The sequence below is a fragment of the Salmo salar genome, chromosome ssa25 (assembly GCF_905237065.1).
Source record: "Salmo salar chromosome ssa25, Ssal_v3.1, whole genome shotgun sequence".
In the NCBI taxonomy this organism is placed as follows: Eukaryota; Metazoa; Chordata; class Actinopteri; order Salmoniformes; family Salmonidae; genus Salmo; species Salmo salar.
This window is the reverse complement of record NC_059466.1, coordinates 8847369-8991547: the sequence shown is the minus strand read 5'-3', so window position 1 is coordinate 8991547 and position 144179 is coordinate 8847369. Positions and strand designations below refer to the sequence as shown.

The 144179-nt window shown below is 43.1% G+C and overlaps 3 protein-coding genes, 1 long non-coding RNA gene and 1 other non-coding gene across 9 annotated transcripts; all 5 read right to left on the bottom strand.

The window, feature by feature from the left end:
• Positions 1–34559: 34559 nt before the first annotated feature.
• LOC106586088 (uncharacterized) lies at positions 34560–38913 on the bottom strand. The gene is made up of 5 exons (XR_001324124.2): positions 36994–38913; positions 36815–36900; positions 36547–36722; positions 36302–36370; positions 34560–36146 (listed from the first exon to the last, which is right to left on the bottom strand). It is a non-coding gene; the product is annotated as an uncharacterized lncRNA (long non-coding RNA).
• Positions 38914–48016: 9103 nt separating this feature from the next.
• Positions 48017–67727, bottom strand: LOC106586119 (lactase-phlorizin hydrolase). 3 transcript variants are annotated; one of them, XM_014172995.2, is made up of 17 exons: positions 67097–67727; positions 63957–64027; positions 63722–63805; positions 63270–63363; positions 62417–62501; positions 59614–60283; positions 58854–59505; positions 57171–58724; positions 56657–56925; positions 56275–56565; positions 55913–56111; positions 55445–55647; positions 55049–55155; positions 54733–54864; positions 54267–54490; positions 53867–54103; positions 48017–48673 (listed from the first exon to the last, which is right to left on the bottom strand). In XM_014172995.2, the coding sequence occupies exons 1-17, from the start codon at positions 67698–67700 to the stop codon at positions 48462–48464; spliced, it is 5688 nt and encodes a 1895-aa protein (XP_014028470.2). In that variant the 5' UTR covers positions 67701–67727; the 3' UTR covers positions 48017–48461. The 3 variants fall into 3 exon arrangements, with proteins under 3 accessions (XP_014028470.2, XP_045563481.1, XP_045563482.1); XM_045707525.1 differs by having other exon boundaries at positions 63270–63360; XM_045707526.1 differs by lacking the exons at positions 63270–63363; positions 63722–63805; positions 63957–64027; positions 67097–67727 and adding an exon at positions 62627–63243.
• A 526-nt stretch (positions 67728–68253) lies between these two features.
• LOC106586118 (gap junction gamma-1 protein) lies at positions 68254–88607 on the bottom strand. Of its 2 annotated transcripts, XM_014172993.2 has the most exons (4): positions 88386–88595; positions 87613–87765; positions 70147–71320; positions 68254–69979 (listed from the first exon to the last, which is right to left on the bottom strand). In XM_014172993.2, the coding sequence occupies exons 3-4, from the start codon at positions 71282–71284 to the stop codon at positions 69966–69968; spliced, it is 1152 nt and encodes a 383-aa protein (XP_014028468.2). In that variant the 5' UTR covers positions 71285–71320; positions 87613–87765; positions 88386–88595; the 3' UTR covers positions 68254–69965. The 2 variants fall into 2 exon arrangements, with proteins under 2 accessions (XP_014028468.2, XP_014028467.2); XM_014172992.2 differs by lacking the exon at positions 87613–87765 and having other exon boundaries at positions 88386–88607.
• Positions 88608–100422: 11815 nt separating this feature from the next.
• Positions 100423–124894, bottom strand: LOC100380648 (ATP-dependent RNA helicase DDX18). 2 transcript variants are annotated; one of them, XM_014172991.2, is made up of 14 exons: positions 124812–124894; positions 110137–110322; positions 109710–109973; positions 106433–106568; positions 104431–104531; positions 104112–104311; positions 103805–103919; positions 103544–103683; positions 102991–103152; positions 102243–102395; positions 101990–102103; positions 101768–101824; positions 101369–101546; positions 100423–101147 (listed from the first exon to the last, which is right to left on the bottom strand). In XM_014172991.2, exons 2-14 carry the CDS (start codon positions 110168–110170, stop codon positions 101002–101004), a joined length of 1800 nt encoding a protein of 599 aa, XP_014028466.1. In that variant the 5' UTR covers positions 110171–110322; positions 124812–124894; the 3' UTR covers positions 100423–101001. The 2 variants fall into 2 exon arrangements, with proteins under 2 accessions (XP_014028466.1, XP_014028465.2); XM_014172990.2 differs by lacking the exon at positions 124812–124894 and adding an exon at positions 113657–113840.
• On the bottom strand, positions 103249–103383 carry LOC123730664 (small nucleolar RNA SNORA9). Its single transcript, XR_006762099.1, has one exon. It is a non-coding gene; the product is annotated as a small nucleolar RNA SNORA9 (small nucleolar RNA).
• Positions 124895–144179: the final 19285 nt, after the last annotated feature.

Genomic DNA, 144179 nt, shown 5'->3' with positions numbered 1-144179 from the left:
TACTCTGATGTCCGTCTTTTTTCTGCCATTTTTCTACCTGGCTGGCTGGCTGGCTACACACACACGGTGTGTAGGTTATTTACAGTAGGAGATGGGCTTCTATCATCTTATCTTCTATCATTCTATATGGGCTTTGATCTAAAAGGTAGCTAGCAAATGTGAAACGGATTTCAGTGACAAGAGTTGACAGCTGTATGAGTTCACCATTTACACAACATATGCTGCAACCTTTTGTAATTTTAATCGTTTGTTTCATATTGGCTGGCTTCCAACAATAGCTGAATTTGCAAAGCTAGCGAGCACCAATTCCGTTTCAGTGGTGTTTGCTATAATCTTTGCTACCCGTGTTAATTAAAGGTGAAATAAAATAAATAAATAAAAGTTCCCTTGCGACAATTTAGCTTTTGCAACGAGACCATTAAATATATTTAAGACAATGGTAGAAGAGAGTGTAGTTCTGTTCAGTTTATCGCTAACCTTATCACAGGGACTTTGAAGCACTAACTTACATGCATGCTGATCTAGGAATACATTGACGATAGAAAAGATTCCATCTTTGACGACGCCACATAAATGGAATAGATACTAGCTAGCTTAATAGTTAATATTTGCGCGCTAGCTCTGCATATTCAGCTAGTGTGTGTGTGAACCCTGGCGCGATTGACTGGATGAACCTCCCGTCAGTTACGTGCATTGAGTGCCTTTCAGACAGTAGACACGAACCCTCTGTTACCTGGCCAGCTAGGGAACTGGCAGTGGATCAAACCATTGTGAGGCAAAGGACGGGGGGGGTCGCAATCTTTTGAAACTTAAAAACGCGCTATTAAGTGTCTATAATCAGCACAATTGCTTTCATTGCGTATTATTAATATTATTTAAATTACATAGTTATGTTTACAGTGATATATTGGGGGGGACAAATCATATTTTTCCCAGGATGGGGGGGTCGTGTCCCCCCCGTCCCCCCTGGGATTTCCGCCCCTGATGTAGTTATATTTAAGTGATATTTAATTGTGTTTGGTTGTCAATGCAACAAAATTTCAACATTTGAAGGAACTGTATCTTCTGCTTGGATAGTTCCATCTGTGCCACTGAATTCCAGTTTATCAAGAAATCAATAATGTACACTTATACAGTGGGGAAAAAAGTATCTGATCCCCTGTCGATTTTGTACGTTTGCCCACTTACAAAGAAATGATCAGTCTATCATTTTAATGGTAGGTTTATTAGAACAGTGAGAGACAGAAAAACAACAAAAAAATCCAGAAAAACGCATGTCAAAAATGTTATAAAATGATTTGCATTTTAATGGGGGAAATAAGTACACTGCTGAAAAAAATAAAGGGAACACTAAAATAACACATCCTAGATCTGAATGAATGAAATAATCTTATTAAATACTTTTTTCTTTACATAGTTGAATGTGCTGACAACAAAATCACACAAAAATAATCAATGGAAATCCAATTTATCAACCCATGGAGGTCTGGATTTGGAGTCACACTCAAAATGAAAGTGGAAAACCACACTACATGCTGATCCAACTTTGATGTAATGTCCTTAAAACAAGTCAAAATGAGGCTCAGTAGTGTGTGTGGCCTCCACGTGCCTGTATGACCTCCCTACAACGCCTGGGCATGCTCCTGATGAGGTGGCGGATGGTCTCCTGAGGGATCTCCTCCCAGACCTGGACTAAAGCATCCGCCAACTCCTGGACAGTCTGTGGTGCAACGTGGCATTGGTGGATGGAGCGAGACATGATGTCCCAGATGTGCTCAATTGGATTCAGGTCTGGGGAACGGGCGGGCCAGTCCATAGCATCAATGCCTTCCTCTTGCATGAACTGCTGACACACTCCAGCCACATGAGGTCTAGCATTGTCTTGCATTAGGGGGAACCCAGGGCCAACCGCACCAGCATATGGTCTCACAAGGGGTCTGAGGATCTCATCTCGGTACCTAATGGCAGTCAGGCTACCTCTGGCGAGCACATGGAGGGCTGTGCGGCCCCCCAAAGAAATGCCTCCCCACACCATGACTGACCCACCGCCAAACCGGTCATGCTGGAGGATGTTGCAGGCAGCAGAACGTTCTCCACGGCGTCTCCAGACTCTGTCACGTGTGCTCAGTGTGAACCTGCATTCATCTGTGAAGAGCACAGGGCGCCAGTGGTGAATTTGCCAATCTTGGTGTTCTCTGGCAAATGCCAAACGTCCTGCACGGTGTTGGGCTGTAAGCAAAACTCCCACCTGTGGACGTCGGGCCCTCATACCACCGTCATAGAGTCTGTTTCTGACCGTTTGAGCAGACACATGCACATTTGTGGCCTGCTGGAGGGCATTTTGCAGGGCTCTGGCAGTGCTCCTCCTGCTCCTCCTTGTACAAAGGCGGAGGTAGCGGTTCTGCTGCTGGGTTGTTGCCCTCCTACGGCCTCCTCCACGTCTCCTGATGTACTGGCCTGTCTCCTGGTAGCGCCTCCATGCTCTGGACACTACGCTGACAGACACAGCAAACCTTCTTGCCACAGCTCGCATTGATGTGCCATCCTGGATGAGCTGCACTACCTGAGCCACTTGTGTGGGTTGTAGACTCCGTCTCATGCTACCACTAGAGTGAAAGCACCGCCAGCATTCAAAAGTGACCAAAACATCAGCCAGGAAGCATAGGAACTGAGAAGTGGACTGTGGTCACCACCTGCAGAACCACTCCTTTATTGGGGGTGTCTTGCTAATTGCATATAATTTCCACCTGTTGTCTATTCCATTTGCACAACAGCATGTGAATTTTATTGTCAATCAGTGTTGCTTCCTAAGTGGACAGTTTGATTTCACAGAAGTGTGATTGACTTGGAGTTACATTGTGTTGTTTAAGTGTTCCCTTTATTTTTTGAGCAGTGTATTTGACCCCTCTGCAAAACATGACTTAGTACTTGGTGGCAAAACCCTTGTTGGCAATCACAGAGGTCAGACGTTTCTTGTAGTTGGCCACCAAGTTTGCACACATCTCAGGAGGGATTTTGTCCCACTCCTCTTTGCAGATCTTCTCCAAGTCATTAAAGTTTCGAGGCTGACATTTGGCAACTCGAACCTTCAGCTCCCTCCACAGATTTTCTATGGGATTAAGGTCTGGAGACTGGCTAGGCCACTCCAGGACCTTAATGTGCTTCTTCTTGAGCCACTCCTTTGTTGCCTTGACCGTGTGTTTTGGGTCATTGTCATGCTGGAATACCCATCCATGACCCATTTTCAATGCCCTGGCTGAGGGAAGGAGGTTCTCACCCAAGATTAGACTTTGATTGGCCCCGACCATCATCCCTTTGATGCGGTGAAGTTGTCCTGTCCCCTTAGCAGAAAAACAGCCCCAAAGCATAATGTTTCCACCTCCATATTTGACGGTGAAGATGCTGTTCTTGGGGTCATAGGCAGCATTCCTCCTCCTCCAAACACGGCGAGTTGAGTTGATGCCAAAGAGCTCCATTTTTGTCTCATCTGACTACAACTCTTTCACCAGTTGTCCTCTGAATCATTCAGATGTTCATTGGCAAACTTCAGACAGGCATGTATATGTATTCTTTAGCAGGGGGACCTTGCGGGCACTGCAGGATTTCAGTCCTTCACGGCGTAGTGTGTTATCAATTGTTTTCTTGGTGACTATGGTCCCAGCTGCCTTGAGATCATTGACAAGATCCCCCCGTGTAGTTCTGGGCTGATTCCTCACCGTTCTCATGATCATTGCAACCCCACGAGGTGAGATCTTGCATGGAGCCCCAGGCCGAGGGATATTGACAGTTCTTTTGTGTTTCTTCTATTTGCGAATAATCACACCAAATGTTGTCACCTTCTCACCAAGCTGCTTGGCGATGGTCTTGTAGCCCATTCCAGCCTTGTGTAGGTCTACAATCTTGTCCCTGACATCCTTGGAGAGCTCTTTGGTCTTGGCCATGGTGAACAGTTTGGAATCTGATTGATTGATTGCTTCTGTGGACAGGTGTCTTTTTTACAGGTAACAAGCTGCGGTTAGGAGCACTCCCTTTAAGAGTGTGCTCCTAATCTCAGCTCGTTACCTGTATAAAAGACACCTGGGAGCCAGAAATCTTTCTGATTGAGAGGAGGTCAAATACTTATTTCCCTCATTAAAATGCAAATCAATTTATTACATTTTTGACATGCGTTTTTCTGGATATTTTTGTTGTTATTCTGTCTCTCACTGTTCAAATAAACCTACCATTAAAATTATAGGCTGATCCTTTCTTTATCAGTGGGCAAACGTACAAAATCGGCAGGGGATCAAATACTTTTTTCCCCCACTGTATGTTGGATTCACATCTCATTCTCAACCAAAAATCTAGGTTAATCCTTAAGAGTCTATTGACACACCTATGCATCAATGTAAGTAGCATAATAAAAAAATCTATATCTGTCAGTTTAAGATAGAGATATCAGGTTTTCTGCATGAGTTGCATCTTATTCCACTGCATCCGCCTATTTCGGCCTTCAGCATCAGCGGTCTTCTCACGAAAACTTCTGAAGCGTCCTAATGGTTTGGCCTACAAACTATTACCTACAAGTGTCACGGGACTCGTCTGAAGGTAACCTATACAAACAAATAGAAGTATTGGGGTAGTTCTGTGCCAACAAAAATAAGGGGTTAAATATGTGTCCAAATATTTCCTGGGCTTTCTTATACCTCTTAGATATAGGACAGACATTTCTCCATTTATGAATGTGGTATTCAATGCTTTTCTATGGACTATAGTAGTAAAGGCCAAATTCAATATTTTATCAAATATTTGTTCTATCTTTTTTGGGATCCCTAAAGGGGTCCTAAAATTCTAAATTAAATAGCTAAATGATCCATGGTATGACAATCTTAAAATATTTCCATATGTTAGCTCACGTCTCCAACTCAACCAAAAATTAAAGTTAAAGAATGGGATTAAGCCATTGGCGCTGATGGAAGTATCTAAGCAGTAGATATCTCCTTTAAATTATGATATTTGGTTGCGTTGTCAACAAAACACAATTCTATATTATTTTTGTCATACGGTAAATAGCCAAAAGTGAAGGTAACTCATCCATGGTCACATTTTGAGGTTACTGTAACAATACATGTCTTCTTATGCAATCATAGAAACTGAAGTCCACCATCATCAACTGGAAATTGCTGTAATAATCTGCGCAGAATCTCGAACGGCATGTATCACATGCGCCATGTACTTTTAATGTAATCTCAACCGCATTCCGGGTCATTCGGTACTGGTATTAGATGATGCACAGTGATAACACATCAATCTGTTGTATAAATAAACCAAATATCTGATGTTTTCCCATTTGAACATTACTGTGCTTTTAAATGGTTGAAAGCGCAGTGATAGACATTTTGGTGACAACTAAACAAAAAATCTGACATTTGTTTTTCCATGGGAATTTGGTTGAACTTTTAGATGTTTGAAAGCATAGTGATAAGCCATTCAAAATTCAACTAACTTTGGCTGTCTTTCTGAAAAGGTAGATATACACTATATATACAAAAGTATGTGGACACCCCTTCAAATAAGTGGATTTGGCTATTTCAGCAACACCCGTTGCTGACAGGTGTATAAAATTGCCATGCAATCTCCATAGACAAACATTGGCAGTAGAATGGCCCGTACTGAAGAGCTCAGTGACTTTCAACGTGGCACCGTCATAGGATGCCAACTTTCCAACAAGTCCGTTCATCAAATTTCTGCCCTGCTAGAGCTGCCCCGGTCAACTGTAAGTGCTGTTATTGTGAAGTGGAAATGCCTAGGAGCAACAGCGGCTGGTAGGCCACAAAAGGTAGACCATAGTGGTAGGACACCCAAGCTCACAGAACGGGACTGCCGAGTGCTGAAGCTCATAGCGCTTAAAAATCATCTGTCCTCGGTTGCAACGCACTACCGAGTTCCAAACTGCTTTTGGAAGCAACTTCAGCACAAGAACTGTTCGTCGGGAACTTCATGAAATGGGTTTCCATGGACTGAGCAGCCACACACAAGCCTAAGATCACCATATGCAAAGCCAAGCGTTGGCTGGAGTGGTGTAAAGCTCACCGCCATTGGACTCTAGAGCAGTGGAAACGCATTCTCTGGAGTGATGAATCACGCTTCACCATCTGGCAGTCCGAAGGACAACTCTGGGTTTGGCGGATGCCAGGAGAACGCTACCTGCCGGAATGCATAGTGCCAAGTGTAAAGTTTGGGGGAGGAGGAATAATGGTCTGGGGCTGTTTTTCATGGTTTGGGATAGGTCCCTTAGTTCCAGTGAATGGGAATCTTAACACTACAGCATACAATGACATTCTAGACACTTCTGTGTTTCCAACTATATAGCAGAAGTTTGTGGAAGGCCTTTTCCTGTTTCATCATGACAATGCCCCCCGTGCACAAAGCAAGCTCCATACAGAAATGGTTTGTCGAGATCCGTGTGGAAGAACTTGACTGGCCTGTACAGAGCCCTGAACAGAGCCAGAGAGAACTGCATGCTAATTGCTAGCTGAAAGCAATGCATCTATCAGATAAGGATCACAGAATGTGCAAGATATGGGGTTTGATGGATGACTCAGCAATGATATTGTTTATAATGACACATAAGTGTCATGAATATATCCGTCAAACATAAAGGGCCAACTGCAACACTGCTAGCTATCCACTAGGCACAAAGTGGTTAAATCAACGTTGTTTCAATGTAATTTGTTAACTTATTATGACAAGGAATCTATGTGGAAAATACATTGGATTTGCAAGAAGTCATCAATGTAAACTTTTTTGGAGGTTGAAATTTCAACCACAGGTATATGTCATCATGGTAACCAATTTTCAACATTGACAAAATATGTTGAATTTGTACCTTTCTAACAACGGCATATCTTTAACGCGATATCCACTGTAAGAAATAAACTATAGGCTAGTCAGCACCTCCTACTGGAGAGTTGATCTATCTACACCTATCTGTTTGGTCTCCCATCCAGGGTTTTAACCAAGCCCAATCCTGCTTACAGTAGCTTTGATTTTTGTCACTGACTATTACCAATGTGCTATCGTGAGAATGATTGTTGAGAAATCGCCACTTAATAGATTCATTGTTGCTATCAAAGTCATTCCAAAGGGTTGGTTTAACTGAGCAAATGAAATATAACCATACTTTATCAATCATAGGTCATCAATGATGCTATTTGGGCCTACAAAGAATTAGGGAAGTCATCAACAGCAATTGTTTATATTTAGCCCAGGATTCAACTAACAATAGACAATACATATAGCCCTAGGGTTTCAAACTTTGGTAAGTTAACAATAAATATGTTGGATTCACATCTCCATCCTAACTAAAAATCTAATAATTGGACTAAATCAAATCAAATTGTATTCAAAGTGCGTTTAAAGTTGGATTTCGTTTAGTCCCATTCTTTAACTTAGATTTTTGGTTGAAATGGAGACGTGAATACAACATATCAATTATACATTTGTAGACAAACTGGAATTAAAGCCAGACTCAGTGGCACAGATGGAACTATCCAAGTTAACAAATTATATGTTGGATTCACGTCTCCATCTCAACCAAAAATAAAAGTTAAAGAACAGGATTAAGCCAAAAATCTATGGAACTATCCAAGTTAACAAATTATATGTTGGATTCACGTCTCCATCTCAACCAAAAATAAAAGTTAAAGAACAGGATTAAGCCAAAAATCTATGGAACTATCCAAACATTAGATATCTCCTTTAAGTGTTGATATTTGGTTGCGTTGTTAACCAAACAAAATTCATTTAATAATACAGTAAATATCCTAAAGTTAAGGTTATCTTACAAACTAATGTAAAAGTATGTATTCAACCTTAAAATGAGTTACTCATACATGGACACACAAAGGGAGGAAGAAAACATGTGAGAGGAGATGCCTGTTCACTAGTCTAGCAAGCAAGTAGCGAGAAAGCTAACAGGGCTGCAGTCATCAGAACAAATTAAATAACTCACACCTTTCTGAAAATACTGTAGCTCTCTGCTCAAAGTGAGATGACAATTAAATTCAACTGAGGGTAACGGAGCCTGTGTATGGATGAAGGAATTACAAGTTGTGTTTCGAACAGTGGTAGAGTTTTGAGAAATTGCGTTCGAAATGTAAGGCAAGATCTGATTACACATGATAACACAATTCATATTCTGTTTGCCTACACTTGTCAAGTCCAGTTTTGTGTAATGTGGCTAATGGCCACAAACAGATCACAGTTGGCACTTAAATATTAGGTATAAACAGGGTCTTAGATAAAGCATCAGCCTTGTCCATTGAACACCTCAGCTCACTGTTTCCTTTACGCTCCCCAATCAGTGCCCCTACTGAGTCTTGTAAAAATGTACACACAGCATCACGCTACCCAACCTGGATTCCCACATCCAACGTTGCTATGGATACCAGACACAACAATGCTCCAACTAACATTTACAAGCTGAATTCGTTCGAGATGTTTAGAAGAAAACATTTTAATCTCACTATTCATGCTACATTTGTTTCACACTTTTCAGTGGCGATTTTAGCATGTAAATATTGGTGGGGCAAACCGTGTTTAAAAAAAATTATGTATGCATGCCAGCAAAGCCACTACACAACACAACACTAAACAATACATCAATTGCACTTTAACGGTGACAAACTGTTCCAACACACTGTTAGGGCCTACATAAAGCTGTTCCAAGAGCAGAACTTTCTTTTCAGTACCATGGAGTGAATCCTTACCACTGCTACACCTGGCTATCAGTAGAGCCTTGTCTGGCAGGGAAATAGTTCATTCAACCTTTTTTTTAAAACACAGCTGATATGGCTGAATTGCTTGAACAAATGTGGTTTCTACTGACAATTGAGATGTACAAACTATGGCATAAGGGAACGATGAGTGGATAAGAGGCAATCCGTAATTTTGATTAAGACATTCATGAGCAAGCTAGGACGGACGTAGTCAACATTTTTTAAATGTACAGTGACATAATTCAGAACATGGGCCGTTCTTACAGTATTCTCCCTGTACACCAAGTCAGAACCGTAGGATAAATAAAGGGGGCATATAAGCAGATAATGAAACCTCCTACAATATTCAATGATTACATTTCTCTGAAACAGGCTATAGGCTACATGTGCACCACCAAGTCAGAACAGTAGTTATGATTATTAGGGTGAGGCACATGGGCTACTAACAGCTTACTACACAACATACACATAGTATTACTTTCTTAGCTACAGTATACATATCTCCCTGCCATATTACATAATTTATACAGCAGCATACAATACATTTTTGGAATCACCTTGTTGTGCTGTGCTCACTTGAACAGGAAGGTGGCACGGCGGTTCTTCTTGCGAGCATATTTTGTTGTCAAACTTTGTCATCAAAGTCTGTCATTCTCTGGACTTATGGTGCTTTCAAGACAACTGGGAACTCTAAGAAAAAAACAAGGTTGAGTCAAGACGTCAGTGATCTTCAGGTCGGAGCTCTAGAAAGAGCCCAGAGTTCCCGACTTGGAGTTGGATAACTGTTCAAAATGTATTTTCCCAGTCGGAGCTCACTGAAGTCTGAATTTCCCAGTTTCAAGTTGTTTTGAACACGGCAGAAGTCATGCTGGATTGAGTGCATGGCCAATGTATTCAAACTTTTCTGGCCCATGGTGTTGAATGTTTATCATTTTAAGCTTGGAAAAGAGTCCCTTAAACCCAGACTTGGACCACACACCCACTCCACTGAATAGCAGGCTAGTGATTGCTTTACAACGCTTGCAGTTAGCCACTGATTCCTTCCAAACCACTCATTGTTGACTTTGCAATTTCCAACATGTTGTGTAATGTTCATGTCCAACGGCCAATTAGCACCAATACGTTTTATCTATAATTTCTCTTCATATGACAAAGATTGAAAAACATGTCCATGAATTATAATCCACATAATAATTCACATTTCCTGTTGCTGCAGGATTATTTTCCTGCTGTATCAAACCGGCTCAAATTAAGATCCTACATCTGTAGCCTAAAGGCTCTGTGTTTTGATCGCCCTGCCCCAGCTGGAAACATTCTTCCAGTATCATGTTGCCATTAATGAAGTGAAAATATTCCTGCTCAGTTTGAGGCTCTCATTCCATGTCCCACTCCACACCATTCCTTTACAATAATGTTTTCCTGCTCTAGCATTTCAAGAGGGAAGACGTTGGCCTCTTTCCTGGAAAGGGAGTGTGTGAGACATTCAACCCGGCACAGGGAGCAAAAATTCTCTGCCCTGCACACTTGTCTTAGAGATTGTATAAAATATCTAGCACAACTATAAACTTTTTTTTTCTTACAGCCTACAATGCAATAAGAAAAACAGTGTGCTTTGTGAACTTGTGAAGCAGCTTCAAAGAGAAGTGCCAACTAGAGAGCTATGCTGGTATGTGGCATTTTGCAATCACCATCAGTCTATCTCTGTGGCAGAGAGGAGCCACTTACACCCACTGAGTATTTGATTAAAACCACAAAACAAGCTATTGTTATCTTCCTAGTGGATGCAGGTGTCACCCTTGGGGTAGAAGAATGGTGGCAGGGTTTTTGTTTACAATTGCCCTGTGTGGCTGCCCTACTGATTGTACATTGTGTCATTGAAGAGCATGTATGTATTCAGCAAAATATACTGACCAATCGAAACGCAAAAAAAAGGTCAGTGGCGTGAATCTGTTATATGAGCAACGGGGATATCAAGATTTCCTGAGATCAAAACAATTAGGTAAATGTTCAATGTGACTTTACAGGAAGAAATGCACCTGGGATTCTCCCCTATACACACCACTTCCTTACTATGGACTTCCATGTCACATCAGGTAAGAGTACACCCTATGTTTTCCAAAGCCAACCTGATAAGAGGTGAATTGCATCTCCCTTGAGCTGCGGTGTGTGGAGTATCTGAGCCTTTCCAATCCACAGCACAGGATAACTGATGTAACACTGCCACTTACTGGATGACTGATGACAATGACCATAGATGTGAAAAATGCTACAAAGCTTAGCCATTACATCTCATGATACAAACCCACTGGGCACAGACATCAGTTCAACGTCTAGTTTTGATTTACATTTGTTGAAATTAGACAAAAATCACCATGTCATTGGATTAGGTTTAAAAGTTTGGTGAAAAAAATCCAAAATTCCCTTACGTTGATGATTTTTTTCGAATCCAATAATATTTCTACGTTGATTCAACATCATTACATCAACGTTTTGTTGAAATTATGTGGAAACAATGTTGATTCAAGCAGTTTTTGCTCAGTGGGCAGTGACAGTGCTGCACTACAGATATTTGGAATTCTTTACCACCATGTCAATTATTTTTCAATTTTTTTTTCAACTTTATTTGTAAGTTTTCAAATTTGAGAACATGGAGCCATTGATATCAATACAACATCCCCAGTCCTTTATCCCCCCACCCATCCCTCACACCCACCCACTCCACTAAGGCATCATACAAAAATAAAAAACAGCACCAGAACAATAACAAATAAATAATAATAATAATACAGCCACTATGTCAATTCTTAATCAAACCTCTTATTAAAGGGATATTCTTCTCAAAATTCAATCTAATATAATTTTATTGTGGTTTAATCACCCAACTAGCTTTTTGGTACATATTTCCTTAACTTATCTATTTGGTAGCCTTATTTTTTGTTGATTTGTTCTAAAAACATGTATAAAACGCAATTCAACATGACAGCATCCTCTTCTGAAGAGAATGGTAGAGTTGCATTATATTTCTAAAAAAGTACATTTCCTCTGCTATATCACTTATGCATTTAGTTGTTTTTGTGTATCACAACAACACAATACAAAACAACTTTTCTGACTCAAAGTATAACTCCACTAGAGATTTTATTGAATTAAAAACAAAAAACTCTTTTAAGTGAGAAGTAGTCATTGGTCTGAAGCCGTAAAAGAAGGGAAATTAACATGAGCACCACGATGCCTACTCCACCCTTGCCCTACCAAGGTTTTCCAGCACACAGCTTTGACCTACTACAGTAGCTAAGCTAGTCTATTGTACTTCAGACAATGTGTATGAAGATCGCTTAGGATTCAAACCTTTTCAAACAGCCTAATTCATACTCTTATAGGAGGTGCTCCCACAATAATGTGATTTTTAGTATTGGATTCTTCACACACCTCACTAATCCCATTCCCATACCTTTCAAGCGTTTTTTATTATATGAAAGCAAGGTTCTTGTATACTTACAAGACCATCATGCTTGATTAAGCACTATATTTTGTCTTGTAGTAATGTGGTGCCTGCTTGCATTTACTTAAACCTTTATTTCAGCAATACATGTAATTGGGCAAAAAATATATTTCGTACATCACATCCTGACCCTAGTAAGATGTCATTTTCTATAGTAGAGTAGGTCAGGGGTGTTTTGGGTTTTCTATGTTTTCTATTTCTATGTTTAAGTTCAAGTTTCTCTATTTCTATGTTGGGGTTGTTTGGGTTGATCTCCAATTGGAGGCAGTTGATCCTCGTTGCCTCTGATTGGAGATCATATTTAAGTAGGGGTTTTTCTTCCTGGTTTTTGTGGGAAGTAATTTTCCGTTTTGTCTGTAGTACCTGACAGAACTGTTTGGTCGTTTTCTGTTTTAAGTGTATTCATTAAAGGAAATATGAGCACTTCACACGCTGCGCCTTGATCCCCTTTATACGACCCACGTTACATCATAACATATTTTTGGGGTCAGAGGTACCAACATAACAATAGGTTATGTTGGACACAGTCACTCATGCAGTTGAAGACGGAAGTTTACATACACCTTAGCCAAATACATTTAAACTCAGTTTTTCACAATTCCTGACATTAAATCCTAGTAATAACACCTTGTATTAGGTCGGTTAGGATCACCACTTTATTTTAAGAATGTGAAATGTCAGAATAATACTAGAGAGAAGGATTTATTTCAGCTTTTATTTCTTCCATCACATTCCCAGTGGGTCAGAAGTTTACATACACTCAATTAGTATTTGGTAGCATTGCCTTTAAATTATTTCACTTGGGTCAAACGTTTCGGGTAGCCTTCCACAAGCTTCCCACAATAAGTTGGGTGAATTTTGGCCCATTCCTCCTGACAGAGCTGGTGTAACAGTCAGGTTTATAGGCCTCCTTGCTCGCACACACTTTTTCAGTTCTGCCCACAATTTTTCTATGGGATTGAGGTCAGGGCTTTGTGACGGCCACTCCAATACCTTGACTTTGTTGTCCTTAAGCCATTTTGCCACAACTTTGGAAGTATGCTTGGAGTCATTGTCCATTTGGAAAACACATTTGCGACCAAGCTTTAACTTCCTGACTAATGTCTTGAGATGTAGCTTCAATATATCCACATAATTTTCCTACCTCATGATACCGTCTATTTTGTGAAGTGCACCAGTCCCTCCTGCAGCAAAGCACCCCCACAACATGATGCTGCCACCCCCGTGCTTCACGGTTGGGATGGTGTTCTTCAACTTGCAAGCTTCCCCCTTTTCCCTCTAAACATAACGATAGTCGTTATGGCCAAACAGTTCTATTTTTGTTTCATCAGACCAGAGGACATTTCTCCAAAAAGTATGATCTTTGTCCCCATGTGCAGTTGAAAACCGTAGTCTGGCATTTTTATGGTGGTTTTGGAGCAGTGGCTTATTCCTTGCTGAGCGGCCGTTCAGGTTATGTCGATATAGGACTCGTTTTACTGTGGATATAGATACTTTTGTACCTGCTTCCTCCAGCATCTTCACTTGGCCCTTTGCTGTTGTTCTGGGATTGATTTGCACATTTCGTACCAAAGTACGTTCATCTCTAGGAGACAGAACGTGTCTCTTTCCTGAGCGGTATGACGGCTGTGTGGTCCCATGGTGTTTATACTATTGTTTGTACAGATGAGCGTGGTACCTTGAGGCTTTTGGAAATTTCCCCCAAGGATGAACCAGACTTGTGGAGGTCTACAAATTCTTTTCTGAGGTCTTGGCAGATTTCTTTTGATTTTCCCATGATGTCAGGCAAAGAGGCACTGGGTTTGAAGGTAGGCCTTGAAATAAATTCACAGGTACACCTCCAATTGACTCAAATGATGTCAATTAGCCTATCAGAAGCTTCTAAAGCCATGTCATCATTTTTGGGAATTTTCCAAGCTGTTTAAAGGCACAGTCAATTTAGTGTATGTAAACTTCTGACCCACTGGAATTGTGATAAAGTGATTTATAAGTGAAATAATTTGTCTGTAAACAATTGTTGGAAAAATTACTTGTGTCATGCACAAAGTAGATGTCCTAACCGACTTGCCAAAACTATAGTTTGTTAACAAGAATTTTGTGGAGTGGTTGAAAAACGAGTTTTAATGACTCCAACCTAAGTGTATGTAAACTTCCGACTTCAACTGTATCTACAGTAACCTAGGTTTGATCTCAGTCACTTCTTATAACTGGCAGCAAGTTACAGCTGTATTGTTGCCCGTTAGAGTTTTGTCAAAATATATGTTAGCAATGTCAGAAATCCTACAAAAAGGTAACACGTCATTGGTTCTTAATGAATGGAATGTGCATGTTAGAGAAAAAAAAATTGACATTTAAATGAAAGCTTTTGCACCTACAGACTTTTTAAAGTCCAATGGTCACTTTAAGGACGATATAGTCTCGTTTTAATCCGACGTCTAGAATTTGAACTAGGTAGGCGCAGAAAATACTCTGAAAACTCAATTGCTAATGAACCTGTTAAAAAATCTGGTATGTTGTTCTTGGTAACGGCCAGATGGCTCATGACTAGAGGTGGGGAGTGTGTTGTGTACCTCCAATCAAGTTGATTTGCAAATTTTCATCGAGATTGGTGTCATATTGGCTTAGATATAATGGTAGGGAGATTTGCATTTAACATTGAGCTGCAACCAATGCTCTCGCACCCAACAATAATAGACCAACACATTTGTTTTCAATCAAGCTGTTTTTTTAATGTAAATAATATATTGGGGGAAAACGGTTATATAGTACGATGTATGTAACCATGAAATATAGATATTGATAGATACAGATGTAATTTAATCACTCTGTTGTCGCAGAGAATGTTACTGCACAGCAAGAAATGCAAACTTGTATTTTAAAGGCTTCTTTTACGCTTCTGGGTTTGTAGAACGGAAGTTCAGCAAAGCAATGTTGTTTATGTTCTGGTCGCTAGCAACAGCGAGTTAGCAAGCTAGCATATAATGGTGGCACAGTCCTCTCGCCGATACTACTGTAATGTAGCTTTTTGTTCCAACAACAAACAAAAACACCCATACCTCAGCTTTCAGGACTTCCCAAAGAATGCGACTTTACATGACAGCTGGGTGAGAGCAATTAAAAGAGATGAAGGCCCTGACTTAACTATTTTACGTGGGAGCCCATTCGTCTGTAGCCTGCATTAAACCCAGCCAACATCTACTTAACACCAAAAGGCTGTGCTCGCATTAAGAGGTGGACCGTTCCCTGTCAGTTTTCCTGGAAGGACAGGGGGAAGAGCCTGCAGTCTCGGGTCTCTCTCTATGATAGAGCAATTGCGCGACTGGGAACTAATGTCCGGGAACAGGATGTGGATGTCTCCACTTTGGACAGTTTTGGTGCCTCTGCATTGACTGCAGCAGACCATGACAATGCCCTTCTCTCCCTGGTGAAAGCTCAGCATTGTAGTTCTGCAAACAGTTCCTATAATTCAGGTATTGCATTCAGCTTTTGAAAGAACAATAGCAAAACGACTAACTCGCTAGCCAGCTTGCATACTCGCTGTTCTCCCACTCTGCTCGCCATAATAAGTCACCCTCCCCTTATTTCCTTGAATCAACATTTCTTAAACCAAATAGCACTACCATAACATACTTAATTGATGACATACACTTAGAAATGTCCCTGTTTAAAAAAAAGCACATTTTCTGTCTATTAAAATAACATCAAATTGATCAAAAATACAGTGTAGACATTGTTAAAGTTGTAAATGACTATTGTAGCTGGAAACTGAATATTTTTCCCCCAAATCAAATCAAACATTTACATTTACATTTAAGTCATTTAGCAGACTGTAACGGCTGTCTGTAAGAGGGAACCAAGGTGCAGCAGAGGATGTGTTCATCATTAGAATTTTAATACAAAAAAACAAGAGAACACTACAAAATGAACAAAAACGACAGCAAACAGTTCTGCTAGGTACAAAACTCTAAACAGAAACAATTACCCACAAAACCCAAAGGAAAAACATGCTCCTTATGTGTGACTCCCAATCAGCAGCAACGAGCTTCAGCTGTGCCTGATTGGGAGCCACACACATGGCCCAAAACAAAGAAATACCAAAACATAGAAAAAGGAACATAGAATGCCCACCCAATGTAACACCCTGGCCTAACCAAAATAAAGAACAAAAAACCCCTCTCTATGGCCAGGGCGTTACACAGACGCTCTTATCCAGAGCGACTTACAAAATGGTGCATTCACCTTATGATATCCAGTGGAACAACCACTTTACAATAGTGCATCTAAATCTTTTAAGGGGGGGGTTAGAAGGATTACTTTATCCTATCCTAGGTATTCCTTAAAGAGGTGGGGTTTCAGGTGTCTCCGGAAGGTGGTGATTGACTCCGCTGTCCTGGCGTCGTGAGGGAGCTTGTTCCACCATTGGGGTGCCAGAGCAGCGAACAGTTTTGACTGGGCTGAGCGGGAACTGTGCTTCCTCAGAGGTAGGGGGGCCAGCAGGCCAGTGGTGGATGAACGCAGTGCCCTTGTTTGGGTGTAGGGCCTGATCAGAGCCTGAAGGTATGGAGGTGCCGTTCCCTTCACAGCTCCGTAGGCAATCACCATGGTCTTGTAGCGGATGCGAGCTTCAACTGGAAGCCAGTGGAGAGAGCAGAGGAGCGGGGTGACGTGAGAGAACTTGGGAAGGTTGAACACCAGACGGGCTGCGGCGTTCTGGATGAGTTGTAGGGGTTTAATGGCACAGGCAGGGAGCCCAGCCAACAGCGAGTTGCAGTAATCCAGACGGGAGATGACAAGTGCCTGGATTAGGACCTGCGCCGCTTCCTGTGTGAGGCAGGGTCGTACTCTGCGAATGTTGTAGAGCATGAACCTACAGGATCGGGTCACCGCCTTGATGTTAGCGGAGAACGACAGGGTGTTGTCCAGGATCACGCCAAGGTTCTTAGCACTCTGGGAGGAGGACACAAGGGAGTTGTCAACCGTGATGGCGAGATCATGGAACGGGCAGTCCTTCCCCGGGAGGAAGAGCAGCTCCGTCTTGCCGAGGTTCAGCTTGAGCTGGTGATCCGTCATCCACACTGATATGTCTGACAGACATGTAGAGATGCGATTCGCTGCCTGGTTATCAGAAGGGGGAAAGGAGAAGATTAATTGTGTGTCGTCTGCATAGCAATGATAGGAGAGACCATGTGAGGATATGACAGAGCCAAGTGACTTGGTGTATAGCGAGAATAGGAGAGGGCCGAGAACAGAGCCCTGGGGGACACCAGTGGTGAGAGCGCATGGTGCGGAGACAGATTCTCGCCACGCCACCTGGTAGGAGCGACCTGTCAGGTAGGACGCAATCCAAGCGTGGGCCGCGCCGGAGATGCCCAACTCGGAGAGGGTGGAGAGGAGGATCTGATGGTTCACAGTATCAAAGGCAGCAGATAGGTCTAGAAGGATGAGAGCAGAGGAGAGAGAGTTAGCTTTAGCAGTGCGGAGAGAGCCTCCGTGACACAGAGAAGAGCAGTCTCAGTTGAATGCCCAGTCTTGAAACCTGACTGATTAGGATCAAGAAGGTCATTCTGAGAGAGATAGCAGGAGAGCTGGCCAAGGACGGCACGTTCAAGAGTTTTGGAGAGAAAAGAAAGAAGGGATACTGGTCTGTAGTTGTTGACATCGGAGGGATCGAGTGTAGGTTTTTTCAGAAGGGGTGCAACTCTCGCTCTCTTGAAGACGGAAGGGACGTAGCCAGCGGTCAAGGATGAGTTGATGAGCGAGGTGAGGAAGGGGAGAAGGTCTCCGGAAATGGTCTGGAGAAGAGAGGAGGGGATAGGGTCAAGTGGGCAGGTTGTTAGGCGGCCGGCCGTCACAAGACGCGAGATTTCATCTGGAGAGAGAGGGGAGAAAGAGGTCAAAGCACAGGGTAGGGCAGTGTGAGCAGGACCAGCGGTGTCGTTTGACTTAGCAAACGAGGATCGGATATCGTCAACCTTCTTTTCAAAATGGTTGACGAAGTCATCCGCAGAGAGGGAGGAGGGGGGGAGGGGGAGGAGGATTCAGGAGGGAGGAGAAGGTAGCAAAGAGCTTCCTAGGGTTAGAGGCAGATGCTTGGAATTTAGAGTGGTAGAAAGTGGCTTTAGCAGCAGAGACAGAAGAGGAGAATGTAGAGAGGAGTGAGTGAGAGGATGCCAGGTCCGCAGGGAGGCGAGTTTTCCTCCATTTCCGCTCGGCTGCCCGGAGCCTTGTTCTGTGAGCTCGTAGTGAGTCGTCGAGCCACGGAGCAGGAGGGGAGGACCGAGCCGGCCTGGAGGATAGGGGACAGAGAAAATCAAAGGATGCAGAAAGGGAGGAGAGGAGGGTTGAGGAGGCAGAATCAGGAGATAGGTTGGAGAAGGTTTGAGCAGAGGGAAGAGATGATAGGATGGAAGAGGAGAGAGTAGCGGAAGAGAGAGAGCGAAGGTTGGGACGGCGCAATACCATCCGAGTAGGGGCAGAGTGAGAAGTGTTGGATGAGAGCAAGAGGGAAAAGGATACAAGGTAGTGGTCGGAGATTTGGAGGGGAGTTGCAATGAGATTAGTGGAAGAACAGCATCTAGTAAAGATGAGGTCAAGCGTATTGCCTGCCTTGTGAGTAGGGGGGGAAGGTGAGAGGGTGAGGTCAAAAGAGGAGAGGAGTGGAAAGAAGGAGGCAGAGAGGAATGAGTCAAAGGTAGACGTGGGGAGGTTAAAGTCACCCAGAACTGTGAGAGGTGAGCCATCCTCAGGAAAGGAACTTATCAAGGCGTCAAGCTCATTGATGAACTCTCCAAGGGAACCTGGAGGGCGATAAATGATAAGGATGTTAAGCTTGAAAGGGCTGGTAACTGTGACAGCATGGAATTCAAATGAGGAGATAGACAGATGGGTCAGGGGAGAAAGAGAGAATGTCCACTTGGGAGAGATGAGGATTCCAGTGCCACCACCCCGCTGGCTCGATGCTCTAGGGGTATGCGAGAAAACGTGGGCAGACGAAGAGAGAGCAGTAGGAGTAGCAGTGTTATCTGTGGTAATCCATGTTTCCGTCAGCGCCAGGAAGTCTAGGGACTGGAGGGTAGCATAGGCTGAGATGAACTCAGCCTTGTTGGCTGCAGACCGGCAGTTCCAGAGGCTGCCGGAGACCTAGAACTCCACGTGGGTCGTGCGCGCTGGGACCACCAGGTTAGAGTGGCAGCGGCCACGCGGTGTGAAGCGTTTGTATGGCCTGTGCAGAGAGGAGAGAACAGGGATAGACAGACACATAGTTGACAAGCTACAGAAGTGTTGTTTCTTGTATTATTGTCTCCTGTGTCTTTAGAGAACTGTTTCACTTTGATATCCTTTTTCTTCTGTCCTGATTTTCTCTTTCTTTTCTTCTGTTAACTAGATATTCTTTGTTGTTCTTCGTTAGCTAGCTAGCTTCAAACCAAAGTTTATTTGTCACGTGTGCTGAATACAACAGGTCTAGAACTTACAGTGAAAGGCTTACTTACAGGCTTTAACCAATAGTGCAAAAAAGGTATTAGGTGAACAATAGACATTTTAGTAGACACTCTTATCCAGAGCGACTTACAGTAGTGAATGCATACATTTCATACATTCATTTTTGTACTGGCCCCCCGTGGGAATCAAACCCACAACTCTGGCGTTGCACACACCATGCTGGCGTTGCAAACACCATGCTCTACCAACTGAGCCACAGGTAAGTAAAGAAATAAAAACAACAGTAAAAAGAGGCTAGCAAAGCTATAAAAGTAGCGAGGCTACATACAGACACCGGTTAGTCAGGCTGATTGAGGTAGTATGTACATGTAGATATGGTTAAAGTTACTATGCATATATGATGAACAGAGAGTAGCAGTAGCGTAAAGAGGGGTTGGCGGGTGGTGGGTGGCGGGACAGAATGCAGATTGCCCGGTTAGCCAATGTGCAGGAGCTGGTTGGTCGGCCCAATTGAGGTAGTATATACATATGTACATGAATGTATAGTTAAAGTGACTGTGCATATATGATAAACAGAGAGTAGCAGCAGCGTAAAAGAGGGGTTGGGGGGGGGCACACAATGCAAATAGTCCGGGTAGCCATTTGATTACCTGTTCAGGAGTCTTATGGCTTGGGGCTAAAAACTGTTGAGAAGTCTTTTTGTCCTAGACTTGGCACTCTGATACCGCTTGCCATGCGGTTGTAGAGAGAACAGTCTAAGACTGGGGTGGCTGGGGTCTTTGACAATTTTTAGGGCCTTCCTCTGACACCGTCTGGTGTAGAGGTCCTGGATGGCAGGCAGCTTAGCCCCAGTGATGTACTGGGCCGTATGCACTACCCTCTGTAGTGCCTTGCAGTCGGAGGCCGAGCAATTGCCGTACCAGGCAGTGATGCAACCAGTCAGGATGTTCTCGATGTTGCAGCTGTATAACCTTTCGAGGATCTTAGGACCCTTGCCAAATCTTTTTCGTTTCCTGAGGGGGAATAGGCCTTGTCATGCCCTCCTCACGACTGTCTTGGTGTGTTTGGACCATTCTAGTTTGTTGTTGATGTGGACACCAAGAAACTTGAAGCTCTTAACCTGCTCCACTACAGCCCCGTCGATGAGAATGGGGGCGTACTCGGTCCTCCTTTCCTGTAGACCACAATCATCTCCTTAGTCTTGGTTACGTTGAGGGATAGGTTGTTATTCTGGCAGCACCCGGCCAGGTCTCTGACCTCCTCCCTATAGGCTGTCTCGTCATTGTCGGTGATCAGGCCTACCACTGTTGTGTCATCTGCAAACTTAATGATGGTGTTGGAGTCGTGCCTGGCCATGAGGTCGTGGGTGAACAGGGAGTCCAGGAGGGGACTGAGCACGCACCCCTGGGGGGCTCCAGTGTTGAGGATCAGCGTGGCAGATGTGTTGCTACCTATCCTCACCACCTGCGGGCGGCCCGTCAGGAAGTCCAGTGATGAACTTTGAGGGTACTATGGTGTTGAACGCTGAGCTGGAGTCAATGAATAGCATTCTCACATAAGTGTTCCTTTTGTCCAGGTGGGAAAGGACAGTGTGGAGTGCAATAGAGATTGCATCATCTGTGGATCTGTTTGGGCGGTATGCAAATTGGAGTGGGTCTAATGTTTCTGGGATAATGGTGTTGATTTGATTCATTACCAGCCTTTCAAAGCACTTCATGGCTATGGACGTGAGTGCTACGGGTCTGTAGTCATGAGTTTGGAGCGAGCAGAGCGAGCAGTCGCACCACGCTTCGCTCCACAGGTAATATTCCACTTCGCTACATTACAACGGCTTGATTTGTTTGATCTGAGCAATTCTTCTTAGCTAGCTACATAGCCGTCTTTGTATCAAAGATAATTGTGTAGTTTAGAGTAACTGAGTAATTATCGAGGCTAGCTATCTTCGTCCTCCTAACGTTGTCAACACTGCTAGCTGCTAGCTAGCTAGTCATCACCGTTAGCTAGCCAACTTCTACCGACTAGCAGAAACTATTACATTACAACGCAACGACTTGATTAGTGTGGTGTTAGTGTTAGTTAGCCAGCTACATAGTTGTCCGTGCTGTCTCTGTATCTAAGATAATTGTGTAGTTTGAGTTTGAGTATTATCGAGGTGTGCTAGCCAGCCGCGACGCGGCGCCAGACTTACTCAACACACCTAGTCATCATTAACCCACTGCCAGCTAGCCATCCGTTACCGACTAGCAGCGCTGTAGTTACTAATACTAAACAACGGAACGATTAGACTAGTGCAGTGTTACCTAGCTAGCTACCTAGTTGTCTTTGTCATAACTTGATAATTGTTAATTGATAATTGTTAGCTAGCCAGGCATCGAGGTTAGCTAGCCAGCTATTTCCGTCCCCCGCGACGCCATTTTTCCTAACCTAGCCAACTATTACCGACAAGCAGCATTGTTGAAACTAAATACACTACAAGGAACGTCTTGATTAGTGTTATGTTAGCTAGCTAGCTACAAAGTTGCTTTGTATCATGACAAGGTGTAGTACTGAAACTACCGAGGTTACCTAGCCAGCTACACGTTCAAAGTCAACAACGCAGCCACTGCTAGCTAGCCTACTCCACCAGCCAGCAGTACTGTATCATCTTAGTCAATAACATTTTTGCAACGTAAGCTTAACTTCCTGAACATTCGAGACGTGTAGTCCACTTGTCACTCCAATCTCATTTGCATTAGCGTAGCCTCTTCTGTAGCTTGTCTACTATGTGTCTGTCTATCCCTGTTCTCTCTCCTCTGCACAGGCCATACAAACGCTCCACACCGCGTGGCCGCTGCCACTCTAACCTGGTGGTCCCAGCGCGCACGACCCACGTGGAGTTCCAGGTCTCCGGCAGCCTCTGGAACTGCCGGTCTGCGGCCAACAAGGCTGAGTTCATCTCAGCCTATGCTACCCTCCAGTCCCTAGACTTCCTGGCGCTGACGGAAACATGGATCACCACAGATAACACTGCTACTCCTACTGCTCTCTCCTCGTCTGACTACGTGTTCTCGCATACCCCTAGAGCATCGAGCCAGCGGGGTGGTGGCACTGGAATCCTCATCTCTCCCAAGTGGACATTCTCTCTTTCTCCCCTGACCCATCTGTCTATCTCCTCATTTGAATTCCATGCTGTCACAGTTACCAGCCCTTTCAAGCTTAACATCCTTATCATTTATCGCCCTCCAGGTTCCCTTGGAGAGTTCATCAATGAGCTTGACGCCTTGATAAGTTCCTTTCCTGAGGATGGCTCACCTCTCACAGTTCTGGGTGACTTTAACCTCCCCACGTCTACCTTCGACTCATTCCTCTCTGCCTCCTTCTTTCCACTCCTCTCCTCTTTCGACCTCACCCTCTCACCTTCCCCCCTACTCACAAGGCAGGCAATACGCTTGACCTCATCTTTACTAGATGCTGTTCTTCCACTAATCTCATTGCAACTCCCCTCCAAGTCTCCGACCACTACCTTGTATCCTTTTCCCTCTCGCTCTCATCCAACACTTCTCACTCTCCCCCTACTCGGATGGTATTGCGCCGTCCCAACCTTCGCTCTCTCTCTCCGCTACTCTCTCCTCTTCCATCCTATCATCTCTTCCCTCTGCTCAAACCTTCTCCAACCTATCTCCTGATTCTGCCTCCTCAACCCTCCTCTCCTCCCTCTCTGCATCCTTTGATCTCCTCTGTCCCCTATCCTCCAGGCCGGCTCGGTCCTCCCCTCCTGCTCCGTGGCTCGACGACTCACTGCGAGCTCACAGAACAGGGCTCCGGGCAGCCGAGCGGAAATGGAGGAAAACTCGCCTCCCTGCGGACCTGGCATCCTTTCACTCCCTCCTCTCTACATTTTCCTCTTCTGTCTCTGCTGCTAAAGCCACTTTCTACCACTCTAAACTCCAAGCATCTGCCTCTAACCCTAGGAAGCTCTTTGCTACCTTCTCCTCCCTCCTGAATCCTCCTCCCCCTCCCCCCCTCCTCCCTCTCTGCGGATGACTTCGTCAACCATTTTGAAAAGAAGGTTGACGACATCCGATCCTCGTTTGCTAAGTCAAACGACACTGCTGGTCCTGCTCACACTGCCCTACCCTGTGCTTTGACCTCTTTCTCCCCTCTCTCTCCAGATGAAATCTCGCGTCTTGTGACGGCCGGCCGCCCAACAACCTGCCCACTTGACCCTATCCCCTCCTCTCTTCTCCAGACCATTTCCGGAGACCTTCTCCCCTACCTCACCTCGCTCATCAACGCATCCTTGACCGCTGGCTACGTCCCTTCCGTCTTCAAGAGAGCGAGAGTTGCACCCCTTCTGAAAAAAACCTACACTCGACCCCTCCGATGTCAACAACTACAGGCCAGTATCCCTTCTTTCCTTTCTCTCCAAAACTCTTGAACGCGCCGTGCTTGGCCAGCTCTCTTGCTATCTCTCTCAGAATGACCTTCTTGATCCTAATCAGTCAGGTTTCAAGACTGGGCATTCAACTGAGACTGCTCTTCTCTGTGTCACGGAGGCTCTCCGCACTGCTAAAGCTAACTCTCTCTCCTCTGCTCTCATCCTTCTAGACCTATCTGCTGCCTTTGATACCGTGAACCATCAGATCCTCCTCTCCACCCTCTCCGAGCTGGGCATCTCTGGCACCGCGCACGCTTGGATTGCGTCCTACCTGACAGGTCGCTCCTACCAGGTGGCGTGGCGAGAATCTGTCTCCGCACCACGTGCTCTCACCACTGGTGTCCCCCAGGGCTCTGTTCTTGGCCCACTCCTATTCTCGCTATACACCAAGTCACTTGGCTCTGTCATATCCTCACATGGTCTCTCATATCATTGCTATGCAGATGACACACAATTAATCTTCTCCTTTCCCCCTTCTGACAACCAGGTGGCGAATCGCATCTCTGCATGTCTGGCAGACATATCAGTGTGGATGACGGATCACCACCTCAAGCTGAACCTCGGCAAGACGGAGCTGCTCTTCCTCCCGGGGAAGGACTGCCCGTTCCATGATCTCGCCATCACGGTTGACAACTCCCTTGTGTCCTCCTCCCAGAGTGCTAAGAGCCTTGGCGTGACCCTGGACAACACCCTGTCGTTCTCCACCAACATCAAGGCGGTGACCCGATCCTGTAGGTTCATGCTCTACAACATTCGCAGAGTACGACCCTGCCTCACACAGGAAGCGGCGCAGGTCCTAATCCAGGCACTTGTCATCTCCCGTCTGGATTACTGCAACTCGCTGTTGGCTGGGCTCCCTGCCTGTGCCATTAAACCCCTACAACTCATCCAGAACGCCGCAGCCCGTCTGGTGTTCAACCTTCCCAAGTTCTCTCACGTCACCCCGCTCCTCCGCTCTCTCCACTGGCTTCCAGTCGAAGCTCGCATCCGCTACAAGACCATGGTGCTTGCCTACGGAGCTGTGAGGGGAACGGCACCTCCGTACCTTCAGGCTCTGATCAGGCCCTACACCCAAACAAGGGCACTCCGTTCATCCACCTCTGGCCTGCTCGCCTCCCTATCTCTGAGGAAGCACAGTTCCCGCTCAGCCCAGTCAAAACTGTTCGCTGCTCTGGCACCCCAATGGTGGAACAAGCTCCCTCACGACGCCAGGACAGCGGAGTCAATCACCACCTTCCGGAGACACCTGAAACCCCACCTCTTCATGGAATACCTGGGATAGGATAAGGTAATCCTTCTAACCCCCCCCCCTTAAAAGATTTAGATGCACTATTGTAAAGTGGTTGTTCCACTGGATATTATAGGTGAATGCACCAATTTGTAAGTCGCTCTGGATAAGAGCGTCTGCTAAATGACTAAAATGTAAATGTAAATGTCATTTAGGCAGATTGCCTTTGTGGTCTTGGGCTCAGGGACTATGGTGGTCTGCTTGAAACATGTTATTACAGACTCAGTCAGGGACATGTTAAAAATGTCAGTGAAGACACCTGCCAGTCAGCACATGCCCGGTCAGCACACACCCGGAGCACACGTCCTGGTAATCCGTCAGGCCCCACAGCCTTGTGTATGTTGACCTGTTTAAAGGTCTTACTCACGTAGGCTACGGAGAGCGTGATCACACAGTCATCCAGAACAGCTGATCCTCTCATGCATGCCTCAGTGTTGCTTGCCTCGAAGCGAGCATAGAAGTGATTTAGCTCGCCTGGTAGGCTCGTGTCACTGGGCAGCTTGCGGCTGTGCTTCCCTTCGTAGTCTGTAATAGTTTGCAAGCCCTGCCACATAAGACGAGCGTATGATTCAATCTTAGCCCTGTATTGACGCTTTGCCTGTTTGATGGTTCATCACAGGGCATAGCAGGATTTCTTGTAAGCTTCCGGGTTAGAGTCCTGCACCTTGAAAGCGGCAGCTCTGCCCTTTAGCTCAGTGCGAATGTTGCCTGTAATCCATGGCTTCTGGTTGGGGTATGTACGTACAGTCACTGTGGGGACGACGTCCTCGATGCACTTATTGATAAAGCCAGTGACTGATGTGGTGTACTCAATGCCATCGGAAGAATCCTGGAACATGTTCCAGTCTGTGATAGCAAAACAGTCCTGTGGTTTAGCATCTGCTTCATCTGACCACTTTTTTATAGACCTAGTCACTGGTGCTTCCTGCTTTTATTTTTGCTTGTAAGCAGGAATCAGGAGGATAGAGTTGTGGGTGGATTTACAAAATGGAGGGCGAGGGAGAGCTTTGTACGCGTGTCTGTGTGTGGAGTACAGGTGATCTAGATTTTTTTTCCGCTCTGGTTGCACTTTAACATGTTGATAGAAATTTGGTAGGTTTTATTTAAGTTTCCCTGCATTAAAGTCTCCGGCACTAGGAGCGCCGCTTCTGGGTGAGTGGTTTCCTGTTTGCTTATTTCCTTATACAGCTGACTGAGTGCGGTCTTAGTGCCAGCATCTGTCTGTGGTGGTAAATAAACAGCCATGAAAAGTATAGCTGAAAACTCTCTAGGCAAGTAGTGTGGACTGCAATTTATCACAATATACTCTACTTCAGGTGAGCAAAATCTAGAGACTTCCTCAGATTTCGTGCACCAGCTGTTGTTTACAAATATGCACAGACTGCCCCCCCTCGTCTTACCGGAGTGTGCTGTTCTATCTTGCCAGTGCAGTGTATATCCCGCTAGCGAAATATCCATGTCGTCATTCAGCCACGATTCCGTGAAACATAGGATATTACAGTTTTTGATGTCCCGTTGGTAGGATATTCGTGATCGTACCTCATCTAATTTATCGTCCAATGATTGCGCGTTGGCGAGTAATATTGACGGTAACAGCAGCTTTTCCAGTCGCCTTCTGCGGGTCCTCACGAGGCATCCCGCTCTGTGTCCCCTCTACCTGCGTTCCTTCCTCTTGCAAATAACGGGGATGTTGGCCCTGTCGGGTGTTTGGAGAATGTCCTGTGCATCTTGCTTGTTGAAGAAAAAATCTTTGTCTAATCCGAGGTGAGTGATCGCTGTCCTGATATCCAGAAGCTCTTTTTTACGTAAGATACAGTTACAGAAACATTATGTACAAAATAAGTTACAAATGAGGAGAAAAAAAAACACATAATAGCACAATTGGTTGGGCTTGCATACAATTGGGTTGGCCTTAATGCCCACCATGAAGCCTTCAGACTGCACAACTAGCTGTCTTATTCCTATTCCGCAACAACTATTGGTTTCTCTGACTGTTAGGAACTGGAGAGGGGAGGCCATAATCAACACAGGAGCAACTTACACCCTGATGCAAGATCCCCTGTGGCAAAACATGGCATTACCTCATGAGGCGCTTCAAACCTGGGAGGAAGGACCATTGTACTTGGCCAATGGAGAACCTACCACTCCCTTGGGCTGGAATGATATGACAATGAAGCTGCATGATGAGATTATTAAAGAAAATACCAAAAACATGTTCCACCAGTGGAGCCAGAGAACCCAGCTATCATTCTGACTACAGCCGTACCCCACCTTCTAGAGAGCAAAAGCAAACCTGATGCTGATTTTCTACATCAAACAAGCAGTGGAACAGGCATGTCTGACAGAGGACGAGAGGTGGCAGCTCTCCCAGATGTTGGAGATGAACAGTGAAGTCTGTACTCTTACACCCGGCTGTACAACCATCTTCAAACACAAAATCTATACCTGGCACGAAGTCCAAATTTAAGCAGCGTCCCTACAGGCTGTCCCCTGCCAAACTGCCAATTCTCAATTTTATTTTACCTTTATTTAACTAGGCAGGTCAGTTAAGAACAAATTCTTATTTTCAATGACGGCCTAGGAACAGTGGGTTAACTGGGGCAGAACGACAGATTTGTACCTTGTTAGCTCAGGGATTCGAACTTGCAACCTTTCGATTACTAGTCCAACGCTCTAACCACTAGGCTACCCTGCCGCCCCAAATCTCAATGAACATGTCAAAAGCATGTTGGAGAATGGAGTTGTGGTACCTTCTTTTTCGATTCTGTGTAGAATTCACAAAGCCAAATTCCATAACAGAAAGTGATGCCTACCCTTTAACGAACAGTAATGATATACTGGAATCTCTGGTAGGAGCATCCATCTTCAGTAATCTGGATCTGAACAGCAGATATTGGCAGGTGGCAATGAATCCCGCCAGTCAGGACAAGACTGCCTTTGTCACCCATGCTGGTTGTACTTCTTCAAAGTCCTGCCTTTTGGTTTGAAGAATTCTCCAGCAACCTTCCAAAGGTTGATGGAGACTGTCCTGGGAGATCTGAGGGGAAGAAATTGTCTTGTGTATATGGATGACATCATAATCTACTCCTCCTCTGTCGCTGATCATCTGCAAGACATACAGTCTGTCTTCAACAGAATAAAGGATGCAGGTTTGACCCTTGAAGTATCATTTCTGTTTGCCAGAACTCAAGTTCCTTGGCCATGTGGCTAATGCTGAAGGTATCCATGCAGAACCAGCCAAAGTTGCAGCGGGAATTCCCAAATCCCTCAAGGCTGTTCAGCGCTTCCTGGGTATGTCTGGATGGTACCATAGGTTTGTGCCTGACTTTTCAAACATCACCGAACCACTCAACCACCTTAAGAAGAAGGGGGTGAAATTCCAATGGACCCCTGCATGCCAAAGTGCATTTGAAGCACTCAATAACAGTCTCATCACTCCTCCAGTGCTTGGACATCCTAACCTAAATGCTTTGACTTGCATTCGTGTACACCAGGCCTGGGGAACTCCAGTGTTCGGGGCCTGATTTGGTGTTAAACTTTTGCCCCAGCCCCAGTTAACACACCTGACTCCAATAATCAACTAATCATGATCAGTTAAAAAGGCAATTCGTTTAAATCAGGTGTGTTTGATAGGGATGGGGACTGGGGACTGGAATTGCCCAGGCCCGGTGTACACGAATGCAAGTCAAACAGGACTTGGAGTAGTCTTGGCTCAACAAACAGGACCTGGAACAGAAGAAGTTCTTGCCTATGCAAGTCGTACCCATAATTCAGCCGAGATGAATTATTCAACAACTGAAAGGGAGTGCCTTGCGGTGGTCTGGGCTTTGGAAAAATGGAGCTACTACTCGGAGGCGAAGGTCTTCACCATTGTCAGACCACGCTGCTCTGCAGTGGGTTCTGGCATCAGGCAAAACCAACAGCCGTCTTATTCGCTGGTCGTTCAGACTGCAGAGGTTTGACTTCACCATTGAGTATAACAAAGGAAAACTGAATGTTGTAACAGATGCCCTTTCTCGGATTACAGAGACTGCCAATGTTTGTCCTCCATTGTGCAGCACTTACACTACCACTAAGTATCTGGATGATTCCTTCCCTCTGGATGATGAGTGTGTGGAGAGCACAGCAGAAGGATGCCACCATCATGGCGATCCACAAGAGAATGTCTGAAGAAGACTCGAAGAGTCGCTTCAATGAGAAGTTCAGCATAATTCAGGATAAAGTGTATTGAAAAACTCCAAGAGGATGTGGAACACGTCTTCATCCCCTCTACATTGAGTAACCAGATGATCCAACTTATCATGCCAACCCCATGAGTGGCCATGTTGGAGTTTTTAACCTGTTGGGGGTAGGGGGCAGTATTGACACGGCCGGATAAAAAACGTACCCGATTTAATCTGGTTACTACTCCTGCCCAGTAACTAGAATATGCATATAATTATTGGCTTTGGATAGAAGACACCCTAAAGTTTCTAAAACTGTTTGAATGGTGTCTGTGAGTATAACAGAACTCATATGGCAGGTAAAAACCTGAGAGGATTCTGAACAGGAAGTGGCCTGTCTGACAAGTTGTTGTTCATCTTGGCTCTTTTTATTGAAGACTGAGGATCTTTGCTGTAACGTGACACTTCCTACGACTCCCATAGGCTCTCAGAGCCCGGGAAAAAGCTGAATGATATCGAGGCAGCCCCAGGCTGAAACACATTATCGCTTTTGGCAAGTGGCCGATCAGAGGACAATGGGCTTAGGCGTGTGCCCGAGTCGACCCCATGGTTTATTTTCTTTCGTCTGTTTACCTAAATGCAGATTCCCGGTCGGAATATTATCGCTTTTTTACGAGAAAAATTGCATAAAAATTGATTTTAAACATGCTTCGAAGTACGGTAATGGAATATTTCGAATTTTTTTGTCACGAAATGCGCCATGCTCGTCACCCTTCTTTACCCTTTCGGATAGTGTCTTGAACGCACGAACAAAACGCCGCTATTTGGATATAACAATGGATTATTTGGGACCAAACCAACATTTGTTATTGAAGTAGAAGTCCTGGGAGTGCATTTTGACGAAGAACACCAAAGGTAATAACATTTTTCTTATAGTAAATCTGACTTTGGTGAGTGCTAAACTTGCTGGGTGTCTAAATAGCTAGCCCATGATGCCTGGGCTATGTACTTAGAATATTGCAAAATGTGCTTTCACCAAAAAGCTATTTTAAAATCGGACATATCGAGTGCATAGAGGAGGTCTGTATCTATAATTCTTAAAATAATTGTTATGCTTTTTGTGAACGTTTATCGTGAGTAATTTAGTAAAATGTTAGCGAATTCCCCGGAAGTTTGCGGGGGTATGCTAGTTCTGAACGTCACATGCTAATGTAAAAAGCTGGTTTTTGATATAAATATGAACTTGATTGAACAAAACATGCATGTATTGTATAACATAATGTCCTAGGGTTGTCATCTGATGAAGATCATCAAAGGTTAGTGTTGCATTTAGCTGTCTTCTAGGTTTTTGTGACATTATATGCTAGCTTGAAAAATGGGTGTCTGATTATTTCTGGCTTGGTACTCTGCTGACATAATCTAATGTTTTGCTTTCGTTGTAAAGCCTTTTTGAAATCGGACAGTGTGGTTAGATAAAGGAGAGTCTTATCTTTAAAATGCTGTGAAATAGTCATATGTTTGAAAAATGGACGTTTTTGTATTTTAGAGGAGTTTGTATTTCGCGCCACGACCATCATTGGATAATGGAGCAGGTGTTCCGCTAGCGGAACGTCTAGATGTAAGCCTCTTGAACCTAGACTTGGCGCTCCGGTACAGCTTGCCGTGCAGTAGCAGAAAGAACAGTCTATGACTAGGGTAGAGTGGAGTCTGGATGGAGTCTGACAATTTTTAGTGCCTTTTTCTGGTATAGAGGTCCTGGATGGCAGGAAGCTTGGCCCCAGTGATGTACTGGGCCGTACGCACTACCCTCTGTAGTGCCTTGCGGTCGGAGGCCGAGAAGGTGCCATACCAGGCAGTGATGCAACCAGTCAGTATTTTCTCGATGGTGCAGCTGTAGAACCTTTTGACGATCTGAGGACCCAGGCCAAATCTTTTCCGTCTCCTGAGGAGGAAAAGGCTTTGTCGTTCCATCTTCATCACTGTCTTGGTGTGTTTGGACCATGATCATTTGTTGGTGATGTGGACACCAAGGAACTTGAAGCTCTCTACTTGCCCCACTACAGCCCCGTCGATGAGAATGGGGGCGTGCTCGGTCCTCCTTTTCCTGTAGTCCACAATCATCTCCTTTGTCTTGATCACGTTGAGGGAAAGTTTGTTACCCTGGCACCACACGGCCAGGTCTTTGACCTCTTCCCTATAGGCTGTCTCATTGTTGTCTGTGATCAGGCCTACCACTGATGTGTTGTCGGCAAACTTAATGATGGTGTTGGAGTTGTTCCTGGCCACGCAGTCATGATTGAACAGTGAATACAGGAGGGGAATGAGCACGCACCTCTGAGGGGCCCCCGTGTTGAGGATCAGCGTGGCAGATGTGTTGTTATCTACCCTTTCCACCTGGGGGTGGCCCGTCAGGAAGTCCAGGATCCAGTTGCAGAGGGAGGTGTTTAGTTCCAGGGACCTTAGCTTAGTGATGAGCTTTGAGGGCACTATGGTGTTGAACTCTGAGCTGTAGTCAATGAATAGCATTCTCACATAGGTGTTCCTTTTGTCCAGGTGGGAAAGGAAATGTGGAGATTGCATCATCTGTGGATCTGTTGAGGTGGTATGCAAATTGGAGTAGGTCTAGGGTTTCTGGGATAATGGTGTTGACGTGAGCCATGACCAGCCTTTCAAAGCACTTCACGGCTACATATGTGAGTGCTATGGGTTGGTAGTCATTTAGGCAGGTTACCTTAGTGTTCTTGGGCACAGGGACTATGGTGGCCTGCTTGAAACATGTTTGTATTACAGACTCAGTCAGGGACAGGTTGAAAATGTCAGTGAAGACACTTGCCAGTGGGTCAGCGCATGCTCAGACTACACATCCTGGTAATCCATCTGGTCCCGCAGCCTTGTGAATGTTGACCTGTCTTGCTCACATCGGCTACGGAGACCGTGATCACAGTCATCTGGAACAGCTGGTGCTCTCATGCATGCTTCTGTGTTTCTTGCCTCAAAGCGAGAATAAAAGGCATTTAGCTCATCTGGTAGGCTTGTGTCACCGGGCAGCTCGCAGCTGGGTTTCCCCATTGTAGTCCGTAATAGTTTAAGCCCTGCCAAACCCGACGAGTGTCAGAGCCGGTGTAGTAGGATTCAATCTTAGTCCTATATTGATGCTTTGCCTGTTTGATGGTTCGTCTGAGTGCACAGCGGGATTTCTTATAAGCTTCCAGATTAGTGTCCCGCTCCTTGAAACGGAAGCTGTAGCCTTTAGCTTTGTGCGGATGTTGCCTGTAATCCATGGCTTCTGGTTGGGAAATGCACGTATGGTCTCTGTGTGGACCACATCGTCGATGCACTTATTGATGAAGCCAGTGACTGAGGTGGTATACTCCTCAATGCCATTGGATGAATCCCGGAGCATATTCCAGTCTGTGCTAGCAAAACAGTGCTGTAGCACAGCATCCGCATCATCTGACAACTTCTGTATTGAGCAAGTCACTGGTACTTCCTGCTTTAGTGTTTACTTGTAAGCAGGAATCAGGAGGATAGGATTATGGTCAGATTTGCAAAATGGAATGGCGAGGGAGAGCTTTGTATGCCTCTCTGTGTGTGGAGTAAAGGTGGTCTACAGTTTTTGAAATAATTTTTTCTCTGGTTGCACGTGACATGCTGGTTGAAATTAGGTAAAAAGGATTTAAGTTTGCCTGCATTAAAGTCCCCGGCCACTAGGAGCGCCGCTTCTGGATGAGCATTTTTCTTGTTTGCTTATGGCCTTATACAGCTGGTTGAGTGAGGTCTTAATGCCAGCATCGGTTTGTGGTGGTAAATAGACAGCTACGAATAATATTAATGTGAATTCTCTTGGTAGATAGTGTGGTCTACAGCATATGAGGTATTCTACCTCAGGCGAGCAATACCTCGAGGCTTCATTAATAATAGATATCGCGCAGCAGCAGTTATTGACAAATAGACACAAACCCCTGCCCCTCGTCTTACTAGATGTAGCTGCTCTGTCCTGCCGAAAAACGGAGAAGCCAGCCAGCTCTTTACAATCCGTGTCGTCGTTCAGCCAAGTCTCGGTGAAACATAAGATATTACATTTTTTATGTCCCGTTGGTAGGATATTCTTAATCGTAGATCGTCCAGTTTGTTTTCTAATAATTGCACGTTGGCCAATAATACTCACTTGCCGATGAATTCTCACAAGCACCCAGACCTCCTTCCCTTGTATTTCTGTATTTTCTTCATGCGAATGACAGGGAGGGCCTGTTCTCCGGGAAGCAGTATATCCTTCGCGTCAGACTAATTAAAGAAAACATCTCCTTCCAGTTCGAGGTGAGTAATCGCTGTTCTGATGTCCAGAAGCAATTTTTAGTCATAAGACACGGTAGCAGCAACATTATGTACAAAATAAGTTCAACGATGCGAAAAAACTAACTAAATAGCGAAGTTGGTTAGTAGCCAGTAAAACGGCAGCCATCCCCTCTGGCACCATTGCATACCACGATGCAACAGAGCCTGCAGATGATGCCCGGGAGTACCGGCATGCTGCCTACGCACAGTTTGATGTGGCAGCATGGTGCCCTTGGTGCAGGAAACCGAGTTGTCATCCCCAGTTGCTGTGTTTGGAGAATCAGGGACACTTTCCCTGATCCCCATTCAGAGTGCACTGGGTTCCACCCTGGGTGCTAGGATTTTAAATGCATGTGGCAGGATGACATGCTAGTGTTATGCCCAAAGAGTGTCCTTTGCCAGACACTTATTGACATTAGTATGGCATCATGTCACTTGCTGTGAACAGAACACAACCTCTCCCTCATTTTGCATTCTCCACACACAAACACCTGCCAGGTGTATCTTCAGGATATCAAAAACCTTACTGGGCACACCATGTCATATCAAAGATTCTAAAGGTTGCTCGTTCACACACAAAAGTGTCATCACTGCACTTTCTCCCAGCACAACAAAGTTTAAATAGGAAAATGTCAGATTTTACTGTGTGCTTGAATAAATAATACTTCCACATTAGTTTATTATTCCGGAATTAAAGTTTCAAAGGTAAAAATGTACACATTTTAGACGTTTGTCTATATTGAAAATTGGTTACCATTGATAATAATAATACGGTTCAAATGTCACCCTCAAAACAACAGTTAATGCCAATTACTTGTGCCAGGTCTATGCAGGTAAATGATACTTACTCCAAGCCTTGCTATTCAATGAGACATGGGATGTCCAGTGCAATAAGAGAGAGGCATGCAATTATTAGGTGACTGTACCGATATTCCAGAGGAGTTTTCAATTGGGATATAATACACAACTACTTCCTGCATGAACATACGTGAGAGAGTTAGAATGTAAACAGCAGAGCAGTCAGCTGCTAGATAGTCGTAGATAAACAGTTGTGGTTGCAGGGAGAACGTTGTATTTTTTAATGTTCTACTGAACAAGCATCATCATTAGTATTGGATCTATATCAACTCGACCCGAAAAGAGAGGCGAGAAAGAGGTAAGTGTTAGGTTTCGTTCAAAATGAAATAACAAAGGAAGAGGTGCGTCCTGGGGATCGCAGACGACTTGCCGATTCCAGCTTTAAGGACTTAAGATACAACGTGAACATGATCAAGCGCAAGATAACGCTTAGCTACCAAGAAAAATGGTCAACTGATAAAAGGCTAAAACAGAAACCTGATTATAACCAGATCAAAAACACCTATGATCCAGAACCTTGTGGCAATTGTCACCTAACAAGAAATAAATTATTGGTGTTCCAGCCCAGACATAATATATACCCCTAGAGGCAGGTAGAGCCCCAAGAACACAGGGATGGGAGGATTAGAGGGTAAAGAGGCCAACAATATCTGTTAATAGATCTATGGCTGACAGGTGGTCCGGGTAAGACGTAGCAGCATAGGTGGATCAATGGATTTAGCTGTTTAAAGACCTCTATAGACTTAATCTGAACTAAAGGCCCACATGATCACCCCATTCAAATGACCTCACGTGTACCCCACCGATCACAATCTAAATCAAAATAGTGTGCAGCAAGGGGTTTGGGGAGGGGGATGGTCTGCTCTGTGTGTTTCAAAAGGCTAGAATCACGTTGTCACTCTTATTTTCTCTTCTAAACCAATGATTCGTTTGCAAGTTGGGACATGTGATGTCCCTTTTTTCAAAAAGCCTTTTAGGAGCTGCTTGGCAAATTGAATGGGTGATCATGTGACGAGGGTGGGCCTTTTTAATGAAGTAAAATACTCTCAAAAGTAAGGCCATGTTTACAGAGCAAAGTAAACCTAAGAAAATGGTCTGGCACTGTAGGCCCTCTGCACAGCCTAAGGATATCAATATCAATCCTAATTTCATCCCATTCCTTCACTATGCCAGTCAGCCATAGAGTTTAAGCTGTCCATGTGTGTGTTCCTGTCATCAGTCTCTGTGTGTGGCCTGGTACATGGAGAAAGTTCAGTTTTGGGGTCGGGACTGGGAGGAAGGCAGGGAGGTCTCCTGTTAGTTGCTTGATAGTGGAGGCTTCATAGGTGTCTTTAGAGAGGTCCAACAGCAGGGGTCTTGGTCCATCAGGGCCTTCACTGTCAATCTTGATGTATTCCAACAGAAGTCAGAAAAAATTGAATTGTTACTATGTGGGGCAAAGAATTCTGTAGGGCAAAAACTAAATGAAACCGCTTCTTTCAAATTCGGTTATTGTAATGTACTTGGTGTAAAACAGTTTGTATGTATGTGGGTTATTACCTGGGTTTCTCACAGGGTTGGAGGAGGTGGTCTCTGGTACTCCTGCATGGTCTCGAGGTTCACCCAACCCTAGGGGGAGGGAAAGAATGAGGAATGTGGAGGTTAAGTGTACCGATAATGTGAACTTATAAAAAGACAACTATTCATTGACTTCATAGGTATCATCTCCTACAGGCTTTGTTATAACTAAATCTGAGGTCTGACGCAATTCAATTGAATATTCCTGCCTTAAGTTTTTTATTTACCTAGGCCTCTTCTCACTTGTGATTGCACAAGTTCCTCAGTTGTTGGGTGGATGAATAGGGGGGGTAGGGTCTTCGGGCCTTAGGGTTCTTCTCCTTGGCATCCCCGCCACCAGATTCCAATCGCTTCCTCAAAATCTTGCATTGAAGGTCCGGAATGTACCTTTAATCTGTGCTGTCTAGGTATGATAACAATTCCAACACTGGATCAACATCTTCACATCATAAAACCAAAAAATATATACTGTAATATCTATCATTACATACTCACTGCATAGATTTTCTTGCCCAGGTTCTTGGCTCCATGCCACATATGGAGATACTGGTGTATTCAGCTGTCTTTATATTTTCCTTTCACTGAATGTGAAAAAAACATGATATATATTTCTAAAGCGATTCAATCTGGCAAAAATAAACATTTTAGATGTGCATGTTCATAACCAAACTTACTCATTAGAGCAGAAATCTGTACATGTGAATCTGAGCAGATTTATTTTGGCGGAATCTCCATAATCAGCTGATCCATGGCCCTTATGAATGCCTCGCTCCACGATGACAGAGTTTCTCTGGGTCTCCCTCTTGTCAATGTTCACTATGGAGATGTCTATGGAATCATTCTCCAATGTAGTGGAGGTGCAATACTGTGCACAGTAGCCTGGCCAGTCCATGCGGCCATCAGCTGAAATTGTAAGAGACATTAAGTAATAAATAAAAAAGCAGGACATCCGTGTTAAATACTTGTGGTGTACTGTAAGCACACAAACAATTAAGTCTTACCTAGAGCTACCACAATGTCTTTCATTTGCAGACGGTCAATGATCACAGCCCATCCAGAACAAATTTATTGAATCCACACAGTACGAGTCTTTAATATTGAAAGGGTGCCACTGGAAACCATGTTCATGAATTAGAAAAGGTAAATATTCCCAGAAAGCAAAGTGTTTGTGGCCAACAAAAAGTCACCTGTCAGTATCCTGCTTCACTGTGGACTGAGACTTCCGGGAATATGACTGGGAATAGTTAGTCTCCCAGTATTCAAAATGTTTCGCAGTAATGAATATACTATATGCTTGGAGTATAACCTACTGTCTTTTTCTAAAGGAGGGATAAGCTTCTGAAATAGCCTGGAGAGGTTGAGCTAGGTGGGAGCACCATGGAGGCAACAGAAGGAGCAAAAGAAAAGTTAATGTAGCCTGTTTTTGCCTTCTGTTGCCTCCATGGTGCTCCATGGCAAACATTTTGAATACTGGAGAGAGAGAGACATGACAGTACCAGAGAGATACACCCCCACATAGCCTGCTCAAAGAAGGCCGGCACAAACAGAGGGACACAAAAACCAACCATAAATGATGCACACACAAGAAAGAGCACTACTCAATAGCCATCATTGAATGGAATAGGAAAAAAGGTATCTATCTATTCTCCTATTGAAATTAAGCATGTGTTCTCACCTATCTGATGACAGTGTGGTGCTCCAATGCTTGATAAAGCAGGCAGAGGTAACACTTTCCTTGGAGTGGATTATGGTGGGGCCTTTTCATAACTAGAAGTTGATTAATTACATTTTATTTTGCGCATGTCCCATTATTATATCTAGCTAGCTTGCTAATGTATGTCACAAAACCTAACAAGTGAGCTTGTTTGTCAACTCTCTACCAAGCTACATAATGTTCGCTAGCTAACATTGTTTCAGTAATGTTCTGTAAGAATGTTAGTCACTTGGAAGTCTCAAAAAGGCGAGGCAACTATACTGCCAAGCACCATTGCAACTGCTAAGGTTACAGCCGAGCACCACTACAGTTCTATCACTCTCAAACAGAGGAATGCACATGAAACGTTAGCTAGCCGCCAATGCATAATACAAGTAGGTTCTAGATGATCATTATGCTCAAAATCACATGCTTATGTCAATATCCTGACTGGTTCTACATTCCATTCACAAACATCACAGATAACACTAGCTGGCGCAACGTCTTGGTAATGTTACCTGTCGAGCAGAAAACAGGCCATCTCTGCATCAGACTTCAGCCCTTTTAGGGCCACCGAGTGACGCTGCTCAAAGAGGGAGCCTGCAGCCTTCCAATTCGATAACAAGAGACTTTTGTTGACCGATGGGGAAACTGAAAATATGAACTCAATTTTGTAAGGGCCCAAAGCATCATTTATTTATAATAATAGTGTAACACTATCATTCCACTATTAATGCAGATATTATGGACATTATAATGCAAAAAAATCTACATAATGCTCCATGAGTAGGACACAGCCCCAGCCAGCCATCAATTTCATTGATTTTACGGAGTTACAGTTCCTGTGAGGAAATCAGTCAATTGAAATAAAATTCATTAGGCCCTAATCTATGGATTTCACATGACTGGGAATGCAGGTATACATCTGTTGGTCACAGATACCTTAAAAAATATGGGCCTCACGGCATTTTTGTGCATTCAAATTGCCATCGATAAAATGCAATTATGTTCGTTGTCCGTAGCTTATGCCTGCACACACCATAACCCCACCGCCACCATGGGGCACTCTTGTTCACAACGCTGACATCAGCAAGCCGCTCGCCCACACGACGCCGTACACGTGGTCTGCGGTTGTGAGGCCGGTTGGACATACTACCAAATTCTCTAAAACGACGTTGGTAGAGAAATGAAGATTCAATTTTCTGGCAACAGCTCTGGTAGGCATTCCTGCAGTCAGCATGCCAATTGCACGCTCCCTCAAAACTTGAGACACAGGTGCACCTGTGGAATGATCATGCTGTTTAATCAGCGTCTTGATATGCCACACATGTCAGATGGATGAATTATCTTGGCAAAGGATAAATGCTCACTAACAGGGGTATAAACAAATTTGTGCAGAAATGTTTTTGTGGGTATGGAACATTTCTTGGATCTCATGAAACATGGGACCAACACCTTGCATGTTGTGTTTATAGTTTTGTTCAGTGTGCTTTGCACCTTGCAAATAAACAGCATGATAAATGTTCATATTATGTACTGTTAACATCCTGAGTATGACACATCAGTCAACTCTATGAATTGTAAAATGTGATCAAAGAAAATAGGCAATACATGTTGGCCCTGTGTCCTCCATACACTCTTTAAATATTCAGCTCTTACCTTTGTAGCAGGACAATGCAGACTGACTGTTGGACCGGATGCTGGAGTGAGTAGTCGTGCTGTACTTCGCTCCGCGGGTAATATTACATTTCATTACATTACAACGGAACGATTTGATTAGTGTAATGTTAGCTAGCTAGCTACATAGTTGTCTTTGCATCAAGGATAAAGGTGTAGCTAAAGGTGTAGGTGTAACTTTGAGAAACTAACAAGGTTAGCTAGCCAGCTGTATTCGTTCGTTCGCACCGTTTTCCAAACGGCGTCAACACCACAGCCACTGCTAGCTAGCCAACTTTACCAACTAGCAGTACTGTAGAAACTAAATACATTACAACGGAACGATTTGATTAGTGTAATGTTAGCTAGTGTTGGGTTATATTTTATTAAACTAGATGTGTTGCATAGCATATGAATACATTAATGTTAAACATAATAGGTTTGTATTGTATTAACATAGAATAGACGTGACTAACTGGAGGGTTGCTGGGCAGCTAGGGTGTAGGCTGAGTAGACTCGTGACACAGACACACACACAATGCCTGGTTGTGAAGCCGCTCAAGGACAGCTGTATGTGAGGAACTGGTAGAGTGGAAAATAACTGTAGCATAATAAAGACTGTCCTTGGGTTTGCTGACTTTTGGGTGAAAAACACGAAGTTAAGCTGGAAGACAACTACGCCTGGCAACAGTGATGCGCCAAGGGGCTGGGACCAGCCTGTGCGCCTGCGATAGGCTGAGCAAGTCTAAACCACGCTCAGCCTCTACTCTGACAGGCCCGCTCTGAGCGGGAACTATCTCTGTCAGAGTATTAAAAAAATCACTTTTGTGTTTGAACAGTTAGTTCTCTGTTTGTCCTGCGAGGTGTTACAGTGAGCCCGTATATACGAAGATTGCATTTACCATTTATTCGCTTGATTAATTATATTGAATAAAAAAAGCTGAGAATATATTCAGTGACTTAGTGTTAAATTCTGTTCTGATACCAGATTCGATTGACGCAACCTAACACTAGCTACATAGTTGTCTAGGTATCAAAGATAAAAGATAAAGGTAAACGCAGCCACTGCTAGCTAGCCAACTCTACCAGCTAGCAATACTGTATCATTTTTAGTCAATAAGATTTTTGCAACGTAAGCTTAACTTTCTGAACTTTCGAGTTGTGTAGTCCACTTGTGTAGTTAATAGCAGGACTGACTTTGTGTTAGCTAGCCAACGTTTAATTACTTCTGCGTTATGAAAGGAACTAGACACGGACACGAATGATCCATTGGTAGTTTGTTGTAATCAAGTATTGGTGCTAAACGTGTGTTATTGGATGCTAGCATGCTAGTTAGCTACGGCGTCATAGGACACGGTGCACTGGTTGGGTTTCACGGAAGAATACTGTACCAAGTTATCTAGCTGAATAAACTAAGTTTGAGCCTATTCCTGGAAACATTGAACCACTGTAGTTTACATCAATTATAATTTCTAAAGTGGAAGTTGGAAAAGTTATATTTGAGTGTTTCAGTGAATGGTTAGTAAGGGAGGCCCTGCTCTCTCGCTTCCCCAGTTGTTTAGTTAATTTTCATTCCAGTCTCCTTTGCATTAGCGTAGCCTCTCCTGTAGCCTGTCAACTATGTGTCTGTCTATCCCTGTTCTCTCCTATCTGCACAGGCCACACAAACGCTTCACACCGCATGGCCACTACCACTCTAACATGGTGGTCCCAGCACGCACGACCCACGTGGAGTTCCAGGTCTCCGGCAGCCTCTGGAACTGCCGGTCTGCAGCCAACAAGGCAGAGTTCATCTCAGCCTATGCTACCCTCCAGTCCCTCAACTTCTTGGTGCTGACGGAAACATGGATTACCACAGAAAACACTGCTACTCCTACTGCTCTCTCCTCGTCTGACCACGTGTTCTCGCATACCCCGAGAGCATCTGGTCAGCGGGGTGGTGGCACTAGAATCCTCATCTCTCCCAAGTGGACATTCTCTCTTTCTCCCCTGACCCATCTGTCCATCTCCTCCTTTGAATTCCATGCTGTCACAGTCACTAGCCCATTCAAGCTTAACATCCTTATCATTTATCGCCCTCCAGGTTCCCTTGGAGAGTTCATCAATGAGCTTGACGCCTTGATAAGTTCCTTTCCTGAGGATGGCTCACCCCTCACAATTCTGGGTGACTTTAACCTCCCTACGTCTACCTTTGACTCATTTCTCTCTGCCTCCTTCTTTCCACTCCTCTTCTCTTTTGACCTCACCCTCTCACAATCCCCCCCTACTCACAAGGCAGGCAATACGCTTGACCTCATCTTTACTAGATACTGTTCTTCTACTAGTCGCAACCTTCGCTCTCTCTCTCCTGCTAATCTGTCCTCTTCCATCCTATCATCTCTTCCCTCTGCTCAATCCTTCTCCAACCAATCTCCTGATTCTGCCTCCTCTCCTCCCTTTCTGCATCCTTTGACTCTCTATGTCCCCTATCCTCCCGGCCGGCTCGGTCCTCCCCTCCTGCTCCGTGGCTTGACGACTCATTGCGAGCTCACAGAACAGGGCTCCGGGCAGCCGAGCGGAAATGGAGGAAAACTAGCCTCCCTGCGGACCTGGCATCTTTTCACTCCCTCCTCTCCACATTTTCTTCCTCTGTTTCTGCTGCTAAAGCCACTTTCTACCACTCTAAATTCCAAGCATCTGCCTCCAACCCTAGGAAGCTCTTTGCCACCTTCTTCTCCCTCCTGAATCCTCCCCCCCTCCTCCCTCTCTGCTGATGACTTCGTCAACCATTTTGAAAAGAAGGTTGACGACATCCGATCCTCGTTAAGTCAAACGACACCGCTGGTCCTGCTCACATTTCCCTACCCTACGCTTTGACCTCATTCTCCCCTCTCTCTCCAGATGAAATCTTGCGACTTGTGACGGCCGGCCACCCAACAACCTGCCCGCTTGACCCTATCCCCTCCTCTCTTCTCCAGACCATTTCCGGAGACCTTCTCCCTTACCTCACCTCGCTTATCAACTCATCCTTGACCGCTGGCTACGTCCCTTCCATCTTCAAGAGAGCTAGAGTTGCACCCCTCAAAAAACCTACACTCGATCCCTCCGATGTCAACAACTACAGACCAGTATCCCTTTCTTTTCTCTCCAAAACTCTTGAGCGTGCCGTCCTTGGCCAGCTCTCTTGCTATCTCTCTCAGAATGACCTTCTTGATCAAAATCAGTCAGGTTTCAAGACTGGTCATTCAACTGAGACTGCTCTTCTCTCCGCACTGCTAAAGCTAACTCTGTCTCCTCTGCTCTCATCCTTCTAGACCTATCTGCTGCCTTTGATACTGTGAACCATCAGATCCTCCTCTCCACCCTCTCCGAGTTGGGCATCTCTGGCGCGGCTCACTCTTGGATTGCGTCCTACCTGACAGGTCGCTCCTACCAGGTGGCGTGGCGAGAATCCGTCTCCGCACCCCGTGCTCTCACCACTGGTGTCCCCCAGGGCTCAGTTCTAGGCCCTCTCCTATTCTCGCTATACACCAAGTCACTTGGCTCTGTCATATCCCCACATGGTCTCTCCTATCATTGCTACGCAGACGACACACAATTAATCTTCTCCTTTCCCCCTTCTGATAACCAGGTGGCGAATCGCATCTCTGCATGTCTGGCAGACATATCAGTGTGGATGACGGATCAACACCTCAAGCTGAACCTCGGCAAGACGGAGCTGCTCTTCCTCCTGGGGAAGGACTGCCCGTTCCATGATCTCGCCATCACGGTTGACAACTCCATTGTGTCCTCCTCCCAGAGTGCTAAGAGCCTTGGCGTGACCCTGGACAACACCCTGTCGTTCTCCGCTAACATCAAGGCGATCCTGTAGGTTCATGCTCTACAACATTCGCAGAGTACGACCCTGCCTCACACAGGAAGCGGCGCAGGTCCTAATCCAGGCACTTGTCATCTCCCGTCTGGATTACTGCAACTCGCTGTTGGCGGGGCTCCCTGCCTGTGCCATTAAACCCCTACAACTCATCCAGAACACCGCAGCCCGTCTGGTGTTCAACCTTCCCAAGTTCTCTCACGTCACCCCGCTCCTCCGCACACTCCACTGGCTTCCAGTTGAAGCTCGCATCTGCTACAAGACCATGGTGCTTGCCTACGGAGCTGTGAGGGGAATGGCACCGCCGTACCTTCAGGCTCTGATCAGTCCCTACAGCCAAAGAAGGGCACTGCGTTCATCCAGCTCTGGCCTGCTCGCCTCCCTACCTCTGCGGAAGCACAGTTCCCGCTCAGCCCAGTCAAAACTGTTCGCTGCTCTGGCACCCCAATGGTGGAACAAGCTCCCTCACGACGCCAGGACAGCAGAGTCAATCACTACCTTCTGGAGACACCTGAAACCCCACCTCTTTAAGGAATACCTGGGATAGGATTAAGTAATCCTTCTAAACCTACCCCCCCCCCCAAAAAAAAAAAAATATATATATATATAGATGTACTATTGTAAAGTGGTTGTTCCACTGGATATCATAAGGTGAATGCACCAATTTGTAAGTCGCTCTGGATAAGAGCGTCTGCTAAATGACATAAATGTAAATGACTGGGCTGGCTGGGGTCACATGTGGGCAAAAGTAGCCTAGGCCGCCGATAGTGGGCGCTAGATCTGCAATATTGTCTAGGATTGATGTGCCCAACCGGTAATACACTCATGTCTCCTGTGGACCGTCTCGTACATAAAGCATCCTTCATTCATGCTGAAAAAGCATGGTGGTGGTGGAAAATTGTGTTTTAATAAGACAGTACACATTTTTCCAGTTGTTTCTCAGATGGCCCGCCATTAAACCTAGTTGAGGGAAGTTGTGCCTTCGCAGCCTAATGGCAAATGCTTTATGTACGAACCACTCCAAGGGGGACACAAGTGTATTACCAGCTGGGCACATCAAGATCTAGCACCCACTATCAGCTGCCTAGGCTAGGGTAAAAGGTGTTCCTAGGGTAGGGACACTTTAAAGTGAGATACCCAGGTACTGGAAGTAGGCCCTGGAGCCCACAGGAAGGGGATGACTGCAGTCAAAGACATCAATCCCTGATTGAATGGCTAAAGGCTTGGTGCTCAGGTCCCTTACTCAGTGAATGGTCAGGGGTCCTGCAAGAAGCATGAAGTCTTGTTGGTCATCTTCCACTTGACATTGGCAGCCATAGCAGGTACAGAGACAGAATCCTCCCTAGGGATCTCATCTTGGTTATAGTGGAAGTCCACACAGTGCTAGCCTTTTATAATGGTGTTTTTTTACTAACTTGAACTCTGACACACACACGGATTGCTACATAATCATTACATGTAGCACATTTTTTTTAAAAGGGTATTGGATTCATTGTTGTTTCTTATTTTTCTTCCTGAACTGCTATGGTGAGAGACTGGTGAGTTTCTTTCTTTCTCTCCTCTACCCCTTTCTTTTGGTGCATGGCCTTTCAGGCTATGATTTCTCTCTTTCTCTCTCTGATCATGCCTTGCTTTGTTATTGTAATTATTGTCTGGTAACTTAAGCTTCATGTATTTTATGTGAAGCCATTCATTTTACAAAGTAATTAAATACATGTATTTACAATTCCATTCTCAGATATTTATTGATTGCCTATTACTGTAACTCAACTTTATAGCGTCAGATACAAATTTGAATAGGCCTTGTGTCTTATTACGAGTCGCATGTGAGGTATTTATAATATCATATATACTGTATATACACACGTCAAATATTACTGCCCACTACATTTGCAGAGGTCAAAATAATAGACTTGCAGCGCTGCTACAGTGAAAACACACATTCTGTATGCATGCGCGCACGTACACAACTGGAACTCTGAACCCAATTAACAGGAGGGATAAACACAGTTTAGGTAGGAAATATCCCAAAACAAGGGTATGCCAAGTACAGGTATCAGTGACAAAATTGATAATGAGCTTAATAGTACCAGTCACTTTGGTAACACTTTGGCAACAAACATTAATAAACTATTAATAATAAGTATTTCATTATTTTTGAACATTTATACAATTAATTTGAACTTTTAGCATTGATAATGTCTTAAGCATTTAAACATTTATACGCATTTATAACAGATTATTCATGAAATGTATTTTTAGTGGTACAGATTATTTTAAAAGACACATTATTCTAGATGCTTTCTTTAATGCGGCCAATTTCAAGACAATACCCTCGGTTTTACAATCATCATTATTTACATCATGTATAACTTATATTTTTACATTACATTTAAAGTCATTTAGCAGACGCTCTTATCCAGAGCGACTTACAAAATGGTGCATTCACCTTATGATATCCAGTGGAACAACCACTTTACAATAGTGCATCTAAATATTTTAAGGGGGGGGGTTAGAAGGATTACTGTATCCTATCCTAGGTATTCCTTAAAGAGGTGGGGTTTCAGGTGTCTCCGGAAGGTGGTGATTGACTCCGCTGTCCTGGCGTCGTGAGGGAGCTTGTTCCACCATTGGGGTGCCAGAGCAGCGAACAGTTTTGACTGGGCTGAGCGGGAACTGTGCTTCCTCAGAGGTAGGGGGGCCAGCAGGCCAGTGGTGGATGAACGCAGTGCCCTTGTTTGGGTGTAGGGCCTGATCAGAGCCTGAAGGTATGGAGGTGCCGTTCCCTTCACAGCTCCGTAGGCAATCACCATGGTCTTGTAGCGGATGCGAGCTTCAACTGGAAGCCAGTGGAGAGAGCGGAGGAGCGGGGTGACGTGAGAGAACTTGGGAAGGTTGAACACCAGACGGGCTGCGGCGTTCTGGATGAGTTGTAGGGGTTTAATGGCACAGGCAGGGAGCCCAGCCAACAGCGAGTTGCAGTAATCCAGACGGGAGATGACAAGTGCCTGGATTAGGACCTGCGCCGCTTCCTGTGTGAGGCAGGGTCGTACTCTGCGAATGTTGTGGAGCATGAACCTACAGGATCGGGTCACCGCCTTGATGTTAGTGGAGAACGACAGGGTGTTGTCCAGGGTCACGCCAAGGTTCTTAGCACTCTGGGAGGAGGACACAAGGGAGTTGTCAACCGTGATGGCGAGATCATGGAACGGGCAGTCCTTCCCCGGGAGGAAGAGCAGCTCCGTCTTGCCGAGGTTCAGCTTGAGCTGGTGATCCGTCATCCACACTGATATGTCTGACAGACATGCAGAGATGCGATTCGCCGCCTGGTTATCAGAAGGGGGAATATTTACCATTATATACCATTTTCAAGTATGGAAATGTTTAATATCCTCCCTAGGGATCTCATCATACAGATTTTGTTGTTCCTACGGATAGTACACAAACAGAGCTTATCACTCTCTTTCCCAGAGATATTGTGGTTATTTAGTACATTTACATACGTATTCATGCCCTTTACTCAGTACTTTGTTGAAGCACAGTACATTGTTACAGCCTCGAGTCTTCTTGGGTATGATGCTACAAGCTTGGCACACCTTTATTTGGGGAGTTTCTCCCATTCCTCTCTGCAGATCCTCTCAAGCTCTGTCAGGTTGGATGGGGAGCATCGCTGCACAGCTATTTTCAGGTGTCTCCAGAGATGTTTGATTGGGTTCAAGTCCGGGCTCTGGCTGGGCCACTCAAGGATATTCAGAGACTTGTCCCAAAGTCACTCCTGCGTTGTCTTGGCTGTATGCTTAGGGTCGTTGTCCTGTTGGAAGGTGAACCTTCGCCCCCAGTCTGAGGTCTTGAGTGCTCTGGAGCAGGTTTTTCATCATTACCTCTATCCTGACTAGTCTCCCAGTCCCTGCTGTTGAAAAACATCCCCATGCCACCACCATGCTTCACAGGGGTGGTTGCAGGTTTCCTCTAGACGCGACGCTTGGCATTCAGGCCAAAGAGTTCAATCTTGGTTTCATCAGATGAGAGAATCTTGTTTCTCATGGTCTGAGAGTCCTTTGGGTGCCTTTTGGCAAACTCCAAGCGGGCTGTCATGTGTCTTTTACTGAGGAGTGGCTTCCGTCTGGCCACTCTACCACCTGGTGGAGGGCTGCAGAGATTGTTGTCCTTCTGGAAGGCCCTCCATCTCCACAGAGGAACTGTGGAGCTCTGTCAGTGACCATTGGGTTCTTGGTCACTTCCCTGACCAAGGCCCTTCTCCCCCGATTGCTCAGTTTGGCTGAGCGGCCAGCTCTAGGAAGAGTCTTGGTGGTTCCAAACTTCTTCTATTTAAGAATGATGGAGACCACTGTGTTCTTGGGAAACCTTCAATCCTGCAGAAATGTTTGGGTACCCTTCCCTAGATCTGTGCCTCGACAACACAATCCTGTCTGACCTTTAAATTATGGTTTAGTTGTTTAGTTGTTTGACTAATAAAGATATTTCGTGGACATCAACATTATTTGCATTGCACCTTTATTGGTGTTGGGAGGGGGACCTGGGACTTTGTAGAATGTTACTGACTAGAATGCCTTCTGATTGCGTTGATGAAATCGAGTATATACTGTGACATTAAAGGAGGAACAACTGTATTGTAAACACCCAATCTAATCTAAAGACCAGAGGATCTGATGCAACAGCGTCCTCTATTGGACGACTGATGATAATGACCATAGACTGGAAATGCTTCAAAAGTTAAGCCTTTATTTCCTAAAATAACAAGTGAAGGCAATGTTTGGTGCAGACACTAATGATTCATCAGATATATAAGCAACAACTAATTTTCATGTACCACAAATAGACAGGCACTTTTCAAGTAGAGTATTGACAGATTATTTTAGAAACAGAGATAATGAGACATTTATGTTGGATGGGGGCAGAGCCTTCGAGCACTATTTATGTGTTCAGAGTGTCTCCATCGTCACAGATTCCACAGAGGATCTGTCTGACTTCCGGTACAGATAGGTTACAGCGATGACTGAGAGGACACCCGTAATGGAGAGAGCAAAGACGCTGTAGAGGGCTACCTCAGCACTGCCAGATGACAGCTCCATACCGAGGAAGCGCACGTTCTCGACTGGTAAGATAGGCGAGGTGGTGGAGGGTGCACTCGTTCCTGGGGTAAGAGAATAAATTCATTGAAATTAATCAGACAACGTGTTCAGATGTATCGGTAAGATTGAAAATCAAGTGCATTTCCCCATTCTGAACTTCCTTGTAAACAAAAAAAGGGTGTCATTACTTTTATGAAAACGCATCACAACACGACAAGGAAACATTTAAGGAGATAGTCCTTTTTTTGCAAAACAAATACATTATTTATTGTCGCATACACAGGATAGGTGCTGTCAAATGTGTTGTTTTACAGGGTCAGCCATAGTAGTACAGCACCCCTGGAGCAAATTTAGGGTTAAGAAAATCAAAATAATATAAAATTCCATATGTCACATGCGCCGAATACAACAGACCTTGTGAAATGCTTACTTAAGGTCTACACCTGTTGTATCCAGGGGTGCTGTACTACTATGGCTGACCCTGTAAAACAACGTGTTTAAGGGCACATTGACAGATTTTTCACCTTATTAGCCTGTGTATTTGAACCAGTGACCTTTTGGTTACTGGCCCAACACTGTTAGGCTACCTGCTGCCCCTGATACAGTGCATACAGTGCCTTGCAAAAGTATTCATCCCCCTTGGCATTTTACCTATTTTGTTGCATTACAACCTGTAATTTAAATTGATTTTTATTTGGATTTCATGTAATGGACATACACAAAATAGTCCAAATTTGTGAAGTGAAAGAAATAACTTACTTTTTATTTTATTTTTTATTTTTATTTAAACCCTGGAAAAGTGGTGCGTGCTTATGTATTCACCCCCTTTGTTATGAAGCCCCATAATAAGATCTGGTGCAACCAATTACCTTCAGAAGTCATATAATTAGTTAAATAAAGTCCACCTGTGTGCAATCTAAGTGTCACATGATCTGTCACATGACCTCAGTAGTGGTCCCGTGTGGCTCAGTTGGTAGAGCATGGTGTTTGCATCGCCAGGGTTGTGGGTTCGTTTCCCACGGGGGACCAGTACAGAAAATTACAACAACAAAAAAAATTATGAAATGTATGCATTCACTACTGTAAGTCGCTCTGGATAAGAGCGTCTGCTAAATGACTAAAATGTAATGTAAATGTATATTTGCACCTGTTCTGAAAGGCACCAAGCAAGCGGCACCATGAAGACCAAGGAGCTCTCCAAACAGGTCAGGGACAAAGTTGTGGAAAAGTACAGATCAGGGTTGGGTTACAAAAAAATATCTGAAACTTTGAACATCCCACGGAACACCATTAAATCCATTATTAAGAAATGGAAAGAATATGGCACCACAACAAACCTGCCAAGAGAGGGCCGCCCACCAAAACTCACGGACCAGGCAAGGAGGGTATCAATCAGAGAGGCAACAAAGAGACCAAAGATAACCCAGAAGGAGCTGCAAAGCTCCACAGCGGAGATTGAAGTATCTGTCCATAGGACTACTTTAAGCCGTACACTCCACAGAGCTGGGCTTTATGGAAGAGTGGCCAGAAAAAAGCAATTGATTAAAGAAAAAAATAAGCAAACACATTTGGTGTTCGCCAAAAGGCATGTGGGAGACTCCCCAAACATATAGAAGAATGTACTCTGGTCAGATGAGACTACAATTGAGCTTTTTGGCCATCAAGGAAAAAGCTACAGTTGAAGTCAAAAGTTTACATACACTGAGGTTGGAGTAATTAAAACTCATTTTTCAACCACTCCACAAATTTCTTGTTTAACAAACTATAGTTTTGGCAAGTCGGTTAGGACATCTACTATGTGCATGACAAGTAATTTTTCCAACAATTGTTTACAGACAGATTATTTCACTTATAATTCACTGTATCACAATTCCAGTGGGTCAGAAGTTTACATACACTAAGTTGACTGTGCCTTTAAACAGCTTGGAAAATTCCAGAAAATTATTTCATGCCTTTAGAAACTTCTGATGGGCTAATTGACATCATTTGAGTCAATTAAGGTCACAGTTATGAAAACTTAGGACACTAAAGAAGCCTTTCTACTGACTCTGAAAAAACACCAAAAGAAAGATGTCCAGGGTCCCTGCTCATCTGCGTGAACGTGCCTTAGGCATGCTGCAAGGAGGCATGAGGACTGCAGATGCGGCCAGGGCCTAAGACAGCGCTACAGGGAGACAGGACGAACAGCTGATCGTCCTCGCAGTGACAGACCATGTGCAACAACACCTGCACAGGATCAGTACATCTGAACATCACACCTGCGGGACTGGTACAGGATAGCAACAACAACTGCCCGAGTTACACCAGGAATGCACAATCCCTCCATCAGTGCTCAGACTGTCCGAAATAGGCTGACAGAGGCTGGATTGAGGGCTTGTAGGCCTGTTGTAAGGCAGATCCTCACTAGACATCAACGGCAACAACTTCATCTATGGGCACAAACCCACCATCGCTGGAACAGACAGGATAGGCAAAAAGTGCACTTCACTGACAAGTCGCGGTTTTGTCTCACCAGGGGTGATGGTCGGATTTGCGTTTATCGATGAAGGAATGAGGGTTACACAGAGACCTGTACTCTGGAGCGGGATCGATTTGGAGGTGGAGGGTCCATCATGGTCTGGGGCAGTGTGTGACAGCATCATCGGTCTGAGCTTGTTGTCATTGCAGGCAATCTCAACGCTGTGCGGTACAGGGAAGACATTCTCCTCCCTCTTGTGGTACCCTTCCTGCAGACTCATCCTGACATGACCCTCCAGCATGACAATGCCACCAGCCATACTGCATGTTCTGTGTGTGAATTCCTGCAAGACAGGAATGTCAGTGTTCTGCCATGGCCAGCGAAGAGGCCGGATCTCAATCCCGTGGAGCATGTCTGGGACCTGTTGGATCGGAGGATGAGGGCTGGGACCATTCCGCCCAGAAATGTCTGGGAACTTGCAGGTGCCTTGGTGGAAGAGTGGGGTAACATCTCACAGCAAGAACTGGCAAATATGGTGCAGTCCATGAGGAGGAGATGCACTGCAGTACTTAATGCAGCTGGTGGCCACACCAGATACCGACCACTACTTTTGATTTGACCCCCCCTTTGTTCAGGGACACATTATTCAATTTATGTTGGTCACATGTCTGTGGAACTTGTTCAGTTTATGTCTCAGTTGTTGAATCTTGTTATGTTCATACAAATATTTACACATGAAAATAAACGCAGTTGACAGTGAGAGGATGTTTCCTTTTTTGCTGAGTTTACAATTACTAATCACTGGGAATAGGGGCCAGGTGTGCATCATGAAAGTTCCGGAGGGATCCTTGACAGTACTACACCAACAGCGCAACGACACCGGCCTCGAGGGTGATCACAGGAATGCAGTGCGGGTCGATCAGGACCCAATGCAGCTGCCGAGGTTACGTCATCGTCGGATGGGCCAGTTTCCGCTGCGGAAGTTGCGGCGGCATCAAACAGACCAGTAGCAGTGGCGTTGGACGGACCGGTTGTGGCGGCGTTGGACGGGCCAGTTGCAGCTGCTGAAGTTGCATTGTCGGACCGACCCATTGTGGCGACGTCGGACGGGCCAGTTGCAGCTGCCGAGGTTGCAGCGGCGGCAGACGGACCAGTCGCAGCGTTGTCGGACGGGCCATTCCCGCTGTCTCCCTTAATGGTTGATTATTCTGTCACGTTGGTATGAATAATTTGGGAGACAGGCGGAGGGGTGCATAATAGGGTTTTTTAATTTACCCAAATTACGGCGTGCCGTGTAAAGACACGGGGATGAAAACCAAACAAACACTATACAAAAACACAGGGTTGAAACCCAAACAAAAGAGAGAGGAGTACCTTGAATAAATAACACACGCGCACAATGATTAACACACAGGACGAGACCTGTAATCATCTGTACAATCCACAATGGCACGAAAGCCAAAACACACAGCACAGGTACTCACACGCACCAACGGACATCGTAACAAAAATCGACCGGACACTGGTAAACCAAGGGAACACTTATACAATTACTAATCACTGGGAATAGGGGCCAGGTGTGCGTAATGAAAGTTCCGGAGGAATCCTTGACAAGATTGCTGTACACCAGCGCAACCCATCCAACTTGAAGGAGCTGGAGCAGTTTTGCCTTGAAGAATGGGCAACAATCCCAGTGGCTAGATGTGCCAAGCCTATAGAGACATACCCCAAGACACTTGCAGCTCTAATTGCTGCAAAAGGTGGCTCTACAAAGTATTGACTTTTGGGGGGTGAATAGTTATGCACGCTCAAGTTTTCAGTTTTTTTGTCTTATTTCTTGTTTGTTTCACAATAAAAAATATTTTGCATCTTCAAAGTGGTAGGTATGTTGTGTAAATCAAATGATACAACCCCCAAAAAAATTTATTTTATTTCCAGGTCGTAAGGCAACAAAATAGGAAAAATGCCAAGGGGTTGAATACTTTCGCAAGCCACTGTTTATCTATTAATCTCGGGACACCTACTTTCTCTATGGGAATAGAGTAGTGAATACTTTAGATTTTCTGACACACAAAAAAATATGCCAGATATAAACATAAAACATATGTCACACCCTGATCTGTTTCACCTGTTCCTGTGATTGTCTCTGCCCCCTCCAGGCATCGCTTATTTTCCCCAGTGTATTTATCCCTGTGTTTCCTGTCTCTCTGTGCCAGTTCGTCTTGTATGTTTAGTCAAGTCAACCAGCGTGTTTTTCCCATACTCCTTTTTGCTATTCTCCTTTTCCTAGTCCTCCTGGTTTTGACCCATGCCTGTTTCTGGACTCTGTACCTGCCTGCCTTGACCACGAGCTTGTCAACCACTCTGTACCTCCTGGACTCTGATTTGGTTTTGACTTTTTGTCTGTCCACGACCATTCTCTTGCCTACCCCTTTGGATTATTAAACATTGTAAGACTCCAACCATCTGACTCCTGTGTCTGCATCTGGGTCTCGCCTTGTGCCTTGATAACATAATGACATCCTTTTGTTTACAATGACAACTGCACTTAAGCAGTGCAAAGTTCAAAATGGGTAAACTCCTCTTTAAAAAACCTTTAAGGAGTTTATAAAAACCCTTCCAATCACTTTCTGTCTTTTTTAAGATTGTGTGATAACTTTTATGGTTCGCAGGTGTGATATTGTGTGTGTGTAAAACATACAGAATTATCAATCACTTTAAACATGTTTTTTCCATCTGAAATGCACTGTGTGCAACAGTGTTGCATCCACTGAGATTGACAATGTTGTCACTCTACCTTCGGGCTCAGGATTCAAACACTCGTGAGGCCCCAGAGTGGGGTCAGGGAATCCATTGCAGGTGATGATGGTGGCATAGCGGGCAACAGAGTTCTTGGCTACTCGTGTAAGTTTGGAGTCAGAACGGTTCACATAGAACAGGCCGAATCTCTCTGAGAAGCCAGTGGCCCACTCTAGATTGTCCATCAGAGACCAGGCTGTGTAGCCTCGAATATCCACCCCATCCAGCAAATATGCTGAAAAGAGAGGAGAAAACCAAATTTGGCTCTATAAAGGTTCACGGAACATTTCATTAGGTTGTGGGAATGGTTTCCAAAACATTAAAGATGGTGTTTCACTTGTAAATTATATTTCATATTGTCAATATAGAAATACTGAATTGTTATTGTGGCCTATTACCTTTGAGGACCTGATTGATGTAATTCTCATAGTAGTGAATCCTGTGGACATCGTTCAGGTCCACTGGCCCTCGCGCCGAGATCCCATTCTCTGTGATGATGATGGGTGGGTTGCCGTACTCCTCCTTGATGAAGTTGAGGATCTTGCGGAATCCAAATGGGGAAACCTTCAGCCAGGCAGAGCCAGAGTCCAGCCAGGTGCGATCAGCAATCGTTCCAGCGCCCCTAATACACACAGTAAAATGACAGACTATTTAATTTAATTAAATATGGGTTTGGAAATGGAACAGGACATCAATTTGAAACAAGGACATACAGAAGAACTATAATACATTCATAAACTATATATAGCACTTACAGGTTGACTTCATATAGTTATATGCACATCTCCAGTTGTTGATCTAACCATGAATAAATATTTTCAGTTATGTCCTGTATAGTGTAGGCTCTTATGGCTGACTTCTCACCTGTCTGCATCGTAGTGCTGTAGGTTCCCATACTCAACAGGGAATGCCAGGACAGTTGTGTAGTGGTTGAACCCAAAGTAATCATATGTACCTTTGACCCTCTGGATCTCTGCAGGGGAAAACTCAGGAAGCCTGTAAAAAAGTTCATAGCCAGTTGACCATATGTGTATCATATAGCCAGTTCAGAGCGTTTTATCTGTGAATCACTAATTATTTATTTTACATTTAGGGTTTGAGTCATATAATTTCCTCAGAATGAATGCAAATTCTTCTATGGCTTTTTAAAATTAGCGCTACTAATAAATATTTATCTTACCGTGATTTAGATAGGCCTGCTGCTAGGCTCCTCTCTCGAATGATTGTCTTCATTGTATCACTGTAGTCTCCATTGAATATAGGGTGGGCAAACCAGCCGATATAGAACTGCAACAGGAGAAAGGAACCAATAGTGTTACTGAATAAGAACATTGGCTTTAAAGCTGGGAAACGACAGAAAAATAATGTAGTCACTCTTCATGTAACTCTTTAGTATGTTTGTTTGGACCATTTTTGAGGCCTTTTGTGTACTGTGCCAAATATGGGAAATGTGGTACATGCTATACAGGAACTCTACATACATGATTATGTTTTACACAGGATACTACACTATAGTTTCACTGATGTAGTGGAGAGAATTTTGATGACTGATGCAATGTGAGGCATTAGACTGCACCTGAACAACGCGTCGTGCAGCTTCTACGTCCTCCTGCTTGTAGGGGTTCCGTGGCTCTGACCAGTCTGAGTTGATGGTGATGGAGATAATGCCACCCTGCTTGGTGCGGTAGTTATCGTTGTACAGGTGCCAGGCTTCGGCATGGGCTTTGATGAGGTTGTGGCCCACTGTGTAGGGCAGTGTGCCAGGTCTGAAGCTGATGCCTGGCCATAGATGGATTATTGTTTTAACTGCATCTTGAAGACACTTAAATAAATACGATCTCTTTCTACAGTTCTTTTAAGGGGTCTAAATTATTTTCTTAGCTTTAGAATCTCTTTTTAAAGCTATTGTATTTAGAAGCTATTTAGCATATCAACGATACGATTGTTTCCTGTTACTACAGACACACACTGAAAACAGTCAACAATTGTTTGGCAAATACAAGCCAAATGCATATTTGTTAAGTCTGAATTAAAGAGATAGTACCTGGGGCGGCAGCTCCATAGCCGTGGCCAATATTGGCTATATTGTAAGGCTCATTGATGGTGATCCAGAACTTCACTTTGTCTCCAAGGTGAGTGAAGATAAAATCAGCATATTCTCTGAATCGGTCAATGATGCTGTCGTTCTCCCAGCCCCCCACATCCTGCAGAGCCTGAGGGAGGTCCCAGTGGTAGAGGGTAATCTGGAGAGAGGAACATTCATGAAGAGAGGAAACGATTATTTAACTCAGGGGTTTAATGTGTCAATTCAGGTTTATCAAAGTGCATGTGTAATTTACTCCCTTTGATATAGTAAATTACATATTATCCCAGTCATGAGCATGTCGTCATGGCCACCAAACTCACATGAGGCTGTATGTTGGCAATGAGAAGTGCGTCAACCAGTCTATGGTAGTAGTTGAGGCCAGCCTCGTTTATGTTTTTGGTGGTGCCATCGGGGAGCACCCTGGACCAGGATATAGAGAAGCGGTAGTGGGTCACCTTCAGCCTCCTCAGCATAGCGACATCCTCCTCCACCTTATTATAACTATCACAGGCAATATCTCCTGTGTCATCATTGAACACTCTAAGAGGAGTGTGGGCAAACTTATCCCAGATACTGAGGCCCTTTCCATCTGCTCTCCAGCCCCCCTCAATCTGGATAAGAGATATAAAATGACAAGGTAAACATATTGTGGTGCTTTTATTGGCACTAAGCTTATCGGAATTGTTTTCAGTGAGCAGTCACCTGGTAAGATGCTGTTGCTGTGCTCCAGATGAAATCTTTACGGAAGTTTCCATAAATGGGTGTACCATCCTCCGATTGAGGGAAACCGTTGTCCCTCATGACTTGATAGTAGTAGTGGGCTGAACGTTTGGGCGTCCTAGGTCGGCTTGGGTGAGTAAAGTCCACATGGTGGAGACCAAAGCCCACTGTGTACCGATTGAGCCACTCAAAAGAGTCCATAAGAGATGAGACACTGTAACCCCTCACCTTCACACCATCCAAGTCATGGGCTAAGGGGACATGAGAGAAGATTTTCTTTTGGAAGATAACTTTTTTTTTACAGTAAATGTTGGAAATTCCTAGCAAAGTAAGTTGCATTTGCTTGCCCCTTGGTATTCTGCTCAGTCTGTACTCATTCATCGATGCAATTAGAAGGCATTATAGTCAGTGACATAGTACAAAGTCCCCCCAACCTCCCACCACCTCTTGAAGGTGAAATGAGAAACTTGTAGGGAAATATATCATTAGAGCTTACCTTTCAAAGCCTCATCAATGTAGGTTTTGTAGTAGAATATTCTGTCAGTGTCATCCACTGTGGTCTTTGGAGCCGTTGGAACTCCATTCTCTGTGACATAAATCTCTGGATCTCCATACTCCTCCTTGATCCAGTTGAGGAGTCTCCGTAAGCCCCATGCTACAGCCCTCTGCCCTTTGATGGCAGTTGTGGGGGAATCACCCTCCTCCTCCTCTCCAATGTCCTGGTCGTTATAAAAGGACTGAGGACTAAGCCTGGCAGTTACTTGACGTATCACCTTAGTGGTATAAGCATTTATACAGAAGACATCAGCAGTACCTCTGATGTAGGCCTTATCATCATTGGTGAACATGGCGAGCCTGGAACCTGGCAGGCCTTGGAGCTCACTCTTGTTGCCCACCTGCCACTTCATGGCGTCAGGGTAATCACCGGTTTTAAAGATTGGGTGAGCGAACCAGCCAAGCTGAAACTGCAGGGCACGGTCTGCAGCCATGACTTCCCGGGGGTTGTTGACATCTTTGGGCTCAGCCCAGTCTGCGTTGAGGGCGATGGAGACCAGACCACCTTGGGATTTGCGGTATTTCTTGTCATAGGTGTGGTACACCGTGGCATGTGCCTTTAGAAGGTTATGAGCGACTCTATATGGTGCATCCCCAGGCTTACTGACATTTGGTGGGATCTGCCCCAGACCGTATCCTGACCATGCAATTGTATAGGGTTGGTTGAAGGTCAACCAAAACTTTACTTGCTTCCCAAAGGTGGAAAAGCAGAAGTCACAGAAGTCGTTAAAGATCTCAACCATCTGGATGTTGTCCCAGCCATCAAGGTCCTGCAGGGCCTGAGGGAGGTCCCAGTGGTAGAGTGTCACCATGGGGGTTATGTTATAAGCTAGTAGGCCATTAATGAGCCTGTTGTAGTAGTTAACACCCTTCTGGTTCAAGGAATTGCGCCGACCATTGGGAAAGATCCTGGACCAGGACAGGGAGAATCGGTAGGTCTTAACCCTTAGGGCCCTTAGCATGTACAGGTCTTCCTCTAGTCGGTGGTAACTGTCACAGGCAATGTCACCATTGGCATCTTCGGTAATACTGCCAGGCTTATGGGTGAAGGTATCCCATACACTTGCACCCTTACCGTCAACATTCCAGCCACCTTCTATCTGATAGGCTGAGGACGTCACTCCCCATTGGAAGCCCTTTGGAAAGGTGCCGTAGTGGTAGAGCTTCCTCTGGAAATTGGACTGACTGGAGAACTTCTCCCAGACAACCTTGGATCTGGAGGGAACCTCGGACGGGGGCAGAGTGGGTTGCCGCATAACGGTTTGAAACTTTGGTTCTTGTTGTGGACTTCTTTCTCTTGTATCAGCAAACCCATTTCTCTTGATAATATCAGAGTAGAAATAGGCTGACTGCTTTGGGGTTCTGGGCCTGTTAGGGTCTTCAAAGTTGACATAGTGCAAACCAAACCTTTGGCTGTAGCCCTTTGGCCCCTCAAACCCATCCATCAGTGACTGCACAGTGAACCGCTGCACATCCACTCCATCCAGATGGATTGCTGTTGAAAGTCAACCAAAGTCATCCTGGTAAACAATCCTTATAAACAATCATTCTTTCAAACAGTCTCAAAACACTCCTTCTGTACAGGACTAGGTGACCCCTGGTCTAACACATTCCAGATACTTACCTTTCAGTGCTTCGTTGATGTAGCCCTTTAAGTACTCTGTACGCTCCGTGTCATTGATAGTGTCCCCGCTGTACCCTGTGGGTATCCCATTTCCAGTTATGTAGACGGGCACCTTAGTGACATTCAGATACTCTGCAGAAACATAGTTGAGCAGCCTACGGAGGCCCCAGGGTGCAGAGTGTATCCAGTCAGACGCCGTAGAAGGCCAGGAGTGGTCCACATGAGCTTTGAAGTCTCCCACCCCCTCTGGTCCAGGCACGCAGCCACCATCACTGGCATTGACCAAGCGAGAGGTGTAGTGGTTGAGCCCCAGGAAATCTGCCGTTCCGCGAATTCGCTTACTCTCTGCTGCAGTGAAGAAAGGGAGTATGGCAGGCACAGAGAGGGAACAATCCCGCCTTTTCTGCTCAATCTGAGACTTTAGCAAGGGTGGATAGTCCCCATCCACAAAAATGGGATGGGCGAACCATCCCAGCATGAACTGCAGGTAGCGGTCTGCAGCCACTACATCTTCAGGCTTGGAAGAGGAGCTTGGAGGCTCAGCCCAGTTGGAGTCCAGGGCAATGCCTACTTTGCCTCCCTGGTCCTTCCGGTACTTGTCGTTGTAAACATGCCAGGCTTCAGCGTGGGACTTGAGCATGTTGTGAGTCACCTTTTTTGGGGGGGGGCACAAAGGATCAAAATCATCAAAGAAATAATAATTACAATTCCCAAAGTCAACAAAGGGCTATAGGGAAAGGAATGATGCTAGTTCTCTCACCTGGTAGGAGGCAACGACATAGTTCTTTATTCCAGGGGGATGCTGACCGGTACCGTACCCAGCATGGCTAATCACCCAGGGGCTACTGAAAGTGTTCCAGGTCCTAACCCTATCTCCAAACCTGAAGAAGCAGAAGTCAGCATAGTCTTTAAAGGCTTCTGCAATGGAATCATTGGTCCAGCCTCCATAGTCCTGGAGTGCCTGGGGAAGATCCCAGTGGTGCAGGGTCACAGCAGGTTCTATACCCGCCTCTATCAGCGCGTTGATCAGGCTGTCATAGTAAAGCGCACCTTTCTCAGAGTGGCTCCCCCAGTGGCCAGAGGGGAAAATGCGGGCCCAGGAGATAGAGAACTGGTAGGTGTTGACAAGTAGACCTCTCAGGAGGTAGACGTCATAGTCCACTTTATGGTAACTGTCACAAGCCAGGTCTGCAGTCTGATTCTGAAAGGCTTGGTGCTCATGGCCAAAGCGGTCCCAAAGGGTCTCACCCTTCCCATGCTCAGACCAGCCACCCTCGACTTTAAAGGACTCACTGGAAGTGGCCCACTGGAAGCCATCAGGAAAAGACTCATTCAGGAAGAAGTCCCGCTCGGAAATGGTCTGAGTTCCAAATTTATCCCACACTCTCTGGTAGTTTACTGACAGTGCATCCCCCGTGTGATCTGAAAGACTAGCCGAGCAAGAGAGGTGAAGGGCAACATTAAATACAGTGCCGTTAAGAAAGTATTCACACCCCTTGACTTTTACCACATTTTGTTGTGCCATTTGATTTGCCATTTTTTTGTCAAAATACGCTTATGTCAAAGTGGTAAATAAAATACTAATATATCTTGATAAGTATTCAACCCCCTGAGTCAATACATGTTAGAATCGCCTTTGGCAGCAATAACAGTTGTGAGTCTTTCTGAGTAAATCTATAAGAGCTGGATTGTACAATATTTGCCCATTTATTCTTTAAAAGATTCTTCAAGCTCTGTCAAGTTGGTTGTTGATCGTTACTAGACAGCTATTTTCAAGTCTTGCCATAGATTTTCAAGCCAATTTAAGTCAAATCCATAACTCGGCCACTCTAACATTCAATGTCATCTTGGTAAGCAACTCCAGTGTATATTTGGCCTTGTGTTTTAGGTAATTGTCCTGCTGAAAGGTGAATTTTTCTCCCAGTGTCTGTTGGAAAAGAGACCGAACCAAGTTTTCCTCTAGGATTTTGCCTGTGCTTAGCTCTATTCTGTTTTTTTATTAAAAAAAACCTCCTTAGTCATTGCCGATGACAAGCATACCCATAACATGACGCAGCCACCACCATGCTTGAAAATTTGCCCCAAATATATAACATTTTGTATCCATGACCAAAAATTACTTTGCCACATTTTCTGCAGTATTACTTTAGTGCCTTATTGAAAACAGGATGCATGTTGTGGAATATTTTCTGTACAGGCTTCCTTCAATTCGCTCTCTCATTTCTGTTAATATTGTGGAGTAACTCCAGTGTTGTTGATCCATTCTCAGTTATCTCTGTCATTCTGCCCCTGAGCAAGTCATTTAACACACTGTTCCCCGTGCGCCAAAGACATGGATGTCGATTAAGGCAGCCCCCCGCACTTCTCTGATTCAGAGGGGTTGGGCTAAATGCGGAAGACACATTTCAGTTGAAGGCATTCAGTTGTACAACTGACTAGGTATCCCCTTTCCCTTTCCTTTTATCAGAGCCATTAAACTCTGTAACTGTTTTAAAATCACCATGGGCTTCATGGTGAAATCCCTGAGCGGGTTCCTTCCTCTTCGGCAACTGAGGTAGGAAGGGAGCCTGTATCTTTGTAGTGAATGGGTGTATTGATACACCATCCAAAGTGTAATTCTACCAATAGGTGCCCTTCTTTGCTAACCATTTGAAAATCTCCCTCGTCCTTGTGGTTGAATCTGTGCTTGAAATTCATTGATCAACTGTACACTGGAGCCTCAGAATGGAATGAGTTGCTTCTGCCTATAAGAACAACGTCCTCTCTGGACAGCTTTAAAAATAAAGTCAAAATATGTTTGATTCTTCTGTGCCCATATAAATAACCCCTATGATGTAACTGGAATGATGAAATAGATGTTCTTCTTCTATGTTTTTGTTTTATTATTTCACTGCCATACTGTGTTGGATCTTGTCTAGCCGTCTTGTCTCAAGAGGACCACAATGGAAATAAGTCCCAGACTTTATAGTGTGTTATCCTCCATGATTTTATTCATGTGCATGTATGACTTTTACATTTTATGTGTGCTTGTTTTTTAAAATGGTCAAATTAATAAACTAAACTAAACTGAGGGACCTTACAGATAATTGTATGTGTGGGGTTCGGAGATGTGGTACTCATTTAAAAATCATTTTAAACAATATTATTGCACAACAGAGTGATTCCATGCAATTTATTATGTGACTTGTTAAGCACATTTTTACTCCTGAACGTAACTTGCCATAATTAAAGGGTTGAATACAACTATCCATGTTTTATTAATTTGTAAGCATTTCCACTTTGACATTATGGGATACTGTGTGTAGATCAGTGACACAAAATCTCAATTTAATACATTTTAAATTCCGGCTGTAACACAACAAAATGTGGAAAAAGTCAAGGGGTTTGAATACTTTCTGAAGGCACTGTAGATACTGTACATACAGAGGTATGAATTCACACTAAAATACAAAAAAGACAAAAGGTTAATTCAGACTTTTTATATTCCATTATGCTAATAGTAGACTATTTTATATATTACTACATTTCCAAATAGTGCATGAAAACAACAAGTGCATTTGTACCTATTCAGAGTGTCCACCAAATCCAGCTCCTCAAACAAGTCAACCATGTCACATCCCAGAATTTGCAGGTCCCCATTTCGCAGAACTGTAATGATTTTAGACCACACACAGGGGGTTGTTCTTCAAATTCCTCAAAAAATGATTTGATATGAACAACGTGTTACATTATATATTATCTATATTTGCAAAATCCATAAAGGGTATACTCACAGTTTTTAAGTGAGTTGGTAATTGAGACAGCTAGGCTGGAGGTGGAGGGTTTGAACACTGTATAGCTTCAAACATTAAACTGAACTATAATTTGATCTCATCTATGGTCAATTCTTCCATGCATAGTAGTTACATTTAGTAGTTACATTTCTCCAGTCATATACCTGAGCTGTTTACCAAAGAAGTGGTGGGATAACCACTTTGTTGTTGTTCCAATACCAGATTGCCCTTTAACTAGCTAGATAAGCACTTTGCAGCGTACTCCGGACCATGATAACAACAAGTCAGAATTTCATAATGCCTTTACAATCAAATTGGACTATGACATTTTATATTGGATAAAATCTTTGTGGAGATAACATCAATAAAATGATGGTCTCTGGCACTGTAACTACTACAAATCACTCTCTTGATCTGAATCCACCATCTGGTTTTTGAGATGTCATCACCAACACGTTTATTTGACAGTGTAGAGACGTCCATAACATGACACTAGACTTGAGTATGGTGAACTGTCTGTAAGCAAATACAATTTTAACCATTGTACTGAGGTTGAATGGTATGATCATACAAGACACCAGTGATTAACCCGATGGTCTACAAAGCATGCGTGTGTACATTTATGCAGCTTCACATGATTTACCTTGCAGGATGTTACCGAGTGGCTGGAATTGACTGAAGGAACAGCCGTTGACATTCATCTTGTAAATCACAATGGGTATCTGCCCATTGGCCTTCTAAAACATGACAAAGGGATCGTCATTCAGGGGCTGGGCTTTTATGAGACAATTATGAGTCGCAGATTAATGGTTGTGTTTTTTCATCAAAATTAGAGAAATCATATTAGGACATTCTGTATTCAGCCTCTTCAACCTTCAAACTGTATATACAAAATCTCCCATTATTCACAGTTCTCCATTTTGGGGTAAAACATTATGAGTTTCACACACACGCTTTACAATAACTTACAAGGATATTGGCAATTAGACATTTCATTTCGTAAGATAAGACAGTAATAAAATACACTTTTGCGTGGAGGCTCTGTTCTTCCTTTCATTAAGACACAGTTTATCAGAACATGGAAGAGTAAACTACCTGTAATCTTCTCAGCTCCTCTGCCAGGTTTGATTTAGAGGTGCAGTTGTATTCAATTTGCACTGACAGGAAATCTAGGGACTCCTGAATGGGAAATATGTTATCACCATCACAGCAATACGGTGGATGCCTTGGGAAAAGTATAAACCCTGTGCAGGTTTCACATTTTGTTGCTTTGGAGTCTGACATTGTGACACATTCAATTGTCCAAATGTTAAAGGTACTGTACCCATACCTTAATGGCAGCCTCGCTTTGGTAAAGGATGGGAACATCACTGGCCCTGACGCCAATCGACACATGGCCCCCTGAGAGGAGAGCACAGAATGGAGGGCTGATGTGTTATAAAAACAGTGACAATGTTAGCAATCCAGGTCCTTGGGAGGACCATCCTCCTCAGTGAAATTTCATAAAAATTCAAATAGTGAAATATTAAATAAGTTATATTTTTTAGATAAAACTATGTTAAATATATTCATATGTCACCAAAAAAAATATTAAAATACACTGTTTTGAAATGAAGGTCTACAGTAATTTCAACCACACTGTCCGGGGTAGCACCATGGTTTAGCCGGAGGACATCTATCTTCCGTCCTCTGGCTACATTGACCTTTCATAGACATACATGGTAATTATGACCACTTCCGGAGGACGTCCTCCAACCAATCAAAACTTTTGCAGTATGAACTGACATGTTGTCCATCCAATCACAGAATTAGGATCAGAGAATTAACCTTGTGAGTTGTATTGGGATTGTGCCACAGAGCATTATGGGGGCTCTATGTGTTGAGAAGCTAGGTGACATTGCTGGATAGAGATTAAACACATTTTGACATCTCTGTGCGTTCAGCGCCTATACCTTGGGTCTACATTTTTCAGGTCAACACCCTCCACTGGGGGTGTGTGTGTGACCATGCAGTGTTTCACTTTTCACCAGATCCTAACCTTTGCTATCTAATGGCATTCACAACACTTGGCCAGAAATAATCTCTTCTGATAAGGAAAACAATATACATGCAACCATGAATGATAGTGCTAGAAAAGTCAAGGATGGGACATAATTGAGGCACAGTCACTGACCTCTTTCACATCCGGTTGACTGATATTTTGTGAAACAATTTTTACATGTCTAAATCTAAAGCCGCTTTGCTATGAAAACTTGTCGGTTCCAAACAATTCAAAGATCTTGTAGCACTAAAGATCTTCATAAGAACCCACATACTGTAGGAGTATTTATCACAGGCGACAGGTGCATTCTTTACCAGAAAGTAGGCTGGCCCTCTTTTATTTATAAAGCTGTTTTTCTTTAAAACTCCCACTACCTAACAGAGTTAATAACCTTTAGATTTATGAGTTACCATACCCTGTCTAAGGGATGGCTAACTCTGGAAATCCATTCGGTCTCCTCAGAGTTAGGTAATTCAGCTTTTAGTTTCTTTGCACCCCATTGTTCCTATCCTCTTCAGCGTCTCATCCCGTCAGCGGGATCAAAATCCAGCGAAAAATCATATCGCCATTAGCATAACAAAATGTAATAATTTGAAGGGGGAAAAAAAATATTATTTTTCGTTTTATAGATACACCTCTCCTGAATCGACCCACGTCGTCCGATTTCAAAAAGGTTTAACAGGAAAAGCAAATCATTAGATTATGTTAGAGGAGTCCATCGTAAAATGCAGCAACATAGCCATTTTCCGACCAAACACATGCATCACAAATAACCAAAAAACAGCTAAATGCTGCACTAACCTTTTACAAACTTCATCAGATGACACACCTAGGACATCATGTTACACAATGCATGCATTCTTTTGTTCAATAAAGTTCATATTTATATATGAAAACAGCATTTTACATCGGTGTCTGACGTTGACTAACTATTTTCCCGTCAAATGCATCCAGGGAAACAGTGCTACATTTTACTGAATTACTATTCGAAAACATTTTTAAAATGTAATATTGTCATTCTAAGATTTATAGATGAATATCTCTTGAAAGCACCTGTCATACCAGATTTAAAAATAACTTTACTGGGTAATCACACTTAGCGATAAAAGGTGATGCGATACTCAGAAAATGAGCAATTAAATACAGCTCGGCGCCATCTTGGAACAATCGCATTTCACATCTAATGTTGTATAATATTGTCAATAATCCCTTACCTTTAGTTGTCTTCATCAGAAAGCACTTCCAGGAATCCCAGGTCAACAACAGATGTATTTTCGGTCGAAAAAGTCCATCCTTTATGTTCAATTAGCTTGCTGATGTTAGTGCGTCCGAAGGGCATATCCAACTAATCTGCCTTGCGCGCCACAGTGGTTTCGAAATAGTACTTTTTTTTCACATTTAGGTTCGTTCAAACATGTCAAACGTTGTATAACATAAATCTTCAGAGCCTGTTTCAACAAGAGAGCCAATAAGATTCGAGGGGGACGATTTCAATGTGTTTCAAAACGTTTCCAAAGGTGGGGGTAGACAGGGCCGCCGGCGTCATAATGGTGATGGCCCTCCCGCTGTGACCAATTTCGAGTTTCGACAGTGGAAGGATCAAAACACTTTGTAAAGACTGGCGACATCTTGTGGAAGCAATAGGAAGTGCTCAATAAACGATATCTCATGGTGTGAATTATAGGCGACGACGTGAAGTTGAGTCCACAATTCAGAACTCCACTTCCTGGTTCAATCGGTCTCGGGGTTTTGACTGCCATATGAGTTCTGTTATACTCACAGACACCATTCAAACAGTTTTAGAAACTTTAGGGTGTTTTCTATCCACAGGTATTAATTATATGCATATCCTAGCTTCTGAGTCTGATTAGTAGGCCGTTGAAAATGGGCACGAATTTTTTCCAAAATGCACCCCCTATCCTATTTATCACAGGTGACAGGTGCATTCTTTACCAGAAAGTAGGCTGGCCCTCTTTTATTTATAAAGCTGTTTTTCTTTAAAACTCCCACTACCTAACAGAGTTAATAACCTTTAGATTTATGAGTTACCATACCCTGTCTAAGGGATGGCTAACTCTGGAAATCCATTCGGTCTCCTCAGAGTTAGGTAATTCAGCTTTTAGTTTCTTTGCACCCCATTGTTCCATAAACCTATAAGAGTTTAGTACAACTGGATGTAGTAGTGTCCCTCGGGCAGTTCAAAATGTTGATTTGGGACCTCTTTGCTGAGGAATGTGATTGTTTTTCTTAACTGTGTTTGTGACTTTGTGTCTTTGTATGTTACTGTATTTTGTAAATTGTGTGCATGCAGGGCTCCCTTGCAGTTGGACTCTTAAAATAAAGGTACATTTATTGTTACATCTGTAAACTGTTCCCCAAAACCCTGTGAATAATGTACATCTTCTACCACATGCTAATTAAGGGTTTACCTTGGCCAGGAAACAGGTGATGGTAGAGGTGGTACACGTTGGCGTGGGCATGGAGAGCATGTTTTAGCTGCAGATTCACCTCATCCCTCAGCTCTTCAAGGTGGCTCAGTGTCACCCAAGAGTGTGCCAGTTCTCCATATGCCAGAAAAACAAATTCAGCATATTGCTGAAATACATCTGGCAGCTCTGCGCTTTCCCAGCCCCCATATCTGGATCTAAGGGCCTCTGGTAAAGCAGAGCGATGCAAGACAACAAGTGGTTTGAGGCCTGCTTCCACTAGCTGTTCCAAGAAGGTCCGGTAGCAAGACAATGCAGGCTGACTGGGCTGGCTGGGGTCACCTGTGGGCAAAAGTTGAGCCCAGGACAGGGGAACTTTGAAGTGAGTTACTCCCCGACTCTGGAGATACTGGAAGTAGGGTCTGGAGCCCAAGGGAAGGGGATGACTGCAGTCAAAGGCATCAATGGGTTTGGTGCTCAAGTCCATCCTCAAGTGGTTGGTGAGAGGGCCTGCTAGAAGCATAAAGTCCTGTGGGTCATCTTCCTGACACAGACAGCCATAGAGGCACATCAGGTATAGAGGGAGAACCTGCACCAGGTTCTTCATCTTGGTAGTGGAAGGTGAACTGCACAGTAAGCCTTTTATAGCAATGCTGTTTACTGTATTGAACTCTTGTATCGTGTATGTAATCATGCAAGATAACGCATGTCAGAGATATATTGCAGTTGTGTTTATAACTTGTACACAGTGGACATGCTGAATAAGTGCTTTATTTCTGGGGCTTTGGCTCAATTGCAGAAGAAATCTGTACTCTTTTTGTTTCCTCCCCTTCATCTGCATTATTTGGACAGTACTTGACAGATATACAATATACTGGAAGCTCAGACAATCTGGATCAAACCCTCATAGGGTGTCATTTGCAAACATCCCCAAAACATTTGCTTAATTCGTGTGACCGACCAATACTGGGTCATGCATGTGACAGACCAATACCTCACGAGGCTTCTTCTTTCTAAGCTGAAACCTTGAAACAGATACCAGGTTCTGGCCATGCTGCCAAATTCCAGATACTGAGTCGTTCTAGCACATGAATAGAACACAGAAATGTGTTAAAGGAAAAGCACAAACAATACAAACTTTCCATCACAGGAGACATGAATTTATTAGAAAAAGTTTATTTAAGAAATTGAGCACAAAAATACTATTCATACAAAAACTATTTAAACAAATTGTTTGAGATGACAGTTGACACTTAATGGCACTGCTGATATAATGTGTGCACCGATGGCATCATAAGATCACATTCAAGGCATTGGGTCGTTTCAACCATAAAAAGATAACAATGATAACATTTACAACTGTCACCGAGACTGCAGCATGGGGGTCATTATTAACGGTTTGAAGTCTGTTGAATGTTACTTGCATCAATGCCTCAATAATGAACACTGAACCGAGCATAGATTTTGAATTGCATAGAGAAGTAACACAGAGCCACAAATCTACATGTCCCAATTTCAGGAGAAAACACTGAACAAAACAATATAGAAAAATAACCCTGAATTGTGGGAGACTTGAATTACTTTCTGAAAATGCTATTCGACAGAGTAAATGATTGGTTTTTATTTTTTATTTCTATTTCTTTTTTCAAAATTATCTTGGGTCTCCGTTTCATGTTCAGTAGGCACAAAACAGGATGGGAGAGGTACTACAGGAACTTATCCTATAAGAAGGGTTGATTACTTTTTCCCTTTCAAATCATTGCCATGTTGTGCCCTACTGAACAAGACCCAGAGTTCAACTGGTGTATGGCATAGATGCGTTACCCACAAATCGTGGATGGTCCTCAATATGTAAAATAACTCCCAATCTGTTGAGTCCCTCAGTTAATGTAGAAATCCAAAAAGACAACAGTAAACTTCATAGTTGTTACAATTTGGCCATCCTGACCTTAAAGGTTTAATCTTGCAATGCCATCCAAACACTTTCCATATTAAAGTAACAAAATGGAAGAAATCAGTATCAAAAGCATGTTTAACATTACCAGACAAGATAACAATTTACATGAATTCAAGCATTACCCAGGTTTTTTTTTAATCCTTTGGACAAAGGTGCCAAAATAGGCTTCCAGTTCCCAGACTTGGCAACAGTAAGATTTATGGGAGGGGGGGGTTCATGATGAAAGTAGGTTAGTTCTCTTTCTGCAAACTACATATTGCTGTGCTACAACTCAAATGTAACTGTTGTTTCTGGTGGTTGACCCAAAATAGTTTTAACCATTTGCTCATTGTAAGCTGTTGCACATGGAAGACAGTTATTCACTCCATAATATCACTTCTAACACCAACTATTACCATACCAGTTAACATCCCCAAACACTGACTCACCGTGGTTCCCTATTCCTCACAAAACACACACACACAAAAATTACACTTTGACATGGTTTTGCGACACACTTGGGTTGCCCATACCTTAGAATGGCTGAAATGTAAACTCCAGTTTTAGGTTGAAGGCAAACTTAAGATTGACCTCTAAACTCCAGCAAAGAGGGAAAAAACTACAAACAAGAGGAAACACTAGTATTCCCCCCACAAAAACAGCACAGCTACCCTGAGACGAATAGGAATGTTCTGAAAACAGTTTGTGGACACTTTGGATCTTCAGATGTGCTCAAGTATAGCTGGGTAGGAAGGCGCTGCTCGTTAAGTTTGGCATGTTTCCCTTGAACATTCACTGGCCTCAACACTGAAAGACAGATGGATTCATCCTCCTCAAGTCACATACACACCTGTCCCCACACAATGCTCCCTGGTACCCCTACTGTCCCAGATGCAAGAATCTATCCTGAGAGGGCCAGGTGGGCCAATGACGAAGTTATGCTCGTAAACCTGAAGGCAAGGGGAAAAATGTTTAACGTCAGTTTGAAGTAGACAATTTTACTCTATACACAACATCCATTCATTGATTCCATCCACTATAAAATTAAAACATAGATATACCATGCAACTTACTACTGAAGACGTACTTCTTGTGACGCATGGCACAGCCTACTCACCTTTCTCACAGGTGCTGCTTTGCTTCTCCTGGGCAAAGTTGAGGCGGTTCTGCTCCACGGCCGTCCCGTTGGACTCGGGGCTGTTGCTCCTCGAAGTGCTGCTGTTGTCCTCATTCTGGTAGGCCAGGTCCAGGTGCTGCTGGGCCAGCTTTAGATGCCTTCTTAGCCTCTCCAGCTCCCGCTGCGACGCCTCATCCCCAAACGACTCACGGCCCGAGTCGCCCAGGTTGTAATCCAGTCGCATACCTTTTGGGTCCTTCTTCAGCACTGTGTTGTAGCCTGGAGGAGCTGTAGGCACCTGGCGGCCACATAGTGAGGGATGCTGGCTAGCCAGTTGGTGGGGGGTTTGGGGGCGAGGACGAGGACGAGGGCGGCAGAAACAGTCCCGTATGCCGCTATAACCCAGGTGGAGGATCTCCAGCAAAGTGAAAAGCAGACAGAGGGCACTCACCGCATACATAATGAGCAGGAAGATGGTTTTCTCAGTGGGACGCGACACGAAGCAGTCCACTGTGTGTGGGCAGGGCGAGCGCATGCACACGTACGAGGGAGACACCTCCAGGCCGTAGAGAATGTACTGGCCGAACAGAAAGGACACCTCGAAAGCAGCACGCGACAGCAGCTGGAACACGTACACCTTCATGAGGCCGTCGCGCTTGATGCGCCGGCGCCCGTCATGCTTCTTGCTAGGCTTCTCCTTCTTCTCCAACTCGATCTCCTCGGAGATCATGGGGTCCTCCTCGCCATTGTCCTCCGCCTCCTCGTAGTTCCGGTTGGTCCCTAGGTTCACCATGGGCATCCTCTTCCCGCAGGGCCTGTACTCATCGTCGTCCATGCGGGCGATTTTGTGCATGGCGAAGCCCAGGTACAGAATAGTGGGGGTGGTGATCATGATCACCTGGAACACCCAGAAGCGGATGTGCGAGAGTGGTGCAAAGGCGTCGTAGCACACATTCTCGCAACCAGGTTGGTGGGTATTGCACACAAACTTGCTCTGTTCATCGTAGTAGATGGACTCGCCTCCCACAGCAGTCAACACAATGCGGAAGACGATAAGCAGTGTGAGCCAGATCTTGCCCACAAAGGTAGAGTGGTTGGAGATCTCGTCCAGGAGACGCGTAAGGAAACTCCAGCTCATGGTGCCTCCGGAATGGGGGGAGAGAGACTTTCAGATCTATATGGGGGAAGAGGGAGGAAAAATTAGCAAAATAGACTATTGTATAGGAGCGCCTGAAAGTGAGGCAGTATCTAGAATCAATATTGAAATATTAGATTTCTCAAGAAATGTCTAACCAGGCTCTATGACATCAGCCTCAACTGCCAGAAGCGTACAGCTCATTGCTGAAGAATGATGAGGGATTCCTCCTCAATACGAGAGTTTGCAACAGTGTGAGAGCCGAAAGATGAAATCAGATTAAGTGCCCACAAATATTACAATATGAAACTGCCTAAATAATATGAAGATAAGACCTTTTGCCTGCAGAGGAGCAGTACATTAACTACACCAACAAACTGAAGTGTGTAGATGTGTTATACACCTGCGTGTACCAATAAAATGAGTCTCCGGTGATGAAGGCCTTTTTCTGTTTGACAGTGTAGGCCTCTTTCTATGTAAGAGGCCAAAAATGTGGTGATCCATTAGCAAGGTATCAGTAATGTCCACCAGATGGCATTAACAGCAATGTGTCTCAAAGGCCACTCAGTGTGGATAACAGAAGTTCCCTCTTGAGAAGGCACATGTTCGGGCAAGGATCTCATGCAATAGGCCTATATCACTAGGCCCAACTGGAATGTCTTATCTCATTAAAACAGCTGTAAGACTAAATCATGTACCAGCTTCCAACTCATCTAGGGCTAAAAACGCAAATTAAAAAGAGAGTAACAGCAGTGTAAAAACAAAGTTCATTGTTCAGCAGTCTTATGGCTTTGGGGTAGAAGCTTTTAAAATAACCTTTTGGACCTGGACTTGGCGCTCACTCCCTTGTTATCAAAGGCAGCGCAGCCCAATTCTGAAAGCTAATGGCGAAAGCTGGTCTTACTGGGGTCAGACACAAAAAACTTTTTGTTTTGACAAAAGACTTTACATATACTGCTAAAAAAAATAAAGGGAACACTTAAACAACACATCCTAGATTTGAATGAAAGAAATAATCTTATTAAATACTTTTTTCTTTACGTAGTTGAATGTGCTGACAACAAAATCACACAAAAATAATCAATGGAAATCCAATTTATCAACCCATGGAGGTCTGGATTTGGAGTCACACTCAAAATTAAAGTGGAAAACCACACTACAGGCTGATCCAACTTTGATGTAATGTCCTTAAAACAAGTCAAAATGAGGCTCAGTAGTGTGTGTGACCTCCACGTGCCTGTATGACCTCCCTACAACGCCTGGGCATGCTCCTGATGAGGTGGCGGATGGTCTCCTGGGGGATCTCCTCCCAGACCTGGACTAAAGCATCCGCCAACTCCTGGACAGTCTGTGGTGCAACGTGGCGTTGGTGGATGGAGTGAGACATGATGTCCCAGATGTGCTCAATTGGATTCAGGTCTGGGGAACGGGTGGGCCAGTCCATAGCATCAATGCCTTCCTCTTGCAGGAACTGCTGACACACTCCAGCCACATGAGGTCTAGCATTGTCTTGCATTAGGAGGAACCCAGGGCCAACCGCACCAGCATATGGTCTCACAAGGGGTCTGAGGATCTCATCTCGGTACCTAATGGCAGTCAGGCTACCTCTGGCGAGCACATGGGGGGCTGTGCGGCACCCCAAAGAAATGCCACCCCACACCATGACTGACCCACCACCAAACCGGTCATGCTGGAGGATGTTGCAGGCAGCAGAAAGTTCTCCAAGGCGTCTCCAGACTCTGTCACGTCGGTCACATGTGCTCAGTGTGAACCTGCTTCATCTGTGAAGAGCACAGGGCGCCAGTGGCGAATTTGCCAATCTTGGTGTTCTCTGGCAAATGCCAAACGTCCTGCACGGTGTTGGGCTGTAAGCACAATCCCCACCTGTGGACGTCAGGCCCTCATACCACCCTCATGGAGTCTGTTTCTGACCGTTTGAGCAGACACATGCACATTTGTGGCCTGCTGGAGGTCATTTTGCAGGGCTCTGGCAGTGCTCCTCCTGCTCCTCCTTGCACATAGGCAGAGGTAGCGGTCCTGCTGCTGGGTTGTTGCCCTCCTACGGCCTCCTCCACGTCTCCTGATGTACTGGCCTGTCTCCTGGTAGCGCCTCCATGCTCTGGACACTACGCTGACAGACACAGCAAACCTTCTTGCCACAGCTCGCATTGATGTGCCATCCTGGATGAGCTGCACTACCTGAGCCACTTTTGTGGGTTGTAGACTCCGTCTCATGCTACCACTAGAGTGAAAGCACCACCAACATTCAAAAGTGACCAAAACATCAGCCAGGAAGCATAAGAACTGAGAAGTGGTCTGTGGTCATCACCTGCCGAACCACTCCTTTATTGGGGGTGTCTTGCTAATTGCCTATAATTTCCACCTGTTGTCTATTCCATTTGCACAACAGCATGTGAAATTTACTGTCAATCAGTGTTGCTTCCTAAGTGGACAGTTTGATTTCACAGAAGTGTGATTGACTTGGAGTTACATTGTGTTGTTTAAGTGTTCCCTTTATTTTTTTGAGCAGTGTACATTAACATGTACTGTGTGTGCATCTATCAGTTACACATACATGTCAGTACATACACACAAGTAGGTCACATGGGGGAGAGGTGTGCCGTGAGGCGTTGCTTTATTTGTTTTTTAAAACCAGGTTTGCTGTTCACTTGCGCTATATAAGATGGGAGTTCCATGCACTCATGGCTCTGTATAATACTGTACGTTTCCTAGAAACGTCTTTACAACCATTGAATCTACACTGAACCAAAATAAAACACAACATGTAAGGTTTTGGTCCCATGTGCTGAAATGAAATGTTTCATACACACAAAAAGCTTATATTGCTCAAATTTTGGGCCCAAATTTGTTTACATCCCTGTAGGTGAGCATTTCTCCTTTGCCAAGATAATCCATCCACAAAGCCCTTTTGTTGGGAAAAACTAATTCTGATTGGCTGGGCTTGGCTCCCCAGTGGGTGGGCCTATACCCTTCAAGGCACCCCTGCCCAGTCATGTGAAATCAATAGATTAGGGCCTAATGAATTTTGACTGATTTCCTTATATGAACTGTAACTCAGTAAAATCTTTGAAATTGTTGCATTTAGATTTTTATTCAGTGTATGTGTTTGAAAAATGTTAAAAAGGTATACTTCACCCAAACAACAAAATTGGTTTCCTTACCCTGTAAGCAGTCTATGAACAAGGTATGACAATAGGCAGGTTTCCATTGACCCAGGTTAATTGTGACAAAAGCAAAATCATTGCGACATGTACAGAGCATGCGGAAAGTATTCAGACCCCTTGACTTTTTCCACATTTTGTTACGAACACCAAGATTGGCAGCCTTATTCTAAAATGGAGACGCAAAATTGAGCTCAGGTGCATCCTGTTTCCATTGATCATCCTTGATGTTTCTACAGTCGAGGCCAAAAGTTCTGAGAATGACACAAATATTAATTTCACAAAGTCTGCTTCCTCAGTTTGTATGATGGCAATTTGCATATACTCCAGAATGTTATGAAGAGTGATCAGATGAATTGCAATTAATTGCAAAGTCCCTTTTTGCCAAGCAAATGACCTGAATCCCCAAAAAACATTTCCACTGCATTTCAGCCCTGCCACAAAAGGACCAGCTGACATGTCAGTGGTTCTCTGGTTAACACAGGTGTGAGCGTTGATGAGGACAAGGCTGGAGATCACTCTGTCATGCTGATTGAAGCTTCCAGTCTGTTATTCGAACTCAAAGGAGGGTGGTGCTTGGAATCATTGTTCTTCCTCTGTCAACCATGGTTACCTGCAAGGAAACACATGTGCCGTCATCATTGCTTTGCACAAAAAGGGCTTCACAGGAAAAGGTTATTGCTGCCAGTAAGATTGATTTAGGTGCAACCATTTATCAGATCAAGAACTTCAAGGAGAGCGGTTAAATTGTTGTGAAGAAGGCTTCAGGGCGCCCAAGAAAGTCTAGCAAGCGCCAGGACCGTCTCCTAAAGTTCATTCAGCTGCGGGATCGGGGCACCACCAGTACAGAGCTTGCTCAGGAATGGCAGCAGGCAGGTGTGAGTGCATCTGCACGCACAGTGAGGCGAAGACTTTGAGGATGGCCTGGTGCCAAGAAGGGCAGCAAAGAAGCCATTTCTCTCCAGGAAAAACATCAGGAACAGACTGATATTCTGCAAAAGGTACAGGGTTGGACTGCTGAGGACTGGGGTAAAGTCGTTTTCTCTGATGAATCCCCTTTACGATTGTTTGGGGCATCCGGAAGAAAGCTTGTCCGGAGAAGACATGGTGAGCGCTACCATCAGTCCTGTGTCACCATGGTCAATCCTCAAGAGGAGGGTGGGCAAATAAAAACCCACAAATTCTGACAAACTATAAGCATTGATTATGCAAGAATGGGCTGCCATCAGTCAGGATGTGGCCCCGAAGTTAATTGACAGCATGTCAGGGCGGATTGCAGAGGTCTTGAAAAAGAAGGGTCAACACTGCAAATATTGACTCTTTGCATCAACTTCATGTAATTGTCAATAAAAGCCTTTGACACTTATGAAATGCTTGTAATTATACTTCAGTATTCCATAGTAACATCTGACAAATATCTAAAGACACTGAAGCAGCAAACTTTGTGAAAATGAATGTGTCATTCAAAACTTTTGGCCACAACTGTACAACTTGACTGGAGTCCATCTGTGGTAAATTAAATTTGGGATGATTTGGAAAGGCACACACCTGTTTATATAAGGTCCCACAGTTGACAGTGCATGTCAGAGCAAACACCAAGCCATGAGGTCAAAAGGAATTGTCTGTAGAGCTCAGGGACAGGATTGTGTCGAGGCACAGATTCGGGGAAGGGTGCCAAAACATTTCTGCAGCATTGAATGTCCCCAAGAACACAGTAGCCTCCATCATTCTTAAAAGGAAAAAGTTTTGAACCACCAAGACTCTTCCTTGAGTTGGCAACCCAGCCAAACTGAGCAATACATTTGCAAGAATTTTTCAAACCAAGTTTTTTGCTTTGTCATTATGGGGCATTACGTGCAGATTGATGTTAGCAAATGTGGAAAAAGGCAAGGGGTCTGAATACTTTCTGACTGCAGTGTTTGTATATAAATACACACACACACAGCTCAAACCTAATATTTCTACATTTTACTTTTTAGATGCATGTGTATTGTTAGATATTACTCCACTGTTGGAGTTAGGAACACAAGCATTTTGCAACAACCGTAATAACATATGCTAAATATGTGTACGCAACCAATAAAATTTGATTTGACTTTCACCACACTGCTCATAAAGACCAATACATGTTTACCTGACACACCATCTACTACTTTTTCCTTCACGTGAATACATCTCAATTTTCCCTTCCAATCTTCAGTGTATTGCACTTGCAGTTTGTGGGCTATTAGCATTAGCTGCAGCGTTAGCATTAGCTGCAGCATTCTCACAGTCTCATTTGCAGATGGGTTAAAGAACCCTAGCAGTGCTCATTGTGTTAATTGACTGGTCATTGTTTATTTTGGCTAGCCATTCCATTCAGTCAAGCTTTTCCCTTTTTAAAATTCCTGTGGATTAAAACGTAACCCAGCAACAAAAATGCCACTGACAGCTACTCCTGCCACACACAGGCAGAGAGAAAGCTCTGCAGACAGGCAGAGAGAAAGCTTATGATTTGGACAGTTTGGAGGATGGATGAGATGTTTCTGATAATCACAGCGAGTCTATTTAAATTTGGAACTTAAAATTGAATGCCATGTCAGTACACCTGCGTTTTCAGAACAACATTTTTTTCTTGCGTTTTAATGTTTCTTTCAGCGTGAAAAAACACAGAATTCTGCGCTAACGCAACATCTGAAATGAAAATAATTACCCAGCAATTAATAAATAAATAACCCACTTCTGGGTCAAAAATCCATGCAAAACAGAAACGCAGCAAAAGAGTAAAAAGTAGGGGTGTACCGGTACATGTAATCAGACTGAACCATTCCGGTCCGCACTGTGAATCCGAATGAATATATGGGGGGGGGGGGGGGATGTACTATATAAAAACACTAGGCATAGGCTATGCGCCAACGCTACGTTGTAGGCCTGCCTCTAAAGTAAATCTGTCAACTCCATTTAAACAACCTATGTGCACATTGTAATACAAATGACATATCTTATTAGTTCATTTCAAAATGTAATTTTGTGAGGCGCAGCAGGGAACTAGTTCTTTACCATGGCGAGTGGTGGGGTCAATAGAATTGGAGGAAAACCCATTGTTTAAATCTCAAATTTTTGAACATTTTGCCTTCCCAGTAGAATACAACAGCGATGGACAGAGAGTTGTGGTTACAACTTTAACAGTATTTATCCACACTCAACGAGAATAGGCTATGCAGCTGCCAACACCTCAAATATGTTAACACATTTACGCCGACGTCACCCCAGTACACCGGCGCAAGACTGAAACGAAAAAAAAAACAGATTCTCCCTTCAAGCTGATTCTGACCGGGCCAAAGAAATTACAAGACTGATAGGTAGGCTGTTTATATTTGTTTACAGTCTTTGATTTATAGCCGCCGTTCTAGGTGGTTAAAAATAGGGGATTCAGCACCTCGTAAAAAAAACTCCTCGAAATTCACTCTTGCATAATTATTTTTAGCACACAGGTAGTACCCGCTCTTTATATGCAAACCAAAGCTTTCAATGAATTGGCCACTGCATCCTGTGATGCGCTTACTTCTTAGTGATAGCCCTTTTTTCAATTTTCACCTAAAATGACATACACAAATCTAACTGCCTGTAGCTCAGGCCGTGAAGCAAGGATGTGCATATTCTTGGTACCATTTGAAAAGAAACATTTTGAAGTTTGTGGAAATGTGAATTGAATGTAGGAGAATATAGCACAATAGATCTGGTAGAACAAAATACGAGGGGGAAAAAACATCCGTTTCTTTTGTATTTTTTTTCTACCACCATCTTTGAAATGCATCAGAAAGGTCCCAAATCTAGCCATCACTGTGGTTGTAATTCCGATGGTGTCCACAAGAGGGCAGCAGTGCATGTGCAAAGTTTCAGACTGATAACTTGAAGTATGAGCAAGCTACATGACAAATAGTGTGAAGTCACCCAGGTGTCCTTCACGATTTGCCAAAATGTATATTTAGATTACATTTTTCTGCAAGAATATCGTCAAATCTGTATACTTGGACTTTGATTTAGCTTTTCCAGTATTAGTAGCCATATTGTAAGTTTTTCCAGTATTAGTAGCCATATTGTAAGTTTTCATAGCTCTCCATATTCTTGCCATTTTTGTCCAAAATGAAAAGGCTTGCTGTCGCAAAAGGTTCGTAGCAAAATTGTGCGACAGATACGGGGTTTCCACATACTCCCGTAAAGCCCAGCTCATTGGCTAACTAGTTAGCTTTGTTTGTTTGATCCCGATTGGTGCTTATTTGACAAAGTAACAGTCAAATCAAGTGAAGACCACCCGTGTCATCGGCGCGCCATAAAGGCGTCGCTCTCTGACCAAAGTGTCCTATAGGATATACTACACCCCTAATGATATAGTGAAGTCTGGTTACGTTCTAGGATCTCTGAGGAATAAATACAAACGTAATTTGACTGGTTGAAACAACGTTTAGGGTTAGATTTTCACAGATTCCTTTCTTTGCAAATTGAACGGGTGGAAATACAAAATTGATCTTGCATGCTATATGGACCGTTTTAGGATAATGAAAAGGATTTTATCTAACAAAGCGACACTTCATGTTATCTCCGGGACCCTTGGGATGATAAATCAGAGCAAGATTTCAGAATGTAAGTACACATTTCACCTTCAGAGGGGAATTTATCAAACCTGTCGCGGTGAAAAAAGTGTGTTGTTTTGAGCTCTCCTCAAACAATAGCATGGCATTTTTCGCAGTAAAGGCTACTGTAAATTGGACAGTGCAGTTATATTAACACGAAAGCTTTGAGCCGATATAAGACACATATGTACCGACATTTGTTTCTCTAAAATCTGCGTTCGACACATGGCGCAACATGATTTACAATTGTCCCGTTGAAGGGACACCTATCCCTAATTTAGGCAAGTCGAAGTTTGGTAGCCGAAGTCTACACCCCTTCGTCGGTGATTGGTCAACAGTACTACTCCTAGTAGGAGTGGGAACTATGGACAGTGTTTTCATTCAACGAGACGACTAGTTCTCATGCAATTCTTTTCTCTTGAGAAATACTGCACCAAACATCTTAGTTAGATGTAAAATGATGCGACTAACACCTTGGCAAAAACGTGAAAATGTATTATAGATTTATTTATTTATCTTAAATTAATTCAGTATACAAAACATTAGGAACACCTGCTCTCCATGACATAGGCTGACCAGGTGAAAGCTCTGATCCCTTATTGACGTTACCTGTTAATTCCAGCTAGAGCAAACCGAACCTAGTATGCAGGCGGCTTTAGAAGATTCCCCTGGAGGTAGATTCCCCCCCAGATAGGATATGAACAGGGCATGGCAAAAATGTGTAGAATAGAAGGATATTAACTTTTAAAATTCTCTCAGCCTCATTGCAAAATGTGTAAAATAGCATGACATTAGCTATAAAAAAACTGCACATTTGTCTTTCTGCCCTATGGCAACGAGTGTAGAATTGCAGGAAATTAGCTTTAAAAACTGCAGACCTCAGACCTTGCGGGGCCCCGCGAAACTGCGGTGCACCACTACCTCCAGTGGCACAAAGTCAATTTCTGCAGCATGAGATGAGCCGAATTAAACGTAAAAGGCTTTGAAAATAAAAAGCTTGCGGTACGCTCAATGCTCTGTTGACATGTCACACTTCGAAAAAGAAAAAAGGAACTTCGCATTAACAGCATATACAAAAACAGTGCTGCCAACTCACGCATAGGGCATGAGACACGCTTTTGATCCTCTTCACACGCCACACCTCGTATTTCTCGCGCATTGAAAAAAGTATTGCTTTTATTTTCTAATGAATCCAGTTTAGAAACCGGGTAGTTTGGATGATGATTGGCTAAAACAGCATTTAGCCGTGTGTATGTGAGACCATATACCATGACCTTTAGCCTTTTCACCTTGATATCATTGTGCCTTTTCACCTCGATAAAATGGCTACATCAACAATAATTTGACATGCCAATGTAGAAAAGAAGTGTTTAGATGAATTTTGAGAGAAACCGAAAAGAACATTGTGAAACAAACAAAGTGGGCACTTACCTGCGTCACTGACTGGTGTGCAGAAAAAGGATACATTGTGAGTTTGAGAATACAACAAAAATCGAGCTGAATGTCATTCTACGGAACCTTTATGGTTCAGTGAGAAATTTGAATGGCGAAGAATATAGGATTAGCAGCAGCGCTGGTTTGAACCGACATAAACGACCCCCCCCTCTCAGTTTGACATGGAGTATACAGAAGGACACCGAATTCCCAATGAGCAAACAATGTGTCTTTCGGCGTAATTAAAAAGTTGAGTAAAGAGGGGTGTGACAAAGCTGCTCACCAGTGAATGGATACATATGGTATATAATAGGGATGCACGATATGGGTAAGCATATTGGAATCGGACGATATTAGCTAAAAATTCCAACGTCGGCATCGGCCCGATGTCTAGTTTAACACCAATGTGCAAAACCGATGTCAAAGCTGACGTGCAGACCTATATAACGTAGGTACATGACGTAATGACGCCACAAAAAATAAAGCGCTACACGTGCAACACAGCATTCCTAACCTAGCTCACAATGTCTGCTGTGTGGATTGAGCAGTCAACAAGTCGAGCAGTCTTTTGAAAGAGTAAGAAAATTTCAGCGAGACAACTCAAACGGCGAAATTCATTAACGCCAAGATAATGGAATTCATTGGCCTTGACAATCAACCGTTCTCTGTCGTGGATGATGTTGGCTTTCACCGACTGGTCGAGTACTGGTACGCACTACCAAGTAGGCGCTATTTTTCAGATGTTGCCCTACCGGAGTTACACAGAATTGTTAAAACAAATCCATGAGCTACTTGCTATGGGCGTCACCGCTATTAGCTTCACGACTGACATTTGGACCAGTGATGTCAGCCCTATGAGCATTATGAGTGTGACAGCACAGTGGGTCGACGAGGATTTTGTACTGAGGAAAGCCGTATTGCATGTTCGAGAATGTGCTGTTTCTCATACCGCTGCTGCCATTTCAATGGCATTTGAGAACGTGTTTGAAAATTGGAAACATGAACAAACATTTAACATGATTTCCTGTGGTTACATTTAAACCACAGGAAAATGTTTTGCATACATTTAATGTAAGCTTGCTATCTAGCCTGTGGTTGTTGCATAGCAACCAGTCTAGCAATGAGACTTTTTTCCCGGACAACTTTTTCTGGCAGAATGTATTCATGAATTTATTTACAAAAGCAACATTTTCAATTTAGATGTGTTGTTTCTTGCCTTACTGTGTTGGCAACTGGTTTTTAAAAGCAATAAGGTACCTCAGGGGTTAATGATATATGACCTAAATACCACGGCTAAGGGCTGTATCTAGGCACTCCGCATTGCGTCGTGCTTAAGTACAAACCTTAGCCGTGGTATATAGGCCATATACCACACCCCCTTATTGCTTAAGTATATTGAGTGAGTTACAATGTAACTTCACCCGGGACATCCATAATCTTTCTGGCACAGCACTGTGAACCGCAGCAGATTGAAGCTTGTGATTGGTTTAATAAGTGACCGGGACCAAGGCGATTGGATGCGTTCGTAAAGAAACGCCCCTTATGATTAGTGTGGACTGCAGCCACGGCAGACTGGACAAGCACGTTCATTCTAAGCGCTGATCAAAGTCTATGAACTCAATTGTCAAAATATCAGCATGGCAACTTGAAAGCTGTTTTGTAAACATAAACGTCTAGAAATAAATTTGCGTTCACACCTGTCCCAGACTGCTTCCTTATGACAGCATGTGATAATAGGCTGTCACATACTACTACTGATTTAATATAGGGTTGGGCGGTATCCAGATGTTCATATCGTCCTTGTCTCATGCCGGGATTTATGGTATTATTGGCTTTGTACACAAGGGGGCGTCCCAAAAAAAAGGGATATTGGGTGTCTACCAGAATGCTACCAAATTTAGCACGAGTAACAGATTTCCATTGAGCCTGCTATCTAAATATGTTAAAGAACTAAAATGATTTAACGAATTGCAAAGACAGACAATCCAGCTACCGAATGTAATTTTTGGTGAGTTACAAGCAAATGTGAACGAGAGACATTGTGCAAATGAACAAAGTTGAGACGCATGCTTGTCTGAAGGAAGAACAGTACCTGCTCTGGAGCAGCATATGTACAAAGCTGTGTCTGTGTGGAGTCTAGAGTTGCTACGGCAACTGGCCTGCCTGCTCTGCACGGAGAAGATGGGGGAGGAGCAGACAGGGCGAGAACTGAGAGGAGAATATGGGGGAGGAGCAGACCAGCCAAGAACTGAGAGGAGAATATGGGGGAGGAGCAGACAGGGCGAGAACTGAGCGGAGAATATGGGGGAGGAGCAGACAGGGCGAGAACTGAGCGGAGAATATGGGGGAGGAGCAGACAGGGCGAGAACTGAGAGGAGAATATGGGGGAGGAGCAGACAGGGCGAGAACTGAGAGGAGAATATGGGGGAGGAGCAGACAGGGCGAGAACTGAGAAGAGAAAAAAAAACGCTAGGAAATCAAAAAGATAGCAGTGGCAGCTGTAAAGATAACTCATCCAAAACATGGCAGAAAGCAAACACAATATGATGCCCCATCACCTTAATTCAGCCACTTACTTAGATAACTAGCAAGTTAAATTTAGGGGTAGCTTTAACGCAGAATTCTTCAATTTTTCACGTAGGACAACATATCTTGCTGTGTTTTGTAAACGGCGATCTAAAATACTTCTATTGTAATTTCAGACTCATTTTGTGCTTCAGTTGCACTTCTCCACTCAGATGAGAATTCACGACGATGCTCTGACTGATGTACTTTTCTCAGGGTAGCCAACATACATTTCTCTGATAAAATGCAAGATTAACTTTAAGAAAAACATTAGGAAATGTAGCTTGCTACATTCTTTCAATGAAGTATGATGGCCATGCATCGTTTTTTTGCAACGACAAAAAAATACATAGCTTTTTAAATTGTATGCTCACTTGTGTGGCTGCCAGCCAAATAGCGTTGCACTTCTGTTGTCATCTGATAAAAAGCCATTTTCTGCCGAATGTGTTGCACTAATGTATTTTCTGTGAACGGAAACTAGAGTTGCACGTCTCCGATCACCATTTAACCAAAAAATAAAACATGACCCCTGTCAATACACCGCTAGACTCACCTGCTCCCGCTTTCTCCCTTTGTGCTATTTACAAACAAACATGCGACCTGCTGAACTGTTCTGGGGAACTACGGTAAACTTCATAATGCAAAATAATGTGACAGGTGAAATTTAGAGCGCGATCTGCAGGTATTTACTTAAAGTAGCTACAAATATGAAATGTATTGAAAAACCATCACGTGGCCATCTCCAAATACTCTGGTATATAAGGTACACCACCCAAGTCTAATTGAATCCACCACTTTCATTAGCCCAGATCCATAAGCTACATTAAATTCACCTTGTTTGGTCATAGAAAATTTAGCACTAGGTTATTTAGGCTGTAACAATGAAATGGCGTGTTTAGCATGAATTTTGGAAGGGTGACCTGATAACTGTATTATCAATATTATTTTGCCCCCAAACAGATTGTAAACCCAAATGTGTAACTGATTCTAGTGTTTTATTTATTTATTTTACCAGGTAAGTTGACTGACAACACATTCTCATTTAGAGCAACAACCTAGGGAATTGTTACAGGGGAGATGTGGGGGATGAATGAGCCGATTGTAAGCTGGGGATGATTAGGTGACAATACATTGATAGAGATAGAGATAGATATCTCTATACACACACACACACATACAGTTGAAGTCAGAAGTTTACATACACCTTAGCCAAATAAATTTAAACTCAGTTTTTCACATTTCAAATCAAAATTCCTGACATTTAATCCTAGTAAGAATTCCCTGTCTTAGGTCAGTTAGGATCACCACTTTATTTTAAGAATGTGAAATGTCAGAATAATAGTAGAGAGAAATATTTATTTCAGGTTTTATTTCTTTCATCACATTCCCAGTGGGTCAGAAGTTTACATACACTCAATTAGTATTTGGTAGCATTGCCTTTAAATTGTTTGACTTGGGTCAAACATTTCAGGTAGCCTTCCACAAGCTTCCCACAATAAGTTGGGTGAATTTTGGCCCATTCCTCCTGACAGAGCTGGTGTAACTGAGTCAGGTTTGTAGGCCTCCTTGCTCGCACACGCTTTTTCAGTTCTGCACACAAACTTTCTATAGGATTGAAGTCAGCGCTTTGTGATGGCCACTCCAATACCTTGACTGTTGTCCTTAAGCCATTTTTGCCACAACTTTGGAAGTATGCTTGGGGTCATTGTCCATTTGGAAGACCCATTTGCGACCAAGCTTTAACTTCCTAACTGATGTCTTGAGATGTTGCTTCAATGTATCCACGTACTTTTCCTGCCTCCTGATGCCATCTATTTTGTGAAGTGCACCAGTCCCTCCTTCAGCAAAGCACCCCCACAACATGATGCTGCCACCCCCATGCTTCATAGTTGGGATGGTGTTCTTCAGCTTGCAAGCATCCCCCTTTTTCCTCCAAACAGAACGATGGTCATTATGGCCAAACAGTTCTATTTTTGTTTCATCAGACCAGAGGACATTAATCCAAAATTACGATCTTTGTCCCCATGTGCAGTTGCAAACCGTAGTCTGGCTTTTTTATGGCGGTTTTGGAGCAGTGGCTTCTTCCTTGCTGAGCGGCCTTTCAGGTTATGTCGATATAGGACTCGTTTTACTGTGGATATAGATACTTTATACCGGTTTTCTCCAGCATCGTCACAAAGTACTTTGCTGTTGTTCTGGGATTGATTTGCACTTTTCGCACCAAAGTACGTTCATCTCTAGAAGACAGAACACGTCTCCTTCCTGAGCGGTACGACAGCTGAGTGGTCCTTTGGTGTTTATACTTGCGTACTATTGTTTTGTACAGATGAACGTGGTACCTTCAGGCATTTGGAATTTGCTCCCAAGGATGAACCAGACTTGGAGGTCTACAATGTTCTGAGGTCTTGGCTGATTTCTTTTGATTTTCCCATGATGTCAAGCAAAGAGGCACGGAGTTTGATGGTAGGCCTTGAAATACATTCACAGGTACACCTCCAATTGACTCAAATTATGTCAATTAGCCTATCAGAAGCTTCTAAAGCCTTGACATCATTTTCTAGAATTTTCAAAGCTGTTTAAAGGCACAGTCAACTTAGTGTATGTAAACTTCTGACCCACTGGAATTGTGATACAGCGAATTATAAGTGAAATAATCTGTCTGTAAATAATTGTTGGAAAAATTACTTTTGTCATGCACAAAGTAGAGGTCCTAACCGACTTGCCAAAACTATAGCTTGTTAACAAGACATTTGTGGAATGGTTGAAAAACGAGTTTTAATGACTCCAACCACACACCCCTTCAAATTAGTGTATTTGGCTATTTCAGACACACCCGTTGCTGACAGCTGTATAATATTGAGCACACAGCCATGCGATCTCCATAGACAAACAGTGGCAGTAGAACACTCTTACTGAAGAGCTCAGTGACTCAATGTTGCACCGTCATAGGATGCCACCTTTCCAACAAGTCAGTTTGTCAAATTTCTGCTCTGCTAGAGCTGCCCTGGTCAACTGTTAGTGCTATTATTGTGAAGTGGAAATGTTTAGGAGCAACAACAGCGCAGCCACAGTTTGTTTCAGCACCCTGCAGATAGAGGGGGGGGTTGATCTTGACAAAACATTTATGTATGGAGCTCGCTTTCTGCATGGGGGCACTGTCATGCTGAAACAGAAAAGTGCCTTCCCCAAACTGTTGCCACAAAGTTGGAAGCACAGAATCGTAGCATTAAGATTTCCCTTCACTGGAACTAATTTGCCTAGCCCGAACCATGAAAAACACCCTCGTACATTATTCTTCCCCCATCCAATTTTACAGTTGATACCATGTATTCGGGCAGGTAGTGTCCATCGAACTGCCATATGGTGAAGCATGATTCATCACTCCAGAAAACAGGTCTCCACTGCTCCAAAGTCCAATGGCGGTGAGCTTTACACCACTCCAGCCGAAGCTTGGCATTGCATATGGTGATCTTAGGCTTGTGTGCGGCTCCTCGGCAATGGAAACCAATTTCATGAAGCTCCCAACAAACAGTTTTTGTGCCGACGTTGCTTCCAGAGACAGTTCGGAACTCAGTAGTGAGTGTTGCAACAGAAGACAGATGATTTTTATGCGCTACAGCACTCGGTGGTCCCGGTCTGTGAGCTTGTGTGGCCGTTGTTGCTCCTAGACTTTCAACTTCACAATAACAGCACTTCAACGGTTCCACGTTGAAAGTCACTGAGTTCTTCAGGAAGGCCATTCTCCTGCCAATGTTTGACTATGGAGGTGGCATGGCTGTGTGCTCGATTTTAGTCACCTGTCAGCCAGGGGTGTGGCTGAAATAGCCAAATCCACTAATTTGAAGGGGTGTCCACATCCTTTTCTACATATTGTGTACCTCTAGGTGGAATTTCCAACGGTCCTATTTTAAAAGGGATATTTCACCCAAATTAATTCCATATTTCCATGTTGGTGTCTTAAAAAAAAATGTGTGGCTCCCGAGTGGCACAGCGGTCAAAGGCACTGCATTTCAGTGCTAGAGACGTCACTACAGACCCTGGTTTGATTCCAGGTTGTATCACAACCGGCCGTGATTGGGAGTCCCATAAGGCGGCGCGCAATTGGCCCAGCGTCGTCCGAGTTAGGCTACCCCGGCCAAACCCTGTCATTGTAAATATGAATTTGTTCTTAACTGACTTGCCTAGTTAAAAAAAAAAATGTTTTAAATGAACAAGGAGAGATTAATATTGGCATTTTCTAACTAATTACATTTTCCACAGTTGCCATTCTCTAAATTTCATGCACACAAAAAATCTCATAGTAACTTCAAACCAAGTTGTTGAGTTGGGTTTATTCAACTTTAAAATAATCTTAAATACACCGGACCTGTGAATTTTAAACATTTCTATTTCACCCTTGCCATGTGCCTAAGACCCCCGCTAGGGGTGACAGCATTGACAATCACGATAGGAAACCTCAGTTATCTTCAAAGGTTGGGAACCCTGCTAAAATATGAAAATATTACATGTCATGTCTCAAAATCGACATCTATCTTACCTCATATCGTTTCATTTGATATGAAAGATGACGAGTTCAATGGTAGGCCTGTGTGTAGCCTTAATTCTCGCACAGTATCCAGACTAGGCGACCAGATTTCTCGACCACCTTTTTCTGGTTACCATTGATTTAGTCTCCCTAATTTTGACCATCCTACAAGGGTAAAAAAAAAAAAAAATGTAACGTATTATGACCATTGGTTTCCTTAGAAGATTATCACAATTAACATGAATCTTTTTTTTTTTTTACACCTTGTTCAAAAGATGCGTTTCTGATTGGAAACCGCCTGGGTTCTTCAAACTCAACTCTGGACCTCGATGCCAGTTCCATTGCATTTTTTTGTATTGTTCCCCTACAATCAGTGATTGATTTAGACAGAACTGAAAATCAGCAGGCTCCGGACCTCGGAAGGTAAGAGTTGAGTACCCCTGCCCTAGGTGATGAAATCCGCGGTCTACTGTGCTGCGTTCAGTTGCTTCCATCACTTTCACACAATGAAGGAACAAACTACTGTCCACTCAAGACAATATCAATTGGTTGGCTAGATACCTCTAGTAGCACTAATCAAACAATATACCGATGTACTAGCTAGCTACTTATCAATGTCAAACGCAGTACATTTGGAGAAAAACGAATTGCTTCCAGCAGCCAGCAAACAAGAGACATTTATACAACTAACCTAGCTAGCGCACAACATTCGTAAAACGAAAAACAGCCTGGACACATTAATACTCCGTTTTGTTGCTTGATAAACGTGTATTAATTAATCTTACCTTGAAGCCAACTGCGTTTCTCAATTCTTTGAATTCAGCCTGTAGTCGAAACCTCAAAAAAAAATGGGAGCACTTTTCCCTCTTTCTCACCACAATATACAAAAGTCTCACTAGTTACACCATGGGATTGGATATAGCATGTGACTTTCTCTCCTCCGTCGCGGCTAAAAAAAAATTAATACGGGACACACAAAGAACATCCCCAAATCCACCTCCCTCCGTGCGCACCCCACCCCCTATTCAGGACCTTCTCGTGAAATCTGAGACAAGGATGGTCGACACTCTTCATTCATCATAACCTTAGTCGTATGTTCGGGTTTTTCATATACACTTTGATACATAGTGCCACAGCAGCCAGCCACCGAAACAGATTTAGACGTGTGAGTAGCCGTTTACTTTGCAACTAAAAGACAACGGTGCAATTTCTCAATAAATAATGTTCCTCTCCAGAGTTCATAGCCTGTGGGTAGCCTGGAAGTAAGGGAATGTAGAATTTGATACATTTATTCTCTCAAACTATGTACAATATTAATAAGAATCTTCTAACTATCATATATCCAAAATGTAGAATTTGTACACATTGTTCATAATGAAATGTAGGCACCTATGATAGAGATTTAAGAAAAAATAATATGCAATTTATTTTTTGTGAGTTTTCCGTTAGATGTGCTGTGACAACTGCCTAGTCATGCTATGATAAATTCCTAATGATTAAAGTCTGCTGAGTTTTGCATGCATGCTGGTGATGTGGTCATTTGAAAAGGGCTACAATCCTCATTGTTGTGGGATGTACAGCAACAAGCCCTCAGCTGTTATTTTGCACATAGCCTTCCTGTTGGAGTGGGCATTCGGGAGTTGTTATTTGAGACTATTCCTCCTTCACACTGTCTTTGGCAAGACAGGGGAGGGAATACTTCCATATAACCTTTAATCCTCCAGTGTCATCAGTTGGCACACTCAGGAAGTAAATCATATGCATTTCAGGGTCTTCTGTGAGGTGGAGATGCTGATTCCTGGGTATTTTCATCCACACAATGACATCATCAACTAGACATAAATTCCTTAGAATTCTTCTAGATTGGGAACATTCTGTATATTTCCCTCTTAAATTATTTCAGCAATTTAACAGGGGAGCCTACCATTTGGTCGCCAACCAGTCAGTCAATTATCATGGTCTTTGTTCTTCCTCTATTCACAGAATGCAAGCCAACAAGGCACAGTATTGCACAACATCGCTCTGTAGGCAATTGCAGATGTATTGTGTTCAACAAATTGCTTGCCGAAAGGACTTCATGATTGTGGAGGTCAGTTTTGATGTCTGGCCAAGGCGGTTTGGCGCTCAAAGCCCATCATAATGGTCTTCATTGTTTCATGTGTGCTGCAAACAGGTCAGAGATGGAATGTGTCCCCCTTAGGGAGATTTCACAAGTGTGCTTTCATTCATGGTCCCCTCGTTAACTATAGTACAAGCCCCCTTTTCACCACAGAGGCAGAAACTGGACAGCAGGAACAAAGAACTTTGAGGTTTTCAAGTTGCTTGCCGATAATGTGTAGACCCTGGATTGCAGCTTGCTCTGAGTTTACTCTCGTGCATTTCTCCAGATTGGAGTGTCCGACTGCAAATGTTAAATTACTTAAGTATAGCACTAGGTAAAAGTGCTTTGACCAACAGTTGCTTGTTCCATGTGTGCCACTGTGCCTAACCTGTGTAGGCTAGTCGTTGAATCATCCCCTCGTGATGTGTGTCTTCCTCAATGCCACATACACCCTGCTTTTGTGAAAGACTATAACTGGCTTGTGCCTGAGCACTTGTGCAATTTCTGCCATGAGTTTCCCCATTAGGGAGCTGTAGATAGCTATTTTGTCTATGTAATCGGCTGAGAATGAAGGAATTGGGGAGTGTGTGGCAGAGAATAAGCAATGAGTCCCAGGGATAACATAACACTTTGGAGCTGCTAAAATAATATTACAGAGAACAAGCTTCATTTTGGAGAAAATCCCCATGAGAATTAAGCTACATTGCAAACCGATTTTCACTGGAAGAATTCTGTTTCCAGGTGTTTCTCACCAATTCCACCCCTGATTACTTAAACATTTGAACTACTCACTGTCACTGAATTGACTAGATATATACTTTAAGTATTCTGCTTGAGGGAGATAAAACTCACACCTACTTGTGTTCCAACAGCATTAATACAAAATCCATCCCCACCATTTTCTCAAGAAAAGGTGCCTAAACCAGTTTTAGTCACTGGGCAACACATCTGTGGAATTGGAATTGCACTACACTCCCCTCAGCACAGCAACTCTATAGCCTTTCTCTGTCCAAGCCCTTAGTCATGCTGTGGTGCTTTGAGGCAGTTGAATTATTAGAGCCCGGCACAACTCCCCTGCTGGTTGTAATGCTCCCCTCACATTCTTGAGCTGATCTCCATACCAGCACACTAGCTGACGTTATACCATACAATTTGCAAGACGTTGGATCAATTGTTGTGCAATATCAATGGTTAGCGGGACTCCTTACACTTACAGATTCAGCAATAATGGACATACACTTGACGCTACTGTGTCCGGACTAGATTTGGAAGCTGCTGAGGGGAAAATGGCTCATAATAATTGCTGGAACGGAGCGGATGGAATGGCATCTAACCATGTTTTTGATGTATTTGATACGATTTCACTTATTCCGCTCCAGCTATTACCACAAGCCCATCCTCTCCAAATATGATGCCACCAACCACCTGTGTTTGGCATGCATGGTTCAGGTTTCCCGGTCCAAAACAAACATGTTTTAGGTTGAGTTCCGGTTGAATAATTAAATTAATATAATCAATTACAACTTTTTGTGTTTGCCATGTATAACTAATTCTTTGGAAGAATGAGTTACATGTCAGAGTGGCACAAGACAGACTGTTCACGTTGCAAGATCAAGGCATGATTCAGCAAAAGCTTTGTGGTGCCCTTCACCATCACTACACAGAATATACCCCTGACTTGTGCTTGCAACTGCTGTCCATGTGTTTTTGATCATGTCTGTTTGCTGTGTTGTTCTATAATATGGTCTTTGATGTTGTGATGATGGTTGATGTTTATGGGCTGTGAAAATCATTTGCCTATTTGAGGACAATAAAATGTCTGTGGTGACGTTTCAGGGTTCCAGCACATCTATTAGCGTTGCTTTCAATAAACATGTTTTCCATCCACATGGCCAAGCCATGTGTTTAATACTGTTCATAACAATTCTGCTCCAGCTATTACGGCGAGCCCCCCAGTTAATGTGCCAGGGAGGGATTATTTATTTTATTTAACCTTTATTTAACTAGGCAAGTCAGTTAAGAACAAATTCTTATTTACAATGACGGCCTACCGCAGCCAAACCCGGACGATGCTGGACCAATTATGCGCCGCCCTGTGGGACTCCCAAATCACGGCCAGATGTGATTCAGCCTGGATTTGAACCAGGGACTGTAGTGTCGCCTCTTGCAGTGAAATGGAGTGCCTTAGACCGCTGCGCCACTCGGGAGCCCAGATATCAGTTGCAACTTTTGGTTTTTGGCAGTTCTATCACTGAACATCCTACAGTAATTAACTTCAGCATTCAACTTTCCCAGCATTATTACTCTTTCATTCACAGTTCTATGAGGAAGTGAAGCCAGGTGCTTGTGTTTGTGGGTCATTGTAGCCTACTGTAGTACCTTGGAGTTCAGTTTCAAAGAGCTGCATTTGGTTTATAACTGATTGAAGCAAATGGACTCTTAAAGACACACTCCAGCTATTTTTTAAAAAACGTTTCCTGTTGAAAAACAATTTACCACGTATAAATACAGTAATGTACACATACTTAAGGCTAAACATATATGTTTTGAACAACAACAAAAAATGTGGGACACAAGTGCAAACTTCATGAAGTAGGCCTTACAAGGAGTTGGTCTGATGGTTCCCTCTGTTATCAGCCTCCCGACCTAACGACCTATTGAGATGTGCTTTTGTTAAGTAAATCAGGTGATAAATGAGCTAAAAAAGAGACTGGAGTAGGACCTTAAAACAGTTGCACACTGCCATTAAGACCTAAGGTCATCCTATGAGTGGCAAATTAACATATGTAAAACACAATGGTTGAATTTTCTGTTAGGAGGAACAGTTGCTTAAGGCAATGTCATAGAAATGCAAACTGCCACCCTGCACTGAAGTTGTTATTTTGGGGAGGCTATTTTACATTTTGCATGTTTCGTTTAGTCCAATCTTCTTTTTGACATATGTATTTTCTCTCTGGTTGTTGTATGGTTATGAATGGAACAGTACAGTTTGTTTTGGAGGGCTCTTCTAAGGTAAAACGAACTTTAGGATACAATCGGATGTGTTCAAATGGGGACATATGTCCTCACTGCCCTGCAATCATGCACACACCACTGCTCGGGGGATAAGGCAACAGATTCCCGCCTAGTAGCACCTCAGCTTGGTGTATTTGGTCAAGGGGGGACACACACACATTGCTCTGGCAGGCTGTTGGGGGTTAAGGGGGATGGGTGGGTGCCTGGGCGGGCTTTGTGAGGGGGGATGGGGGTGTTGGTGGTAATCAGCAGGGCGGTTGATGATTCTCCTATTTCAGTCCAGGTCCCTTTGCATCGTCACCTTGCGCACGCGGCACGCACGCACAAACCAAATATGGCCGGGTTACAGTTGCAATTGTGCGTGGTGGGGCACACAAAAGAGCCCACAACCCATTAAGGGAAGAGGGGTACTGGGTTGCCATGGAAACAGAGAGCTCTATCCCTAGAACAGATGGTAGGGGGTTAGGGTGTTCAGGCTGGTTTAAGTGGCGGCAGCCAAAGATGATTATCACTTAAGTTTCCCTCCTAAACTAGAGCGTCTATACAGTGTGCCCTTCAAAAACATACACTAGTCATAAGCCCTATTCGCACGGGACTGGTATTACTATAGAACATTGGTTATGTAATTATTACCCCCAGCATGTCGATCCGGACCGGATTAGTTTTTCCAAACTTCCCCGTCATTCTTTGTTTTTCTCATCCAATATTGATCGTTATGACGGAAGCCTGGACGCTGTCCTAGGCGTGAAGATATTTAAATTTGTCTAGGGATGGCCTAATATTGGCTTTCAGTTCAAAGAAAGTCCAAATAATATCAATAAGAACCATGAACTGTATGCAGACATTTAATTAACTGACATATTTGACAATTGATCAATTCATTGGCACAATATCATCCGCTTAATCTTTTTAAAGAGAAATAGGCACTGGGAAAGATGATATATGACAAAACAGATCATTCATCTGTGGGCTACGTGCATAGCACTTTGTTTTAAGCATCAATTTGTTCCCATGTTCTTAACCAAACTGTGTGCAGCACCTGTTAAACTGTAATATCTCTCAAAACACAGGGGTGTCGATTCGCATGGGATGTATTATCAGAGGACCTGGGAGTTTGCTGAAAAACAGTACGTTTTTGGGGCTGGAATAATAACCTCACCTCCAAATTAAAATGACAAATATTACGGATGTGGTGTTTTGTGCACGTAATTACGTTACCTGACCTTCCCAGTAAAACTAATCCCGTCCGAATAGGGCTATAGTTCACTCAAATGACAAGATGATGTTGACAATCCAAATTGGCAATTGTTGATTGACTCAGGCAGCTTTTCAGTGCATATGTCATTTGAGAATGAAGTGCCCTGACTCCTGACCCTAATACGGAATTATTGCAGGTGACATGGACACTTGGCAATTCCATATTGGCTAGAATGCTAGATACTCTACCTGCACAGTGGAGCGTCAGTTTTTGGAGACGATACCGTTATTGAATGCTGCACGGAAGACTAGCCATACTGAAAGGGACTTATTCCCTGTCTGCATATTCTGCTTGGGTGTGTTACTTTTTGTGTGTGCGTCTTACCTACACCGACTTCTTGTTGCTCCTCCTTGACTGCCTCTGCGCTGTCCTGTTGTCACTGAGGACAGGACAGCTGATACAGTATATCTGTCCCCAACCCACTCCGACTACAGACCACCATGAATCGCTCACCGTCTCCATTGCCTTATCAACTGTAGCTGCCACCTGCCTGACAATGCTCTCTAGTCCTGTAAAAAAGTGAAGACAAAACATAATTTTTGTGGGTACGTATTACTTCTTAAACTTTGCATGAGCTACTTCTCCATTTGCACCCGTTGCATCATCTCTGCTTCTTGACCTTGATTGGAACTTGGGGTTGCAAATGTATTTAACTGGGTTGCCCTATAACATATCAGTATGTCAACCTCACTTTCAAGCATGACTGTTTTTGTTTGACCTACCTTATGCTCTGACAAATTGTATAGGCCCCCCTAATGACTGTACATTATTTTTGGGATGTAATAAAGGTTATTTGTTCTCCCATCAACCTATTGTATGTCTTTATTTCAACTCACCATCAAAACAAACAAGGACAGCTATTAATCAAATCAGATGTATTTTTAGAGCCCTTATAGCATCAGCAGATGTCACAAAGTGCTTATACAGAAACCCAGCATAAAACCCCAAACAGCGAGCAATGCAGATCTAGAAGCACGGTGGCTAGGAAAAACTCTTGAGAAAGGCAGGAACTAGAAATCTAGAGAGAAACCAAGCTGAAGGTTGGCCAGTCCTCTTCTGGCTGTGCCTGGTGGAGATTATAATAGTATCTGGCCATTAAGGCTAGATACTATTGGAATGGATTAGACTACACTTCAAGGCTCAGGAAACTTGGGGCAATAAAAGATGACCTGGTACCCCCTACCCCCTCCATATCCCATCTGGGCTTAGCTGAGTAGATTCACTGCTCTCCCAGTAACTACTCCCACAGAAACTACACTGAACAAAAATATAAACGCAACATGTAAAGTGTTGGTCCCATGTTTCATGCGTTGAAATAAAACATTCCAGAAATGTTCCATATGCACAAAAAGCTTATTTCTCTAAATTGTTGTGCACAAATTTGTTTACATGCCCGTTAGTGAGCATTTCTCCTTTGCCAAGATAATCCATCCACCTGACAGGTGTGGCATATCAAGAAGCTGATTAAACAGCATGATCATTACACAGTTGCAGGTGCTGGGAACAATAAAAGGCCACACTAAAGTACCAGATTTGTCACACACAACACAATGCCACAGATGTCTCAAGTTTTGAGGGAGCATGCAGTTGGCATGCTGACCGCAGGAATGTCCACCAGAGCTGTTGCCAGAGAATTTAATGTTCATTTCTCTACCGTAAGCCTCCTCCAACATCATTTTAGAGAATCTGGCAGTACGTCCAACAGGCCTCACATCCGCAGACCACGTGTATGGTGTCATGTGGGTGAGCGATTTGCTGATGTCAACATTGTGAACAGAGTGCCCCATGGTGGCGGCGGGGTTATGGTATGGGCAGGCATAAGCTACAGACAACAAACATGATTGTATTTTATCAATGGCAATTTGAATGCACAAAAATACCGTGATGAGATCCTCAGGCCCATTGTGAGGCCCATGTCTTTTAAGGTATCTGTGACCAACAGATGCATATCTGTATTCCCAGTCATGTGAAATCCATAGATTAGGGCTTAATTTATTTCAATCATCTGATTTCCTCATTTGAATTGTAACTCAGTAAAATCAATAAAATTGTTGCATATTGCATTTATATTTATGTTCAGTATAGTTTGTGTACTTTCTAATGTTTGCTTCCTCCTTCTTCGACTCAGTCATTCCTTCATAGGGCGGAAACCTAACTTTATACCTGTGTTTAATTTATACTTTTCACATACACTTAGTGTACAAAACATCTTCCTAATATTGAGTTGCACCCCCCCACAACTAGAAAATGTGGCTGTCTGCTTTGCTTAATACAAGGAATTTAACAATCATTTTACTTGTACTTTTGATACTTATGTTGTGAAATTAAGAATATTACTTGTTGGATATTGTTGCACTGTCGGGGCTAGAAAGACAAGCATTTTACTACACCTGCAATAACATCTGCTAAACACGTGTATGTGACCAATAAAATTTGATTTGAGTAATTGAGAGCATGGCAAACAAATAGTATCACAGTATCAAATATCAATCGGGGCTGGCTTGAGGGTAGTGTGTGTGTTAGTGATTCGAAGTGATGTTTTCTCTCCTGCAGCTGGCGTGTGTCTATTCCGTCTGGGCTGTCCCCTCATGCCTAGTCAGTGATATCAACAATTTAATCCCAGAGGAGTGGCTGGTTGGAGGGGCCCCGAGAAGGTTCTCGTTACACCACGGTGCATATGTGTAAACCTTTGACCCAGAAACTCCAAAAACACAATACTCAAATCAAAACGGTTTAAAAGCATTTTTTGTGTGTGTGTGTGAGTTAACTTAGAGGGTTAGCAATGTCTAAAACAAATGAGATGGAAGTCTTAGGCGTGTTTTTCATATGTACTTCGGAGTAGCAATTGTCTCAGGATGCCTTGGAGAGAGAGCATGACTGGGCGTGTTTGTGTGGAAACATTGATGGTTTCCATCTGGCCCATGACGGGTGGGAGAGGGCCTTTGGGCTGGGGTTGGATACTACTCGTGTGGTTTTAAACTAGTGGTTTACCAGTGAAAGTACGAATGACGACTGAGACAACCAGAAGCAACTGTATCAACTTATGTTTTATATTTTAAAACATAATAACATTTTTTTATAAATTGGGTGCAATTAATTACCAAACAATGCTGTATTGCTTATTCTTACAAGTTGCTTGATCTCTCATATCAGCGGACATACCGTAGATGTGCATCAACAACAGGTCCTGGGTCTTGTTTTGCAATAAAAAAAACTAAATTTTTGATAATGGTACTGTGGAGTTAAAACCAGCACACCTGGACTCCACAAATATTGTAATGCGAAACCAAATATAGATTTCGTTAACATTATATGAGAACCTGTAGCGTGGTTGTATTTTATCTGCCTTTTATGAGTCATATCATGAAAGAGTGAACAAACAGATAGCTGCTCTTCATTAAATGGCTCGAAAGTGAAATGCACTCGTACATTTAGAGGTTGCTTGTACACTGCGGTTGCAGAGTATCAAATTGTTTATTATGTTAAACGTTCAGCTGTTCTCGAACTGGTCGCATTGTGCAAAAGTCCTCCCTTTTTCAGTGTGCTCATCTGGCAGAAGGCAGCCATCCGGTCATTTCTGAGAAGACCCAAATGCTCTCTCCCTGACATTGGATATTCATTTTTTTTTTTAAAACATGTCAGTCCAGTAGGGCTGTAACGGTCCTGGAATTTTGGATGACGGTTAATGGTCATCTAAATGACTGCGGTCATTGTAATAACCGTTAACAAAAATTCAAGATGCACATTTCCTTCTCTCCTCCACTCCTGACTGCATGTGCTTCTGCTGCAGGGGGGCAGTGTCTAGGCAACCAAAGACAACACCTTGCTTGTTTTAGCAAGGAACAAAAGAAAGTTTCTCCACATTGTAGAGCCCATGTTACTGTAGAGTCCATGTTACAGAGTGCAGAAACAGACTCAACCACACGAATGCCCGGCTGTCCAGTCTTCAGTCTGCTGTTCTTGCCCCACAAAAATGTTTTATACAATTTTACAGCCTTCATCCATAAACATTGGTTACACGGTTGTACAGTAATTGTGTCAGCCCTACAAGTACAGTGCTTTTGTGTACGAGGGTTTCCACTCAGGACCACCACCCCACCATTCCTTGTCAACCCATCCCATTAGATAATGGTACTTTCACATGACAAGAGTGTATGTGGTAGAGCTTGACAAAGAGGACCCAGAGTCCCAAGGGGAGGCCATTGGGGGATGGGAGGGGGGACTTGACCCCAACAAAGTCTTCTATGGAGGTTAACCCTGCCCTCCAGCTCCAAACCCCCATCTTCACCTGGACTTCACAGCATCATCTACAACAGCACCAAGAGCTACATTATTAGGTGGTCAACGATTTGAAAGGGTTAACAGAATCTCATGAGACTGCCTCACTGACCTACCTGATAGGGTCCTTAACACTGTCCTAAATCACGTTAAAGACAAGTTGTCTCAAGCTATAAACAAATGTGTGGTCAGTGTCAAAGGCCACGTCAGGAGAGTGTGACATACAATGCAAGCCGATGTGTAAAGTGTCTACTGCTTTGTTTAGATGGCGGCTGCCAGGGATTTCAACTGATTGTGCCTCCCATATTGACATGGGAACCGCTCTAAAACGGTTGAGTGAATACATTCCTTCAGACGCAACTCATAAAGTTGTGTTGCTCAATCCGGGGATAACTGACTGGAACAGATGGGTAAAGCTAATGGAGCTGCTTGGCTGTGCCTCCTTAACAGTGACAGTGTGGTTGTTCCTCCATTGGCTGCCTCTACACAACTGGTGCAGCAAGGTGCAGCAACTGCAGATATGCCACCTGTCACAAAAAGAGGCCTGGGAACAAAACTGTCACAAAAGGACGAGGAACTTCACTCATCTCATTGTGGAACAGCTGATTACTTTAATTAGCTTAAGAACATGATTACGCTTAGTGTTTGCAATTTTGGGAGATGGGAAATGATACTATATGCCAGGCAAACAAAACAATACTGCAGTACAGTTATGTATTTGACCCTGGTATAGTATTGTACAATGACAGTTGTTAAAAGGTCTTACTTGTAATATTACCTCCCAACTCTTCCTTATATGAATTTCTCAAGCATTCAAATTACACAAATGTTCTTCAAGCTTTTGAGTGGGCATGAGCTGAACTTAGTGAGTGGTGTCATAATGGCTGAAGATAGTTGGTCCATACATGTCTTTGCCAGTATGAAAGAATTACGGCATGAAACGTAGGAAAACAAAATCAAAACAGATGCCCGAACTGTGTCCATTTGAGATTGTATGCAGAGCGGAAACTTTTTTGGTAAGCCTTGTATGCCAGACAGTGACAGGCTGAACTTGCGTCTCATGATTTGGCTGGCAGCTGCATGAGGAAGAGAGTGTGCACTATTAGAAAAGGATGCTTCCTGCCCAATGACTTCCATCACGGTACTTTAATCTTATCTGCACAGACCATTAGCACCCAACAGTAGTAGGCCTATTGCGACATGTCCTTATTGGTCCCACTTTAAAGAAAATTACAATTTATAAAGGCTTTACATAGCATACAGTCTTCATAAGCACTCCCCAATGGACATAGTATTTACAGTAAGGTTTTCACTCAGCAACAGTGTTACCTAAAAACAAGGGTTCTCCCAGCAACTACTCGTCAATGGAAACTCAGTCTGACTTGCACGTCATTATGTTGTAGGTATAATCTAAAACGTATGCCACAGGCTCACTGTATCATGGATGTCACACTGTTGCATCAAACATGAGTAATTTGATGGTTTATGGCATTGATGAAGGCGAGCCGTCATGTGACAAGGGCCACTGTAGAAGGAGATGGGAGTGTAACCTCAAGGGGAAAAGTCAGACAAATGTAATGAAACTTGTGCTAAGAAACAGGAACCAGTTAGGGGCGAGGGCGTAAGTCATAACGGTCGCGCTCCTCTGCTCAGACATTGCCGACGCATGCCAGAACTTTCGATCAATGGATAGGTAATTTATGTATCAGCTTACCACGTTATAGCAACCTGGTGCCCACAACCATTACTCACACGTTTATTTTGTACATGACCCTAAGCATGATGGGATGTTAAATGCTTACTTAACTCAGGAACCACACCGGTGGAAAAACCTGCTCTTAATACTTTGTATCCCTCATTTACTGAAGCGTTTTCATTATTTTGGCAGTTACCTGTACATCACACCAGTGCTTGAATACACCGCCCCCATGTGGAACTCCCCTGTCACTACAACCATTTGCTCAGCGAGCAGGACCAGCTCTTCAACAGTGTGATCTGTTACTCAAATTCAGAAAACCTTTGTTATGGAAATTGGTTGCAATACCCTACCTATAATTATTAAGGTCCCAAGTGTACTAACACTTAGTCCTGTGTTGATGCATTTTGTGCCTATTACTGAAAGGGCTCCATAAATAAAATAAATATACAAATGGGAAGAGTTTGCCAACAGTGTGGGTATACATTTCTTTTTTTTTAATTGGCCAGTAGAGTAGGAGGAAAACAATGCAAATCAATGTACAGTTCTGCATACTCATATCAAAGAGAATCCACAGTAAAAATCCACAACTGCTGTGAGGAAAGGAATGCAGGGGCTGTCCTCAGAACGGTTATGAGCCCAGAGTCCTGTCACTACAAATACCTGTTCAGAGAAAGACAGGCTGAGACATTGGAGCAAAACAATTGAGCCCCTTACAAGAGACTAGTTGTCACTAGTTACCACAGCAACAAAGTCAAAATTGACTATATTGTAAAAATGTATGAATCAAAAATGTGCCATTCGTCTTTATTTAAAGGTTAGGCCTAAGGTTAGCACTGTAGTTAAGGTTAGGTTTAAAATCTGATTTTAATAAATAGGTGAGGTTTATGACTTTGTGGCTGTGGTAACTAGTGACGACCCAACAGACTGGTCTATCACACACAAATAGGGAGCGAGACACGATGCCCAGTACAGGCTAATAGATCGGTCTCTGGACAGAGAGTGAGTCCAGGTCAGGAAGCCATTTTGTAACGTCCCCCAAGGACCGCAAGGCTAGCGAGAGAATTGCCTCTTGTCCCCCTTGCCTTTGTTGACGTGCTTGAAGATCTTGGCTTTGTGAGCGCCCTTGCCCTTCTGGTAGCCGAAGCCGCCGCCCCCACCCCTCTTCGTCATCTTCAGTCCTCCTTTGCTGTGGACGTCTGGAGCGGAGTGCTGGGTTAAAGGAAACACTGTACTGAACTGACCAATTAGGTAATGATAAATAAGTACACTATAATTACTATGTATCATTATTTTAATCATAAATAGATGGGATAAGTTTTCAAAAGTCATGACCACAAATAGATAAACCAAGGCGATGCAACACTTTGAACGACATTGGTGAAAGTATGCCTCGGTTGTTGCCGTCGGAAAAGGATACTGAGGTCGACGTAGGGGGGCACTTTGAAGCCGAAGGAGAGCGCCACCATGGGGAGGTTGAGCGTGTTGACGCTGTAGATCGCTTTGAGCGAATGAGAGTCGTACGCCCGTACATAGGACTTGTAGGCCTCCTGGGCTGACTTGTGCAGGTAGTAGTTCTTCTCAATCAATTTCTCCAGCTTCAAAGAACAAAATATGAAGACCTTTGTGTGAATTTGTCATCGGGATTTTAAGGCGTGTCAGATAATTGCGCTAATGTCACAGAAGCTAACTCCTGTTCATAGGAGGATGTTTATCATTTGACCATATCAATGAATTAGCCGCTGTAGTCCACTATCACAGATGTTACGTCATTTAGCTCTGGTTCACATGCAGAAATAAATGTGGATGCATGTCTTACCTGACCCTGGATATCAGAGATCTTCGCCCAAGAGAATTCAAACTCACTCAAAGGAACCTGAGGCAGGAGGGAAACAAAATGTAACATTTCCTTTTAGAACATAATTCATCACTGCTGCATTTTATCACTGCATTTTTTTCTTGTTGTGCTGTTAAGAGCTGGGTTGAGGTAAGGTTAGAGATGGTTGGGTTAAGGTTAAAAATGGTTGGGTTAAGGTCTTACCTTGGCCTGTTTGAGGAAGCGCAGGAAGCCCAGCTCCTCTGGCCTTAGGATCAGGAGGGCGTGGCCTACGCCGTTGATCCCGCGAGCCGTTCTGCCGACCCTGTGGATGTATTCCTAGGATAAGAAAGAAATAAGAACGAGGTAAACGGATGTTAATGCTTCACTGAGGCATTGGCTGGAGATGCTTATAGACTAGGGGTTATTACTCAATAGTGTAAAAGATGCATAATAAGTGTGTCTCAAACTTAGGTACCTTGGGGTCATCTGGGGGGTCATACTGTACGATCCAGTCCACCTCGGGGATATCCAGGCCTCTGGCCGCCACGTCTGTACACAGCAGGATGCCAGAGTCAGCGTTACAGAACTGGAAGAAGGTGGTGGTACGCTTCGTCTGCTTCTGCTTCCCCTGAGATAAAGAAAAATAGTCGATTAGACGTCAGCCACAGACAGCATTGCCCACATAGGATAAGATGCCATTGCTGAACCGCACAGAATATTACAGTACATGTCCGTGTTAAATCCTATAGCGCAAGATCTGGTCATATCATAAGATGTGTTATAGTGGTACAAGGCCTTAAGACCCAAGTGTGGATGTACCAGTTGTCTCCACAGCAGACCCATGAGAGAGAGAATGCCTTGTGGGGGCAGACTGGGGATCAATGTAGCAGAGCTCAAATTGAGCCAGATAATCATCCGAAGACTACTGACACAGAGTGTAGCCTGCAATCTGTTGCTTGCCTTGCAACTACATTGTTGTTACTAGAGACACTGAGATGAATCATATTTTAGAGCAGGCGTAATTAATCACCAGTGATGTATATGGGTTGAGCGTCTCTGACTCAAAGGGCTCCAAATAACTTCCCGAAACAAGCTAATAAAGTGAGCCAGGTCAGTTCCAGCCAACGCTAAAACATACAAACAGTCAGAAACGGGGAGGTACTATCTGAACCTTTCCTAGAGAAACCCATTTTTCGTTCTGCTAGACAGAGGCGACAACTCACGTGGATGGCCATGACGGGCAGGTCGATGTAGTTGAGCAGCTCGTAGTGGAACTTGACCGACATGCAGGAGGAGAAGAACACCATCAGCTTCTTCTTACGGTTCTTCTTCAAGAAGGTGAAGAGCAGCATGAAGCGCTTCTCAGACGGACACACCACATAGCCCTGGCAACCAAGACAATGTTTACATATCAGACCACATATCCCTGATGCACCAGAGAAAAGCAGAGAACCACATACCCGTCAAGTGCATACTGTAATTGACGTGTGAGGTTGAACTATAACCTCGCCGTGGTGGAGACATGGCAGGGTCTCAAACCACCCCACTTCTATCTAGCAGACACTACAAGAAAGGACAGAGCCACTACAGGCCAAACCTCGCTGAACGGCCTGCACGTCTGAATTTGAATTTCTGTGCTCCAAAACCAACTGTCAGAACCACGAACAAAAAACATTAAAGCTTTGCTACTTTCAGTTAATTAAATGTCTTGGGGCAACTGAAGGCAATGAACTTAGCTTATAGTCACACTCTGCAGCAGTGACTGGTTTTGTTTACCTGTTCCAGGCCATCCACGGTGGCGTTGTCCTTGTTGTCGTCCACGCCCACGTAGAGGGGCTCCTTCTTCAGGGAGATACGGGCCAGGTCCTCCACCTTACGGGTCTGGGTGGCCGAGAACAGCATGGTCTGCCTCCGCTCTGAGGAACAATGCATGATGTTAGACATTGGGAGTTAGACATACACACAAGACAAATAGCAACATCAAACTCCATGGTACGGTATATGCAAGGTTGGTTAGGCCATGATGTGGGTACATACTTGGCAGGAGTTTGATGATCTGCTTCAGTTCCTCCTCGAAGCCGACTTCCAGGATACGGTCGGCTTCGTCAATGATCAGACATTGGAGGTTCTTATACATGAAGCCAGCCGTATTCTATAGAGAGCAAGGGGGTGGGGAGAAACAAATTAAGAGCCAGGACTAAATAAAAAAATCCTTCTGTAAAATAAGTAATCTACACTGAAATGTTACACAATCCAATCCTTTGTCAAAACTACCCTGGTCCCCACTGACAGAAATGTATGAAAAGGATTTTAGTAAATGTACTGTTCTTATCATCATCATTACCTGCAGGTGGTCCAGCAGTCTGCCAGGTGTGGCCACCAGGATGTTGACACCGTTGGCCAGCCTTTGGGCCTCGGCCGTGCGGTTGCTGCCGCCCATGATCAGGCCAAAGGTGTGCACGTGGTGGGTCATCAGCTCCTTCATCACGCCATACGTCTGCATGGCCAACTCGCGCGTTGGGGACAGGATCACCACGCCCGTGCCTGGGGATAGTGGGGAAGCAGGGTTGAGTCTTAGGCCAGGTCTAGACCCTATGCCTTTGATGTTAGCAGAGCGAAAAAGACTAGCTGTGGGGGAACATATTTATCTTCACTCATCTTACCGTTCCTGGGCATGAACTTGAGTTTGTAGATGAGCTCGATGGAGGGGATGAGGAAGGCCAGGGTTTTACCACTGCCAGTCTTAGCAGCAGCCAGGATATCTCTAGAAAATTTCAAAAGAGCAAAGGACGTCAGCGATCAAGCCAAAACCAACATTACTCAGTTTATCAGTTGTGTAGGGCTGATTCTAGGATGCCATTTGGCCACTTTTGGTGGTCCTGGATAGGGCTGTCGCGGCGACCATATTATCGCCACGTCACAAGTCATGAAAGCAGTCATTCTGTTGGTCACAGTAATCCCATCCAAAACTGCGCAAATAAATGGCATTGATGGGTGGCCTACCAAACTTGCCAACGGCGCTCGCTAACAGCCTGGTTTTCAGTGCTCCATTGTCCCTCTAATCGCTCTCTAACTTCTTGATTGAATTGAAATAACATGAATGAGGACAAATGGTAATGGGAATTAGAGACCCCGTTTCAGAATGTTCACGGGAAAGCACTGGACCCAATATGCATATTTAAAATCCGTACCGAAATAACCTAAAGGACAACCAAACCTGTCCCCTTAGGGACCCGGTCTGTTCCGAGTGAGGGAAGCAGCAGAAAAGCCAATTGTTTTGCTACTTTATTAAACTGGAGCTATGGACAAAGGGAGAAAGAGGCACAGAGCGAGCAGCTGTAGGCTACTAGGGAGCGGAGGCCGTGTGTGTGTGAATGTGTAGGTAAGACACGGGGAGGCTCAGAGCAGGCAAGGAGGGAAAGACCGCAACGACTTAACTAGCAAGAAGTTATTTATCATCCCATCCGTTTACATATTACCCGTCTTGACTGTATCAAACCGAGAGAAGCTAGCTAATTGAGGCGAAGTGCGCTTCTCACCGTCCTACAGTTAGTTTCAAGTTTTATTAGTGGTACGTATAGGACACGCATGGTATAGATCGTCCAACGAAACGCTTACTTGCAGATTCCTTCGACAATGTAACAATAAGAAATGATAATACAAACACAGTAAATGGCAGTTGAATAGAATTATGCAATAAGGCACGAGGAGGTGTGGTATATGGCCAATATACCACAGCTACGGGATGTTCTTTTGTATGACGCAACGTGGAGTGCCTGGACACAGCCTGTAGCCGTGGTATATTGGCCATATATCACAAACCCCGAGGAGCCTTAGTGCTGTTATAAACTGGTTACCAACATAACTAGAGCAGTAAAACTAAATGGTTTTGTCCTACCCGTGATATACGGTCTGATATACCATGGCTTTCAGCCAAATCAGAATTCAGGGCTCAAACCACCAAGTTTAATACAGGAAGGCACAATTTATTGTCCAATATTAACAGGTGTATTGTGGAAGGGTGGGATGTGGGCAAGTGTACAAGAGTCTGGTAGCAGCAGTGATGCGTTTAGCATGAATGTATGCGTGTGTGTGTACACACATGTTCACCTACACACAACTCCATTCAGATTACAGCCTACCTGTTGGCTTTGACCGTTGTAGCCCTTCTCATTTTCTTTTTAATTGCATCTTCCATTGATTTGATATCCTTTAACTGGCTTGCCACACCAGCAGAGCAGCAATGCAATTTTCTCTCTCCCCCCGCGGGAAGCACACAGTCGCATCATACAGCCCATGTTTTGATTTCTAAGACATTCACAGGGTTATAGGCCTATCATAATGAAATAATGGATTTTATTGTGAAGGTGTAGGCTATATTAAATGGATTTATTAGACTTTTAGATTTTCCAAAAGCGCGCATCAAATCAGCAGCTTGTATGCCTGGAAACCCAGAGATGCTAAACATGTTCATGTTAATTAAACGGTCAATTACTATGAGACTGGCAGTCATTTACAATTATGGGCTAACAAAATGTCATGACAGCCACACCCAGAGTCCTAGAATGGTTTTAACAGGGCTCTGTTTCAGTCAGCCTTGTAGAGGTGCATTAAAAAGTTAGAAATTCTGGCTAACAAACACTGGAGATAAAAGTGTAGGCTTACCTTCCCTCTAGTAGGGGGCGGATGCTTTTGTGTTGGATCTCAGTCATGTGGTCAAAGCCCATCTCCTTCACACCCTTTAGAGTGTTCTCACTCACCAGAGAGGCTAAAGAGGCAAAGGATGTGTCCTCAAACGCACCTGGGATACAGAAAACAGAGTTCAAACCGGCGTGGGTTTTGGCATTGAAGGGCTCTAGTCAGCTTTAATATTGCAGATATATTGTGGCTTCCATTAATGTAAATGTCTGAATCATTTCCAATCCTCCCGTATTTATGCTGCAGTAGTTTGTGTCGGGGGGCTAGGGTCAGTCTGTTATATCTGGAGTATTTCTCCTGTCTTATCCGGTGTCCATTGTGAATTTAAGTATGCTCTCTAATTCTCTTTTTCTCGCTCTCTCTCGGAGGACCTGAGCCCTAGGACCATGCCTCAGGACTACCTGGCATGATGACTCCTTGTTGTCCCCAGTCCACCTGGCCGTGCTGCTGCTCCAGTTTCAACTGTTCTGCCTGCGGCTACCTGTTCACTGTGATTACTATTATTTGACCATGCTGGTCATTTATGAACATCTTGGCCATGTTCTGTTAGAATCTCCACCCGGCACAGCCAGAACAGGACTGGCCACCCCTCATAGCCTGGTTCCTCTCTAGGTTTCTTCCTAGGTTTTGGCCTTTCTGGGGAGTTTTTCCTAGCCACCGTGCTTTTACACCTGCATTGCTTGCTGTTTGGGGTTTTAGGCTGGGTTTCTGTACAGCACTTTTGATATAGCAGCTGATGTAAGCAGGGCTATATAAATACATTTGATATATTTTTTTTGTAAATATCTATGTATACACAGTGCCTTTGGGAAGTATTCAGAACCCCTTCACTTTTTCCACATCCACACAATACCCAATAAAGACAAAGCAAAATCAGATTTTTAGGAATTGTTGCTGATTTCATAAAAATAAAACACACAATATCAAATTTACCTAAGTTTTCAGACCCTTTAGTCAGTACTTTGTTGAAGCACCTTCGGCAGCGATTACAGCATCGAATCTTAATGGGTATGACGCACCGGCACACTGGTACTTGGGGAGTTTTTCCAATTCTTCTCTGCAGATCCTCTCAAGCGCAGTCAGGTTGGATGGGGAGCATCGCTGCACAGCTATTTTCAGGTCTCTCCAGAGATGTTCGATCGGGTTTAAGTCCAGGCCATTCTGAGACTTGTCCCGAAGCCACTCCTGCGTTGTCTTGGCTATGTGCTAAAGGTTGTTGTCCTGTTGGAAGGTGAACCTTCACCCCAGTGTGAAGTCCTGAGCACCCTGGAGCAGGTTTTCAACAATGACTTCTCTGTACTTGGCTCCGTTCATCTTTGCCTCGATCCTGACTAGTCTCCCAGTCCCTGCCACTGAAAAACATACCCACAGCGTGATGCTGCCTCCAACGTAGGGATGGTGCCAGATTTCCTCCAGACGTGACTCTTGGCATTCTGGCCAAAGAGTTCAATCTTGGTTTCATCAGACCCAGAGAATCTTGTTTCTCATGGTCAGTCCTTTAGGTCACTTTTGGCAAACTCCAAGTGGGCTGTCATGTGCCTTTTACTAAGGAGTGGCTTCCGTCTGGCCACTCTACCATAAAGGCCTGATTGGTAGAGTGCTGCAGACATGGTTGTCCTTCTGGAAGGTTCTCCCACCTCCACAGAGGAACTCTAGAGTTCTGTCGGAGTGACCATCAGGTTCTTGGTCACCTCCCCGACGAAGGCCCTTCCCCCCGATGGCGCAGTTTGACCAGGCAGCCAGCTCTAGGAAGAGTCTTGGTGGTTCCAAACTTCCATTTAAAAATGGAGGCCACTGTGTTCTTGGGGACCTTCAATGCTGCAAAAAAAACATTTTGGAACCCTTCCCCAGATCTGTGCCTCGACACAATCCTGTCTCGGAGCTCTACGGACAATTCCTTCGACCTCATGGTTTGGTCTTTCCAAATCATGTCCAATCAATTGAATTTACCACAGGTGGACTCCAATCAACTTGTAGAAACATCAAGGATGATCAATGGAAACAGGATGCACCTGAGCTCAATTCCGAGTCTCATAGCAAAGGGGCTGAATACTTATGTAAATAAGGTATGTTTTTATTTTTAATAAAATGTGCAAAAATGTCTAAACCTGTTTTTGCTTTGTCATTATGGGATATTGTGTGTAGATTACTGAGTTTTTTTATTTATTTAATCAATTTTAGGATAAGGCTGTAACGTAACAAAATGTGGAAAAAGTAAAGGAGTGAATATTTCCCGAAGGCACTGAGGATATAGAGAGATAAATAGATATACATTTCCTTTATTATTTTCCCTTAACCCTACCACCCCTCAACTAATTGAAGGAAACTAATAGACAACACGTAGGCTTCTACTTCAAGCTTACAGATACTATATACATTTTACGGACAGTATATTTTACATTCGTTGTCTTGTTATTTTTAGTCCCACCCTTCAGCTCCACTCAACCCCTGCCATCTATCTCTGAACACCATCCAGTTGATTTCTATTTGCCATTTATTTTTCAACTGTGCTGTTACAAAGTTCTGAACCTTTCTATTCTCATACTTTCTACAGATCGTAAATTAAAGATCAAATATTTTGCTAAGAGTGTTATGATATTATTGATTGACTATGACTTTTTTTTTTTTATCACCCAGCTATTTGCAGAGTTAGCTGAAGAATTGCAACTTTTACCTGGAGCCATCTAAACTTAGTAGTCATGGTCAAATTACCCACTGATTTTGTAGGTCATAAAACTGCAAACATTTCTCTCCACCCCATGGCAAAATGAGTAGAACTGCATGAAATTAGTAATACAACTGTAATATCTTCTCGCTGCCCCATGGCAAAATGTGCAGAATTACAGAAAACTTTCTTCAAACCCGCAAAATTAACTCTAAAACTATTTATTTTTGATCGCCAATGTTAAGAGGCGGGTTGCTAAAATGGTTTGCTCGCAATGTGGTGGGGGGGGCACATGTGGGTACGCAGACCTGCGAGCAACTACAGTCCCTCATGAACAATTCCGTTTTTTTGTGGCCCCCACCCCCATCCTTGACCTAAAGTAAAAGACCATGGTTACCAAGCAGGTCATGGTTAAATACTATACATATTTGTATGCTTGCAGAGGCTAAATTGTAAATAGTTCACAGCCCAAATCTAATGCTGAGAAATTACTGCTACAGATAACATTCAGTTGACAAGGCTAACATTTGGTAGTGTAAAGGCCTCTGACCTATGTGTATGTCTTTGAACACTGAATACCTGTCAAGCCAGTTGGGAGCTCTGGTCCATCTTCCTCATCATCATCATCCCCAAACTTCTCTCCTTCCCCCTTTTCCACCTCATCCTCACTTCCCTCTTCATCCTCCTCATCATCTTCCTCCTCCTCCTCTCCAGCCTCTGCCCCTTCAAGAGGCTGTGCGGGTTTGTCTGTGCCCTGATCAGCATCCTCCTCAGTCACAGTCAACCCCCTCTCCTCCTCCATATCATCATTATCTGCCTCATCCTTCTTGGGTTTTTTCACACCTACGTTAGAACCACATAAAAATACTTTGACAAGGAAAACATGAAATGACTTGGTAAACTGACACTTAGCCATTTACCCCGGCCTTCTTGAAAAGGGGAGTAATATAAGAATGTCAAATCCTAGCTACAACAATTTAAATAAATTACTAAATAGTAACATTACCTGGCGATTCAGCGGTTTTGAGCTTCCTTTTCATCTTGACAGAATTTTCTTCTGTGTCCACCTCTGCAGACACATTCTTCTGTATTTGTGGCTTCTTTGTGGGTTTGGCATTCTGTGGCTTTGAAATTGCTGTGGACCCGTGACTCGTTTCATCACAACGCTCCTCTGGAAGTCTGTTTGCATCACCTGTGAATACACAGCTTATTATATATTTTTTTATCACATCATCAACCAGGTAAAGGAGGCTATCATTCAACTAGTAACACTGACTAGCTAGCGAGCAAGCACTACAAGCTAGCCCTTGATCATGACTCAGTTCCATTACATTACACAGTCATTGGATAAAGGCATCTTCTGTAGGGGAGTTTTGTTAAGAGGTGCGACGCTCGGTCTGAGCATTAACATGCATGTTATCGGCGATAAATCATTTTCAAAAAACAAAAGGTTAAATTGAGACACACCTTTATAGAGTTAGGGTTCCCGCACGGCGATATTTCCATATTATAGCACGCTTACGGAAAAAAGGAGGTAAGAGAATGGACTACCTGTGCTAACTAGCTATCTGCGTCTCCGAACACCTGTGTGTAAACGGAAGACAGATGCCACAAACATTGTCACTGAAAAATATGGTCTGCGGCATCTGTTAAAACAGTGTACAGTAAGTGTGCATTTTGCATTTGTTTCTAGAAACATACTGCAATTGATAATCCATTCACTTTCAGACAGTATTTGGCTATTTTGGTTTATTGTGATGGTAGTGACGATTGTTTATGACAATTAGGAAAAAGTTAAAAACATGTTTTATTATCACCTGAAACATATTTACCCTGTATTGAATGAAAATGTCATATTTTGCAATCTCCCAAAATAAACTGCGATCTCTGACGAGAGACAGGCTCTCCCTCCATCTTGCATTACAAACGCTACACTCACAGATAACAATGAGCCAGATATTTCACCGGATGTATAAATGTAAAGCATCCGGTTGGCGTTTCCACTCACTACCAAATACGGTGATGAGAGGAAGCCCAGTTGCCGGCAGTGGGAGAAGATGAAGCGAGATGGATTTTGGCCGACATTCTGCTAATTTCCTCATCAATGAAACATTTGAACTCCGTACAGTTCTGTTTACAAAATTAGAAATCGGTAACAAGGACTGCATTTTGTAGACTTTAACCTTTGCCAAAGTTTCAAACAATTTGCGTTATTTAGAAGGATTGCAACGGAAAATGTAGTTATTGCACACACACTTCAGAGTAGGCATTCCCTAATGTTCGTTAGGGTCCTTTAAGCCAACACCGTAAACGGTGTAAAAATGTACACGCGAGAGTAGAGCATCAATTTACATACACTGCGTAACGTATTCCAACTTAATTATCACGAGAATCCATAATAAACAGTTGTATTTATGATCGCTATGTACCCCTTGTAAATGATTGTTCTGTGTTCCTTTTGACTCACCTTATACCTTAAGTCCTACGGTAGCCACTGTACCTACCTCCTGTTATGTTAGCCTAGGAACATGAGGAGAGTTATAGCTAATACACCCTAGTAGTCTATAAAGAATTTGGCTAGTGTGGTTCTTTCTACGGGTGCATCTGTAAATTCACTCTGGCTATCTATTTCCGATTTCAGAGCGCCCTCGTCTGAGTGTTCCAGAGCGCAGAATAACTGATACATCTACGAACACGCAACATACGTTGAATATGACCGGTATCAGTAAACGTTGGCCAAAAAAAACTTCATTCACTTGTTGCCAGCAGCATAGTTACAGTCACCAAAGCTCTAGATAACACAAACACAGCATAACCAGCTCTGCTAGGGTGAGAAAAAAAATGGTCAGTGAGGTGGTCTCTCATTTATGTTTTAAATAAAGGTAAATACAAGTCTGGAAGTAGCTAGCAAGCTAGCTTTAGCCAGTTAGCTTTGGCGCTTGACTGTTGTTGTGAGGTCAGAACGCTCAGATCAGCCCTACTCCTCGGCCAGAGCATCCAGTGTGCGCTCTGAGCAACGCTCACAATGGCAGTCAAGCACCCAAACTAACTGGCTAAAGTTGGCTAACTACTCCCAGACACAAATGAGAGAACACCTCACTCTGACCATTTTACTCGCCCTAGCAGAGCTGGTTAGGTTGTTTTCGTGTTATTTAGGGCGTTGGTGACTAACTATGCTGTTGGCAACAATTGAATAACGTTTGCCAATGTTTACTGACCCTAGTCATATTCAACATGTGTTGCGCATATGTAAATTCCTCACATGTTGACCACACTGCTTGTGTGGCTAAATAAAATGTACACATACATGCTATTCAATAATTTCATCCAAACTGCTCACGTATCTGCATAGCCAGGTGCTAAAATAGAACTTGGTTCTGTTTTTGAAGCAAATTGATTTTTAGGCACATATACCCATGTGGGTGATTGAAAGCTGAACTGAGGTCCACAATCCAGGTGGTGGTGGTAATGCACCTTAAAGTTTGTTGCTAACTGTCATGTAAAGTCCAAAGAAGACTGAAGGAGGAAAGATTACTAGAAACTAACTAGGTTTACCCTTTTATCTGTGGATTAATTAACGGAGTTGAGGACCTTGTGCATTTCAGGTAAAATAACAACGCAATGTTTATATCCCAGGACAAATAAATTAGCAAAAGCAAGCTAGCTAAATGGCCATGAATGTTTAATCAGTTTCGACATGTCCCTAAATTAATACAAGTGGTTCAGAGTTCGTTTTGATATTTCGATCTGCACATCCTTATCACCTCTGGACAAAATCAACATGCGAGCGATGGTGTACGCGTGTGCCAGGTCTAGTCTGCACGTAAGTTATTCTGCGCCCTGGCACACTCAGGTGAACGCAGCGTAAATATACATGTTACAATTCCAGTTGTAACAATGCAGTCTTTTCTGACAGTCTATCGGCATTGCTTGGCGTAGATGCAAGACAAATAGACTTCACATCTAATTTGAAGCGCATAACGCCGTTGACGCTCGCAGCCGTCTGTTCTCATTCTCTACCGTGAATTCTAATTCCAACGTGTAAAAAAAAAAAAAACACTTCATTTGGGCTTTAGGCCAATATTGGCTATACTACACACAATCAATGCCATGTAAGTAATCTAGCTGGCTTATTAATTTACACAACTAAGATATCAATAGTGGAAAGATCAATGTCTCAAAACCTGTCATGCATAAATGTTTCGAAATTACCTAGGATTTGTTTCACTAGCTAATGGCTAACAATAGCTAGCTACGTTAAATACCTATATAAACAGCTTGTTTCTAGTTAAGCTAGCTAGTCACTGCTAACGGAATGGATCGTGTTAATACAATCGGTGATTTAGCTACGTGTATCAATTAAAATTGTGATTTCCGAGAGACAATATTTAAATAAAGGTAAAATGAATAACCCTGCAAAAACACGCATCAGAGCCATACTTAGCTACTTAGCCTTGCTTCGAGGTTGGCTAACGCGCGCGTCAATACAACTTGTAGACAACGATGACAATACTCGAAAAAGTTACCATTATCTTCCTCTTGTTTCTGTTTCTTAAGTAGCTTTCGCTCTTTGCTCTTTTCGCTTCTTTTCTGTATTTTCTGCCGAAGAAGCCTCATCTGAAGATCTGCCATTCTTGCAGCCGAGCACACACACGTGTGGAATTCAGGACCCCTCTAGGCTAGACTGTTGCCTGCCTGACTGTAAATACATAGGACCCTATATGGTTGTCATTCATATTGCCAGAATGCAAATCGTCTGTACTGTCCAGGGTAGAACGACTGCCCCCTTTCATTGAAGACTTGAAGTTCAAGGCCGATAGGCGTACTCCAGGCTGTTGTATCCAGAATCAGGATCCCCCACCTCTATTAAATAAGAATTTGTTCTTAACTGACTTGTCTAGTTAAATAAAATAAATAAAACATTTGTTATAATGCAATGGAATTACTTTAGCTTCCTTCCAGCCTGCGACGCCATACACGTGGCCTGCGGTTGTGATGCCGATTGGATGTACTGCCAAGTACTCTAACACGATGCTGGAGGACTTATGGTAGAGAAATGAACATTCAATTCTCTGGAAACAGCTCTGGTGGACATTCCTGCAGTCAGTATGCCAAATGCATGCTCCCTCGAAACTTGAGATATCTGAGGCATTGTGTTGTGTAACAAAACTGCACATTTTAGAGTGGCCTTTTATTGCCCACAGCAAAAGGAACACCTGTGTAATGATTATGCTGTTTAATCAGTTTCTAATGCTGTTTAATCAGTTTATAGATATGCCAAACCTGTCAGGTGGATGGATTATCTTCACAAAGGAGAAATTCTCACGAACAGGGGTGTAAACACATTTCTGCACAAAATTTGAAAGAAATATGCTTTTTGTGTGTATGAAACATTTCTGGGATCTTTCATTTCAGCTCATGCAACATGGGATCAACACTTTTGCATGTTGCGTTTATATTTTTGTTCAGTGTAATTCCAACATGTACACGCGCGTAAAAATACACTTTTCATTTTATTTGGGCTTTAGTCAAGTATTGGGCTACACTATAAGCAATCAATTAAGTTAGCTAGCTGCCTTATTTATTTAGTTATATCTAAGATATCAATGTATCAAAACATGTCATGCATAACATTGTTTCAGGACCAAATACTTAACTTTTGACTACTTTAATACTCATATAAGTGAATTTGTCCCAGTACTTTTGGTCCCCTAAAATGGCGGGACTATGTACAAAAAGTGCGCCGGAGGTGATGGCTGCCGTTTTACGGGGTCCTAACCAACTGTGCTATTTTGTTTGTTTTTTCACATCGCTTGTAAAATATTTTGTACATATTGTTGTTGCTACCGTCTCTTATGACCGAAAAGAGCTTCTGGACATCAGAACAGCGATTACTCACCTCGAACTGGAAGAAGATGTTTTCTTTAATGAGTCCGACGCAAAGGATATACTGCTTTCTTGAGACCAGGCCAAAAGCCCCGTCACTAGTTAAAAAAAATTTATTTCACCTTTATTTAACCAGGTAGGCCAGTTGAGAACAAGTTCTCATTTACAACGGCAACCTGGCCAAGATAAAGCAAAGCAGTGCGACAAAAACAACAACACAGAGTTGCACATGGGATAAACAAATGTACAGTCAATAACACAATAGAAAAAATCTGTATACAGTGTGTGCAAATGAAGTAAGGAGGTAAGGCAATAAATAGGCCAATAGTGGTGAAGTAATTACAATTTAGCAATTTACACTGGAGTGATATATGTGCAGATGAGGATGTGCAAATAGAAATACTGGTGTGCAAAAGAGCAGAAAAACAAAAACAAATATGGGAATGAGGTAGGTAGTTGTTTGGATGGGCTATTTACAGATGGGCTGTGTACAGCTGCAGCGATCGGTAAGCTGCTCTAACAGCTGACGCGTGAGGTTAGTGAGGGAGATATGTCTCCAACTGATTTTTGATTTTTGCAATTCGTTCCAGTCATTGGCAGCAGAGAACTGGAAGGAAAGGCGGCCAAAAGATGTGTTGGCTTTGGGGATGACCAGTGAAATTTACCTGCTGGACCGCGTGCTACGGATGGGTGTTGCTATGGTGACCAGTGAGCTGAGATAAGGTGGAGCTTTACCTAGCAAAGACTTATAGATGACTTGGAGCCAGTGGGTTTGGTGACGAATATGAAGCGAGGGCCAGCCAACGACAGCATACAGGTCGCAGTGGTGGGTAGTATATGGGGCTTTGGGGACAAAATGGATGGCACTGTGATAGACGGACAAGTGTGAAGAAAATACAGAGAAAAAGGGGGAGGAGAGCGTGGGGCCTTGTAAGAATTCGTCGGCGAGTAGGTAAACCACCACTACCCTCCTTACTATTGGCCAATGTGCAATCATTGGAAAATAAACTGGACGGTCTACGATTAAGACTATCCTCCCAACGGACATTAAAACACGTAATATCTTCTGTTTCAACGAATCATGGCTGAACGACGACACAGATAATATAGAGCTGGCTGGGTTTTCCATGCATCGGCAGGACAGAGCAGCTACGTCTGGTAAGACGAGGGGCAGGGGTGTGTGTCTATTTCTCAATAACTGCTGGTGTGCGATGTCTAATATTAAAGAAGTCTCGAGGTATTGCTCACCTGAGGGACAATATCTCATAATAAGCTGTAGACCACACTATCTACCAAGAGTTCGCATCTATATTATTTGTAGCCGTCTATTTAACACCACAAAATGAGCTGTATAAGGCCATATGCAAACAAAAACATGCTCATCCAGAAGCGGCGCTCCTAGTGGCCGGGGACTTTAATGCAGGGAAACTTAAATCCGTTTTACCTCATTTCTACCAGCATGTCATAAATACAACCAGAGAAAAAAAAACTCTAGACCACCTTTACTTCACACACAGAGACTCATACAACCGCAGGAGGCCTTTTGCCTTTTGGTAGGCTGTCATTGTAAATAAGAATTTGTTCTTAACTGACTTAAATAAAATAAAAAATACAAAGCTCTCCCCCACCCTCCTTTTGGAAAATAATCTGACAATGCTCCTGATTCCTGCTTGCAAGCAAAAACTAAAGAAGGAAGTACCAGTGACTTGCTCAATATGGAAGTGGTCAGATTACGCAGATGCTATGCTACAGCACTGTTTAGCTAGCACAGAAGCGAATATGTTCCGGGATTCTGGATCGACGTCGTCGATGCACTTATCGATGAAGCCGGTGACTGAGGTGGCATTGAGGAGTATATCACCTCAGTCACCGTGCATATTCCTCGAGACTAATGTGACACCTTTAACATCTGATTGACTCCCAAGATCGTTTCTTGACATTTACAGTTGAAGTCGGAAGTTTACATACGCTTAGGTTGGAGTCATTAAAACTAGGTTTCAACCACTCCACAAATTTCTTATTAACAAACTATAGTTTTGGCAAGTCGGTTAGGACATCTACTTTGTGCATGACACAAGTAATATTTCCAGCAATTGTTTACAGACAGATTATTTTACTTATGATTCAGTGTATCACAATTCCAGTGGGTCAGAAGTTTACATACACTAAGTTGACTGTGCCTTTAAACAGCTTGGAAAATTCCAGAAAATGATGTCATGGTTTTAGAAGCTTCTGATAGGCTAATTGACGTAATTTGAGTCAATTGGAGGCGTACCTGTGGATGTATTTCAAGGCCTACCTTCAAACTCAGTGCCTCTTTGCTTGACATCATGGGAAAATCAAAATAAATCAGCCAGGACCTCAGAAAAACCTCCAAGTCTGGTTCATCCTTGTGAGCAATTTCCAAACACCTGAAGGTACCACGTTCATCTGTATAAACAATAGTACACAGTATAAACACCATGGGACCACGTAGCCGTCATACCACTCAGGAAGGAGACGCGTTCTGTCTCCTAGAGATGAATGTACTTTGGTGCGAAAAGTGCAAATCACTCCCAGAACAACAGCAAAGGACCTTGTGAAGATGCTGGAGGAAACAGGTACAAATGTATCTATATCCACAGTAAAACAAGTCCTATATCAACATAACCTGAAAGGCCACTCGCAAGGAAGAAGCCACTGCTCCAAAACCGCCATAAAACAGCCAGACTACGGTTTGCAACTGCACATGGGGACAAAGATCGTACTTTTTGGAGAAATGTCCTCTGGTCTGATGAAACAAAAATAGAACTGTTTGGCCATAATGACCATCGTTATGTTTGGAGGAAAAAGGGGGAGGCTTGCAAGCCAAAGAACACCATCACAACCGTGAAGCACGGGGGTAGCAGTAGCATATTGTGGGGGTACTTTGCTGCAGGAGGGACTGGTGCACTTCACAAAATAGATGGCATCGTGAGGAAGGAAAATTATGTGGATATATTGAAGCAACATCTCAAGACATCAGTCAGGAAGTTAAAGCTTGGTTGCAAATGGGTCTTCCAAATGGACAACGACCCCAAGCATACTTCCAAAGTTGTGGCAAAATGGCTTAAGGACAACAAAGTAGAGGTATTGGAGTGGCCTTCACAAAGCTCTGACCTGAACCCTATAGACAATTTGTTGGCTGAACTGAAAAAGCGTGTGTGAGGAAGGAGGCCTACAAACCTGACTCAGTTACACCAGCTCTGTCAGGAGGAATGGGCCAAAAGTCACCCAACTTAGCTTGTGGAAGGCTACCCGAAACGTTTGACCAAAGTTAACCAATTTACCAAATACTACCAAATACTAATTGAGTGTATGTAAACTTCTGACCCACTGGAAATGTGATGAAAGAAATAAAGCTGAAATAAATCATTCTCTCTACTATTATTCTGATATTTCACATTCTTAAAATAAAGTGGTGATCCTTACTGACCTAAAACAGGGAATGTTTACTAGGATTAAATGTCAGGAATTAAGCATTTCACTGTTGTATTCGGCGCACGTGACAAATAAACTTTGATTTGAAATGTGAAAAACTGAGTTTAAATGTATTTGGCTAAGGTGTATGTAAACTTCCAACTTCAACTGTAAGCCACGGTACAGCGGCATCTGAGATCCAACTGGATTTCTCAAGTTTATCATTCACCCTTCTCAAAGCTAGAGAGGTGTTGCTATTCTCTTTCATAAAAACATCCCTTTTCAACTCTCCTCCATGTCTACAGACCCCCACGGTAGGCACATCATTGTATCAGGGAACATTCTTTCCATGTCACAATATTGAACGTCTATGGCCCTAACATTGACGACTTACATTTATTTCGTAATGTTTTTGATTTGCTCCCAGATCTTAGTACCACTAATCGAATAATCTGAGGCGATTTTTAATTGTTACCTTGATCCGTATCTTGACTGTCTACACATACTCCATCAAGTATCACCTCTGTCCAGGTTCTAAATAATCTAATCAAATCCAGGAATCTAGTGGACATATGGAGACTGCAACATCCCACAGACTACTCATTCTTCTCTCGTGTTCACAAGTCTTATTCTATAATCGACTACTTCCTAATCGATCCTAATCGATTCCAAACTGATACCCAATGTGCTTAATTCAAAATACCATAGCATCTTAATAAGCAACCACAGTCGAATTATGTTGTGCCTCAATCTTTCTTTACCAAAACAGAATTACAGTTGGTGTTTTAACCCCTCCTTGCGCACAGACAAAGCATTCATTGACTGCATGACAGCCAAGTTAAATTAGTTCCTCAAGACTAATGACACAGGAGTGGTATCTGATTCTACACTATGGGAAACTTTTAAAGTGGTTATGAGAGATCATATTATTTCATATGAGTCTGTCATTAAAAAAGGGAATCGCAAGCGTTTGGAGGAGATATAAAAAAACTCCCAGCTTTGGATGAAACATACAGAATTTCACTCTCTCAGGTTGACTACAACAATATTTTGAAATTAAAATATGAATACAATTCTATTCTTGGTTCTCAGGGCAATAACCTCCTACTAAAGCTGAGACAGAAACAATTTGAACTAAGGGAAAAACCAGAAAGGTTGCTGGCTAGACAACTAAAGGGTGCACAGGCAAATGGAGGAATCCATAAAATCCAGTCTAAGGCAGGCAACTTGCTGACAGATCCTAAAGAGATAAACAACTGCTTCAAAGAATTTTACTCAGAGTTATATTCTTCCAGATCCGATGCTTCTGATGTATCAGCCTTCTTTGATTCCATCAGCCTGCCAAAACTTGATGGCGCCAAAAAATAATTGAACTCAAATTTCACAACAGAGGAAATAATCGAAAACAATAAAAGCTTTCCCTCCTGGAAAGGCTGCAGGCCCGGATGGTTTTGACTGTGAATTTTATAAAACTCGCTCCCCTTTTACTCAGGATGATCACCGATTCAACAGAAAATAATATTTGTCCGAAATCATTGTATGAAGCCAATATTTGCTTTCTGTTAAAAAAAGGCAGAGGTAACAGATCCTGCAAATTATAGACCAATGACATTGCTTAATTTCGATTAAAAAAAACATCACCAAAGTGCTTGCTAATAGGTTGAATAAACATATAACAACCATTATTCACCTGGATCAGACAGGCTTTATCCCCGGCAGGTTCTCTTTTTCTAATGTGTGCAGGCTGCTGAACATTCTTTATGAAAATCAGGGGAAGGGCTCCAAGGTGGCTGTTAGAAGCTCAAAAGATGTGGATTTGACGACTCATTTATCACCTGGGTCAAAATGCTCTATGCCTGCCCTACATCCTCTATTCTGATCAACAGCGATAAATCCAGTCCCTTTGAACTGCATAGATCTGTCCAACAGGGTTCCTCACTCAGTCCTCTGCTCTTCACTGTCGCCCTTGAACCCCTGGCGATACAAATAAGGGATAATCCTAATATCCACGGTCTTAATAGTAGGAAACGTAGAAAGCCGCATTTCGTTAAATGCAGACAATGTACTTTTATACCTCTCGGACCAAGTAGCCTATGTCCCTAACCTACTAGAATTAATCAATTCATTTGGTAAACTATCTGGCTATTCATTCAGTTGGGGAAAAAGTGATCTAATGTGTATCTCTGATCATTTTACAACAAGTCAGCTAGAGAGGATACCATTTAATGTGGTGCAGGACTACTTAACTTACCTGGGACTAAAAATACCTAGCTTAACTACAGTGAGCTGGTTGCAAAGCTAAAACAAGAGAATATTTCCTCTTTCTATGATGGGGCGCATTAATGCCATAAAAATGGTTTCTCTTCCCAGGTTCCTTTATCTTTGCCAGAATCGTACAATTTTTCTTACTTCATCATTTGTTAAGACTTTGGACTCGACAATCTTGTCATTTGTTACAAAAACCACCATATGGTGGTCGTATGGCAGCTTAGGCCTACCCATCTTTAAGCACTATTACTGGGCTGCAAATGCCAGGGCATTAACGTACTGGCAACTGGGTTTCCCTTATAAATTGGAGACTGTTGCCCCCCTGTTGCTAAATATGGAACTCAAGTCTGTCACAAATTCCTCTCTTCCAGCTTTGCTTTTCTCCAAGCAAAGTGCCCAAACAAACTGACAGGCAACAGCTTTGCTTGGAGAAATTCTTTAAGAATTTTAAACCAGATTAAGCATGTTTGTAAGGTGCCTGATACCTCTGTATACACCCCAATATGCTTTAATCATTCTATTGTTCCATCCCGGTCTGATAAGGTGTTTCTTGAATGGAGGGAGAAGGGACTGGCCACAATTGAAGACTTGCTGTATACATCATTCATCTAATTAAATAATAAATTCAATCTCTCCTATTCACATGTTTTCCATTACTTACAAGTCAGACACTACATCAAAGGGAAAATTCGAAATGCTGACACCCTCCCTGTACAACATTCATTTTAGGATTTGCTACAGCGCCCTCCCAATTCAAAACACCTCATCTCACAGTTAGTCTCCTTGTTCTCCAACTACACAGAGGCCTTTACTAGTCATCTCAAGGAGACCTGGAGTAATGAGTTAGATATTATTGAGACTCAGATGATCTATGGGGAGAAGCCCTGTCTAGAATTCACTCCTGTTCCATCAATGCCAGATATCAATTGATACAATACAAAGTCGTGCATAGACTTCATTACTCCAAAACCAAATTATATAGAATTTACCCCACTGTGTGACAAGTGTAAAGCCTCAGATGGTTCCTTAATTGTCATTTTTTATGGCTCTGCTCCCTACTCAATAATTATTGGAGGAACATTTTTCATTGGTACTCAAAGGTATGTGAGGGCCATTGATCCTGAAGCAGAACTCGCTCTCTTTGGCTTTTCAGTCTGTTCTAAGATCATCCTATGAGGAACAACAGGCTCTGATGTTTGGAATGGTGGCTGCAACAACAAAAAAATCCTCACAGAATGGAAGTCACCCACCCACCCACCTTGCTTCAGTAGATGGCTAGCAGAAATGATTAACACCATTAACTTGGGAAATATTTGTTTTTTTTAGGACCAACTCCTGCAGCAGATTTCTCAATGTTTGGGGTCCGTTTCTGGAACGCTTGGACAGAGACTGACTGTGAAAACTGACTAGGAACACGTATTGTTGTTGTAACTGTAATTGTTGCTCTATTCTTGTCCCATGTCTTGCCTAAGCAATACTTCATTTCATGTCTGTGTGTTTTTTTGTTATTGCCTTTTTCTTGTGTGCTTTTGTTTTGTACTAAACTGCAAAAGAAAATCATTTAAAGTAAAATATACAAAAAATAAACAAATAAGAATGACGGAGGCCATTGTGTTCTTGGGGACCTTCAATGCCGCAGACCTTTTTGGTACCCTTCCCCAGATCTGTTCCTCAACACAATCCTGTCTCGGAGCTCTACGGACAATTCCTTCGACCTCATGGCTTGGTTTATGCACTGTCAAATGTGGAACCTTATATAGACAGGTGTGCCTTTCCAAATCATGTCCAATCAATTTAATTTACCACAGGTGGACTCCAATGAAGTTGTAGAAACATCTCAAGGATGATCAATGGAATCAGGATGTACCTGAGCTCAACTTCGAGTCTCATAGCAGGGTCTGAATACTTATGTAAATAAGGTATTTGTGTTTTACATTTTTAATACACTTGCAATAAATCATAACCTGTTTTCGCTTTGTCATTATGGGGTATTGTGTGTAGATTGAAGATTTATAAAAAATAATAATAATTTAGAATAAGTCTGTAATGTAACAAAGTGGAAAAATTCAAGGGGTCTGAATACTTTCCAAATGCACTGTACATGCAACTATAAATCTTTATCTACTTATTAAGGCTACCAGACAGCCCTTTTCATTATTTTGTCTACAACACATTTTGATTAGCCTATGTAATTGTTAAACAGGGACTTTGTAGCAGTCATAAGGGTGTGAAATCAGCAGAAGGCAAGGCAGGTTGATTTGCTCAGTGTAGATTTCTTTACCGGTCTTGGTGATCCAATGGTGAAAGCACTATATCACACAAAATATATAAGTAGATTTACCAAATATACACTGGCAATAGCTCAAAAGAATAGCCTCTGTGTCAGGCTTAACCTGTCCTATCTGAACGGACACAGGTAGAGGGCAAGACTGTACAACCTTCCCTTGAGAAACCAAATTGAATCTGTCTAACAGGAGCTCAAACAGGTAGGCCTACATAAATTACATAAGCACTTGGCCCCCAGGACCATACAATTACTCAATTGGCAATTAATGCAAAAGGCAATTTCCACATCCATTGTTACATTGGTACATTCATCTTAATCAGACTTAATGATTATTAACGATATTTCAACACCATGCATACATGGAACAATTATTTTCTCTTATTCAACGTTCTAACACCAAAGCATGGAGCACTGGCCACATAGCCTATTTCTATGCACACTGAGGCACGCGGACTCCTATTAGACACAACCAAAATGACAGACTAATGCCACATTCAAAAGAACTGGGAACTCGGAAATCTCTCACTCCCGACTTCAGTGCATTCAAAATTAACTGGGATCTCTGAAAAAAAAATGAAGTCAAATCATGAAGTCAGTGTTTTTCAGGTTGGAAAGTCGGAGCTCTAGAAAGAGGCCCAAGTTTTCGAGTTGGAATTCCGAGTTGGATGACCGTTCAAAACGATTTTTCCTAGTAGCAGCTCATTTTTTCAGAGTTCCCAGTTGTCTTGAACGCACTGAAGTCAGAAGTCTGAGATTTCAGAGTTTCTAGTTCGGAGTTCCCAGTTGTTTTGAACGCGACAATAGGACACAGAAATATGAACAAAGGAAACCATGCATTGAATTAAATAAACAGAACTTCTACCTCATGAGTCTTGTGAACGTTCATGTGCACAAAAAACATCACGCCACTCAGAGGGTAAGAAATGGTTGGCTAAATGAAAATGTATCATAGGCCTATCAAACATGAAACAGAAATGTCTATTTTTGCAATAAACGGTAAAGGGATGGAATGATGAAACGCCAGCAATTATTGTAGTATTAGATGGAATCTAGATTTACCACAAAGGGCCTATGCATGTGAAAGCAACAGAAAACATTTCAACAAGAGAAAAAAAAGTGCTCTCCCCAGTTTGGAGAGCGGAAATGAAGAGCCGCGACTATAGTGTGTCTTTGCCACAGTAATAATACATTTTAACAACAAATTTCAAATTCAAGCTTCATCATTTTTGGAGCTGCATATTTATTTATTTATTATGGCAATCCTCTCTTCCTACAATTTGACGTTTTGCGCTACACCCGATCCTGTAGCTGTAGCGGAAATCAGCAATCTGTTAGCTAGCTCACACAACCTGTGTTGGTTGACAGTTTGCTTGTCCAATCAGATTGTAGAGTGTGCATTTCACTAGCCTATCTGTTGCAGGATTTTTTTGCAAGGGCAATGCTGCGGCTACTGTCTCCTGCTGTGTGTAGAATACTCTACATAGACTGTGCCACAAAATGAGTGACAGACAAAACATTACAAAACCTGGCCAGATAAGTTCAAGTCATCAGTCTCAACTCAAAGTTGAGTCCTGAGTCTTGAGGCTCTAAGTCCAAGTCTGAGGTTATTTTATTTTCTATCAAGTCAAGTCCAAGTCATCAAATTTGTGACTCGAGTCAGACTCAAGTCCAAGTCATGTGACTCGAGTCTACAACTCTGCAAACTACTACACATATGAAAGACTGTACCACACAGGCCAATAAAATAGCCTACACAGAGAGGAACCTAAAGGCAAATACAGTATCTAACCCATACTACTCACCTGACAGACAGGGCAGGTGAGGACCAGTGCTGCCTTGGCTGCAGTCTTCTGGTTCGCAGCTGCTCCCTTCTTCTTAGCAGCCACCGCCATGGTGGCATCAGTCAACAAGTTTAACTTCAACTTGAGTGTAGCATGCATTATTTGGCATCAATAAATAAATTGATCTGCTGTCCAGAGGGTAACAGCAAACATATCGATGTTTTCCTGCAGTAAAGTAAACACACTGTTGACTCGAGAGGATGCTAATCATTCCATCTCTGAAACCTCTCAAAAATCCGGACTAAAATAATACAGCTAGCTAGGGTAGCTACAAGTCAAGTGGTACTTGAAGTAGGCTACCCACCATCTAAGTTAGCTATCTAGTTATCTAGCAAGCTAGACTGTTGGTTTATAAAAGCCAAAGAAAGTTAAACTCATTTTTATAAATTTCTCATGCATTTAAATGGGTAGACAAATAGACTGCTAATGTAGCCATCTAGCCAGGCTAATGTTGCTAACTAGGTAACCATGAGCTAGTTATGTAGATAACATTCAATTTAAAACTTGCCCAAGACAATTCACTGAATTGTCAATTTAAACAACTTCAGCCAATTTATGAATATCTCAATTTAGCTAATCCTGAGATTCTTACCTTTGCCTCGTCCAGATTATCACGGCCCTGGTGAGTGACGTGTTGCTTGAGACAGGCATTTGTAGTTTTGTATGATAGCTACATTAGCAGCCAATTAACATTTACTTTTGGGGGGTAAATACATGCGAATATATAGATAAAAGTCACCTATTCCGAGAGAGATTTACACTGTTATCAAAACGTCACACCAGGGTAAACCTACACTTAACAAGGCCCTTATCTGAAGTGTTTCTATAATCCACAATGGAAAAAATGAATAGTGGAATAACGACTGAAACCATTTCTGTGTTTCACCGCTAAGTTTCTTGCATATTATGACTCATACTGTGGTAGACCATAGGTATTGATGACAGAGAACTGAATATCCACTGAATATCCAGTATAAAACAAATTTTACTTTGGTCATGAGGTGTGGCTGACCTTAGCCAATTTGAGCTAGGTACCGAGCTAGCATACGAACTTGGTAGCACAGAGTAGATCCTCCATATGCCGTTGAGAAATAGTGCATTGTGGGTAGTTTAGAAGATATCCGGAAATAAGTTAATAAATATATAATAACCCAAAAACATTACCATGTTTGTACTTACAGGTAACCAAATTATGACTACAACTACATTACTAAGTCTTTGACCACACTGTGTTGTTACGTTGGTGAGTAAAAACTCACACATCCTACTCTTTAAAGGTGAAATAATAAATATTTTTATTTTATTTCACCTTTATTTAAACAGGTAGGCAATTTGAGAACAAGTTCTCATTTACAATTGCGACCTGGCCAAGATAAAGCAAAACAGTTCGACAACATACAACAACACAGAGTTACACATGGAGTAAAACAAACATACAGTCAATAATACAGTAGAAAAATAAGTCTATATACAATGTGAGCAAATGAGGTGAGATAAGGGAGGTAAAGGCAAAAAAGGCCATGGTGGCAAAGTAAATACAATATAGCAAGTAAAACACTGGAATGGTAGATTTGTAGTAGAAGAAAGTGCAAAGTAGAAATAAATAATGGGGTGCAAAGGAGCAAAATAAATAAATACAGTAGGGGAAGAGGTAGTTGTTTGGGCTAAATTATAGATGGGCTATGTACAGGTGCAATGATCTGTGAGCTGCTCTGACAGCTGGTGCTTAAAGCTAGTGAAGGAGATAAGTGTTTCCAGTTTCAGAGATTTTTGCAGTTCGTTCCAGTCATTGGCAGCAGAGAACTGGAAGGAGAGACGGCCAAAGGAAGAATTGGCTTTGGGGGTGACCAGAGAGATATACCTGCTGGAGCGCGTGCTACAGGTGGGTGCTGCTATGGTGACCAGTGAGCGGAGATAAGGGGGGACTTTACCTAGCAGAGACTTGTAGATGACCTGGAGCCAGTGGGTTTGGCGATGAGTTTGAAGCGAAGGCCAGCCAACGAGAGCGTACAGGTCGCAGTGGTGGGTAGTATATGGGGCTTTGGTGACAAAACGGATGGCACTGTGATAGACTGCATCCAGTTTGTTGAGTAGGGTATTGGAGGCTATTTTGTAAATGACATCGCCGAAGTCGAGGTTCGGTAGGATGGTCAGTTTTACGAGGGTATGTTTGGCAGCATGAGTGAAGGATGCTTTGTTGCGAAATAGGAAGCCAATTCTAGATTTAACTTTGGATTGGAGATGTTTGATGTGAGTCTGGAAGGAGAGTTTACAGTCTAACCAGACACCTAGGTATTTGTAGTTGTCCACATATTCTAAGTCAGAACCGTCCAGAGTAGTGATGCTGGACAGGCGGGCAGGTGCAGGCAGCGATCGGTTGAAGAGCATGCATTTAGTTTTACTTGTATTTAGGAGCAGTTGAAGGCCACGGAAGGAGAGTTGTATGGCAGTCTTCCCTGTTGCTCAGTTGGTAGAGCATGGTGTTTGCAACGACAGCATGGTGTGTGCAATGCCAGGGTTGTGTGTTCGATTCCCACGGGGGACCAGTACAAAAAAAAAATATGCATTAAATTAAATGTATGAAATGTGTGCATTCACTACTGTAAGTCGCTCTGGATAAGAGTGTCTGCTGAATGACTAAAATGTAAATGCATTAAAGCTTGTCTGGAGGGTTGATAACACAGTGTCCAAAGAAGGGCCAGAAGTATACAGAATGGTGTCATCTGTGTAGAGGTGGATCAGAGACTCACCAGCAGCAAGAGTGACATCATTGATGTATACAGAGAAAAGAGTTGGCCCAAGAATTGAACCCTGTGGCACCCCCATAGAGACTGCCAGAGGTCCGGACAACAGGCCCTCCGATTTGACACACTGAACTCTATCAGAGAAGTAGTTGGTGAACCAGGCGATGCAATCATTTGAGAAACCAAGGCTATTGAGTCTGCCGATGAGGATGTGGTGATTGACAGAGTTGAAAGCTTTGGCAAGGATTGTTTCTTATCGATGGCGGTTACGATATCATTTAGGACCTTGAGCGTGGCTGAGGTGCACCCATGACCAGCTCTGAAACCAGATTGCATAGCGGAGAAGGTGCGGTGGGATTCGAAATGGTTGGTAATCTGTTTGTTGACTTGGCTTTCGAAGACCTTAGAAAGGCAGGGTAGGATGGATATAGGTCTGTAGCAATTTGGGTCAAGAGTGTCCCCTCCTTTGAAGAGGGGGATGACAGCAGCTGCTTTCCAATCTATGGGAATCTCAGACGACACGAAAGAGAGGTTGAACAGGCTAGTAATACGGGTTGCAATAATTTAGGCAGATCATTTTAGAAAGAAAGGGTCCAGATTGTCTAGCCCGGCTGATTTGTAGGGGTCCAGATTTTGCAGCTCTTTCAGAACATCAGCTGAATGGATTTGGGAGAAGGAGAAATGGGGAAAGCTTGGGCGAGTAGCTGTGGGGGGTGCAGTGCTGTTGACTGCAGTAGGGGTAGCCAGGTGGAAAGCATGGCCAGCCGTAGAAAAATGCTTATTGAAATTCTCAATTATAGTGGGTTTATCAGTGGTGACAGAGTTTCCTATCCTCAGTGCAGTGGGCAGTTGGGAGGAGGTGTTCTTATTCTCCATGGACTTTACAATGTCCCAGAACTTTTTTGAATTTGTGTTGCAGGAAGCAAATTTCTGCTTGAAATATGTTTCTTAATTAAAGGGAAACTAGTGAACTTAATTATTGACACACACATGCACAAGCACACACAAAGAGTATACCATATTTAAAATATTACCACTGATTAGCCTTTGGTTGATCCATTTTGGCTTCTAAAAAAACACTGATACCGCTCTTTAATCAGATAACTGTTGATACAGTATGGTTGATATCTTTTTACAGTTAAATGTTGCATTCTGCATTATACCATGCTTTTTAATTGATTTGAATTCATTCTCAAATAAATGCTTACTAAAAAAAAACATTCATAAATGCTGGTGCAGTTGATTGAAAATAAAATATTCCAAACATTCACACGGTAATGATTTAAACTGTTGTACATTGTCTTTAGAATTAGCTCATGATATCATGCTTTCATCTACCCTAACTATGAGTATCATGGGGTTTTGTGCATTTGGGAAGGGATGTACTCTGTCTCCATGATGAATTTAGTCAGGGTTGTGTCATAATAGTCAAAATAGTTTACCTTTCCTCTTCTCCTTTGCAACATCTGTACCGATCTTAAACAACTGGATGAGTGAAAGCATGTCCCCTGGGGTCCCCGATGACATATTACTTATATCTGTCTTGTGTTATCAGATCAAGGCTGAGACACACTTAGGACTGTGGCAGTCATGAAATTTGGTCAGCCTGCTATTGTCATGCAAAGGACTGTCTGTTTAACAGCAATTGACTGTTAATTAACATGAACACATTTAGCAACTCCGGGCCTTCCACACATGCAAACCGCATACAAGCCGCATACAAATCAAATCAAATTAATTTATATAGCCCTGCTTACATCAGCTGATATATCAAAAGTGCTGTACAGAAACCCAGCCTAAAACCCCAAACAGCAAGCAATGCAGGTGTAGAAGCACGGTGGCTAGGAAAAACTCCCTAGAAAGGCCAAAACCTAGGAAGAAACCTAGAGAGGAACCAGGCTATGAGGGGTAGCCAGTCCTCTTCTGGCTGTGCCGGGTGGAGATTCTAACAGAACATGGCCAAGATGTTCAAATGTTCATAAATGACCAGCGTGGTCAAATAATAATAATCACAGTAGTTGTCGAGGGTGCAACAGGTCAGCACCTCAGGAGTAAATGTCAGTTGGCTTTTCATAGCCGATCATTGAGAGTATCTCTACCGCTCCTGCTGTCTCTAGAGAGTTGAAAACAGCAGGTCTGGGACAGGTAGCACGTCCGGTGAACAGGTCAGGGTTCCAGAGCCGCAGGCAGAACAGTTGAAACTAGAGCAGCAGCACGGCCAGGTGGACTGGGGACAGCAAGGAGTCATCATGCCAGGTAGTCCTGAGGCATGGTCCTAGGGCTCAGGTCCCCCGAGAGAGAGAAAGAAAGAAAGAGAGAAAGAGTGAATTAGAGAGAGCATACTTAAATTCACACAGGACACTGGAGAAATACTCCAGATATAGCAGACTGACCCTATACCCCCGACACATAAACTACTGCAGCATAAATAATGGAGGCTGAGACAGGAGGGGTCAGGAGACACTGTGGACCCATCCGATGATACCCCTGGACAGGGCCAAACAGGCAAGATATAACCCCACCCACTTTGCCAAAGCACAGCCCCCACACCACTAGAGGGATAACTTCAACCACCAACTTACCATCCTGAGACAAGGCCGAGTATAGACCACAAAGATCTCCGCCACGGCACAACCCAAGGGGGGGTGTCAGGCCAGACAGAAAGACCACCACAGTGACTCAACCCACTCAAGTGACGCACCCCTCCTAGGGATGGCATGGAAGAGTACCAGTAAGCCAGTGACTCGGCCCCTGTAATAGGGTTACAGGCAGAGAATTCCAGTGGAGTTAGGGGAACCGGCTAGGCAGGGACAGCAAGGGCGGTTCGTTTCTCCAGTGCCTTTCTGTTCACCTTCACACCCCTAGGCCAGACTACACTCAATCATAGGACCTACTGAAGAGATGAGTCTTCAATAAAGACTTCAAGGTTGAGACCGAGTCTGCGTCTCTCACATGGGTAGGCAGACCATTCCATAAAAATTGAGCTCTATTAGAGAAAGCCCTGCCTCCAGCTGTTTGCTTAGAAATTCTAGGGACAATTAGGAGGCCTGCGTCTTGTGACCGTAGCGTACGTGTAGGTATGTACGGCAGGACCAAATCGGAAAGATAGGTAGGAGCAAGCCCATGTAATGCTTTGTAGGTTAGCAGTAAAACCTTGAAATCAGCCCTTGCCTTAACAGGAAGCCAGTGTAGGGAGGCTAGCACAAGAGTAATGTGATCAAATTTTTTTGGTTCTAGTCAGGATTCTAGCAGCCGTATTTAGCACTAACTGAAGTTTATTTAGTGCTTTATCCGGGTAGCTGGAAAAAAGCTGTCCTTGAAACAATCTTGATATGTTCGTCAAAAGAGAGATCAGGGTCCAGAGTAACGCCGAGTTTTATTTGAGACGACTGTACAACCATCAAGATTAATTGTCAGATTGAACAGAAGATCTCTTTGTTTCTTGGGACCTAGAACAAGCATCTCTGTTTTGTCCAAGTTTAAAAGTAGAACGTTTGCAGCCATCCACTTCCTTATGTCTGAAACACAGGCTTCCAGCGAGGGCAATTTTGGGGCTTCACCATGTTTCATTGAAATGTACAGCTGTGTGTCATCTGCATAGCATTGAAAGTTAACATTATGTTTTCGAATAACATCCCCAAGAGGTAAAATATATAGTGAAAACAATAGTGGTCCTAAAACGGAACCTTGAGGAACACCGACATTTACAGTTGATTTGTCAGAGGACAAACCATTCACAGAGACAAACTGATATCTTTCCGACAGATAAGATCTAAACGAGGCCAGAACTTGTCCGTGTAGACCAATTTGGGTTTCCAATCTGTCCAAAAGAATGTGGTGATCGATGGTATCAAAAGCAGCACTAAGGTCTAGGAGCACGAGGACAGATGCAGAGCCTCGGTCTGACGCCATTAAAAGGTCATTTACCACCTTCACAAGTGAATCCTACAGACGAAGAACCGTATATGTGACATTTTTCCAAAAAACGAGATATACATGAAAAATCATTATTGGACACCCTTATTCTATAGTGAACCAGTTTCACAAGCTTTCCACGCGCTAATTAACAATATGTTTAAATTTAAAGATAGGCTCTCGTGGAATAACCGTTTATGTGCACCACTCAGAATGGACAGACAAGCGCACAACTTTTCTGTTGCTGATGAAAATCACCGAAATGTGGGAAAGAAACGTAAAACAAAACTAAAAGAATGGAAAGACAGGCAAAGGAAGATCTTACGGGATGCGGGAAAACCCTATACAAATCGTAAGGGTCAAGAAAAAACTGGGAAAAGCTGTCCAAAAGAGGTATGTGGAAGAACCGTATATCAAACAATCAAGCTAGCTAGCTATAGAGTACAGTAACTAACATGTATGTTCTGGGTTGTCTAATTTGTAACTATAGAGAAAACATATTAGCTAAAGTTCGTTGGCTACTAACTTATACATTATCGTTACAAATGTTATTGCTAGATTATAGAAGAAACATAGCTAGCTACTTTTTGTCCATCCACCGGATGATTCGACATGGCTACAGTAGCTAGCTAGTTATATGTAACGTTACACTGTATCCTGCAGGGAAGAGCGTGTTCCACGACGTGCAGAAAGGATTGTGGAAAGTTGATTGATGAGCGCAAGCTGCATCTGTTCAACAGTTTCTACACTGTCCCATACGAGAAACAACAAGCACAACCAGCAAAACCATTCAAGGTGATGAGGATGCAATGTGAAGACTTCAGTCACCTCCCAGATTCTGTTCTCAAGCGACCAGCTGGACTACAGATCACTTCAGTGAGGTGGTTAAAAGTCACATGTATTGCACAGAGAATAGTTTACTAACATCCCATCAACATGCAACATGTTGTTCTAACAATAAAATATCCAAATGATTCCCTTTTTTATTCATTACAATATACATCTCTGTCACCACATTTAGCATCAACTCTAAGCAGTTAATACTTATTTACTGCTGTCACCTCAGTACAGAAGGACGTTTCTTGCCTTTAGCATGGGTTTAACGCAATTCAAAACTTAATTGTAGATCATAGTGTTAAACGCAAAGAGAATGGTTTTCTGAACGTTTTGTAATATTGACCTTAGGGACCTGCATAATGGACATGCATATTGGCACATCACATTGATCCATATTTGATATGTACAAGTTGTACTTCTTTTGATTGAATTAATTTAATTGTATTCTATTTTTGTAGTTATTCTATGGTATGTTCACATTGAGGGCTTCATTTTAAATGAGACTAAGATTTCATGACTCAACTTTTAAGAAAAGTCATCGGTGCTAAAGTTGATAGACCACCTTTAAATGAACCTCCATTAAATTAATTAACTACATATTGCATTTAAGTTATTTACATGAAGGGCATCTGTACTTGAAAGTACTTAAAACATCATATCAGGTATTAAAAAAGGACATCTTACAAGTGTCATGCAAAATGTCACATATACTGTTCTTCCACAAATTGAAATCATCACTGGAGATATACTGTTCTTCCACATTCTAAAAATTAAAACGGCAATAAAAAAAGTATTTTTTGAAATAACAAAAAAATATCAATTGTTGTTGGAAGATATGAGTATGGTGAATTATTTGTCAACCATAAAACACCCAATGTGGTACACACAATGAATAATATAAAAATAACTGATTATCTTAAAATGGAAAAATTGTCACATATATGGTTCTTCGTCTGTAGGATTCAAGTGCAGTCTCAGTGCTATGATGGGGTCTAAACCAGACTGAAGCATTTCGTTTTCATTTTTTGTCTTCAGGAAGGCAGTGAGCTTTTTCATTTTTTTGAGAGGAATGGGAGATTCGATATAGGCAGATAGTTTTTTATATTTTCTGGGTCAAGGTTTGGCTTTTTCAAGAGAGGCTTTATTACTGCCACTTTTAGTGAGTTTGGTACACATCCGGTGGATAGAGAGCCACCTATGCGTGCCTTTGGAACATCTATGTAAAAAATAGTCTAATAAATCAATAGAATATATGCCATCACAATAAAACCATTATTTATTTTAGGCTGATCTAAAGAAACATTATGATATGAAGAAAATGTATTTCAGAAGAACAGAACACGAGTTGGCCTACTGTATGTTATCTGGTTATGCGCCATGCCACAGGCTGTAGGCTTGTTCATTTAGCAGACAAGATATGTTTATAAGTCCCGTGCCAATATGTTATATTATATGATTTTATAGTAAGAAGAATATAATTGAATTTAGCTGAATAAAATATGCGAGAATGCGCATTTGAGACAGGTCCTATATGCTAGATTTAGAGTTATTTGGCATCTTTAGTTGTAAATGATTCAAACCTTAGAATACCTTAGAAATCAAAATATATATGGGCTGCATGATGCGACTATAGGCTATTGATGATTTGAGAAAGTCGCAAGAAAAGCTTGTGCTCTGTTCTTTGCCTCAGGCCGCCATGCCGTTCCATCATCAAGTGATCAAATTTATACCACTAAGACTATTCTCAATGTAATGTTGTCTTTACTGATATTCAAAATTCGTTTAGATTTAGAATGGCCTATTACCAAATGGGCAGGAACAGGAACACGAGAAAAAAGACGTAGTCTCTATGCACTCAAATAGCGAATGGAGAACACTTTCCCACTGGTTCGTTTTTCACTCATGTAGGGTAAACTACTCCGGTTATTCGCTGCGTGATAGGTGATATTCTGCCTAAACTCTGTATGCCATGGGTTCTCCAACACTGTTCCTGCAGCTACCCAGTGCTTAATTTGGGAAACCAAGTGAAATCTGTTCGGGAACATCGATAGTAACACGTTTTCACAACGAAACATATTTAATTAAACTGTTGACAGCATCTCTCTCTCTCTCTCTCTCTCTCTCTCTCTCTCTCTCTCTCTCTCTCTCTCTCTCTCTCCATGCTTGAGAAAGGAATGAAGGAGGGGAGGAGATGGAAACGTACAGTGGTGAGATATTCTCTAGCTAAAGGTAGTGTCGGCCTATTCATTATACAAAAAAAAATACAAGTTCACTATAATTGTAGGCTAACTCTGAATTAGTTTATTTTAGGCTTGACCAAATATGTACCAAAGATTTCTTAATACCCACTACAGTCTAAGCACTGTCTAAGCCGGGGAGTGTGTGTGTGTGGTATGGGGATTTCGTTATTATGCTAATTCGATTTCAATGGGTGTGCGGACATCGACTCTAGGGGGTTTTAATAGATCAACAACAAAGAGAGTTCAAAAATCTCTCTGCCAATAACAGCTAGTTTTCCCCTCGCTCAGACCATTCCCATGCTGTTCTAACAAAATTCTTGCTTGAGAAATGTTTGCCCATTTTTATGGAAATCTATTATAGTAAGTACAGTACTTAATTGTTACCCCGAAATGATTTAATATTGATATAAAAATATTTGCATTGGGCCTTTAAGCTACACCCCTATAAGTATCACCAGGTGGTTGGATAGCACCCCTCTCCAGCATGGCCGCATGGTGATTCGTCTGTCTGCAAATACTTTGTAGAAAATTAGTTGGTAAATCTAAATGTATTTTTATAAAGTGTCACTACCAAACATATAATATAAAATGAAATATGTAAATGTACAGTTTTGGGACTAAAATATGTGTTTTCTGGAATGTACATCGGTCCAAATGAAAGATAGGCAACCATATGTTAGCTGTGGGGATTCTTAGGGCTAGGGGGCAGTATTTACACCGCCGGATAAAAAACGTACCCGATTTAATCTGGTTACCACTCCTAGCCAGTAACTAGAATGTGCATATACTTATTACATATGGATAGAAAACACCCTAAAGTTTCTAAAACTGTTTGAATGGTGTCTGTGAGTATAACAGAACTCATTTGGCAGGCAAAAAACTGAGAAGGTTTCATGCAGGAAGTGGCCTGTCTGACAAGGTGTCGTTCTTCTTGTCTCTGTTTATTGAAGAGTGAGGATCTTAGCTGTCCCGTGACACTTCCTACGGCTGCCATAGGGTCTCAGAAGGCGGTAAAAAGCTGAATCGTGGCTTTGCAGGCTCTGGCTGAAAAGAAGTAGCGCGTTTGGGTAGTGGCTGGTTACAGTACTGTGAGACTCAGGCTCGTGCCCGCGTCGACCGAAAGCTTTGTTTACTTTCCTCTGTTTAGCAAAATGGACATTCCCGGTCGGAATATTATCGCTTTTTTACGAGAAAAATGGCATAAAAATGGATTTTAAACAGCGGTTGACATGCTTCGAAGTACGGTAATGGAATATTTACATTTTTTTGTCACGAATTGCGCCATGCGCACGACCCTGATTTACCATTTCAGATAGTGTCTGGGACGCACGAACAAAACGCCGCTATTCGGATATAACGATGGATTATTTTGGACCAAACCAACATTTGTTATTGAAGTAGCAGTCCTGGGAGTGCATTCTGACGAAGACAACAAAAGGTAATCAAACTTTTATAATAGTAAATCTGATATTGGTGAGTGCTAAACTTGCCGGGTGTCTAAATAGCTAGCCCGTGATGCCTGGGCTATGTACTTAGAATATTGCAAAATGTGCTTTCACCAAAAAGCTATTTTAAAATCGGACATATCGAGTGCATAGAGGAGTTCTGTATCTATAATTCTTAAAATAATTGTTATGCTTTTTGTGAACGTTTATCGTGAGTAATTTAGTAAATTGTTAGCGAATTCCCCGGAAGTTTGCGGGGGGTATGCTAGTTCTGAACGTCACATGCTAATGTAAAAAGCTGGTTTTTGATATAAATATGAACTTGATTGAACAAAACATGCATGTATTGTATAACATAATGTCCTAGGTGTGTCATCTGATGAAGATCATGAAAGGTTAGTGCTGCATTTAGCTGTCTTCTGGGTTTTTGTGACATTATATGCTAGCTTGAAAAATGGGTGTCTGATTATTTCTGGCTTGGTACTCTGCTGACATAATCTAATGTTTTGCTTTCGTTGTAAAGCCTTTTTGAAATCGGACAGTGTGGTTAGATTAACGAGAGTCTTGTCTTTAAATAGCTGTAAAATAGTCATATGTTTGAGAAATTGAAGTAATAGCATTTCAAAGGTTTTGAAAATCGCGCCACAGGATTCAACTGGCTGTTACGTAGGTGGGACGAATTCGTCCCGCCTAGCCCAGAGAGGTTAATAATGTCCAAAAAAAGTCTAAATTGTCCAAAGGGTCACAACCAAAACAATTGACACCATAGAGACATATAGAGATCTCATCTTTGTATCTGTGCCATTATGGCGTCTGTGACAGCACGAGCAGTGCCATGGAGGTTATCTCCATTTTAAAGTTGCATTTGCCATGCTCTACCAAATGAGCTACAGAGGACCACCGTGTGGGTAGTGGAAAAAGTGCAGAGTATTGAGATAGATAGCCAGTAGGGGGCTCCAACCCTCAAGAGCTGAAATATTGACTTATATTTGGCCAAAACATAGACGTCTGTAATGTGCTATACTGTACAGTACTGTAATGTACTATACTTTACTGCACTGTGCTCTATTGTTCTGTACTCAAGTGTACTTTACTTGAGTTTATTATAATTGATCTAGTGGACACGGAAATCGACTTTAGGGGTTTTAAAATCAGTATTTTTGTGTAATATGCTTTAGGCTATATATTGCATAAAGGCACAATCATTATTTTAATTCAGGATTATTTTCGGGCTTGGGCTCATACACTATATATACAAAGTATGTGGACACCCCTTCAAATAAGTGGATTCGGCTATTTCAGCCACACTCGATTCTGACAGGTGTATAAAATCGAGCACACAGCCATGCAATCTCCATAGACAAAAATTGGCAGTAGAATGGGCTTACTGAAGAGCTCAGCGACTTTCAACATGGCACCGTCATAGGATGCCACCTTTCCAACAAGTCAGTTTGACACATTTCTGCTCTGCTAGAGCTGCCCCAGTCAACTGAAAGTGCTGTTATTGTAAAGTGGAAACTTCTAGGAGCAACAACGGCTCAGCCGCGAAGTGGTAGGCCACACAAGCTCATAGAATGGGATGAAGTGCGTAGCGCGTAAAAATTGTCTGTCCTCGGTTGCAACACTCACTACGTAGTTCCAAACTGCCTCTGGAAGCAACGCCAGCACAATAACTGTTCTTTGGGAGCTTTATGAAATGGGTTACCATGGCTGAGCAGCCATAAACAAGCCTAAGATCACCATGCGCAATGCCAAGCGTCGGCTGGAGTGGTGTAAAGCTTGCCGCCATTGGAGTGATGAATCATGCTTCAACATCTGGCTGTCCGACTGCCAAATCTGGGTTTGGTGGATGCCAGGAGAACGCTACCTGCCCAAATGCATAGTGCCAACTGTAAAGTTTGGTGGAGGAGGAATAATGGTCTGGGGCTGTTTTTCATGGTTTGGGCTAGACCCCTTAGTTCCAGTGAATGAAAATCTTAACGCTACAGCATACAATTACATTCTAGACAAGTATGAGCTTCCAACTTTGTGGCAACAGTTTGAGGAAGGCCCTTTCCTATTTCAGCATGACAATGCCCACATGCACAAAGCGAAGTCCATACAGAAATGGTTTATCAAGATCGGTGTGGAAGACCTTGACTGGTCTGCACAGAGCCCTGACCTCAACCCCATCGAACACCTTTGGGATGAATTGGAATGCTGACTGCGAGCCAGGCCTAATCACCCAACATCAGTGCTCGACCTCACTAGTGTTGTGGCTGAATGAAAGCAGGTTCCCACAGCAATATTCCAACATCTTGTGGAAATCCTTCCCAGAAGAGTGGAGGCTGTTATAGCAGCAAAGGGGGGACCAACTCGATATTAATGCCCATGATTTTGGAATGAGATGTTCGACGAGCAGGTGTCCACATGATTTTGGTAATGTAGTGTATATGCATATGGCTGTTTTGAATTCATCATCACTTAACTTCTCTATGGTAGGTGGGACGGTAGCGTCCCACCTGGCTAACATCCGGTGACATTGCAGAGCGCTAAGATTCTAAATACACCATTTGTAATATTAAACATTCTTGTAAATACATGTATCTTACATCCCTTAAAAGCTTAACGTCTTGTTAAGAAAGCGCTGTCCATTTAATTTTGTTAGGCTTTGAAACAACATCCACAAAGACCATGTTTTCCGCTCAGTTTCAACCTGTTACTGAACTTCTTTCTTCAAAGTGATCAATCAAAGTGAGGTAAGTTTTAAAAGCACACACTGCTTTGATGATTCGATTAAATTTGCATTGTTGTCAGAGTGGTTGGAGGGACAATAGAGCCCTGAGTACAAGGCCATTAGCGACCTGATGATCGTTAGCAAATTGGATACTACTAATGCATGTCTAGAGTGCATAAAATGAAATTACCGTGACTCAACAGAATTTTACTGTGGTCATGATTCATGACTGCCGGTCTTGCAGTAATATGGTCATCGCAACAGCCCTAGACACACTCAAGGCACAGTGTCTGTCTGATGAACCTGTTTCACCTGTGTTAGGTAGTCTGTGTTCCCTCTGAAACATTCATGGTGGCTCTCCAGCTAAAAGGGACTGAGAGGTGGGCTTGGGGCCGCTTTAGGGCACTGTCACGAGGAAGTGCCTCACTCATTCTCTGACACTCTAGGATGCATCACTGGACAGGAAGCTGGACCTGTCTCAATGAGAGACCGAGCTAAGATGTGACAAGGACATGATTTCATGAAGTTTACTTTCCTTTGGATTATTACACAGACTAAACAACTGAACTGGTAAAACTAAGCCTTATTTCATTAGGTTTCATTGATTGCACTCAAACATACTTAAAGGAGAAGTAAGCTTTTTTTTCTCAACCAAATCTACATTTTTTTGTAAAAGTTATATTATAGAAGGGTCCAGACACGTATTATTTTTGCTATTTCACTTGTTTTTGAGAAAATTATACCAATCAGTGATTCACTTCTTCATCCTCGTTGTGCAGAGCTCTGAAAAAACATGAACAAATGGTCCAAAAACACCAGTGGGGTAGTGCTATCTTTTTTGTTGAAGGAGCACAAAAAAAACATGTAAATTACATAATTTCCTCAATCAATGCTTGTACCAACAGTTGTAGCCAATTGAATGGCCAATCATTATAGAATAAGCATAAAATGCATCCTCCAATTGCAACGTCTGCCTATGCTCACACATATTGTCTAAAGAAAATGTTCTATTTTAATAAAGTCATTTGATTGATCTCAGTCAGTTTCATGGGAATATGAATTTAGATGTCCTTGAATTACTTTTTTTGTGAATGAATTAGAGCAGATGGTGTTAATAAAATGTTAGCCTTTCTTGTATTTTGTTTCAATCAAAGCATATATCCTGCCTAGTGACGCGCTCTGTTGAGTTTTGGCTCAATATCTTTTTTGGGACTATTCAGCTTCAGCAAACTATCCTAAAATCTCAATATAAATTAGGTGTTTTTGGTGTAACAGTAACGTTATAGGCCTACTATGCTATGGTATTAAATTTGGTTCTGTAATGAAAATGCTAATTAATCATGTATTCTTGCGAGACATTGATTCAGCTTTGATCTAACTTTACTAAATGAGCACGATTGTGAGAAGTGATAATCTTCTACATGTAATAATAATAATAACAAGAATAATGATAAGTATGCCTATTAGGCGTAGGCAACAGATCTTGGTGAGATGTCATTTTAAGCAATTGTAGCTCCATTCGTGGTGCTGAAAGGACAGCGCCAGGATCGTGCAATGACGTTAAAGAAGTTGAACAAACTTGTAGCACTGAAGGATAGGTGAAGGATAGCTCTGCCATTTGGCCAGTTCAGGAACAAACAACAATAATTTGCAGTAGGCTTATAGCCTAATAGGCTTACGACTACATGGGATATAGCTATTTGTAGGCTATAGCCTAATGTAAAAAATAATCTATGGCAAGACTTGAAAATGACTGTCTAGCAATGATCAACAACCAACTTGACAGAGCTTGAAGAATAAAGTAAAAAATAATGTGCAATTACTGTACAATCCAAGTGTGCTAAGCTCTTAAGACTCAATCCAAGTGTGCTAAGCTCTTAGAGACTTACCAAGAAAGACTCACAGCTACTTCCTGAGTGGCGCAGCGGCATCACAGTGCTCAGGCGTCACTACAGCCTTGGGTTTGATCCCAGGCTGTCACAGCCGGCCGTGAGCGGGAGACCCATGAAGTGGCCCAAGCGTCGTCCTGGTTAGGGGATAGTTTACCCCTTAACTGTGTTACATCCTGAATTCAAAATGGATTAAATAGATGTTATTTCTCGAACATTTACACACAATAGCTCATAGTGACAAAGTGAAAACATGTTTTTAGAAATGTTGCACATTTATTTAAATTACATACTGAAATATCTATTTTACATAGCGAAGTATTCACACTACTGAGTCAATACTTTGTAGAAGCACGTTTGGCGGCGATTACAGCTTTGAGCCGTCTTGGGTATGTCTGTATCAGCTTTGCACATCTGGATTTGGGAATTTTCTCCCATGTTTCCTTGCAGATTTTCTCAAGCTCTGTTAAGTTAGATGGAGTGTCAGTGAAGAGCAATCTTCAAGTCTTTCTACAGACTTTCAATGGGATTTATGTCTGAGCTTTGGCTTGGCCACTCAAAAAAAAATCACTTTCTTGTTCTGAAGCCATTCCAGCATTGCTTTGGCTGTGTAGTGGAAATGTGATAGTCCTCTGTGTCTCTACAAATGTGTGACTACATGTAGTATATTGTTTCTTGTTATTGTGTTAGGATGTTTTGTGAATTTGCTCCCAGAGAGGGAACTGATAGAAGGATAACAGAAATAAGGGAAAACATTGTCAATTTGGCCCAACACCTAGAAAGCATGTGTAAGTGTCACGTTCTGACCAGTAAAGGGGTTATTTGTTATTGTAGTTTGGTCTTTGGGGGGTATTTGTTTTATGTGGTTCGGGGTGTGTGTTTATGTAGAGGGGTGTTTGGTTAGTATTTTCCGGGGTTTTTGGGGTATGTTCTATGTTAGTATATTTCTATGTTCTAGTCTAGTCTTTTTAGTTCTATGTTTAGTTTATTGATTTGGCCTTCAATTGGAGGCGGCCGTTCCTCGTTGCCTCTGATTGAAGGTCCTATATAGAGGGGTGTGTTTTGTTTGGGTTTTGTGGGAAGTTGTAATTGCATAGCTATGTTTAGCCTGTAATCCTGTTTGTTAGTACGTTTTCTTGTTTTGTTTTCCTTAAGTGTTCAAAATAAATATATAATGACCACTCAACCGGCTGCGCCTTGGGCCACTTACTACGACGACTGTTACAGTAAGGTCATGATCAGCTTATAGCACCCTGAGAGCAGAGATGCCTAGTTTGTGCATGAGTATAAACAGTGCTGAAGTGAAAGCACCCCTTCAGAGCTTCTGACAGACTTGTACTTTGAGTACTAATTTTGTTGTAACCTCTCCAGCCGATATCAATAAAGATCTGTTCATTTAAATTTGACTTGGAGTCCTTAGTGGTAATTTCCATGACAGCTGTATGCTTGTGGTCATTGTTCTGTTGGAATGGAAATCTTCACCCCCAGTCTGTCATTTGCACTCTGAAGCAGGTTATCATCAAGGATTTTCCTGTATTTGACTCCATTCATTGTTCCCTCTATCCTTACTATTCACCCAGTCCCTGCCACTGAAAAGCATCCCCATAGCATGATACTGTCACCTCCGTGTTTCACGGTAGAGATGGTGTTAGACAGGTGATGAGCTGTGCCTGGTTTTCTCCAGACATGGCGCTTTGCATTCAGGCCAAAGAGTAAAATTTTTGTCTATTCAGACCACAGAATCCTGTGTCTTATGCTTTCATGTGCCTTTTTGCAAACTCCAGGCATAAGGTCACGTGCCTTTTTCTCAGGAGTGGCTTCCGTCTGGCCACTCTCCCATAAAACCCAGATTGGCGAAGTGCTGTCGAGACTATTGTCCTTCTGGCAGGTTCTCTCATCTCAGCCAGGGAAGTTTTGTTATAGTGGTCATTGGGTACTTGGTCACCTCCATGACCGATTGGTCAGATGACCAGCTCTAGGCACAGTCTGGATAGGTCCATATTTTTTCCTTTTACCAATGATGGAGACCACTGTGCTCTTGGAAACTTAACACTCACATTTTTTTATTAGTATGATTACAGTGCCTTGCAAAAGTATTCATCCCCTTGGCATTTTTCCTATTTTGTTGCATTACAACCTGTAATTTAAATGGATTTTTATTTGGATTTCATGTAATGGAAATACACAAAATGGTCCAAATTGAAGTGAAATGAAAAAAATAACACGTTTAAAAAAAATTATTTAAAAAAAACTGGAAAAGTGGTGCGTGCATATGTATTCAGCCCCTTTGCTATGAAGCCCTGAAATAAGATCTGGTGCAACCAATTGCCTTCAGAAGTCACAAAGTTAAATAAAATCGCATTAAGTCCCCCAGTGTGCAATCTAAGTGTCACATGATCTCAGTATGCATACACCTGTTCTGAAAGGCCCCAGAGTCTGCAACACCACTAAGCAAGGGGCACCACCAAGCAAGCGGCACCATGAGCTCTCCAAACAGGTCAGGGACAAAGTTGTGGAGAAGTACAGATCAGGGTTGGGTTATAAAAAAATATCCAAAACTTTGAACATCCCACAGAGCACCATTAAATCCATTATTAAAAAATTGAAAGAATATGGCACCACAACAAACCTGCCAAGAGAGGGCCGCCCACCAAAACACCAAAACTGCCAGGCAAGGAGGGCATTAATCAGATAGGCAACAAAGAGACCAAAGATGACCCCGAAGGAGCTGCAAAGCTCCACAGCGGAGATTGGAGTATCTGTCCATAGGACCACTTTAAGCCGTACACTCCGCAGAGCTGGGCTTTACAGAAGAGTGACCAGAAAAAAGCCATTGCTTAACGAAAAAAATAAGCAAACACGTTTGGTGTTCACCAAAAGGCATGTGGGAGACTCCCCAAACATATGGAAGAAGGTACTCGGGTCAGATGAGACTAAAATTGAGCTTTTTGGCCATCAAGGAAAACGCTGTCTGGCGCAAACCAACACCTCTCATCACCCTAAGAACACCATCCCCACAGTGAAGCATGGTGGTGGCAGCATCATGCTGTGGGGATGTTTTTCCATCGGCAGGGACTGGGAAACTGGTCAGAATTGAAGGATGGCGCTAAATACAGGGAAATTCTTGAGTGAAACCTGTTTCAGTCTTCCAGAGATTTGGGACTGGGACGTAGTTTCACCTTCCAGCAGGACAATGACCCTAAGCATACTGCTAAAGCAACACTCGTGTGGTTTAAGGGGAAACATTTAAGGGTCTTGGATTGGCCTGGTCAAAAGCCCAGACCACAATCCAATTGACAAACTGTGGTATGACAAAGACTGCTGTACACCAGCGGAACCCATCCAACTTGAAGGCGCTGGAGCAGTTTTGCCTTGAAGAATGGGCAAAAATCCCACTGGCTATGTGCCAAGCTTATAGAGACATACCCCAAGAGACTTGCAGCTGTAATTGCTGCAAAAGGTGGCTCCACAATGTATTGACTTTAGGGTGAATAGTTATGCACGCTAAAGTAATTTTTTTGTCTTGTTTGTTTCACAATAAAA

Coding starts and splice junctions, on each gene's coding strand:
- LOC100380648 (XM_014172990.2), bottom strand. CDS start 113,762: ATGGCAGATCTTCAGATGAGGCTTCTTCGGCAGAAAATACAGAAAAGA. Junction 104,532..106,432: donor CGCCCCCTACTAGAGGGAAG/GTAAGCCTACAC, acceptor GAAATTTTCTAG/AGATATCCTGGCTGCTGCTA. Junction 103,684..103,804: donor GATCATCAAACTCCTGCCAA/GTATGTACCCAC, acceptor ATTGTTCCTCAG/AGCGGAGGCAGACCATGCTG.
- LOC106586119 (XM_014172995.2), bottom strand. CDS start 67,700: ATGAAGAACCTGGTGCAGGTTCTCCCTCTATACCTGATGTGCCTCTAT. Junction 56,112..56,274: donor TTGCCAACATACAGCCTCAT/GTGAGTTTGGTG, acceptor TCCTCTCTCCAG/ATTACCCTCTACCACTGGGA. Junction 54,865..55,048: donor GCAGGCCTATCTAAATCACG/GTAAGATAAATA, acceptor ACTTTTTTACAG/GCTTCCTGAGTTTTCCCCTG.
- LOC106586118 (XM_014172992.2), bottom strand. CDS start 71,284: ATGAGCTGGAGTTTCCTTACGCGTCTCCTGGACGAGATCTCCAACCAC.